The 144,179-nt window shown below is 37.1% G+C and overlaps 6 protein-coding genes and 1 long non-coding RNA gene across 10 annotated transcripts; 3 read left to right on the top strand and 4 right to left on the bottom strand.

Moving 5' to 3' along the window:
- The first annotated feature begins 22,675 nt into the window (after nucleotides 1–22,675).
- Nucleotides 22,676–24,304, top strand: LOC132862264 (uncharacterized). The gene is made up of 2 exons (XR_009650004.1): nucleotides 22,676–22,793; nucleotides 23,316–24,304. It is a non-coding gene; the product is annotated as an uncharacterized LOC132862264 (long non-coding RNA).
- A 2,607-nt stretch (nucleotides 24,305–26,911) lies between these two features.
- LOC132862420 (transmembrane and death domain protein 1-like) lies at nucleotides 26,912–35,298 on the top strand. The gene is made up of 5 exons (XM_060894425.1): nucleotides 26,912–26,990; nucleotides 28,176–28,355; nucleotides 28,624–28,743; nucleotides 30,900–31,037; nucleotides 34,968–35,298. Exons 1-5 carry the CDS (start codon nucleotides 26,912–26,914, stop codon nucleotides 35,168–35,170), a joined length of 720 nt encoding a protein of 239 aa, XP_060750408.1. The 3' UTR covers nucleotides 35,171–35,298.
- Nucleotides 35,299–40,448: 5,150 nt separating this feature from the next.
- On the bottom strand, nucleotides 40,449–44,554 carry hrct1 (histidine rich carboxyl terminus 1). Its single transcript, XM_060894587.1, has 10 exons — nucleotides 44,454–44,554; nucleotides 44,024–44,050; nucleotides 43,406–43,601; nucleotides 43,186–43,233; nucleotides 42,938–43,100; nucleotides 42,719–42,825; nucleotides 42,486–42,543; nucleotides 42,181–42,354; nucleotides 42,006–42,086; nucleotides 40,449–41,715 (listed from the first exon to the last, which is right to left on the bottom strand). Exons 1-10 carry the CDS (start codon nucleotides 44,467–44,469, stop codon nucleotides 41,332–41,334), a joined length of 1,254 nt encoding a protein of 417 aa, XP_060750570.1. The 5' UTR covers nucleotides 44,470–44,554; the 3' UTR covers nucleotides 40,449–41,331.
- Nucleotides 44,555–51,353: 6,799 nt separating this feature from the next.
- LOC132862522 (solute carrier family 26 member 9-like) lies at nucleotides 51,354–60,124 on the bottom strand. 4 transcript variants are annotated; one of them, XM_060894568.1, is made up of 21 exons: nucleotides 60,069–60,124; nucleotides 59,421–59,558; nucleotides 59,193–59,332; nucleotides 58,882–58,992; nucleotides 58,429–58,604; nucleotides 57,118–57,282; nucleotides 56,781–56,933; nucleotides 56,571–56,653; nucleotides 56,337–56,484; nucleotides 56,033–56,146; nucleotides 54,990–55,067; nucleotides 54,809–54,904; nucleotides 54,500–54,606; nucleotides 54,329–54,398; nucleotides 54,112–54,204; nucleotides 53,817–53,972; nucleotides 53,359–53,604; nucleotides 52,782–52,836; nucleotides 52,365–52,501; nucleotides 52,189–52,251; nucleotides 51,354–52,028 (listed from the first exon to the last, which is right to left on the bottom strand). In XM_060894568.1, the coding sequence occupies exons 2-21, from the start codon at nucleotides 59,543–59,545 to the stop codon at nucleotides 52,017–52,019; spliced, it is 2,328 nt and encodes a 775-aa protein (XP_060750551.1). In that variant the 5' UTR covers nucleotides 59,546–59,558; nucleotides 60,069–60,124; the 3' UTR covers nucleotides 51,354–52,016. The 4 variants fall into 4 exon arrangements, with proteins under 4 accessions (XP_060750551.1, XP_060750554.1, XP_060750553.1 ...); XM_060894571.1 differs by having other exon boundaries at nucleotides 53,359–53,580; XM_060894570.1 differs by having other exon boundaries at nucleotides 53,823–53,972.
- A 1,540-nt stretch (nucleotides 60,125–61,664) lies between these two features.
- On the bottom strand, nucleotides 61,665–63,303 carry slc48a1a (solute carrier family 48 member 1a). The gene is given in 4 exon segments (XM_060894588.1): nucleotides 61,665–61,762; nucleotides 62,498–62,598; nucleotides 62,600–62,630; nucleotides 63,300–63,303. Coding segments are annotated over 4 exon segments (234 nt in total).
- A 5,981-nt stretch (nucleotides 63,304–69,284) lies between these two features.
- rapgef3 (Rap guanine nucleotide exchange factor (GEF) 3) lies at nucleotides 69,285–96,647 on the top strand. Its single transcript, XM_060894038.1, has 27 exons — nucleotides 69,285–69,576; nucleotides 72,121–72,165; nucleotides 79,510–79,616; nucleotides 83,237–83,358; nucleotides 83,487–83,667; nucleotides 84,790–84,874; nucleotides 84,964–85,024; nucleotides 85,533–85,609; nucleotides 85,770–85,916; nucleotides 86,006–86,109; nucleotides 86,580–86,668; nucleotides 86,876–86,954; nucleotides 87,183–87,333; nucleotides 87,621–87,703; nucleotides 88,015–88,045; nucleotides 88,490–88,562; nucleotides 88,704–88,841; nucleotides 89,104–89,201; nucleotides 90,128–90,253; nucleotides 92,425–92,606; nucleotides 92,998–93,088; nucleotides 93,821–93,871; nucleotides 93,962–94,049; nucleotides 95,653–95,717; nucleotides 95,849–95,903; nucleotides 96,017–96,088; nucleotides 96,184–96,647. Exons 1-27 carry the CDS (start codon nucleotides 69,493–69,495, stop codon nucleotides 96,300–96,302), a joined length of 2,604 nt encoding a protein of 867 aa, XP_060750021.1. The 5' UTR covers nucleotides 69,285–69,492; the 3' UTR covers nucleotides 96,303–96,647.
- Nucleotides 96,648–96,734: 87 nt separating this feature from the next.
- itga5 (integrin, alpha 5 (fibronectin receptor, alpha polypeptide)) lies at nucleotides 96,735–130,332 on the bottom strand. Its single transcript, XM_060894037.1, has 30 exons — nucleotides 129,819–130,332; nucleotides 122,780–122,913; nucleotides 119,797–119,876; nucleotides 119,231–119,354; nucleotides 118,583–118,644; nucleotides 118,455–118,500; nucleotides 118,224–118,352; nucleotides 118,022–118,066; nucleotides 115,502–115,545; nucleotides 115,259–115,312; nucleotides 114,610–114,662; nucleotides 114,298–114,506; nucleotides 113,966–114,166; nucleotides 113,818–113,863; nucleotides 113,620–113,733; nucleotides 110,877–110,932; nucleotides 108,905–109,056; nucleotides 108,517–108,654; nucleotides 106,452–106,519; nucleotides 104,851–104,998; nucleotides 104,522–104,614; nucleotides 104,061–104,140; nucleotides 103,840–103,920; nucleotides 103,632–103,737; nucleotides 102,837–102,995; nucleotides 101,925–102,017; nucleotides 100,905–101,018; nucleotides 100,236–100,337; nucleotides 99,982–100,104; nucleotides 96,735–98,949 (listed from the first exon to the last, which is right to left on the bottom strand). Exons 1-30 carry the CDS (start codon nucleotides 130,007–130,009, stop codon nucleotides 98,869–98,871), a joined length of 3,126 nt encoding a protein of 1,041 aa, XP_060750020.1. The 5' UTR covers nucleotides 130,010–130,332; the 3' UTR covers nucleotides 96,735–98,868.
- Nucleotides 130,333–144,179: the final 13,847 nt, after the last annotated feature.

The raw sequence follows: 144,179 nt of genomic DNA, 5'->3' as shown, positions 1-144,179 counted from the left end.
ACGTGAGGAGAACTGGACTCTGTAGCCTTTTTTCCCATAGTACCCAGAACCCATTGCAACACACCGGGCAGAAGCTTGGTCTGAGAGAAGTGTTAGCCTCAGTCTCTTCTCACCTTGCCTGGTGATCGCAAGCTACAAGACTAACTTCACCTGCCTGAGTAGTGTGCCTCCCTCCAAGATGCATTGAACAACTTCTACATTCGGTTTAAGGTACAGAATAACATAGTGACAAGGAAGAACATCCCTCCTTCCAAAGACCAGGTACTATGTCTAACCACAGCTGATGTGAGGAGAACTCTATGCAGAGTTAGCCCATGAAGGCTGCCGGACCAGACAACATTCTAGTGAATGTCTTCACTTACATCTTCAACATTTTCCTAAACAGCGCCATTGTTTCTATATGCCTCAAGACAACCACCATTGCCCCCGTGCCAAAGAAGTTTACAGTGAACTGCCTCAATGACATATCCTGTAGACACTCACACTGGTGCCCCTCAGGGCTGTGTGCTCAGTCCACTGCTGTTCACAACTGTGTAGCAATGCATAGATAGAACCACATCATCCAGTTCACCGATGACACAACTGTGGTGGGTCTCATCAGCAAGAACGATGAGTCAGCATACATAGAGGAGGTGCAATAGCTAACATCCTGGTTTAGAGCCAAAAACCTGTCTCTGAATTTTAATAAAACTAAAGAGATGGTTGTTGAGTTCAGAAGAGCACAGAGTGACCGCACTGAACTGCACTGAACATTGACGTTCCTCTATGGAGATTTTCAAGAGCATTAAATTCCTTGGTGTTCATCTGGTGGAGAACTGTCCCGGACAGCCGAAGCCCAGTCCAGAGCCTTCCTAGTAAGTAAGGACATGATCAAGGTGCACTTAGTGGATTCCTCCCTATTGTGCAAAGTAAATATCGCACTGGCGGAGGAATGCCTTGAAGCGGTCCGCAGTGCCATTGAACTTATCGGGTAGTGCCATTTTAGCTGGTATTTTGTGTGGGGGCTTAAGACCATGCATGGCTTGTATGAGATGTGCATTGGTATTGTGTAGGGAGGTAAGCTGTCAGGAGTTCACCTTGTTGTGCTACAAGGGTGTCTAGGTGGGCCAAATCCATCTGATTCACATGGGCCTGTAACTGTGCTAACTGTACTGGATTTGCATTAGGCAAAGTATTCTGTAATGAACTGCCAGAAGCATGAGGTAAGCTAACAATACTTTGCACTGAACATGAGTGAGAACATGCTATTTATTTAAAACAAACAGCAAGTGTACTTAAACCTTGAGTGGAGTTAATATTTGGGAATGGGTTCCATCTGGCGATTGGGAGCAGGTATTGTAGGGGAGATTGTTACAGTAACAATTTGCACATTATTTTGTATTGCTTCTTCTTATGTCTTATTATTTCTATTTATTTTATTTTAATGTCACTTATGTTTTTGATTACTCAAAAAAAAAAAAAAACATCTTGTGATAGAGATAGAGAGATAGAGATAGAGATGAGATGGGAGATGGGAAGGATGTGCATCTTGAGATAGAGATGGGAAGGATGTGCAACAGATAAGGGTAATTACAGATAGAGATTAAAAGGTGAGAAGAGTGTGCAAAGAAGATGGAAGGAGTATTTTAAGGAGCTAATGAATGAGGAAAAGGTTGAGGTCTGCTTTGGAAAGAAGAGGAATGAAAGTCAGTCGTAGTAAGACAGAATACATATGTATGAATAAGAGTGAGGGGACAGTGAGGTTACAGGGGGCTGAGGTCAAGAAGGTGATGTATTTGGGGTCAACCATCCAGTGTTTCAGAGAGTGTGAAAAAGAGATGAAGAGGCACGTACTGTACAGGCAGATTGGAGTGTGTCAGGTGTCAGGAGTGTTTTGGAGTGTCACCAAGAATTAAAGAAAAGGTGTAAAAGTAGTGAGACCAGCTATGTTGTATGGGTTAGAGACTGTAACAGTGAGGAACAGACATGAGGCAAAGATGGAGGTACCAGAGATGAGGATGTTGAAGTTCTCTTTAAGATTGACGGGCATATACAGGATTAGGAACCAGCACATCAGAGGGACAGCTCAGGCTGGCTGTTTTGGGGACAAGGACAGAGAGGCTAGATTGAGATGCTTTGGACATGTACAGGGGAGGGAGAGTAGTTGTACTGGTAGAAGGATGTTGGATATAGAGATGCCAGGTAAGAGGAAGGCCAAAGATTCCCCTTTAATTTTAAGTGGAAACAACCACATTTCTAAGAAATTTCTTAGAATTATGTCACTTGGAATAACATCTTGTGATCAACATGCCAAGATGGCACCGGTGTGTATGGCTAGGCATGGTCTCTATTTTTGCTATTATTGTTATACTATTTCTAAAAAGATCGAAAGATCACATGGTTTCTGGTGTTCGATCGGTAAACACTCTTAGATCTATGACCAGCTGCTTTTGGTTTGACTGCGTTCAGTTGTGGCGGACAGTACTCGAACCCTCCGGTTCTTTCAGGGGTTTCTGCCTAGGCGGTGCCGGAGGAGGACTGTTTGTGTGTTTGAGAGCTCACCTGCTGGATGTCTCTGCTGCCTCCCGGACTAACCATAAATTCTCCCCACAGCACTCCATGTGCTAGCGCTTCCTGGATCCGATTGACGGCAGCCTGGTTCCAGTTGTCAGCTGATCAAATGCTTCTTGACAACCATAGATCTAAGAGGAAGTTCAGAGGGGACCATGCCTTTTCTGATGCTGCCCTTAGGCTATGGAACAACTTGCCTCTGCACATCAGACAGGTTTCCCGACTGTTTCCATATTTAAAAACAGATTGAAAACGTATTTTTATTCCATGGCTTTTGTATAATCATGAATTATTACTGCTATTATTTTATTTAGAATTATTTATTTATTTATTTTATATGTATTTTATGGTGTATGGCACTTTGTGTCAGCTGTGGCTGTTTTTTAAAGTACTTTATAAAAAAAGTATTATTATTATTATTATTATTATTATTATTATTATTATTATTATTATTATTATTATTATTATCATAGGAGCAACTCTTTGCATATGGGACGAGTTTTTCCCCTAATCTATTATAAAACTCCTTTAAAAAGCATAGAGATTTATAGAGATGAAACTGTGTCGTTCATTCATTCATTCATTCATTTTCTACCGCTTATCCGAACTACCTCGGGTCACGGGGAGCCTGTGCTTATCTCAGGCGTCATCAGGCATCAAGGCAGGATACACCCTGGACGGAGTGCCAACCCATCGCAGGTCACACACACTCTTATTCACTCATGCAATCACACACTACGGACAATTTTCCAGAGATGCCAATCAACCTACCATGCATGTCTTTGGACCGGGGGAGGAAACCGGAGTACCCGGAGGAAACCCCCGAGGCACGGGGAGAACATGCAAACTCCATACACACAAGGTGGAGGCGGGAATCGAACCCCCAACCCTGAAGGTGTGAGGCGAACGTGCTAACCACTAAGCCCTGTGTCGTTCAAATGATGATAAAATTATGAAATTGCTAGTATGGTTTAATCAATAATAGGAATATCAGTATTTTGTCTGTCTGTGCAAATATAAAATTAGTTACTTGCAAATGTCTGAATGTAAAATTATCATTTCATTTTAAAAATAAGCATTTTTACTAAATGGACAGTTATAATACATGATAGTTTTACTGATAATGCCACATATGCCTCCTTTCCACCAGAAAGAACTGAGTGCTAGTTCAGAGTGCTGGTTCAATACTGGTTCGAAGCTGGTTCCACTGGCGAGCCATTCCATGGGCTAGAGAGCCATCACAGTAGACACAGTATATGCAGTTATTTTTTGGATAAAAATAACAGAATCATTAATTTAATGGTGTAATGTTGACTACACAATCCACTTCATTACTACATTGCATCATTTACATCATTACTAGTAATAATATGTAATACCCTGTGCCACTACACTCTGTCCCACTAACCAGAGAGAATTCGCCTCAAATACTGATCCACTTCCGGTCAGGACACTTCCGGGTTTACACAGACATTTAAGTGTTATGCACACTGTCATAGTCACAAAGTATCATTCCGCGTGTAACATACCAAGCCAACTTCTACCATCTACAGTTTAGTTGCCTCCCCATTTTAAACCCCAGTAGACTGGATTGGACTAAAAATTCCAAGGTGGCTCCATCAGAGGAGTCAACATTGGCAATCATTAATCGTGGGAGGCTCTCGAGGAGTGGCGACATTTGCTTGAGGTGGCAGAATGCATGTTCCAAGTTATACAGTAACTGACCACCAAAACCTAGAATACGTTCAAAGACATAATCCCCACCAAGCCAGATGGGCATTATTCCTCAAACTGTTATCCAGCCATCCTCCTGGTTTTCTTTCACTGGGGTGGCCCCTGAGCCTGGGGAGTGGTTAATGTGGAATTCCCTGGTCAGGGCAGGGTTAATGGGGTACCTGGAGCCCACCCAGGATCTTTCTTCCAGGCCATAACACTCACAATCCACCAGATATTGGAGCCTCCTGCATCTGAACTTCCACCCACATACTGTATCAAATATTACTGTTATTCCAAGTATCTCTCCTTTGCTCCATGGCCACTCCCTGAGAGCTAATGACATATCCCAGAAAATACATTGTGGTGCAATGGAATTCACAATTTTTTATATTGATAAATAGGTGATGCTGCAACATGTGTAGCAGGACAGTCCAAACATAAATCACGGGTTGTTTTCCTGTCTTGGAGTATATCAGGATATCATCAATGTCGACAATAACAGTTATTGAGCAAGTCCTGAAACACCTCAATGATAAATGATTGAAAGACTGCTGGCATGTTGGATAGCCCATACGGCATAACCAGATATTTGTAGTGTCACTAATGTTAATAAAAATAAATCTTAGCTTCACCAGTGCTGAGTGATAAGTACCGATAGGGGTATTTTACCAACACCTTGATTCAATCCTTGATAATCTATATAGGTACATAATATAGGTACATAATGCACTGCCTTTCTGAGGCAAATAGAAACTAAGTCAAACACGGAAAGCAAACACCGAAACAATAGAATGAAACAGCTTGGTATGCAGAATTACTGACAATTCTTCTGAACATGTAAGTTGATAAGTATATAAATAACTGTAGACAGGTATCCTGTAAGCACTAGTATTCGGGTGAGGGTGCTCTCTGCTGGTGAAGGGGGAAAGGTGCAGCTGATGGTGTTATATCTGCATATGGATCCTAGAGCTCCCACTTTCCGGCATTCATTCTTTATTACCACTGAAAAAAAATCTGATTCCTGATTGTAATCAATACACTCATACAAAATCAGTGTAGTACTGAGTTGATCAAAAAATAAAAAAGGCTTTGAACTCTTACATTATAAGCAGCACATTTATTTCAGGTTTTTCACTACAGAATCTGTTCTCATTCCTTCAGTGTCTTTCACTAATGGAGATAACAAAACTGTGTTTCTTCCTTTGGCATCCAAGACCAAGGCACTTCTCCCACCCCACCCATTCCCCAAAACACAGACAAATTTAAAAAAAATAAATGGCTCTTTTGCTTTTTTTTTTTGACATTTATAAATATAAAAGGCATTATAAATTGTTATTACAAGAGAAATATAAAAGGAAACAGTTCAGATTAAAACAACTTTATAGCCATACAGAGCAAAATATGGTAAAAGAAATGGGTAATTCATACAAAAACAGGTTAGTATTTACCAGTTCTTCATTGTATGGTGGTGTTTGAACCTGGCTAGGTACTTTTGAAGTGTGTTGTGGTTGAAATTTTGATGGTGGTATAACTGACATTGGTAGGTTAATGTGGTTTGATTTTTTTAAGAATATAGGAGACACAGGATTTGTTTGCTCTCTTTCTATTTCCTGAAACTCACATAAGTTGTTCTTGAACAATTTAAATAACAAATTTAACAAGGAACCTGGTTAAAAACTCTTTTAACAACTGTTCTGGGTTTTGTGCCTTTAAAATTGTGTAAAATCCTACTACAGCCTCAATAATAAAAAAACATCTATCTGCTGCATTGTTGTACACCTTCACACTCTAGCTCTCCTCCTTAATTTATTCCCCATGGAGCAATGAGAGATTTTGTCTGTTCTTTCTTTTATATTAAACATCGTATGCTATTAGGTCTCAATAATCATTTTCTGTTGCTGCAGACACAGTGATTTCCCTGGACACATAAAAGTGCAATAATGTCAACTCTGTTGCTCAGCTAATATTGCCATCATTCATTTTTATGTCTCTGCTCATGTCTAGGGAAAACACCTTGAAAAGTGTTATATGGTTTTATAAAAAAAAAGTTATTCAAAAAAAATGAGAGGTGCATCTGTACATTTAAAAAGTTGCAAAGAATTTAATTTTCTCCACTGCAAGTGAAAAGTTCCCTTATTTAAGAGAAAAAACCTAGAGTGCAGTAAATAGACTTTATATGCCCTTTTCACATAGGTAAAGCAGAGCTGTCCTGTTTGTTTTTCAATGGTCATCTATTTAAAAAAGTAATGTGTTTGCTATGCTTTTAAAATCTATGATGTGTCTTGCATTGGGTTTCTACTGGGAATTGTCCCAATTGTCCTGTCATCAGTAGAACTGCTGCACAAACCTGTCTCATCAGCAAGTCCCTGAACCCCTGAGACCCAATAGATTTCTTATAAGATTCAGTGCAATATTAGGTTTGCTACAAGAAAACTACTGCTTATGCCACAGGACCACCTCTTGAGAAATGGAAAATCATACAATAAATTACTATCATAAAAAAGTGTTTAAGAAAATACCAAAAAAAAGTACCAAAATGACCAAAAACCAGATTTTGATGAAAATGCGTTCAATAATATCTCTATCCCTAAATTGCCTCAACAATTTATTAGCTATCGTGTTTGAAACAAAAATGGTGAAAATTAATTTATTCCATTATTCCTTAAATGATATATTGTGTCATTATTAAGTATTAGTGACATTCAATAGGCTATTGTTCATACACAGACATATGCAAGAAGCAGCTGCCCAGGCAATATACTGTATTTGCAAGCCATCTTACTAGGGTGCAGTTTAATGTAGTCATCATTTCAAGACTTTCCATAACATAATTAAGGACAGTAAGGTACCATATTTTCTTCAATTTCACTGCAAATGGCATGCTTTGAACAATTACTCCAAAGTAACATATTTCAAGATTTTTAAGATTTCAAGATTTTTATTGTCATAGTCTTATTTTGTTTTAACCTCACTAGAACAAACTCTATAGTTTCTTGAAATATGTTACTTCGGAGTAATTGTTCAAAGCATGCCATTTGCAGGGCAGCAAACATTAAAATTACAATAAAAAATAAATACAAATTAAAAAAATTTAAGAAATTGCAATAAAAAGTAAGAATCAGAAATGAAGTTCAAAATAAAAAAGGTAAAAATACAAATAGTACAAAACAGTTTACAATGTAAGAGAACCCGTATTTAATAGAAACAATTTGAGACAACTGTGTTCCATACTGTTGTGCAAGTATGCAATTAAAGTGACAAGTATACAATTAAGGTGACAATATTGGTTGGAGAAATTTGAAATCTCATTGGCTGAACAATTATATAACTGATGTTATAACACTGATGACGTATACTAATGTTCTCACAAAGAATAGATATATGCTGAATCCCAAAAGGCTTTATACTTCATGAATACCTGCACTGTATTCACATTTGGTTCAAAGTACACATGAAACACACTGGCATTGCAGCTAAATAGACTAACCAAGAAGAGTTCATTTTTATGAGTATATCAACATTATTTAAGTAGAGACATGTTATTTGAATAAACAATTATTGAACCTCTTCAATAATGTCTGGTCACTGTGTGTGTGTGTGTGTGTGGGGGGGGGGGGTTGTAAATACAAATACATATGTGGTCTAACTAGTCTATCTATTGTATCTCTTGCTGTAAATCACTATAAGAAGTGGTCTTGTAATGAAGCACTCAGCAGTCAAGTAAAATTATTATTATTATTTTTTTACTAATTACAGATAATGAATTAAGGATTAAGGAGTGTCCCTAATAAGATATACACATTTAATTCACTCATTTATATTTGTGACATTTGGCAGGTAGCCTTATACAGAGTATCTTACATTTATCTTATTTACTCTACATAACTGAGATATTGAGGTTTGAGCCTTGCTTAAGAGCCACGCAGTGGCACTCACAACCTTTTGATCAGTAGTCCAATGCCTTAAACTCTAAAAGCAAGTAAGCTACTATGTTTAAGAGACTTTTTCCTTTTCTTAACTAATATTCAAAGTGTTATGGAAAAAGTATCTACTAAGCATGTATAATCCTATGGTTGTGTGTACATTCAGAGTTTTGACCACTAGATTACTTATCCCTTGTTGACATTGTGAGCAATAATGTTGCCAAAGTGTACAGAATCTCCACTGATTTCAGTCTACTAGTTAATGATATGGTGAATCAAGCCTAGTCTCTACCAATCTTAACCAAACATCAAAGCACACATTTAAAGAAAGAAAATCATGATTCTCTTAAAAATCCAATTTACAGCATAGAAATTTGAGTAAACCTATTTTTTCCACTATTTGACAAGAATATAAATATGTAAATTGGTTCCCTGAGAAGGACACAAAAAGACCAAAACAAGGCTCAGATAACACTTTCAGGACTGCAGAAAGATTTCAAGAAGGAACTCTGTGACTGCAGATATGCCTCAGCCAGCAAGTGCAATGCAAATAGTGAAAAACAAGGGGATGCCTACCACTAAAGCGGGGAACAATGGGAACGTCACTAGCGGAAATAGCAGCCACATATGAAGGAACTCTAGCACTGTACAAACTGACCAGTGGATCGATCAGGTTCAAGTAGCATTGTTTGCACCCCAATGCAAAGAAATACCATTTTAGGGCATACAGTTTACTTGTAGAGGGAATTCTGGAACGCTAGTGCCCCTCTGGGGCCAGACCTAATGTTTTCAAATCTTTGGCTAGGGATCAACCACTGCACTTGAAACAAAAGGTCTCTCTGAATGAGAATCTCGAAAGGAGTGCTTCGAAAAAAGTCCAGAGACACCAATAATTTGGGAAACTTGGTCCTGGCAAAGCCTAGCTAGAGCATTCCTGGGAGCAGAGCTATCAGAAAGGCATACAGACAAAGCCTTTGCTATGTCTGCACTATGGCAACCACCTCTAATGGAGCAGAAGTTATGGAAGTTATGAGGGCAAACCAGAGGGGACAGTGTGTTAACTCCTCTGAGGCAAAGGAGTCCACTCCCTTTTGCATGTACGATTTCCATATGGAGTTCACCACATCCAGGTGGAGTTGATATTCTCTGGGCCTCAGCTGTTGCCTCAACAGGGTGTCTGCTCCAAGTTTGCATGCCCCAGGCAATATAAATCTGCTGCAACGGCCTGCATAGGGGTGCAAACACAGCCCATCCTAATTGTTGATTTAAGGGACCATAGGCAGTTAGGTGACATGAAAGATGAGGGTCTCCTCAAAGACCATCAACTGGGTAGCATCCGAGAACCATGAGAGAAGCCTTGGGACCCAAGGTATTTTCCACAAATATAAGGTATGAAACCCTTGGAAAATATTCTTTATAACCCTGGATGGATGGTTCATAGGACCTTGCTTTTGAATCTCTCTCTTCAGACAGAACTGGAAAGGTCTTATGTTCAATAGACCCAATGTAATAACATTGCCTGCTGCTGCTATTTACTTTTACATCATTTGCACTTAGTTTCTGTTTTAAAAAATTCATCTTCATATACAGTATTCAGCTTAAATTTAAAACCTTGAAGAACAAAGCTTAAGCTTTTACTTAATGTAAGATTTCTAAAAATGTCTGCTTAAGTAATGATATTGCACACAATAGGCTTTATTTGTTAAGCTATTAGTTAAGTTCTTTGTAAATGAAAGCCAAATAAAATAAAAGTTTTCTGCCTCATTTAGTAATTTTAGTAATTTCAGCATTGTTTATTTTTTACTCATGTATGTACATTAATGTGTGTATGATTAAACATAACAGGCAAACTCATTCCTAATACAACGCATTTGCATGCTGTACTGTAATTTCCAAAAAATTGGCTTGCTGCAGAGACCAGGCCTCCATTCCTTGAGGTAGTGGAAGTGTGGTAAGTAGGTGGCTGTTCGTTCTCGGCCAAAAACAAACCCCAATGGGCTATCCCATCCATTCTACTCTCAAACATTTGCTTCCTGGGCAATAGACTGGAGTACATCCGACTCGAGAGTATAGAAACTTCTGCGTCTTTGTTTTCACAGAGACATGGCTCAGCGACACAGTTCTGTATGCCGCCATTCAGCTAGACAGGCTCACCTTGTTTTGTGTTGACAGAAATGCAACTCTGTGTGATAAGGGTCATATGTGGTGTGTGTTTACATCAATGTGGAATGATGTAAGACCTCTGTGCTTGTTTCTTGTTACTGCTCATCTTTAGTGGAGTTTGTGACAGATTCAGGCCATTTTATTTATCATGGGAATTCACCAAGGTTTTCAATTGTCCAAGCGTACATTCCCCAGCACAAATGCTAAAGGAGCTCTATGTGAACTCTATGGGGCTATTAGCAATCTGAAGATGGGCTGTTCACAGACTTAATTTAAGCATTTATCACAATCATCCCTCAGCACCTGATTGAGAAGCTGAGCCTGCTGGGACTGAACACCTCCCTATGCAAATGGATCCTGGACTTCCTGACAGGGAGACCTCAGTTAGTCTGGATCAGGAAAAGCATATCCAGGATGCCAGACTGAGCACTGGAGCCCCTCAGGGCTATGGTCCACTAGTTCTGTGAGATCTTGGTGCTGGCTTGTTAAGAGATCAGCTCCCCTCTGCACCAGGGCATGCTCTTAAGGATCTGTGAGAGAGGCAAGGACAGACACAGCCAGAAAGGGGGTACCCATTTCTTCAGCAGGTTTATGTGATATAACTGCGTGTCTGTATGCTTACCGGGTTGTTGCAGTCGGTAGTTCACATGACTGACCCTCTGGAGGACTGTGTAGGGGTTCTGCCATTTCCTCAGAAACTTACAGGCCACATTGGGGACAAGAAGCAGGATTTGGTCCCTGGGTGGAACTCCCAGCCATGCGGGGCCATGCGGGGCGATTATAGGCGCGCTGCTGGTCCCGTTGGGCTGTCTCCATTAGCTCCCTGAACGATAGGGCTGACGTGGGCCTGGATCTCCTGCACAAGGTCGATGATGGAGCAGAAGGGCAAGGGCTGTTCTATCCATGTCTCCTGGGCCATGTCCAGCAGTCCCCGAGGTAGCTATTTGAACAGCAGCTCAAAGAGTGTGAAGCCAGAAGATACTTGGGATAGTTCTTGGATGGCAAACAGGACGTAATGGAGGAGGAGGTGAAAAGGTTGAGGAGCTCCCTGGTGATGTTCTGGGACATGGCCTTCTGATCTGGGTCCATCTGGGGGTATCTGCTGGCATAGTCCACGAGGACAAGGATGAATTTGTGACCCCAGGCTCACTTTGACAGTGGCCTGATGACATCCCTGACTATTTGCTCAAAGGAGACACTGATAATGGTGGGAGGAATCAGGGGTGAGAGCCGGCTTCCCCAGGGCTGGCAGAAGGCCTTGACCTTGGTGTCCATACCCAGCCATAGAAAGCAGTCCTTTAACTTTGGCAGGGATGGCCCCCCAACAGGAGAGTTACTGGGAGGTCAGTGATTACGCGGACCAGCAAAGGGGGTGCCGGGTGGTGTGGGGCTGCATGGTACTCCTGTCAAGCATGGCCAACACACATTCCAAGGCATGTAACATCTCACTGGGGTTAGTGGCACTCTTGAGGCCTACCGCCTTATGCACTCATCAGCCAGGAGAGCCCAGATGAGTCGATCCATAGACACTCGCTCAAGGACTTCTTTCAGGCTTAGGTGGTCCTGCTGGAGCCAGCAGCAAAAGATGCGGGACAGCTCCTCAAACTGGGGCTCATGGAGACCTTCCTGAGTTCCACGAGCTCCTGCATCACCATTTGGAGACTCTTGGCCCGCTCCTGTGTGACTCTGAAGGAGGTACTGTAGCAGCTGCTCAATGGTGTAACCAGTGCTGTCTGGTATGGTCCCCTGCCACATTTTCCACCAGTGTAGCGCACACGCTGCAGGGGCTTGGACACAAAATCAGGGATGCAGGTGGAAAAATTGGTGCTTATTTATTTCGTGCTACAACACAGTAAACGTAGTGAGTAGTGCATCATGGCAGCAGTGTTGAGTCATGTTGTAGGTGCCAGAGGGCGGTGAAGAGGCAGGGAGAGCAGGTGCTGTCGACCGACCCAGGAGAAGCTCTTGGCTGGTGGCTAGAGAGGCTTCGGCTGCAGTCAGTCCGGTAAATACCTTTCACCTCTTCTGGTGCGCACCCAGGCTTCCATGGCTGGCCTTCACCTGGACGGCACTGCAGTCCTCCAACCCAACATTAGTGCCTGATCTTACTAAAGCTCTTGTGGCTGAATAAGCAAATCCCAATAGCAACGCCAGTGGAAAGTCTCTTTAGAAGAGTGGAGGTTATTAGCAAAACAGCAAAAGGGGTGGGACATTGGACTAAATTGGACATATCAGTAAATTGGTATGGTTTCCATATACCTTTAGCCATACTGTGTATATACAGATAAATTTAGTGAATTGACTATTATTAATTTACATTTACATTTATGCCCTTATCAACAGTGCTTCTGTAATTCTGTCCACAAAGGCTTTAAATCTCAATTTAAAAGTTAATGTTCATCACCTTTATCAAGTTTATTTTAAATCTATTGCAGATCAATCTATTGCCGATCAATCTATCGGGACATGGTTGTTACGGTGCAGGACAAAGGCGAGTGAGGATCCAAATGCAGTTTAGAGTTTAATAGTCCAAAACACAAGAAACAGATGAACAGACAGGCAGACAGAACAAGGCAGCAAACAGGGCTAACAGGACACAGGAACAGGCACACCAACATCCAACATCAGACAACGACCAACACCAGGGAAGTGAACAAACAGAGTATAAATAAGAGACAAGAACCAATCACACAGCAGAACTAATTAGAGACAAGACAACACACCTGAGGGGATGAAGGAGTACAATTAATGTCCATGGGAACAAAAGAGTGGGCGGAGCAAACAATTAACAACCGGGAAAGACAGCAGACAGAAACAGGACAGAAACACAGACAGACTCATTACAGAGCCCCCCCCCTAGGAGTGGATTCCAGACACTCCAACGCAGAACCGGAGGGCGGCGGAGCGGAGGCGGAACAGGGGGCGGGAAGGCGGGCCAGGTCCATGTGGCGGTAGAGGGCAGGGCAGAGCCGGCGAAGCTGGAGGCCAGGGCGGAGCCGGCGAAGCAGGAGGCCAGGGCGGAGCCGGCGAAGCAGGAGGCCAGGGCGGAGCCGGCAGAGCAGGAGGCCAGGGCGGAGCCGGCAGAGCAGGAGACCAGGGCGGAGCCGGCAGAGCAGGAGGCCAGGGCGGAGCCGGCAGAGCAGGAGGCCAGGGCGGAGCCGGCAGAGCAGGAGGCCAGGGCGGAGCCGGCAGAGCAGGAGGCCAGGGCGGAGCCGGCAGAGCAGGAGGCCAGGGCGGAGCCGGAAACCAGGGTGGAGCCGCAGGCAGGGTCAGCGACCAGAGCAGGACCGGAGACCAGGGTGGCGCCGCAGGCAGAGCCAGCGACCAGAGCAGGACCGGAGACCAGAGTGGCGCTGCAGGCAGAGTCAGCGACCAGAGCAGGACCGGAGACCAGGGTGGCGCCGCAGGCAGAGTCAGCGACCAGAGCAGGACCGGAGGCCAGGGTGGCGCCGGAGGCGCTTTGAACCTGTAAAGATGGACAGGAAAGGGAGAGACTGACAGAGACAGGGAGACAAAGCTGGGGACCACTGGTTCCGTCGACCCGGTCGGTTCGGCTGGTTCTGTCGACCTGGTAGACCCGGCTGGTTCTGTTGACCCGGTCGGTTCCATTGACCCGGTCGGTCCGGCTGGTTCTGTCAACCTGGTTGGTTCCGTCGACCCGGTCGGCCCGGTCGGATCCCGTATTTCAGCGGGTTCAGCAGGTTCGGGCGTTTCAGCAGGTTCGGGCGCTTCGGCGGGTTCGGGCGCTTCGGCGGGTTCGGGCGCTTCCGCGGGTTCGGGCGCTTCGGCGGGTTCAAGTGCTTCAGCAGGTTCGGGCGTTTCAGCAGGTTCGGGAACCTCAACAGGTTCATGTGCTTCAGCAAGCTCGGGCGTTTCAGCAGGTTCGGGCGTTTCGGCGGGTTCGGGCGCTTTGGCGGGTTCATGTGCTTCAGCGGGTTCAAGTGCTTCAGCAGGTTCGGGCGTTTCAGCAGGTTCAGGCGTTTCAGCAGGTTCGGGAACCTCAACAGGTTCATGTGCTTCAGCAAGCTCGGGCGTTTCAGCAGGTTCGGGCGTTTCGGCGGGTTCGGGCGCTTCGGCGGGTTCGGGCGCTTCGGCGGGTTCGGGCGCTTCAGCAGGTTCGGGCGCTTCAGGTGCCTTCGGTGCTCCAGCCGGTGCCGTAGGGATGCCGGCCGCCCGGACCGACGCCATCGTCCGCCAGCTTGGCGATCAGCCGGTTCCCCCGGGCCTCGCCCGAGCTTTCCGGTCTGGCACCCATGTGGACGGGTTCGGTCACTGGTGTGCACAGGTCTGGGTCGGACCGAGGTACTGTAGGGGCCTCGGGCGTCCGTGGCTGGCCTGGCTCCGCAGCCCACGGACCCCGACGCCTACTGCCCCCCCCCAAAAAATATTTAGGGCCGGTGTCCGACTCTGTCCTGTGCACGGTTAGGGAGGACCCGCCCAGGAGCAACGCTATGTTGGCCAGGTCCGTGAAAGGCCCCACCTCTCGGCCCAATGGCACTAGGTAGCGCAGCCCGTCCTCTAAACCATGCCGGAACAGGTCCTTGAGGGCCCTCTCCCCAAAATCCACCTGATTGGACAAGTCCAAGAACACCTCTACATATTCCTCTAGTGGGGAATCCCCCTGACATAAACGAAACAAAATCTCTGCTGGATCCATTTGGTTGGTCGTTCTGTTACGGTGCAGGACAAAGGCGAGTGAGGATCCAAATGCAGTTTAGAGTTTAATAGTCCAAAACACAAGAAACAGATGAACAGACAGGCAGACAGAACAAGGCAGCAAACAGGGCTAACAGGACACAGGAACAGGCACACCAACATCCAACATCAGACAACGACCAACACCAGGGAAGTGAACAAACAGAGTATAAATAAGAGACAAGAACCAATCACACAGCAGAACTAATTAGAGACAAGACAACACACCTGAGGGGATGAAGGAGTACAATTAATGTCCATGGGAACAAAAGAGTGGGCGGAGCAAACAATTAACAACCGGGAAAGACAGCAGACAGAAACAGGACAGAAACACAGACAGACTCATTACAATGGTAGCCTAGTGGTTAAGGTGTTCTACTACTGATTGGAAGGTTGTGAGTTCAAGTCTCAGTTCCACCAAGTTGCCACTCCTGGGCCCCTGAGCAAGGCCCTTAACCCTCAGTTGTATCAGTTGAAATAAAAATGTAAGTCACTCTGGACAAGGGTGTCTGCTAAATGCTGTATATATATAAACATTGTCATATGATCAATGGATTTAGAAATAGCTTTATCCTAATTATCCAGCTATTGTTTGGACCCTCCATCCACAAGTGAAGTATGTACTTCTGAATGATTTGTGTGCAGTAATGCTAATGGTAGACATTCAGGATGCTCACCTAGCTAATGAGGAATGCATCCAGTGTATTCTGATTATTAAAGTCCTCTTGGCAATTACAATCATGATAATACAGGGTTGTAAGTTACAAACAAAGAAATCAAATCCCTGATTCATTGCGCAATTATTGCGCTGCAGTTTTAGCACTGTAATTTTTAGACCATACTTTGCCAGAGTTTTAAATGCATTTAAAGTTTTTTAGTTCATTGAATATATCAGATTTAGACAGAGAAAGACAAGATCTTCCCTGTTGTGAAATGGAAGTGATGGTATTAAAAGGCAGAACTTTCAGAAGAACATTCAGCATACAGAATGCAGACAAGCCTCATCCTGCCTGCATTCCTATCTGTCCTGCCAGCCAAGTAATGGAACATTCCTTTGGGAGAGAAATCTATGAGGAAAAGGTTTCACTATTAAACATATGAGTACACCTTAAGTTGTTTTAATGCTAAACGTAAGAGCTGTGTTATGTTGAGGTAGAATTGTACTGATGGTAAGACCTGAAATATGTTCTTCGATTTTCATGGAATTACCATAGGTTTGAAACACCAGGCAAGTGGCAAAAAAAAAGAAAAGTCCTTGAAGGTCTTGTGAGATTTCTTATGCAACTTCAAACACTGAGAATCATAACTTTTGTTCCACTAAAAGATATGATAAACAAAGAAAAAAATAATATCTAATAAATCCATATCCAGTAATGTTTCTAACTTTAAACTTTGTAAGTTGAATGTGCAAAGGGATACATTTTGAACAACAAAAAAATAATGGGTACAACTAAGAAATAAAATTTATGTTTATGAAAATTTAAGTTATGATTAACATTCACTAAGGTTAGGGGAAGGAGGGGGTCACAGATGTAATTGCCCTTTATGTTTCTCTATGTAATAAAAGCCCACATTGTATATATGCACTATTTATAGATTATGTATTATATACAGTAGATTTACTCAATCATTATCCCTAACCCACTGGGGCACAGACATAGTGAATAAAACTATATATTCCAAACCTGTCTGTCTCTGCTAATAACTGTGTACTAATGTACATTCTGTTTACACATCACAATTAGACAAGATGTTATGTTCTCTTTTCAGAATAATAGACTCGTGGACTAGCTTATATGGCACAAAGCTCTCTTATGGCCCCACACAGTATAGTTTTTATTATGCCTTTATATGATTTCTAACTTCTGCTTTTTAAGTAATAGGGTTGTAATAGTTAGAAAAGGAATCTACTTTTATATTCTTAAAAGTAACAGTATTTGGGTTTGGATTGATAAAAAGGTTGGGAATTGATTTTCTTTGAATGTTTTAAAAAGGGAAACTAGATTTTCAAAAAAAAAAAAATTAAGAAAAATATTATTCAGTCAAATCCATATATTACCATGTACTAGGATGATAACTCTCCCACTTCGAGTTTTAAGAATTGCTTTCTTAAACAGGTGAATTTACTGAAAGTCTACCGGGAAAGCTAGTGTCATGTGGAGAAGACAGACGCAATTGCAGTTTACAATATTTATAAAACCTAGCAAACAGATCCATAATGTGAAATCAGAAATACATTTTAAATACAGTATAAAATAGATCATATGAAAATATAAAATGTAATTTCTTCTTTATTATCCACAGTGACATGAAAAGATTTCACAGTCAATTTCCCAGATTTTTGTCAGTGGTGTGGTACAGACTGAATCACCCTTAGTATTTTTGGAACCTAATATCTGAAACCAGGATTGTCACTCCTACAGTGCAAATTTTAATGTATTAACTTCTGATTTCTGATGTCATCTTTGCTATGGAGCTCTTGGTTGCACTATTATAAACTGCTGTAGAAATTACATTATTTACATTTACACTCATTACATTTACCTCATTACAGTCACTCAAATGAGGATGGGTTCAGTTCTGAACCTTCTTCCTCTCAAGGTTTTTTCTTCTTATCATCTCAGGGAGTTTTCCTCATTAGGGATAGGGATAGATATATGGTATTTTAAATTTTAAGTTAAGTCTTTTTATATTCATTTTAAACTTTAATTGTATCTATTCACTTACAATTTGTTCTTCTTATTTTGTCTTCTTATTATTATTATTATTATATATTGATTTCTTCTTCTCTCTCTTCTGTTTCCATACTTGTGTAAAGCTGCTTTGAGACAATGGAACAATTGTTAAAAGCGCTATACAAATAAATTGAATTAAACTGAATTCTTGAGGGCATGCTGTAAAGGTTGTTTGGATGACTTGAGCTTCAGAATGCTGTTGTAATCCATCCTCCCGGCCGCTTCAGGAACAAAATTATATTTTGATAGAATTCATTATATTTGTGCATGACAAACGCATTTGTTAAAGATCCATTTTGAGGCTTGCAATAATGTTTTCAATTGTCAGTAAACCTCATGTGGATAGCATGCTCTCTGTTGCTGGTTCTGAGTGTAGCTGCTTTGTTACAGTATATCATCGGCATTTTGAGTCATACACTTGCCCAAACAGTCTTTGTAAAGACATGGCAACATTGTTAGAAGAACTGAAGGAACACATTTCAAAGCCATTTAACTTAGCCTGAGCTGTTCATCTGATATGCTCGTTCCTAATCCTGTTCATCCTCGTCACTCCTAAAGAGAACTTCAACATCCTCATCTCTGCTACCTCCATCTCTGCCTCATGACCTTTCCTCACTGCTACAGTCTTTAGACCATATAGCAAAGCTGGTCTCACTAATTGTATGCAAACTAATTCATTTTATTTGACACTGGCCACAACAACACTATGATCTTCAAATTGATGCATATGAAATATGTGGCAAAACTCAAGATCAGAGTGTAAACTGAAAATTGTGTCCAGTCAGGTTTAATTGTTATAGACATTGTCTGTGTTGGGTAGTCATTTTACTGCTGATTTACAATTGATGATTCTTTCTATGTGATGATGCTTCTCCATCAAATTCAGCTCACAGTTCAGGTGGATTCCCTTCTCTGGACTCCACAAGACTGCTCAAAGTGTGCTGTGGTATCTGGCACAAAGCAGATAATTTTAGTATGTTGTGAGGTTGGGCTTTCAAGTCTTATTTGTTCAGCAAATCCCACAGATTGTTTTTATGGTCAGCAAATCACCGTAAACTCTTTGTTATGTACCTCAAACATTTGTAAACAACTTTTGTGGTTTGACAGAGCACATTATCCTTTTGAAAGAGGCCTCTTCCATTAGGTGATACAGTTACAAGGAAAGGCTTACTTGGTCAGCCACAATGTTTATGTAGATGGTACATGTTGTTATGAATGCCAGGACCAAAGGTTTCCCAGCAGATGCCCATTCTAGATGATATCATGCCCATTATAGATGATATCATAGATAGCATGATTTTGTTTTTTTTAACATTTGTTGTACAGTAACATCTAAGTGGTCAGTCCTCCCATGTGCATAAATGAGCCTTGTGGACCCACGGCCCTGTTGCCATTTTACCGGCTGTCCTTCACTGACCACTACATACCAGGAACACCTTAGTTTTTCAATGTATAGTGGATTACTGTCTATTCTGTATAAAATATATGTTTACCTACCTTTTAATCTTTTAATGTTATCTATAGTATATTGAAATGTGTGAAATTATAGATCTGCTTAAAGGATTTAGTGATAAGGAGAGTATATGCCACTTTATTTCCCATTCAAATGTTCACTCATTGACTTTTGAATTTTTCCCTGTAGCTGCTATAGGGAGTGGCACTGACTGCCATGGGAGAGTTACAGTTTCTCACACAGCCATCACCTTCCCCCAGCTTGTTTTGTCTGAGGATCAGGTTGCCAAACTGCAGCCAGATGAGCCCAAATTAGTTTTCAGTGACCTTTCTTTCTATTTGACTCTAACATATATTGTTTAAATATAGACACTCTTCAAGCTTCAATCGTTGAAGTCCTGTCATTCCAGTGGGAGTCTAAAACATAAAGAGAATCTTTCTCTTAATAGAATATTAAACAGAGCTAGATAGGTCATTAGTACCTTCATAAATGTTTAAAGCACTGATAAAAATAAATGCCCTATTCTCCATGAAAGATGACCTTTAAGAAAATATGATAATGGTTTTATCGTTTTCTTAGAAATGCATTATTCACACAAACATGGCTTATTGTTATCCTGGAGAGAATATTATGAAATATTTTTATGTCTAAAGGTTATTTTATGAAGTTTTCTTGCAAATACCACAAACTGATATTCACATAATTTCAGTTGGGTGTCTTTACAATGAATTATCACCTTCATAGACTGTCAGATGTGTTTGTGATTCAATTATATTGTACTTGTTATGTAAAGTATTTGGTTAAAGCAATCCAGATCATTAATTATTTGATACTTTATGTGATCTTTGTACACAAGGGTTCATGAATGCAAAATATCAGCATAAATAACCAAGTTTCACATCCAACCATCCAATCTATCCCCAACAACCCCACCACTAAATTCATGTAATCTTTAATTCCCAGTCTAAATGAATGATACATCAGTTACTCGAATTGAGCACACAGTCAGGCTAATTATTGTCTGAGGCTAAAGTATTTTTGTTATTAGAATTTGCTGATTGAGGTGCCATGTAGCATGTATCAGTATCAGTAGCATGATACTAATGCACAGGATGTAACGGAAGCAAACTTTGTTTCTCTGTATTTTCGCAAAAGTACTGAAATGCAAACAGGACCCTGAGAAGGTGCACATGATTCTCACAAGATACAACAATAATGAATCATTTGATATTGTGTTTTAATGTTCTCACATTAAATGCATACATTATATATACATTATTTTTTTGTTTGCTTGTTAAAACTCTAGATTTTTATTTATGTTAATAATCTGTTTGTGATATAGTAACATATTTGATGTTTAATTAATCATCTACATAAATGTAACAAATCAGTAGCTCTCTGTTCATTGTCAGTTTACCTGGAAATAAAGTGCATTAGATACTGCATTCCAGCATAGGCAAGTCTGGACAGAGGCAATCAGGTTTTGTATCCCCATTAGCTACAATAGAGAGAAAAGGAGAAGAAAAGTGAGGAGTATTAATCAAGCTTTTTGGCACCCAGTGTGAGTGCACACAAAAAATCTTGCATTATTCCTTAACTTATTTAATGGCTCACAGCTATCAAAGGTATTACATATCAGGAACCTCTGGAGATGGACTGAGGCATAAAGTTTAATGTCTCTCCTTCTAACATCTCTTGTATGGACCTGTGTCCTATCCGTCTGGATTAGGTATTATCCAGCTTTGCTTGCTCTGTCCAGATAAAGGAGCATGATTACTCCCAGTCCTCTAAAAGTGAACAGAACATATGACAAAAAATTGGAAGAAATGTTATATGTAACACTGACATGAAATTCGTTTTGTCTTTGCATTTTCTTTTATGCATGCGGGTATGCAGAGAATAAACACATTCCTGGGCATGTGGAGGCAAATTTTCTGCCTGTAGGCTGGTGTGGCTGTAACCTAGTACCTCCTCACCTTCAACATGTGGGGGTTGGGATGAAAAACATACCATGCACCACCACCATTCCAGAATCCCTCCAAGCACTCCATTTTTACATACAATATGAAACCCAGCACAACGTTAATAACCTTCATTTATTGGCACACAGGCCAGGTAAACCTGTGAACCGTGTTTTTCTTTATGACAAAAAAGAAAGAAAGACAAAGACCAAAGAAGGAATCTACAAGGTCAAAGCACTGCTGGCACTGCACTCATTTAACATTAAAAAAGCACATTTCTTTCGAAAAGACAAAACCAATTGCTATTAAGGCAGTCTGCTCTTTTCCACATACTTTTAGGAATTTATCTGTTAAATCTGTTAAAAAGCATGTCTCATAATTTAACTGTAAAGAAACAAATAAGCAATAGATTACGCAATAAAAACATATCTGTTGTTATGATATATTTGTGGCAATCTTGAGTTCTTTAAGATTAGTATGTTGTGATTGTGAGTACCGTGTGCATGTTTCTGCTATGTGTATGTATGCAGACACAACTGTAGCCTACAAAATCTGCCAGCCTTGATTAATTTTCTCAGAGAACTACACAGAAATTTAGCAAAGCTCCCCAGTTAGTTAGTCCCATATATACACTAGCTAAACAGCTAAGAACAGCCAACATACAGTATATCTTTTTAACAAACTTCAAAGACAACACCAAAACATGACTGGCTAAGAAAATATTTGTAGAATTGTTAGAGTTATTAGTAGAATAACAGTAAAATATTGTATTCAAATTTTTAGAAGAAGTTAGTTAACATATTTGGGCAACAGTCATTTTTAGTCAGTTGTTGTGTGGTTGTTTTACATGTCAATGTTTTGATACTTCTGTGTGTACACACACAAACACACACACACACACACACACACACACATACAGTACACAAACTCCTCACTTCCTGGTTTTCCTTTATCCCATTCTCTTGACTTAGATTGTTCTACTAAAATCCAGAGCAGGACAGGGCTACATGACACTGGTTCACATTCAAGTGAAGTAAAAGGTTTAATCTGTGGACTTCCTGCACTGTAAACTAAAAACCACAATGTGCAGGCAATATTACCAAAATATATGGACGACTGTTTGAAATAAACAAACAAATAATAATAAAAGAATGTCTCTCCCTGTATTGTGCATTCACACTACATTGTTTCTACTAAAAAAAGCCATATACCATAGATACACCAAATAACTGCACGCAAATGCATACAGTAGGTGTTTAAATCCACATGTCTGGTGTACAATTTTCACTTGTTTTCAATTGTTCACCTGTGTTTTAAGTCACTTAACAGGCTTTAGGCTGAATCCAAGTATAGAGCACCAGGTGTGCTTGCACTTTATGGAGGTGAGAGGAGTGGCTTCTTAAAATCATATGTTCCTATTGGTCTGAGCAAAGAAGTAAAGCAGCATTACCTGAGGCAGGTAGGCAAATAAAGAGAGTGGCTCAAACTGTTGCACATCCACCCTTCTTTATTTCCTATGGAGAGACATACAATCTTTACCTTTATTGATTTTTTTGGGAAGAGGCTTTGGGAATAGGTCTGGATCTTAACAAAACAGGTGAGTGTAAATTATTTGTCAAGGTGTATGATCTGTCAGAGTAGATTGATTGGGCTTTTTGTTTGTTTCTTTGTTTGCTAGGCTGGTTTTTATTTTACAACAGTTTTTAAAACATTATAACCACGTTCTTAATGGTAGCTTTTAAAAAAAGACGAAGAGAAAGTTGATTGCAAAAGTGAAGAAAGTTAACCAACTTCTATTCATAGGTAATTAATGTGCACTAACTGCATGGTTTTAACTTTTTAAAATCTCAACCTATTGTTCATATCAAATAATATATCTAGTAAGCACAATTCAGAAAATACACTGAAACTAATGTAGTCAGAGGTATGACCAGAGAGTACTGAGAGTTAAAACATTATCTGAACATGACCTCATAGGTGTGGGAGAAACACTTTTGGAATATTACTTCCAAGAGCACTGCAAAATACACCCAGTTAAGCCCATGCAGTGTGTGTGTGTGTGTGTGTGTGTGTGTGTGTGTGTGTGTGTGTGTGTTTCATGCTGGATTTCACTTTACAGGACTGCATAGTGCCTTCATGGCCCGGGGCATAAAGAGAAAGACAGGCCTGGGCTCGCTGTAAGGAGAGGCCAGGTTGCAGAGTGTATATCTTACACCCAAACACTTACCCACACACTGAGCAAATTTGCCTATTAATATTATACAAGACACCAGCCTCACTGCTTTTTTAAAAGACTTAGATCTTCTATTAAATATTTTCATAAGAACAAATGTTTATGCCTTTGAATGCTCTTTACACCTGTTTTGTTTTTTTGTTTTTTTATTTGAAGCAAGATTTGCCTTTTACTTTAACAGGGTCTAAGTTGCCGTCTGAAAAACTGCGTTTAAAAAATGGCTGATGTTGCAATTCTACAGTTTTCTATAGATTCTATCCTTCATTCCACCGGAGTCTGTGTCTTTAAGGAATCAGATTTCAGTGGTGTGAAGCGTAGAAGACATGGAGTCATCACACATACCTTTCTGAAAAATAAAATAAAATCACAGGAGAAACTGGACAACTGTGCAAAACGAAGGTGTTGAGAATCAACAAGGATGCATGTCTTTATGTTACAGTTATTGTTTTTGACTCAGTATTCACAGCCATTTCTTTGTAGTTTGTGTGTGGGTGTGTGTATTTAGTTTCAACTACTGCTCTGAGCACTTGGAGTAGGCTAAATGTATCCTTCCCTGACCTTGTGCCCTCCATCTTTGTGCAGAGCTTTTAACTCCATAACTTCCCTATTTTCATCCTCCCCATAAAGCAATTTGCCTTACATGTGTTCTATAACGCACAGCATCAAACTGTTTCTGGGAAAAAACTGCAGACAAGTGGCAAATAAAAGACAAACACATGCACACACTTACACAGACTCAGTTACACACTCTGTTTACAGGAGCTTTCATGTGTACCTTTAATAGTTTTATATGTTGAGTTTAGTTCAATCAATAATCCATGTGGATTGCATGTTTGGATTGCATCATTTTCATCAATAAAATGCAAATAAACAGATTTTTGGTGGTGTTTATAAACAGCAAATGCAGCCTGTTGCTTATCCTTAAATGTCTAATAGATTGCTGAATTCAATCTAAAATATATTCTGTTAACCAAAATTAGTTGACTTTATGTGGAAACCGTTGCACTAATCAAGTTTAGATTTTACATTGGGGAACTAAACATGTTAAGTTGTGTTAACATAGAACCTTTAGTGGGTGCAGCAGACAAGTTTAGTTGTATTAGTCTTAACTAGAAATAATTAATTCACTTCATTAACATTTTTGAGTATACATTTAATAAAATAATTAATAAGTTAAACAAAATAAATAAAGCATATTAATTATATCTAAGCATGTCTTATAATTCAAAAATTATATTACTTAGATAATACAATAATAAGGATTTTTTTTAATAATTTATAACAAATAAAAACAAAACTTAAACATTTTTTATTGTTAACAAAAAACAGCTACCACTTCAGTGTACTTAACTTGTCAACCAAAAGACAAGTAAAAGTTTTTTTGCACAAGCAAACCTTTTTGCATTTTATTTTTTTTAAGAGATGAATATGAAGTATTCAACAAAATGCTATATCTTTGAGAATGACTAGACATGCATTAAAACTGGATTTGAAATGGAACTTGAGACAAGCCTATAAAATTAAGCTCGAGTTGACCACTGTTAACTTGTATTATATTTAGGTTTCAGGTCACATTTTAAAATATAAAGAAAACTTGGAATTGGAATGTGTTCTTCATTGATTTGGGGTAGCAGTGCATATGCAAAACCGAAAGAAATGGAAAAAATACAAGGCTTTTGGCAGGTCTTTAATGCCTTCCATCACCAACTTCTCCCTCAATGATGATCTTATCTAAGGCCGGACTAAGATTACGTGAAGATGGGAACACAACACCTTCCTGCTCAACAAGGAGGATTCTGAAGTCAAGGTAGTGAAACAAGTGATCATAACCATAGGACTCCTAAAAACAGAGCACATTCAAGACATTTCTTTTTAAATAACTATCAATAATGTTAAACAAATAGACTTGTAATGACATAAATTCATAAAACTTACATGTGAAAACAGAGCAGAAGAAAATCAGTAGCAGAGAAAATTCCACTGTAAAAGTTAATTAACGAATGCTAATGACCTCGTCCTTAAAACAGATTGTTAATAATATAAATAAAGTCACTCATGTGAAGTCACTCACGTTATAGCCACAAGTACGTATACATGGACGTGCTGATACAAACCGACTAAAAACGTATGGCAAATAAATACACATGCTGTATCTAAACTGAACAATGGCGTAAGTTTGATTTTGACATTGGTGGGGATATAATTTATTTGACATTGTTGGGGACAACATTTCCCGTATTTTGTGCATAAAACTGTTGTTATAATAATACTTTCTTACTCACATACCGGTAGCCTGCATCACGTTGCATATTGCTTCATACAACGGAATATTGCTGCAGCCTCCTACCTCAACACATTAGCGAGAAAGACAAAGCCAATCAAACAGCGACGTGGGTTAGAGAGGCGGGACTCAAAAAAGGCAAAGGCCAATCCTTTTAGAGAGGTGAGTTACAGAGGCGGGATTCATTGCAGGGGGTAAGATCTGTTAACCGTTTGTGTTCCACAAGTTGCGCTATTTTTTACAGAACGCTGTTGTAAAATATTTTTCACCTTATGTAATGATTCCTGGATAAATGTTAAATGAAATAAGTAAAAAAGCACAAGACACAGACGGATATCAGTGGTTATGTATATATATATATATATATATATATATATATATATATATATATATATATATATATATATATATATATATATATATATAGGCTTGGTCGAATTATTGCTAGGGACAATTGAGTGTTCCCTGGATATTGGAAGGGACATGTCCCTACCGTCCCTACCCAAATCGACGCCCTTGAAACTGAACAACATTCAGAAACACACTGGATTATAAAATGTGCCCTGACAAAAAGTAGCTCTTTTATTCGTTAGCGTTACAGGTAAACTGTAAAAACTGTGACCAGATAGCTTCACATTAACACCCCGTTAATGTTTAACAGTTTAACATCAGTCCTAATTTTTGGTTATCACTTTTTTCAGTAAGATGTATACAGAAAAAAACCCTTTGTATGCGTTGTTTAGCGCTCGTCATCAGCCAGGACGAAACTTCAGGCACCGCTCCGTTCACCGTCGACACCTGTTTCATTAGGCTCCGCCCCTCCCTTATAAAAACCTGACATATCGACTTCTCTTATTAACATGATCATTACAACTCAATTTCTCTCACGAATAGTACAGGCAAATAATTTGATTTAGTAGTGACAACGTTTTAAAAAAAAGAATAAGTAATGACCACTTAAAATGTTTATTTTATCATATTTACTTGTTTACTGTATAACAAACAGTTATGAGATTTGAGGTAAATCCATGGTAAATCATATAGTAATAGATCGCAGGATTTAAATACTGACGATTTTCAGGATGACAAACTTTCATAAATTTTCTTCCTTCAACAGAGTCTGGTCCAACTAATTCATTCATGCTCAACGGAATAGAATGCCTCACATCGTGATTGCGCAACACAGAGGCTGATTAAAAAAATGTTTTTTACTCAGATCATAACCACTGCGTTTTTCTCCATTTTCCTCCTCCTGAGCCCAAGCCTCAGTGAAGACACAGGTGAGAAATTCAACCTGATGCAAATTATAAACAAGAGAGTGTATTTATTTATATATTTAAAAAAAAAAAAAAAAAAAAAAAAAAAAAAAAAAAAAACGAAAAGGAGCTGTTTTGTAGATAAACAACCAAAAATATTGGGTTTAGCGTTTAGAGAAAAGTAATCAGTAACAGTTTAAGTTTTGTACCTCTTATACAAAGCAATTTGCCAACAATATTTTTTGTGTTTAATGTAATTTTATTGTTAATTTTAATACATGACAATTTTGAACGTTTGGAGTGTTGAACGTACATGAAATAACATTCTTGTTATCTTTTATAACATAACATATATATAATATATACAACATAATATATAAAACAGCTAGAAACAGTCAGTCCTTCATTGTTTTTTCCTATCTTAGAAAAATTCTCTCTTTCACCATATCAACAATTATTTAAGTTTATAGACTGTTTATGTGGCAGGTCCTCCACACTATTCCCATGGTTATTTGTTACCATAGAAACAAAAACAACACTGGTTGTATTAAAGCTGGGATTTGTATTGCAGTTGGTATTATTGTCAAAGCTGCCAAAGAAAATTAACCAATGCCTCAAGAAAAATTAGTTTCAAGAATTCATTAGTGCTGTAGTAAAACTGATACTAAAGAATTAGTAAAATAATGAAACAGAGAGATTAACTAATCAGGAGAAAAGTACACTCTTCTCATAGCTGCAACTTGGGAACCAGGGAAGCTGTCTTGGGGGTTGGGGGTTTTATAGTCTGTTCACATGCAAAATAAGCTTGTCTGAAATATGTCAAACCGATAGAAATATTATGATCTAGGACTATGTGTCATTTGTATCATATATCATCTTCTGAGAGAAATGAATATTTCTTATATTTTTATAAAGGTTGGGTCTGCTGTACAGTATTTTCACAGTATGAGCTTCCACACTGACTACAATTTTCATTTTTTAAATATTATTATTATTATTATTATTATTATTATTATTATTATTATTATTATTATTATTTCACCAATGCAATTTATGTACCAGACATAAATTAATCATTAAATCTGAGGTTCCAATTCAGGTTCAGTAAGCATAGCTCTACATTATAATATGGTTCTTGCTATAATCAATGACTACAAATTCAGTAAGGAAATTACTATGGCAATTAAAATGACCCTTCAATGGTCTCAGTGATGGTGGACTTAGGATTACATCAGCTGCAGCGACTAGTGGATCTTCTGACAGTTCATGAGTGTGAAGAGCTTCTAATGACCCTCTCAAACCCAGTTGAAAACATCTCCAATCAGCTCCATTCCCTCTCTGAAGAAACAAACCAATTCAGAATGATAGGCCGCTCACCCAGAGATACAGGTACAAAGATTGTGTTACTTATTTTTAACAAACATTTGAGATGCTTGAAATACAGGCTTGAAATACACCAGAGCACAGTGCGTTATGTTCCTACTAAAAAAATGCTTCATAAAATCCTACAGAAGGGTGATTATTTTAAAAGGGTGTAAAAGGGAAAAAATTGTAAAAGGGAGTTATTAGAAGAATTGACTTTTAATGAATTTTCATTGCTCTTAATGTGCAGAGTAATGTTTGATCATTTCTGTGCATGTGTGTGTATGTGTATTAGACAAAAAGTCCCACTGTCATTCAGTACTGATTGACTGGCTCCAGACCAATGGTGAACAGATGTACTACGACAGACTATCTCGCACTCTTCAACAGATTGGAAGGACTGACATTGCAATAGGTTAGTTTCACACACGCGCGCACGCGCACACACGTACACACATTGTGTAATTGTGATTGCTCTCTCTAAACATCTGTGAATTTTAGATTTAAGTTAAATGTTATAATGTAAATAAATAAATAGTGATTCCATGAAGAAATATGAAAAATTGCAATGGGGTTGCTGGCAGATTCACTACCTGACATTTGCCATATGCTGCACAGCACCTGTGACCATTGTCTGGAATGGTAGACCTATAGAAGTGGGTCAGGAGATGGTTTAGTGTTTTACCCTGACCTAAATGCCCGGCCATCAGATTACGATGAGCTTCTTGGAATAATATTTATTCCAAGTATTTTTTGGAACCAATAACTGTGCTATTTCATTGTTTGTTGTTGTTATTTTTTTGTTTGTTTGTTTGTTTTTTGTTTTTGTTTGTCCCATATCACTTAGTATAAACTATCATTAATTATCAAACAATAAATGAAAATATTGGAAGTAGAGCTCAGTGTTGGGCTGAACCAACAGACCATAAATTATTTTCATCCGCACACATCACCCTTTAACAGCAATGAAAATAGTGACCAAATTGTTTGTAAATTCAGCTGATGGATGAGGTGGATGATGAGACCAATGCCCCCACCTACATCATGTGGAATTGGCCATGGAAATGGTTTCAGGGAAAATGCCCCCCATGGCCCCATGGGGCAGGGACAGGGAAAATGAGGGGAGGAATTATTTAAGGGAAGTTTATCCATTTTGAGAGTTTTTAGTTTAGAATTCTGGAATTCTACAAGGTTATTTTCATTAATAAAAATATGAGCGGGGATAATATGTGCTTGACTGGAGATCATGTGATGATGCTGTGAACTGAGAGTCATGGGAGTTGCAATTTTGTAAGTTTAATGTGAATACATACTTAAATACTTATTGATATGCTCATCAAATGGAACACTGCATTGCTTTTTTAAATGCCTGTATGGTTATACATATATAGTACCTGTACATCCAAATGAGAATATAATATATTGCACAAATATCTCACAATATGGTATAATGATGTAATGAATAAATTCAATATATTTTGTATGGGCCAGAGTATCATTTTAAAATTCATTCAGAAGTTCATTACAGATTAATGTTTTAAACTGAAAACTCCAAATTTCTAATTGTTATCTGTAATGATTATTGGCTTATACTGCTAAACTCTGAAATGGTTTTGCTAGGTGCAGACCATCATGCACTGACAGATTGGCTATGGGAATGTGTAAATGATTTGACCATTTTCTATCTGTTCCTTTCATCAGCCCTTCAAATGGACAGACAGAGAGAGAATGACAAAATGGCAAGAATGACAATTCTTAAGTGAAAGCTATACTATTTCCAGTATGAAAATGTCAAAGTTTTGTGAAGTGCACCATGCTACATAAGCCGTAATTGTCAAATTGTAATTATTCTGCAAGTAAGCTATACTGAAGATGCAAATTACATCCTTACATACATGCTTTAGAGTTTGAATCTGAGTGTGCTTCATTATACTGTACTTGCAAGATTTAAAAGCCTGCTGCAGACTGTTAATCTCATTTTAAACTATTCAGTGTGCTGCAAGAACTGCACAAGCCAACATATAAAAATTAAATAAATCTCAAAACAAGGCTGAAGGCATTCCTTGGCTATGAGAATTATATAATCTGTATGTATATTTAATAAAATTTTCAATTCACATTGTCTCCAATCAGCTTAGAAGTATATACAGAAGTAAAGAAACAGAATAAACAAATTAAGTTTTAAATTAAGTTACTATATATCTCTATCATCTATCCCTAATGAGCAAGCCAGAGGCAATGGAGGCACAGAAAAACTCCCTGAGATAATTTAGAAGTTTTTAGAGGAACCAGACTCCAAAAGGGAACCTATTATCATTTAGGTGACACTGGATGGTAAATAATGTAAATGTAAATAATGTCCTTTATACAACAGTTTGTGTTTGAGTGAACTAATGGGTCAGCGCAAATTCCAAGTCCACCACAGACCCAACACTAATTTCTTCCTTCTCCAAGTAATATCATGAATATTAAATTATTCATAATTAAACTTAATGGTAATTCTGTAAGACAATGGCATTACTGTGAAGTAGTAATTAATGTTGTTGTGCCTCTATATGCTTTGTCTTGTAGAGTTAGGTAAGAACATTAATCAGGACAAGACTCTGGCCATGCAGCGCTATGTTGACGAATACCATGAGCACATCAACCAAATACCATCCTATTTAATGCACTCTCAAGCTGAGGAAACACATCATTCTGTAAAAAAAGGTAAGGAATGATGCAGTAAATTGCATCAGTAATGTTTTTGAAAACTGCTTTAAAAAAAACTTTAAAAATTTAGAGGGAATTTCTTAATACTTTTATAAAGTATTTTTATACTTTATTTATAGTATTTTTATTTTAATACCTCATTTTTCAAACTGGATACAACCAGATTAATTCAGAAAACATTCACAGGAGCATTAGAAAACGTTTTTTATGAAAAGCCAGTGCATTAGGAATAATGACTTCTTATAACCTACAGTGTATCCTACAGTAGCTCCAGAATTTGTGCAAAATTACATATGAAGATTTATGAATTGTGTAAATGGGATGGTAAACAAGAAGGGCAAGGCTCATAAAAACTTTGAATAAAATAATTCAACTTATTTATTCAAAATAAATAAACAAACAAACAAACAAACAAACAAACAATGTTTTAAAAACCTTTAGTGGTTAAAAATGGCCACAAAATAGGATCAACCTTGGTAGTGAAAAAAAGAGAATTCTTTATTTCTGGGAACTGTTGCAAGTTAAAGCTCATAGCCCAAACCTTCACACGGAATGTACAGTGAATCAGATCATAATTTCACTGAATGTGTTCATGGAGAAAAGGTCTTCATTGTTCAGTTTTATTTATCACTGTGTCATCTTTAACAACTTTTCTAAACAATCAAATTTACCAACAAAATTACTCAACAGATTTCAGGATATACGGTTATTTGTTTGCTTGTTTTGTTTTATTTTTTCACAAAAAGTAAACCAACATTCAGAAAACAGATGGGAAACCCCTACCTATATCATCAGCACCATCACAGCACCATCTTTGGAGAAAAACAAATACACTGTATCACACAAGCATCTCTTATCTGCTGTCAGTGGCTTGGCTGAACAAAATTCTTGTAAGGCAGACGGGATGAGTGAAAAGGGTATTAATATATTACTGTGATCCTGTATGGAACATGGCCAGTCTGTGGGTGTTTTAGATGCAGCGTGTGGTATAAATGTCCGTGATAGAGGGAAGAGAGACTCCAATGGTGTTTTCAGCTGTTCTCACTATCTGCTTGGGTCTTGCAATCCGAGATGGTGCAATCCCAAACCAGATAGTGCAGCTGCTCAGGATGCTCTCAATGGTCCCTCTGTAAAACGTAATCAGGATGGGAGGCCACTCACTGCTGCCCCACATGTACATCCTTGAGAAATATAGCACTGTTAGATAGTATCACTTAGAGACCATGGACATGGCTTTGGACTGTAATTGTCATAATCACTTAAGTCTTCATCACTAAACAGTTGACAACTTCAAGACAGACTTGATGTTATAACTAGAATGAATTGTCTTATGCATTGGTGCTTCTTGACTATAAAATACAGTTGTAGATGTCTCTCAAGGTTTCTTTCTTCCTTTCTTCTTCTTTTCTTCTTTCTTCCTCTTTATTGCTTTTTTTTTTTTTAGTAATTGCAATTACTACAATGAAAAGCCCCAAAAGCCAAGCACTTACAAAAGTTACTATAAAATATCAAGATATAGAAGATGGCTTCAGCAAGGATAAAGATAGTGGCCTACCACTACATAGACCCACTAACTGTGACACAGAGCTCCTGCCAGGCACCATCCCACCAAACAAGTTAATCTCAATTCAGTTCAATTCAGATTTAATTTGAATAAACTTTTAACAATGGACATAGCTTCATTAAATCTTTAATGAATATATCCTATCTTCTTAGCCTCTCAACAAGCAATGGAGGATTTCACCTAAGAGCCATTAAAACAAGGGTCCATTTGTTATTCCTCTTCTACTGTATCTGCCGGATTCTTGATTGTGGATACTCTTTCACTCAGCCCGTCTGCCATGGAAGAATTTTGTTCAGCCAAGATATTCAACAAATTTGCAGCAAGTAGTACCTCTTTGATATTAAAGTAGGCAAGGAGTGGAAAACAGCCTTTAGTAATGGTGTAACTGGTTGGAAGGAGCAGCTATTCAGCTATTCAGTTCATTTTCATAGACCATAAAAACTTCAAGTAACCAAAATCAGTCAAAAGCTTGAAGTCTTGCCAAGCCTGGAGGGAATTTTACTGCAGACTCCCTGTCTTTCCTGTACCCTGCAGAAAATAAGGAACAGATGCCAGAGCACACATTGCCTCCATTTTGTTTTATGTTGGCTTTAATGCAGACTCTGAATAAAGTGATAGAGTTAGCACACTAGTACAAGTCCCTTCTTCATGCCCTCCAGAAATAAAGCTGTGTACCCTCTGAGGGGCAAGCTCATCACATGTCCCCTATAGGACATCCAGGAACTCACAGGATGTAACACTCATTAAAGGTCAGGTATTGGTGGCCAAACATGGTAACAGACATCCATAGATACAACAGGCCAAGGTAGAACTCACCCTAAGCACATGCCTTAACCCACACCCCAAAACTCTGATTTCACCTTACCATTGACTTTATCTAAATGAATGACAACGCAGATGAGGAATAACTAAATAAATAAGCCATTTATATAACCAAATAAACCATTTAATAACTAAATAAACAAGCGATCATGGCCATTATGGATTGAAATTTGACACCCTTCTTATGTGTACTTTTATCAACTTTATTGTTATCAGCCACCTCATTCCCCTAGAACATAAACCCCACAGCTAAACATACAGTGGATAAATGGTTGAGGTGGAGTGAGCAGTATGCACACTTACAAATAGAATAGGTGGCTCACGTTCAAGCACAGTTCCAACCTGTTGAACAAATCATTGACTGTAGAAACACATAAGTTTGTAAAAATCTGAATAATAATTGTCACCCATATGAGGATGGGTTCCCCTTTGAGTCTGGTTCTTCTCAAGGTTTCTTCCTTTACCATTCAAGGGAGTTTTTCCTTGCCACTGCTGCCTGAGTCACATCAGACATTGGGGATAAATACAAACACATTTAAATATATCTAATATTGGTCTTAAATTTTGTATTCTATTAATCTTTATATTTTTCTTTATAATAACCTTTTTTTCTATGTTTATGTTCTGTAAAGCTGCTTTGAGACAATGTCAGTTGTAAAAAGCGCTATACAAATAAACTCGAATTGAATTGAATTGAATTGAAAAATAAAATAGACAAGTTGAACCAACCACACCCCTGCAGACTAACATCTTAATTTCACATATAAATTTTTAAATAAATAATAAAATACATTTTTTTCAATCCATGAGATAACATAAGGAAAAAACCTTGAGGGGAACCAGGCTAAGAAGGGAGCCCATCCTCATTTGGGTGACAATGGACAGGAAATAATGTAAATGTAAATAACGTCCTTTCTACAACAGTACATTTACTTATCTACAACAGTACACATACTTATCATGCCTTAAGTCCATCAGACTAGTTCCACTGGTCTCCAAGGTACCTCCTACCACTTCAAAGACAGGCTGTGCATAGAAGGACAACCCACTTACCTGGTCAAGAACATCCAAAAATTTTCATTTACATTAATGGCATTTGGCTGATGCTTTTATCCAGTGCGAGGTACTAAAGTGTTTTGAAGTCTCCATCGATGAATACATCAATTCCGGTTTACCATTATACACACTAAGGATACTATCAGCCTAAAAACTCTGTTGGGAGGAATATAGCTTTTTTTTTTTTTAAATAAACAAACTGGGGAAAAAATAAGTAACATTAGTTTTTTAGAAAGAGGTAGGTCTTCACTCATTGTGCGAAGGCAGTTAGTGACTCATTTGGGCATCTAGGTGAAGTTCATTCCACCACTAAGATGCCAAAACATGTTTCAGTGTGATTTATTCTTTTTTCCACAGCAATTTCGGAATGATTACAATTTCATTAATTAAAGGAACACATTTTTAGTTAAGTCTATAGCTGCATTTAATGTTATGGATCATCTGTGAACCAAGTACACTTGTTTTGTGTTTTTATTGTTATTTAGCGAGGAGCTTGTCCTGGAAGCATTTGGACCTGGTCGTGGAGTGGCAACCAACGCCACCATACCAGCACCACATGATGGATGGTGTATGGCCTCTGATCATTGGCCTCATCCTTGGAATTGTTGGTGCACTGCTCTTAGGCATACCTACGTTATTGCTCTTTATCTTAGGTCTATCACAATGTGATCTCCCTGGTCAATCCTAATCTATAATCCCAACACCAAATGTATCATCATTCCTTTTCCTGTTGTGAACATTCTATTGAATCTGTGTTTTTAAATTGAGCTATGATTGTACATAAACATTTTAAATAAATTCAAAATCCTCTTGAAATTTTTTTTTAAAAAACTTAACAGAAAAGTTATTCACAATAACTTCAGAGTCTTCCACTGCCATGCTGGCCAAAATCCTTCATCAGTATTATATACAGAAAATAATCATTGTTCTGGTGATTTTTTGCCAATATCTATAAGAATGTAAGAATTAAGCATTTCTGGATAGAGGCTCCATGTTGGCTCTAACCATTTCTGCCTATCTGGTGTGGAGTAAAAACTAATTACCCAGCCTTGCTTGTTGTCCCTTGAGTCTTCCCATAATGCCTGAAGCAACCTACTGGTTTAATAATAATGACAACAGACAAAGCAACCTGCAAAATAGCACTCAGAACACTGGTCAGGTAGAGAAGAGCATACTGAGAAAAGGCTATTATGGGGACAGCTCTTGATTATCAATTTAACATGTAATAATGTATCAACAATGTAATCTACAAATAATGTATTTCTACACATAATGTAATATACATTTTGTGTATGTCTCTTTCTACTATCTATTTCATTATACAAACAGCAATTAGAGGCAATTAGCTAAACAGATTTCAATGTGGTGGGGGGTGGAAATTAATTAAGTAATTAATCAATCAAATCAATCAATCAATCAATCAATCAATTAATTAATTAATTTTTATTTTCAACATTTTTAAATGTCAACATGTCAATTTCTGGTCTTGTTTTAATTAATTAATTCATTTATTTGTAAACGTAGATGAATGTGATGTAATTGCTTGTAAACAAACAAAAATCATTCATTCATTCATTCATTTTCTACCGCTTATCCGAACTACCTCGGGTCACGGGGAGCCTGTGCCTATCTCAGGCGTCATCGGGCATCAAGGCAGGATACACCCTGGATGGAGTGCCAACCCATCGCAGGGCACACACACACACACTCACAAACAAAAATCACTTTTCACTTATTAAACAAATCAAATGAAATGAGGAACAATTTAGGACACCCTTAATAGCTAGTATTTCCCCCTTTGGTTTAAATAACCTCAATGAGATGTTTCTCATGCACAGACCGTTTCAAAGCACCCTACATGATCTCAGTAGGATTTTGTTTTTGACATATTATTTCTTTGACATATTATTATATTAACCATTCCAGAATTATCAGTTTTTTACATTTCAGCGAGTCCTTGGTAGATTTACTGGTATGTTTTTGTCATGTTGCAAGGTCCAGGTCCACTTCAGCCTCAATTTTTGGCAGATGGTCTCACATGTTCCTCAAGCATCTTCTGATACAATGTAGAATTCATAGTGTATTCTATGATAAACTGGCCAGGTCCTGCTGTAGCAAAGCATCCCCTAACCATCTCCTTCCACCTCCATGTTTCAAAGTTGGTATGAGGTTCTTTTGCTGAAATGCTGTATTTGTTTTACACCGAACATGCCATGATAAACTGTTATGGGGTCCAGATAATTCAATTTTAAACTCATTTTCCAAAGCACATAATTCTAGAAGTCTGACCTTTGTCTGTATTCTTTCACAAACTTCAGTCTTTCCCTCATGTTCTTCTTAGACAGCAAAGGTTTCCTCCTTGCACATCACCCATGATAATTAAAGTTGTGCACTCTCTTTTTGATTGTAGATTCATGCACTTTGATTTTAACTGTAGCATGAGCTTGCTGTAGGTCTAGTGCTGATATTTTGCTGATATCTCAGGCGTCATTGGGCATCAAGGCAGGATACACCCTGGACGGAGTGCCAACCCATCGTAGGGCACACACACACACACTCATTCACTCACGCAATCACACACTAGGGACAATTTTCCAGAGATGCCAATCAACCAACCATGCATGTCTTTGGACCGGGGGAGGAAACCGGAGTACCTGGAGGAAACCCCCGAGGCACTGGGAGAACCATGCAAACTCCACACACACACAAGGTGGAGGCGGGAATCGAACCCCGACCCTGGAGGTGTGAGGCAAACGTGCTAACCACTAAGCCACCGTGCCCCCAACCCAAACTAAATATCTGTGGTTTAAATAAGGCATTCATCAAAATGCTCTGTAACAATGTTCTCATAATTTGCATCTGATGTGATACACCTGTAGGTATTTTTAGAGACATTTTGTTGGTTTTATATATACATACATATACACACCTGTGTGTATACATACATATATGTATATATACATACATATACATACATGTGTGTATACACACAGGTGTGTATGTGTATCCTCATCCAGGTTGAGTTTTACATTGAGATAATTGAAACAAATACTGGACATTAAAAACAGTTGTTTTTAAAACATTAAGCAGTGTATGGATAAGTAGATTTTGTAGATCACAAAAGGAACAGATGGGTTCTGTCATTCTCCAAAAAGAAACAGGTGGATGTCTGTTTCATAGATATTCGCCTGTCTGCATATTACCAGGAGACTATCCATGCCTTCAGACTAATTAGTGAAACTGAATATTTATTTTTCTTTCATCAGACATTTCAGACACCTGCTTTAGACTTTCTTGTCTAAAATATTCTATAAACCAAACTGGCAAACATGTTGATTTTCTTTATACACACATGCACATTTTGATGAATGCTTATCAACTGTAAATTACTAAGGACCTTTATATCAAATATTTTCATTTAGTGATGCAAAATGGTTAAACAGGACCTTATCTGACAAACCACATCTGATGTCTTTAACCCTCTGTTTTGTTTTTAAAAACCAAGTCACTGATAAAGCAACAGTGCCATCCTGTGGTGGCAGTTTAATAGAACTAGTTGAGAAGCATATGATGAAAAATAAAAAGGCTCTGGTGGAGCAGAATTAAAAACATACATGTAATGAGTTGCTATAAAAGACATAAAATTTATATAGTTTAATATTAAATATAAATAAGATAATTGATACTGTGTTTATGGCTGTTAACCAGATGTATCCTGATATAGCATATGTACGCACTGGAGAAAATGCACACATAGGGTTAGGGTTAGGGTTAGAGTTCTAAATACAAAAACATTAACATAATATAGCCTAAGCTATTCTGATATATTCAAATATCCTGATATATTCACACTCTCAAATTGTGTTGAATGCATGAGACATAAGAGATGCTCCATGTGTTGCTTAATGTAGCAGACAACAAGCACCATGCAGTATGGATCTTTGTGGTTGAAATGTGTCAGAATGAGATAGGTTAGATATAAGTATGTTTTTTTCTTGTCTATTGATATATGAAAGTAATTAGATTGACATGACTCAATTAGATAAATCCTGCCAATCATTTTAATTATATAATAAGACTAGTAGGCCTAATGCTAAATGTTAAATATTAAATATTTCTGGTTCACTGAGTGACTGTGCCAGCTGTTTTTATCATTTTATTGCTTGGTGGTAATTTTGTAGATATCTTTACAAGGAAATACAAAAATAATATTTCAATTAGGCCAAACTAGAACTAGAGGAGATGGCCTGCACAATTGTGTTAAATTTCACAATATTTGATCAACATTTTGCTCATGTCATACGTAATGGATAAAATGAATATAACCACATGAATATAACCACATTTCATGACTGGCATGATTAGCCAGATTACTTCATAACGCAGTCATATATCTTTTATTATTATTATTATTATTATTATTATTATTATTATTATTTTATATTAATATGTCAGTATTATTATGTCATATCATTACAATTATAAATAATGATATCAAATTAAGAATGAACAAGAAAAAAGAATGCTTCAGACTGTGGCTTTGCACATCATCATAAAAGACTTTGAATTTTTTCACTACTCATTTGAAAAGGAAAGTTTGCAATTTTGAAATCATATTGATGCTATTGATCCTCAAATTAACCATTTGACTTAATTTCTGGTGGTTATTGCAAAAAAAGACAAATCAGATTTGTAAAACTATAACGTAACAGCATCAGAACTCGTGGGAAAGTGCAAAGTAAAAAAAACTAAGAGAAAACTATAATTTTTTATAATAAAATTTATTGACATATGACCATAACATTCATATATTCTTGTTGAACAGCCCATTCCAGATTTCATTCTTTGCTGCTATAGCCTCACTGTTCTTGTAAGGATTTGAACTATATTTTGGAGCATGGTTGTGTCATTCTCATAGGGGGAAACATCACAGCCAGGCCCAAATGCAGGATACAATTTTACACATTTATTCACAAATGATGCACGCCAATTTAAATTTACATAGCAAAATAAACACACACGACAAGAATGTGACAAAATCAGTAATGAACAAAGACAGACACACAGGGAGGGGAGGCAACACATTTAGGGAATAACGAGCAACAGGTGAGAAAGAACACGTGACCAAAACCAGAAACTCTGCCACCACCCCCAGGTGGCCTAATAGAGAATTCTCCCAGAAGTTCCTGACAATGGTTGTGGGGATTTGTGTGCATTAAACCACAAAAGCATTCTTGAGGTCAGGCACTGATGTGGGAACAAGGAGACATGTAGTGCAGTAGGTGTTCCAATTCATCCCAAAGGTGTTCAGTGGGGTTAGGTCAAGTTTTGAAGCAGACCATACAAGGTCTTCTACTACAACCTTGGCAAACCACATATAAAATCTATCATTTATACTGAGGAGGAGCCACATAGATGATCATTTCCAGAAAAACTAAATTTTGCAAAGAACCTTGTCTGCAAAATGAATATAGGAATAAAGAATATAAAACAAAACTTTGCCAAATACGTAACTTATTTTCCTATTTCACAGAAAATAGAAATCAGTTTTAAGTGTAAACTACATGGAACATGGCCAAAAACTTTACCTAATTAACCATCTGCTCAAGAAAGCTTTATCTGCAATTTTATGCTTAAATTAATTGCGATCATTGAACAATTAATTGCCATTGCACCAGCAGACTGAGACAATGGACAATATTAATTAATATTGCCCAGGAGTGACTGGCTATGCCCACTGTCTGTGAACAATGTAATACATCCTGCTTAGGTGGCAAGATTGAGATTCGTAGCTGCTCGACAAAGATGTTTGTTAAGTGAAACACATGCAAATTTTATTGTATGTTTTTTTTTCAGGTTGGATGCTTAATTGCTAAAAGTTTAAATTTAAATGTAATTAAAATAAAATACATGAAATATCTCCCAAAACAACGGACAATAACTCAAAGCCACATATAAGCCATGTGGCTTGCTTTATCATATTTTAATGGCACATGCACATCAAGATTTTTCAAATACATTCAAGCAGCTGATACAGATCATGAGATGACAAATAGTGTGGAAATAATTAACTCTAATACACTCTGGTGGTGTGGTGGGGAAGTGTCAGAGTTAGTCATATCACACGTGCACGAACAATGTCCATTCATTCATTCATTCATTTTCTACCGCTTATCCGAACTACCTCGGGTCACGGGGAGCCTGTGCCTATCTCAGGCGTCATCGGGCATCAAGGCAGGATACACCCTGGACGGAGTGCCAACCCATCGCAGGGCACACACACACTCTCATTCACTCACGCAATCACACACTAGGGACAATTTTCCAGAGATGCCAATCAACCTACCATGCATGTCTTTGGACCGGGGGAGGAAACCGGAGTACCCGGAGGAAACCCCCAAGGCACGGGGAGAACATGCAAACTCCACACACACAAGGTGGAGGCGGGAATCGAACCCCGACCCTGGAGGTGTGAGGCGAACGTGCTAACCACTAAGCCACCGTGCCCCGAACAATGTCCACAGAGTCATTATTTTAAACTAATTACAATAATCAATATTTAGAAAAGAATACATATAAGCAAACTAAAAGCAATGAGTTATTGTTTATTATCAATGAGTTTATTGTGAAAAAGCATGAATAGATATCAAGCAAGCTATGCATCTTTAAGCAAGCTATGCATCACTGATTCAATGCCTTAATGCTAATTTAAGCAATATTCTACACTCTTATGTGATAATTGATCAAATATGTAGTGCCATATTACAATATTTGAATAGAAGTGATTATTAAGTGCTCTTGCCTTTAAACTCTCAATCTTTAATAATGACCCTGATGCAAATGCCCTTTCTAAGCATGATGACTGTTAAAATGTTGACTTTTACTATAGTGGCCATGCCCATGGTGTCCAAGTCTGTGTTGATAGTGTCTGTAATGGTGCCTGTGATGCAAATTCCCATGGTGACCATACCCATCATGATGATGATGATGATGATGATGATGATGATGATGATGACCACGGTGACCAATCCCGGGATGATAATGTCCATGGTGACCATGCCTGTGATGACTATGCTTATGATGACCATGCCAGTGATGATGCCCAGTAATCACATTTAATTCAAGAATCATTTTTTCACTTTGGGTACAGTTGAAACAAATAGAGTTGAAAAAGTTGTCAATGTCTAACATGGCAATCCCAACACCACCAAGCCCTTTATGTAGCCATGGCACCTGTGAATGTGTAGTTGTGGCATTAGTCAGCTGAACATTTATTGCATTGGAATTTGTAACAAAAAGTTCATAAAAAGATCACATTTTATGTATTATGTATTTGTATTCAGGGTTTTATTCTTATTAGTTGTCCAAGCAGAATTCTCCTGTCTGAATACAATGAAATACTGTTTTTCCTAAACCAATATATCTGAAACAAACTTTTGTTTCTTAACTATGCTGATGCTTTATTCATAGCTATTGTTAATAAAACCAGAATTAATCATATTGAAAATTCAAGGTGTTCTCACATCTTCTCCATAGCTTTGAACACTCTCAAGTTTTGTTAAAGTCTTTAATTCCTTTTGTCCACCCTTAATAGCCTGGCAAACCTAATGGGAAGTATTAAAAATTCTCAATAATTAATTAGACCAAAAGTTATTAAGCATGTGGTTTAAATCATTACTAAGAAAACAATCAATTTACCTGTTTTGCTATAATCACTGCAGGGCCATTAATTTGCTCCACTTTCCTCTCTGGATTTATGTCCAGAAACCTACAACTGCTCTTTCTTTTCTGAGGCTGTTTTGTAAATGCAGGCAAGGCCTGGATAAGCTTTTTAGGGTCAACTTTTTCTTGCCAGTAACTCACTGTGCTGTCCTATGCACAAAGGGAGTGGGGAATAAATAACCAAGCAAATTAATATCAAATATATTATGTTCGAAATATGTTAAATTAATGTAAATTATATTTTTACTAAAAGAGATTTCAAATAAAATAAAAGAACTTACATTATGTGCCCCTTCATTATTAGGGCTCAATAGAAGTAGGCTGATGAAGTCTACATACCTTTACAATAAAACATTTATGAAAGAATGAAAGAATGAAAGAAAGAAAGAAAGAAAGAAAGAAAGAAAGAAAGAAAGAAAGAAAGAAAGAAAGAAAGAAAGAAGAACACTTATTACTAGCTGTATAATAAATAAAATATGTACTGTGGCATCTTTTCAGAAGAATTTGCTCTTACTGTGATAAATCTTTTGTGTGACTACTGATGTGGTCACTATGGTCCAGAAGAGACACAGAAACAAGTAATAAATTGTTAGCAGCTTGGTCAATCCATCCTCTTAGCTCCTGCATAAAACAATTAAATACACTATATAGCCCAAAGGTTGTACAAGATGGCCCATAAAGATATGGTTTGAGAACATTACAAGCTTCACACCTCAATTATCACCTTTATTACCTTTATGAAATGTGTGAGAGTTTTTGTGTTCATGAGAGATGCATCAGTGTCATTCTCCAACCATGTCAAATCCACTCCGTCATAATTGTTCTTCTTCACATATTTTAGTGTTGAATTAATAAAGTTATCAAGAGTTATCTGCTGCTGGCACAACACCTCCAACCTATACACAAGCAATTGCCCCCATGTAAATACTTGTTCAGAAAGTAAAAAGATAAATATTTTGTTAACTGCACAACTTTGAGTACCTTGACTGCTTTACCCCAACACCAAGCAATATCTTTACAGCTGGATTCCTGAGATGCATAGTATTAAAAAAAAACAAATAATAATAATAATAATAATAATAATAATAATAATAATAATAATAATAATAATAATAATAATAATAATAATAATAATAATAATAATAATAATAATAATAATAATAATAATAATAATAATAATAATAATAATAGCTTGCCTGACCTGTCTTTTAGCATTTTCAGCATGGAGTTAAAAGGGTCCACATTTAAGGACAAGGTTTTTAAACCATAGTCATCACCAATATAAGCAATGGAGTAAATAACATGAGTGCACCAGAAAGGATCAACAGACAAAAGCATGTGCTGCGTGGATGCATCCATATAACAGGCCACTGTTGAGTCACTCTGAGCAGCAGAGACTTGGGAAAAACAGAAACATAAATTTACTGCATGTACATTGTGACCTATATGTCTCTGATCTTATGTGTAGTATATTATGTCAGTACCTCTTAGATAACCTCTTTTGGCTTTTGTTATTTAAGTAAATGGTCTATAGAGCATTTATCTACAAATAGATAATAGATAATAGATCTATTATGTCAATAGATAAATTCATTCATTTATACATCTTCAGAAACTGCTTTATTCTGGCCAGGAAGACTGGAAGTCAGGAATGCACCATGGATGTGACAGAATTTTACCACTGGGCATATACACATTAACATAATCACACCTGGAACAAATTATCATCACCAGTCCTCCTACTCGTATGTTTTTTGGAAGAACACACCTGATCACAAGGAGACTGTGTGAAACTCAGACAAATGGTGCTTAGACTTACCTGCTGATATCACCAGACAGGCAAACACTAAAGTAAGAAAATGAAAGGAAAGAATTTTGTTAATGGCACAATGTCTGGTTGTTTATTTAAAAATTAAAACTTGTTTAAAATAAACTGTTGTTGTAGAGATGCACGCATAATTAGTACAATTTGCCATGTTATATTATGTTTTGTTTGTTGAGGGAAACTGTGTACTCTGCAGAGAGTTGCTCTGCAAAAATCAAAAGAAACCCCACTTCCTCATAAATTAAAGCAAGAGCACTAGAGGCCTCAATTGCTGTTATACAAAACAGCCAGATGCAGCAAAGTCAAAATATATCACTCTAATATATCAGCATCGTCATAAAGCAGTCAATAAATCAATCAAAAATTCAATCAAATTAAAGACAGAAATAAACAAATAGAGACAGAAAGAATATGCTATACTTACCTACGTTGATCTGCATTTTTCGTATGTGGTTTGGTTTACTCAGTGCTACTGTTCAAAAATGCAGTGCAAGCTTGCTCATAAAGCAACATGACACACACCACATCCTGTACAAGCACATACACATGCACCATATCTGCAACATACTTCCTGTTTTGAGTATATATTTTTGACACAAAACACTGATATATAATTTAATTTGTCAAATAATTAGTATTAAACACATATTTATAAATTTATTTCTGAATTAAAGCCTAGTCAACATAATACTGAAATCCGGTAAGGCATTAATGAGGTATTAGCCTGGTGAACATATTTAATGTAAATAATTTTGCCTGTCTAGCTTAAGTAAAAAATCATAAACATTGTATTGTGCTTTAAAAGGTGGCCTAGCTTGTTTCACATGTGGTATAGTACTGGAGAACTTTTTCAGGACATCCATGTTGTTTGAAACTTACAAATTACAAAAGTCATGTATTTTATTTTATTTCTCATTTTGAGCAAAATTATATTCGTTACTAGGAATTGTTATATATATTATTATACTACCGTAATATCTTGTTTTCTTGCATTTGCATGTTTATATGCTTTTTGTTTATGTCAGTGATGCATAAACACCACAGAAAATCCCTGAAAGCACAAAACCATACTATCCATGCACTGTGCACCTGTAGCTACATGCAACCGTGCAATATGATGTTCATTTTACAACAACTTGAGGAAAAAATAAACATAATTACATACTACTTCACGTTATATCTAAGTGAACTTAGTGTTGTAAGCTGCATAGGGCATAGGGCTCACCTAGGGCTTACTTGTCAAGATCTACTATTATTGTTATTAATGGCCCGGCGATATGAAGCGCTGAAAACACACAAACTACAGATCCCACAATGCAGCGCAACAGTTGCCTTGCCGAACGATAGGTTACCCGGGAACATTCCCGTGTCAATCAAGTCAAGCGTCTGTTGCTGTATACAACCCTATTGTAAAGTCTAAGCTAGCCCCTGACACTGGCGAAAAGAAAAGTTGATTCTGACAACAGAGCCTTTTAAACCCGAAGGGAGGCTAAGTACATGTTTATTGACATAGCCGGTAAACCCGTGTGTCTTATTTGTGTAGCTAATGTGGCTGTAATTAAGGAATTTAATATAAGACGGCACTTGTGCATGTTTGGTAGCATCTATGTGAGAAGATTAACAAAACAGCACATAGGAGTCGTCTCACTGATGAACACCTGCAGTCCATCATGAGAATCTCCACAACACAGAACCTTACACCAAACCAGACATCCCAAGTTTCCGGGAGTCTCCCGCATATTGATAGCGGCTCCCTGATGCCCGCAAATTAGTTAAAATCTCCCGGAATCTAGAGCGAGCCATAGATATCTATGGGCGACATCTAGGTGTAGATGTCTATGGGGCATGCGCGACAGAGACTGCGCACCAAACCTTGTAGCGCGCGCACGGCAGAGAGGGAGTAGGGGGCGAGAGACCTTGCGTGTGTGTGCTAGTGTGCGTCATTAAGCGTATGTAAGACAGAGAGCATCCTGATTGGCCTGTTTCGGTAAGTCAACCAATCAATTGTCAGTCTGGGCGAGCTTTTATCTCTTCTCCCGAACAGAATTAACTAGATTTACTGACTTTTTTATTTTCTGGTGCAGGCCTCGAGGTGTGATTCCCCCCCGTTGAGATTTTCACAGTTCTTCAGCTCGATTCTCCTCCTGCTTTTGTTGTGCAAACACACCCATTACCTCTTAGGCCTGGCACATTTGCATTTGTTCACTCAGAGTAGCTCAGATCCAAGGCAGGCCAAACCTCTGTGTGTGACATAGAAACCTTCAGAAATGCCTGCCGTATCTATACAAAATAGTCTGTTTTATTCATAAAACATTGTGTGAAAACAGAATGAAAAGTTGCTAATACAATGACATGAATAAAATGAAAACTTGCTAACACTTCAGTCTCCAATGTATGTTTGTACACATGTCATAAGCTGAGTGAAGTTATGGTCCATGGTTTTTGACATGTTTGTACACATACAGGGGGGCATGGTGGCTTAGTGTGTGTGGAGTTTGCATGTTCTCCCCGTGCCTCGGGGGTTTCCTCCGGGTACTCCGGTTTCCTCCCCCGGTCCAAAGACATGCATGGTAGGTTGATTGGTATCTCTGGAAAATTGTCCGTTGTGTGTGATTGCGTGAGTGAATGAGAGTGTGTGTGTGTGCCCTGCGATGGGTTGGCACTCCATCCAGGGTGTATCCTGCCTTGATGCCCGATGACGCCTGAGATAGGCACAGGCTCCCCGTGACCCGAGGTAGTTCGGATAAGCGGTAGAAAATGAATGAATGAATGAATGTACACATACAGAATAAAATGATGTCATTTCATTTTCATTGGCCATCACTGAATTATAACACCAAAAGTGAATTTTGTTTTTGTGTGATCCCTCCAGCTTTGCAAGGTGTGATTCTGTCCATGAATCAGATTCTGATTCATACACAGTCACAATGGACAGCTTTGCAAGGTGTGATTCTGTCCATTGTGACTGTGTATGAATCAGAATCAGATTCTGATTCATACACAGTCACAATGGACAGCTTTGCAAGGTGTGATTCTGTCCATTGTGACTGTGTATGTAAGGGAGTGGCATTGCATGACTACAGCACAGTGCTGTGCATAAAAGCAGACCGACCCAGGCGGAAGAATCATTTCTTCTTCGCATTTTTGAGAACGCACATCAGGATGGCCTCCGTATCACTGCCACGTAGGAAGAACCTCTCAGCGCATCAGGCTTTGGCCTGGATTCAGGAAAAGGACAAAGCAGACTCTGATGGAGGAGAGATTTCATTTGTCCAGCAGGCCACTGATACCTCCTCAGAAGAATCCGAAAAGGAGACGGAACAAGAAGAATGCTGCAGACCATCAGGGAGTGCACGGTCCATCAAGCCCGCAGAACAGAGCCGGACTGGAATTTGGAAATTCATGAACTGGCATTCATTTCAATTCTGTTTGTAAGAGCAATCATGTGTCCCGTTGGTGCCATTGTGGATTGCTGGTCAGAAAGCTTTCTGGTGCCAGTAATCAAAGAGACAATGCCCTGAGATTAATTTCAATTATGCAACACCTTCGATTTGATGACAAGGACACGCGGGCAGAACGGGTGAAAACAGACTGGTGATGATTTGCTGCGATCTCCGACATCTGGACACGCTTCAACAAGAACTGTGCTGAGAGTTTCACTCCAGGAGAACACATGACCATAGATGAACAGCTGTTCCCTAACAAATTTGGGATCAAGTCCTGGATGGAAGTTCTTCTATAACCACATGAAGGTATGTGAATGTGTGTATAATTTTACACCAGTGCTACAATGTTTTCTGATGTGTACTATACAGGCCTATAGAAAAAGCACATATACTCATGACTCTCTCTCTCTCTCTCTCTGCTTTTACAGTGTGGTGTAAACGTGTTGGACCAAATGGCGTGGATGTATTCCGTAAGAGCAGCAACACGCAGATGGCTAGTAGTGGTTTTTTACAATATGCTGGACCTGGCGGCTGTAAATGCCTACATTTTGTACAAGGCATGTACAGGGTGGACAGGCAAAAGAAGATTGTTTCTGAGACTTCTAGCTAAAGAACTTCGTTGCTGATTCATGCAGCACAAGGAAATATTGGCACAGAGGCAGGCTGCTGAAGCTGCTGCAGCTGCTGTGCCAGGGACTGTACAGACAACGCAGTGCCAGGTGCAAGAGAGCTGCAACAGGAATTGCTGCAGGTTTACCTGTGCAACATGTCAGAAATTCACCTGTGCCAAATGCAGGGACGATGGACACTGGGTCTGCAAACTCTGTAAAGTTTGAAACACTTTAAAATAAAACAGACTTGTGTATCCATATATTGTGAATGTGTGTCTTTTGTATAAATATGGCAGGCATTTCTGAAGGTTTCCATGTCACACCCAAATACTCTGTGGGTCCAGGTTGCGGAGTGAAGCACGAGCGATTTGCTACTGCACTGGGCATTCCAATGTCCTCCTCTACCCACACAGTGCCGTCTTTTGCCGTCTGGCTCAGACAGGGCTTCCCAGTACCACGGTGCATCTTCCGTGGAGGCATGTTGGGTTCTTGTTCCGTCTCAAAATTCACTTTTGGTGTTATAATTCAGTGATGGCCAATGAAAATGAAATGACATCATTTTATTCTGTATGTGTACGAACAGGGGGACACGGTGGCTTAGTGGTTAGCACGTTCGCCTCACACCTCCAGGGTCGGGGTTCGATTCCCGCCTCCGCCTTGTGTGTGTGGAGTTTGCATGTTTGCAAGTTTGCAGGTTTCCTCCGGGTACTCCGGTTTCCTCCCCCGGTCCAAAGACATGCATGGTAGGTTGATTGGCATCTCTGGAAAATTGTCCCTAGTGTGTGATTGCGTGAGTGAATGAGAGTGTGTGTGTGTGCCCTGCGATGGGTTGGCACTCCGTCCAGGGTGTATCCTGCCTTGATGCCCGATGACGCCTGAGATAGGCACAGGCTCCCCGTGACCCGAGGTAGTTCGGATAAGCAGAAGAAGATGAATGAATGAATGAATGTGTACGAACATGTCAAAAACCATGGACCATAACTTCACTCAGCTTATGACATTTGTGTACAAACATACATTGGAGACTGAAGTGTTAGCAAGTTTTCATGTCATTGTATTAGCAACTTTTCATTCTGTTTTCACACAATTTTTTATAAATAAAACAGACTATTTTGTATAGATACAGCAGGCATTTCTGAAGGTTTCTATGTCACACACAGAGGTTTGGCCTCTTGGATCTGAGCTACTCTGAGTGAACAAATGCAAATGTGCCAGGCCTCACAGGTAATGGGTGTGTTTGCACAACAAAAGCAGGAGAACAATGGAGCTGTAGGGGTGCTAGTAGGTGTGAGGTCCAGGGAATTTACGCAAATTTGCACAGGGTTAGTAAATCTAGTTAATCAGTGTATCTAAAAACAGGAGCGCCATCATAGCCCATGGCAGAGGGAGAGTGCCCCAAAAAAAACACAGTATAAGACACATTGTACACCACCATGGCCCATGGCAGAGGGAGAGTGCCCCAAAAAACCACAGTATAAGACACATTTTACACCATCATGGCACATGGCAGAGGAAGAGAGCCCCAAAAAACCAAAGTATAAGACTAGACTACACGAAAGTGTACCATGTCTTATAAGCGTTAAACATAATGACAATCTTGCACTCTGTAAAGTCTGTAAAGTTTGTCAGCATTGCCCATGGCGGGGTAAATGATTGTAAAACACGTGTTGACGTGACTTCAACAAGTTTTATTACATCTTCAGCTTATATAAATAGTAAAAGTGATCTACATATTTTAATATAATTAACAAATATTTGGGTAACACTTTACAATAAGGTTCATTAGTTAGGTTGGGATGTCTGCCAAACCTAAACCAACTTGTTGCCTAGAAAAGATGCCAAGCATCCAGATCTGACAAAATGGCATAAGAGCAAAGAAAACTGAATGTTTTGATTTGTTATTTTTTGTTGAAAAGCACACATTTTATCTATATTTCCTGGGTTTTTTGGACCATGCTCATATTTTGACAGGAGATATTTTTATGGAGAGTTAAATATTTAAAGTTTAAGTTTATTTTTTATAAAATGGCAAATTTAATGTTTTAATTTGTTATTTGTACTTTTGTGGGAAAGCATAATTTTTTTGTTCATAGTTGTAACTTTGATAATTTTGTAATTATCATTTTGACAAGTATTCTAAGTTATATAAAGTTTAAGTTTAATTATTCTGGAATAATATTCCTGTCTGTTTCTATTCATATTTATGTTAAAAAAAAACATTTAGTTTTAGCGTGTTCAATAAATATTTATCCTGTTCGGCTCGCGACCTAAAGTGTGCTTTGAGTTTTGGCCCCGTGTGCAATTGAGTTTGACACCTCTGACCTAGGCTGAATGGCATTTACAGTAGGTTTGTGTCTGTCAATAGCTTAACAATTATTAGAGCTCAATAATTATTAGAGTTGACTAATGCATCATCTCAAGAACAACAATAATAACTATTGTTATTATAATTGTTTTTTTTTTTTTTCCTTCGGCAGAATTATGAAGTATCTGCTACTAAAGTCGTGAATTTAACCGTAAGAAGTCTCATAAGAAATTGTGATGCATGTCATTTAAGGCAGAACCTTTCATGCTTTACAGATGACATGTAATATTATGTAGCTTAGCAGAGTGAAAAGAGAATCACCACACAGATGGGTTTTATTAATGGTTGTCACATTTTATAATGTGTTATTTCATTGAAATAAAAACCAATCATCCATGCTAATAATCTTTTAAGATTATTTATTAAAATTTCCCCTACCATGTTATAGTCACAGACAAACTACAAGAAGAAAATATAGAGATTGGTTACACATTTAAATAAAAAGCAATATAAAGTGAATTGGTAAGGTTTTGAGTAATCACAAACCACCAGAACAGGTTCAATGTGAATTGGTATTAATTCTAGGATCTCTGACAATGTACTAGAGAGCCAATTTTCATGCAAAATATTCTAAATCTTTTGATGATGATGATTGGGTGTCAGTGTTGTCTGTGGTGTCTGACTAAATGCCTCCCATACTCTAGGTTTTAAGCTACATTGAAATCTGTGGATATCATTTCCTGCCAGATAATAAGCTAATTAACTGAACTTGTGTTAAAGTTTGTGTACTAGAAGCAAAGAGTCATTATAATGCAAATGTGCTTGAGATGAGGTCCAAGATTGAACCTGTTCTCTAAGGTGACATATAGGTATAATTCATGAAAGCAAAATGCTTTCCACAGCATAAAAAATACATTATTATTTTTGAAAGAAATGTAATTGGAATGATACACAGCAGGATATAGTAAACAAAAATGTGTTTAATAAGTTTATAATTTCTTACTTCTTAATAATCTAAATGTTGCAGAATAGCAGTTTACAGTTTCATTACATCCAAATTACATCCACAACACACAGACAGATTTGGTAAACTAGTATACACACAGTAAACTAATCAGCTTAGATACTTTCCCTATTTTCTCTTTTACTTCTTGATGGATTATTCCAAAGTGTTAACGAATATCATGTGTATACTACCATCTCCTGAAAGGGTATGTAGCCCTTCATTAATGGTCAAAAGAAAAACTAGGACCTATTTCAGTTTCAGATCTTAATATGAACACCACTTTATCTAAAAATAACAACTTTGGCTCTTATATGTTGGTCTTAAAACATTAAATGATTAGTTTTTAAAGTATAAATAATTAGGCTGTATGTATATGTTAAATTCATATTATACAAAATAATTTTTCTATAATTTTAATCAAATTACTACTTTGCAGAAAGCACAGTCATACACAGTTTACTGTAGGTATTGTCTAAAGATTATTGATTTTGTCCCTGAACTGGTGAACGGATAAATAACAATATGTACTTCATATTAAGCAAAATCCTCTATAAAAGATCTTACAAGACAAATCATGTGTTAATACTGTCAAACCAGCTACTTTCATATTCTTCTGAGCTCAGAAGAGTTCCTGTGGAAAAAATATAAGAATGGCACCTTTTCAATCATCAGCGTCAAACATTCACTAGAATTAAACTTGTTCACTTGTTTACAGATCATGAGATACAAGCTTTTAATTTTAATGTCAGGGAATATCATTCCAACATTTTAGTATTAGGGTTTTCTTTTACCTGCTCCAGATCCTGTTCATCTTCTTCTATATCAAATGCCAATTTTACCCTTTTCTTGTCTTCCTGCATATTAAGCACATATGTATAGTATACACAGTATAGGCAGGTAATACAAAATACTATACAAATTACTACCTAAATTTCCTAAAACTTTCTAGTCCTTGCATTTGATTTACCTGTTCCGTAGTTACGGGAGTCAGTGACTTGTACTGGGCAAAAAGTATTGCATCATGGACTGAGAGGAATATGTGATTAGGAGTAATACCGCTCTCCTCAAACACTCCTCCAGCCTCAAGCTCTTCAAATACCTGAGCTAAAACAACACACATCCAAGCTAGTAGTTTATACAGTACCCGTTATCTTTTACCTATTTAAGCACTATATAAATATATCGAATTTGAATTAAAATATGTTGCATTTGGTTTATTTGCATATGGTGCAAAACTGCAGATCCAAAGCAAACCCAAGAAGAAAAGTCTAGGACAAAGAACATAACCTGAACATAACCCAAGCAAGTCTTTACACAATACTGTATAGACTTCCTGCCTCAACACAGTGCAGATATTATGAGTGATGAAAAAAAAAGCATTTACCTTGCACATTTGCTAAGTATAGTCTAATCCCCAGCATACTATATGTGTTGCTCATCTGCAAGAAAATAATTATAAATGACATTAAAGTCATATATTTCTGATTAAATAGCTATCACAGATATGTAGTCATATGAAAAAAATATATATATGTATAGTGTTTTATGTAATGTTAAATACACATCACTGTGGAGTTCTTTATTGTGGTGGGTCAGGATTTTATATTAGTTGGTGTTTTCTCTGTAAAATGTCTTATTACATTTTAAGAGAGAAAAATAGAGATGCTCCTTAGGGAATCACAGTTTATAGTTTTTATAATGTATGTGATTAAAAAGAACTTGTTGGCTATCCACATAGCAGAACATACCTATAAAATATTGTGTAAATGTGCTGTTCTTCAATAACTACAAAATGCTAGCACTGGCAAATTGTTGTGTTAGAAACATGTGCTTTGTGTTAATGGAAAATAATTAATGTTAATGTGCTCTTACATGAAAATAATTAATGTTAGGTCAGCACCACCATTAATTATTTTCCTGTAACATAACACATTTTCATGTTTAAATTCTTGTTTATTGACCTTAGTAAGAACTTTAATGCCCATCAGATCGATGAAACAGACTCCCCCCAGGTCCAAGATAAGAGTATGAAAAGGAACAGGCTGCATCTCCATCATAACAGGAGGGGCGCTGGCAGACACTGTCTCTGGAAGCTGGTCAGCGGGGTTAATGATATCGCAGTATGGATTGATGTAACTCATGGGCATATTATCGCTGCCTACACCAATCGTGTAAAAGTCACTCTGCAGATCAATTTGTGAAATAGTCTGAAAGTGGAATGGGGAGCAAATAATGGTACTTTACATGAAATTTCAAGTGAGATATTCCAAGAGATTCAACAATTTGATTATATGCATTCAAAACTACTCTAGATGTCTGTATATATCACTTTGACCATCAATGTTCAAAAATAAATGAAATAAAAAATAACAGCCACTTTTATCCATCTGTGATAGTAAATGTGGAAACGTTACTGCACCTGCACCTTCATGGTAACTAGTGAGCTCACTTTCCTCTTTCTGGCAGCTGCCTTCTCCTGACTATGCTTTGCTTTTATTTCTTGGTTTTCTTTCTCCTGTTGTTTTTTCAGAAACTTCTTCCTGGCCAGAAGCATTTTGAATGGATCAAGCCCAGTCTGCAAACCGTCAAAAAATATCTTAATCATAGTATATGGTACCTTATACAGATGTTCAGTAATAGGAATGCACATAATTTAACTGATCAAATAAGAAATACAATCAACACATTTACTGATTAATTCAATGTGATCATACTTTTTTGATAACCTTTCGTCGAAATATCTCTGCATTGGCAAAGTAAAGAGGTGAGCAGTAACTCACTATTTTCACACCTTCAATGGCTTTTATCTAAATAAAATGAATAATAATCATTAAAATACAAAATACTAATCATACCTCACTAATATTGAAATGAATGTAAAAAAAAAAAAAAAAAACAGCAAATACTGAATAGCAAATTCTGAGATATTACCTTTTGGTACACTTTAGGGTTCTTGTACAGGTCTGTATCCAAGACTTGAGCCATTTCTGAGCCATTACGACTAGATGTATCAAAGTCACCAAAAACAACATCATATATAAAAGCATATGAAAAGCATGCCATGTGAGTTCAGTAAAGTCAGTCTATTCAGGGTTCACTTACAATTGAGTCTGGAAAATGACTACCAGAATGGAGAAGCTCACCCCAATAGCAACACCATAAGGCAGACTCAGGAAGAAGGTTGCCAGGAAGGAGACAACCCAAACACACTGTTTTAAAAATTAAAATAAGTGTGTAACTGCCCACAGTTTGATACAGCTCAAAAGGAATATTATACTTTTATTGCTTAAATCCTAAAACATACTACCCTAAATTAATCACTAAAATGGTATACTGCATGTTTCAGTGTTACACAGAATCGCATATTGGTCTCTCTTGAATTTTAGCTATATTAAATAAAGCATAACCCACACAGTCTAGCTTGTTCTTCTTCCAGAGATAGTATGGATCCGAGATCTGCAGTAGAGTGTTCTTCAAATTAACAGCTATGAGAGCTCCTAATACTGACTACAGACAAAAAGATTAATATAGACAAAACTACAGACAAAAGCACAATTTTTTTATTGACATATTGAGATCTGAACTTGCTTACCTTAGGGAGCGGTTTTAGAAAAGCCCCAAGAGCCAGCATAGTGACCATGACAACTACCATAACACACAGACTGGCAAACTGAGAATCAACCACATGACAGTGGTTATAATAATACATAATAACAATAATAATAATTAGTTATTTTAGTTAGTTACACTTTAGATTTTATTCACTTAATGGAATACAGTTTGGGCTGCACATTGCATTCCCAGAAGTCTGCACAAGGAACCCCTTGGTAAATGAGTCTGGATGCTAGTTTATTGCAATTGCACTTACACTCACACACCCATTCACACTACAAACAATTTAGAGATGCCAATCAGCCTACAATGCATTGCTGAGGGAGGAAACCGGAGTACTCCCGAGGCACAGGGAGAACATGCACACACATATGTCATAGGTGGGAATCAACCCCACACCCTGGAAGTGTACAGCAAACATGCTATTAACCAAGACACCATGCCATAATTATTATTATTGTTATTATTTTTATTCTCTCTCTCACTCATTTTCTACCACTTATCCGAACTACCTCGGGTCACGGGGAGCCTGTGCCTATCTCAGGCGTCATCGGACATCAAGGCAGGATACACCCTGGACGGAGTGCCAACCCATCGCAGGGCACACACACACTCTCATTCACTCACGCAATCACACACTACGGACAATTTTCCTGAAATGCCAATCAAGCTACCATGCATGTCTTTGGACCGGGGGAGGAAACCGGAGTACCGGAGGAAACCCCCGAGGCACGGGGAGAACATGCAAACTCCACACACACAAGGCGGAGGCGGCAATCGAACCCCCAACCCTGGAGGTGTGAGGCGAACATGCTAACCACTAAGCCACCGTGCCCCCCTATTATTTTTATTATTTTTATTAAATAATCAAGTTCAGTGAAGGGGCAGATGCATTTTTAAAATAGTATTTAAAAACAGATTAATGGCCATTACAGAGCCTATGTTTCATATGTTGGACTACTTACATATCAGTCTGGTTTTAAAAATTATCAACTATAGAAGAAACACCAGAATGTTGCTTACCTGTGAGGAACCTCCTGCACTGTCCACAGCAAGTGTGACAGACAGAGCGCAGCAGATCACATGAATCTTAAAGAAACCACCCAGGAGATTACTGAATCCCAAAGCTAGCATTTCCTACCAAGCAGGAAAGATAACAACCCGCTATCAATTAAGCAAAGTTGAATTGTGTGTCATATTTGTGTAGTAGAAACATTTGGGTACAGATTTAAGATAAGGTTATATACTATACACTGAAAGCAATCATTTATGAAAGCTTTAACAGTTTGCTATCATATTTTAGGCAAAATCTTTTCCACAAGTATACCTGATTGGGATCCACATCATAACCATGTTTGGTGGCCAGCGTCCGGCCCATTGCCAAATTGATGACATATCCCACAATGGCCAGTGAGAAAGCTGTACTTAACATTTCCCCCCACTCCAACACTCTAGGCAGGATTGGGGAAGGAAATCTAAAAGAAGACACTGTGACTTAGCCCACAAGCAAGGTTTTACAATAGGAAATGTAAAGCTCCAATCCAGTTGATATATCGCTCACCCCAAAGGGATTTCTCCTACAACATCAATGTGGTACTTCTCAGGCAGATCCAATGGCCCAGAGAGGGCAGTGGCGACCACCACCTGCGAAATAAACATTGTCAGTATTGCTAATAGAAGAAAAACACTTCAACATTACTTGGTTTATTGTTTTTTTTTTCCTATAAAATATAATAATGACAACATGATCCTTTTTTCTTTATTAACTTACAACAATTATCTCTATGGGAATAGGGTAAGGGATTTTATGACGGTAGCGAGTGCTGAGTTCTTTTACTATTATTAGCACCACGCTGCTGGCAATTGCAAACACAAGAGAAGCTATGTTGGTGCTGGGCAGGCCTTTACATATGTCTATGAGGGTCTGAAATACAAAAAAAATGACACTATTAAAAAATAGCACACCAAAAGAAAAACATTCAGGAAAATCATAAAAGTACAAAGGTTCATGCCTATGATCTTGAAAAAAGAGATGCATGACTGCATTAGAATTGATGGGGTGATTAAGGGTTAATATTTTTTGTATTATATTCTTAGATAATACTTACATAAATTATAGCCAGAGGACCACTGTATGGTGGTACTGTGATCCCAAATATGTACTTAAGCACAGATATGAGGATCTGCAGCCCAGCAGCTGTCATAAATCCCCTAACAAATGACTCAGATAGGTATATGGCCACAAATCCAAACTGCACCATACCGAGACCAATCTGTTAATGTACCAAAAACAAACACAAACCATTATTCCTACTGACTATTTTTCAAATTAATACTGCATTACTTTTGAATTCTCTGTTGACTGGTTAGAAGGCATTGACAATAAATAGGCTGCATGGTAGATCACAGATTTATATTAATTCACTAATATTTATATATTATTTTCTTTTGTTTACTCTTTAGTCAGCAGGTTTTCAGCCATTGTGGAGCTTTCACAGGAAAGAGACTTAGGACTTTCCAGTTTTTATCTTATTAACTTCAAGAAATAGGTAAGGGAATGACTGTGTCACATAACCTCATGTCACAGACTCTGTTTCACTGCAGCCTACAAACATGGCCAGCAACCATAGCCATAGCCATTGCCAGTAACTACCTACACTCCCATGTTCCTAGTCACCATCCTTCTGAATATGTTCACCTGAGTTCAGGTAGTATGTGCTGTTAGGACTAAAAGTCACATTTTTTCAGTTTATTTTAGGTAAATAAGTAAATATTCAGTTCTCTCACATCTGTAACATTTATAGAGTCTGAACTTGTGCTTCTATATATTTGTTTTTTGGACTAAATATATTCTCTGTTCTTAATTTTAATCATTATATTATGTGTGTAATTTTGTTGATTTTATTTTGCTTTTGTAAAGTGCTTTGAGATGTTCTTTTAAAGGCGCTATAGAAAATAAAGGTTATTATTATTATTATTAACCTCTATTCTGCCTAGCCAGTTGGAACCAGTTTATATCATATGCCCTGCTCTTTGCCCAATGAATATTAGATTGTTTGCACAATGTGCATTTGCATCCTAATTCTAAGTGTTTGTGTTCATGACTGTTTATAGCTGCTACAGCATAACAGATAAGACAGAAGCTAACTAATTAGTAGAAACTAGTAGAAAATGATTTTTAAATAAAATTGTCACATTCTTTAATAAATAAATTTGCTGTAGTAAATTTGCTGTGATATAAATAATATTAATAGATCATGTTACATTAACCCTAACCTTTGGAACACTGTTAATGAATTAGAAAAACAGAGAAACAGCACACCACATCAGGATTTATTCCTCATGTAATTCAAATAAATAAAAAGTAATCAGGGTGTCCAATATAGTGATGAACACTACCTGCATTTTTGGTCAATCACCTGTATGATGGCAGTCAAACAAGCCAAGGTGCCTGATATGGCCAATCGAGCCTCATTCATCTTCTGCTCATCTACTACAGTGGCATTGAGAGTTGTGTTAAAATAGCTATAATCTGATTCAGGTGCCAGCTGAAGACATACTATACCCACCATGATACTCAGCACAGCAAAAGTACCTGTGTGAAAAAAAGTATAACAACATATTCACTGGCAACTCCACCCAATAAACCAATATACCAAGTACACCAGAAGTAGTAGTACTAAGGGTGATGGCATTTGTTTGACATTTGTGGTTGACATGCATTGTAATCAACACACATTCTCTTTTGAAGTAAAAATAATCACATGTATGTTGCTTAAAATTTAAGTAGCTCTAATATAAAATATCTTCTAATGTCCGAATAATTTTGACCAAAATACAAAATCAAATATATTTAAACAATCAAAATTTACCTGGTACCATCTGGTGGGCTGTACCCATGAAGAAGTATGGAATAAGAGGAAAGAAAGATGAATAAAGTCCATTGACTGGAGGTAAATTGGCCAAAAGAGCAAAGGCCATGCCTAAATAAAGAAGATAGGACAGAATAAACCAAATTAATTATACTCTATATGGCCAAAAGCTTGTAGAAACCTGATCATACCCATGTGTTGGCCTTCCCCCAAACTGTTGCCATAAAGTTGCAATTTTCTTTAAAGGAGTAAATATTTTAAAATGGCAGCTCCATATTGCAAATAGTCCATAAGACATAAATAACACAAACCCTGTGGAACTTGAATTGTGCCTGCACTGACTCCACTGATGACATCACATACAAGGTTCTGCCTGAAATTGTACTTGGGAAGCCAGCTAAGCACGGGCAGATGTCTGAAGAAAAGACTTTTCAGTCGTCCACTGGAGCATCTGCATCATTTGCATGCACATTAAAATGTATACAATTGCATATAATTAAGAGAATTTAAACTTCCACAAATAAGCTTTGGTAACATACCTGAAAAACTTTCTGACTTTCTCCCCTAAAGGATAGTTCCTCCTTTTCCTATTAAACTCCTCATCAAAATCTTGTTGAGAGTAGGATGGTCGGTCTACTGAATAGCGAGGACAATCTCGGTGCATGATACTAGCTAGTCTTTAAAAAAAGAATCATTAGACGCACACACACACACGCGTGTTGAAGGTTTTAGATGACCAGGCGTCAAAACTCAATATCTAAATGCACATAAAGTGTGTGTGAACATGCTGATAAACCTTCTTTTGTATAGCATTTTGAAGTTCTTATCTGACCTTGAGAGCATTTGTTTGACCAGTACTGTGTGTTTGGAAACACACAGTTTCATTTTAACAGCTGTAATTGCTTAAAAATGATTGAAGAACATATTATTTCATTAGAAAAAAATGTGGTTTAAAGTTATTCAGTATCATTCATTTGGATTTGGTAGAAAAGCAGGTACAAATATATATGACAATATATTAATGTAATGTAAATGTTTATGTTTAAAGAATAAGGCGATTGTGTATGAAACTTCTGAAACAAATTAACTTGTAAGCACTTTATTGGTTAACAGGTAATCAATGCATGTAGTAAAGCAAGCCAAAGACCAAGTAACAGAAAAATATATCAGAAAGCCAAGGTCATTACCTGTTTCACGGATGTTCTGTTCCTGAAAATGCTTTAGATGTTGTAAGCTCAAAATGGTTCCAAGATAATTAGTGCCCTGATTCTTACTGGTAATGTTATTTGAAGGGTGGAGCTTGCATATTATCTTTGTTGGCAAAGTCACCTAACACAGACTTGTCTTTTATATTTTTTGAACAACTCAATAATAAAAACTATTTATTTCATGAATAAAAAAATAAATAAAAAGAATAATTTCATTAAAATTTCAAATAAATTTCTTTAAATGGTCTGGTTGATTTTGCCTTTGCAAACCCAGACTTTTTTCACAGGATGGACATTTCACATATATTCAAAGCCTTCTTGATTTCCCAAAAGTAAAAAACTCACATGACAAATTAATATGTAGATATATTCACCAGGAATATACACTAATTAACCAACCATTCATATTTAAATCTCTGTCTCTACACAATAAAATAACATTTAGTGACATTTGGGGAAATAAATACTGTACAGCCATTTTCCCACTCATACACACATATAATATTAAAGTAACAATGACAGAATACGACTTAGGCACTAAGACAACTCATTTAGAAAGAAAAAAACGTTCTATGAGAAGAATGTAAATAATAAATACACACTGTTATTACTGTTTTACTGCAATAATAAACAATAACAAAGCATTCTAAACATGTGCAATAACAGAAATAACATCAATTGAAAAATGTATATTTTTCATATATGTAAAATACTCTTTTTATACATTTTCGTTTTTGTATATACTGTATATTATATTGTGGGACGAATAAAGGAATATCTTTTTTTATCTTATCTTGTCTGGACATGTATGAATATCTGGAGAACCTTAATAAATACAGTCCCAGCATGGAACAATGAGGCAAATTCATTTGCTTTTGCTATACACTAAAGATATTTGAGTTTGACATCAAAGATCAATAAGAAACTATAGAGCAGAATTACAGTGAAACACTACAACCCCGCGATTCCTCCTCCGAACCACCAGAGGGAAACCTCACCGGAATACTTAAACTTTCATTTTACTTCTGGGTATACGGTATATTAAACCACGTGCATTGTTGTTAATATATGTAATTGTACCATGTTACACAAATGAAAATGCAATACACAGATAAAGATTATTTTATCTAGATGACTTTTCACTAATGTCTAAGTGTAACATTGTGTAGTTGCTAATATAAAACACAGTTTGCCTAAAGGCTTATATGGCTAAATAAAACAAACACCAGAACATCTGAGAATGAGTCAGAATTAGGTGATCACTGGATTTTGTTGCATTGTGCCAAAAATAAACAATTACACCAGAAAATGAATTTTGCTGTGCACACAAAGTAATCACGTTTTTTATAAATAAAACATTAAATATTCAACAGAATATTATTAACCAGGCAACACCTGTATACACTTAAATGTAAAAAGAATGTAATGCATAGATGCAGGAAACCATCTGCTGATGGTTTCTGGAAGCTTCTGTTATCTGAGTGACAGTCTAACTGTTCAATTTATATGTATTAATGGTTGCATTAACGTGAAAGAAAAACTATTCCATGTATTCCTGTTTGGTGAGCCTTGCTTTTAAATGCTGATGTCAGCAAACTTCTGATGGTAGCGATAAGAACACAAGCCAAGAAGGAATGCCCATGTCAGTGTCAAGAAGCTCCACACACAGGACCAGGGTTGTAATGTAACGGAGTACAAATACTTCGTTACCGTACTTAAGTAGAAATTTCACGTATCTGTACTTTACTTCGCTATTTAAATTTATGTCAACTTTCACTTTTACTCCACTACATTTCCTAGATAAAATGTATACTTTTACTCCGCTATATTTCCACTAAGCATCTTCGTTACTCGTTACTACAAACTAAAATCAGTAGAAATGTGTGACTGCAATAAGGGAGGTTTGGCGAATCACTGCTCCTAGATTGCATTACGCACATCCGCGCGCTCTACGGAGAAGCACAGGCACGCGCACTGTGCACGCACAGTCAGAGCTTTAGGCATTTATCTATAACGTTAATCGGCGGAAAGCCGCAAATACGGCAACCAAAAGCAGTGAAATTTCACTATTCTTATTACCAGAGTTGTAGCACAAACAAAATATTAATGCAAACAATCCATTCAATACTAAACAAAAATAACATTTATTGATTTGGTCTTTGTCTTGTGCATATTTTTATTAATGACTGCATTACTGGCATCATTACATCATGCATAAAATTTTGGTGTCCACTTTTGCCATTTTAAATAATACCACAACTATTGGCGTACTATGTGGTCATATAATATATAATATAAAACTCTTCTTGTTTTAAATTCTCACTGAGGGCTAAACCCCCTAAAGAGGAAATCCTAGAACCGCCCCTGCTCTTATGCCTACCGAAAATCACTGAAATTTTACTTTTTACTTTTATAAGCAGCAACAGTTAACATAGAGAAAAGTGAACTAATAATCATGAAAAGTTTAAGTCCCTTCAGCCATGTGTCCAAGTAATCCTGAAGCTACATTATGTGTGACCAGCACCGAAAGGGCTAGCACTCCTGAAAACACACAACACTCACTTTACTCTATCCATTTACTGTAGATTTACAGGTAATTTCCAACAGCATTTTACTGTATTTCCATTACAATAACATGTACAGTAACATGCTTAACCTTTACAGAATGGCTATAAATATATAGCAGTTTTCTTTTTTCAACATGCTTCATCTATTATACAGTATCGTAATATGGAGACATTGCATTCTGGGGTTGATATTCTTCACAGCCATTTCAGGTTCTAGACGTTTATATGTCGAGCAAATGCATTTTTTCTCTCCAAGGTTTAATGTGATTTTGGGAACAGACATTTGTGCCTGAACTGTAACCAGATTTGCCAGTGGAACATTAATGAACAAACTCCAAAAATAATTATTAGTGCTGAAAGGTGATATGGCAAAAGTTACCATTTATCCTTCATACAGCATTCACTGGAAAGGTAATTTTTTGGTTCTTGCAATTTTTGGTTGAATGATATGCTGAAGACCCAGTGCTAAAAGAAAAACCATTGTGCTCAATTTGATTACTAACATAAACATACACTTAAACATATATTTTAATAAATACTTTTAGTTTCACATTTTAAATTACACTTCCAGCCTTGCACAAGTATTCATCCTTTTTACATTTTGTAGTGCTACAACTTTGGACTTGGAAGTTTGCTGTTAAACCCATTGTTATTGTGCAACCAGATGCGTTCAGAAGTCTCATCATTACTTTACTTATTGTTATGCACAGGATACTAATAAATATTGCAAATACATATAAAGCACCTTCTATAGAAATGAGGTTGGATGAAGTATATTGACATGTCTTACTTTAATGACTGATAGTATTGTTCAATAACATTATCATGAATGCAGTCTATCTATGCATAGTTCTCCATATTATACTCAATAATCATTTATTGATTACTAATCAATTATTGGCCTATGTACTAAGCATACAGTATAAAGCTTATGCTGTGGCCCTACTTCCTTTGATTTGTAAAGGATGCTCAAGATGTGTAAAACAAGTAACAGGAAGCTTAAATGACAGTAATTTGTGACATGCATTTACACAGATGTGCATACATTCACAGAGCCCCAGGAGGCTCACATGGCCAATCAGTGCGTGACAGGAAGTTGGTAAGTATTTTACTTTCACTCGCATGAAATCAAAAGGCAGATGCATTCTCTGATGATCTACCAAACCACAAGTAGAGAGCAAATAGAAAACAAAAGAAAAAAGACAAACAGCAGAAAGTTTAAAGGTGAAAAAGAAAGAGTGAAAAAAGAAAAAGACTACCTAACAGAGTTGTAAGTATACATTTAAAGTTCATCAAGTCATATTCTTTGTGTCTGAGTGCAGGTTTTATTGGTGTGTGTGTGTGTGTGTGTGTGTGTGTGTGTGTGTGTGTGTGTCTGTGTCTGTGTGTGTGTCTGTGTGTGTGTTTATTGGAATTCCTTCAGGAGTTTTTCTCCAGGACATTAAATCTGACATAGCTCGGTACGCAATATGGTATTTGTACAATTGATTAGAAAATAAAGATTAGTTTTGTAATGTTCTAATGCATTCTACATAACAGAAATTGATTTATACCCATAGAACTGATATACAGGAAACAGTGTTTGATAGCCAAGATGAGAGCAATAAAGAACAGTAAAGTATCGCTTCAACCTCCTTGTCTGTCTGTATAATTTCTACAGCTTAACTGATATAAACAGTTTACTTTAGCTGGCAATGGGTTTTAAATAGGAAGAAAATAGAAAAAGGAATTTTTCACTAGAGAAACAACAGATTTAATATTATTTGTATTACATGTTCTAAAGTGAAGAGAGACTTTATGAGTCTGTTATGTGCATAATTTGAATGTATCTATGCATGCATCTGAGCATTTGTTCATGTGCATGCCTTCTAAATGCCTCAAACAACAGTACAGAGACAGTACTGTTGAGAAATTACTGTTGAGAAAGTACTGTTGAGAAGTCAATGAGAAAAGAAAGTACATTCCAAACAGCTGGTGAAGTGGTACAGGAAATCCCACTCCCATAGGAACTGTGTGCATGTATGCATTTACACAAATTCAATTCAGTTTTATATTTAACTTTTTTTATATATTAACACTGGACATTATCCCAAAGCAGCTCAAAGAAATCTTGATATAAAATTTTAAATTAAAGTTCTAAATTTATCCTAGATGTGATGGTGGCAAGGAAAAATTCCCTGATGACAAGAGAAAGAAATCAGAGAAAGATAAGACTCAGAAGGCAGCCTATTCTCTTGTGGATGACACTCTAGGATTAAAATATAGAACTACAGTATATTAACTTCTATAACCAAGCACAGAAAGAGAGATAGCTGAAGGTTAATGCATGTTTTAACTAACTCCAATATATGTTATTAATTATCTGACTTCAAAATATAATAATTAATATCCTACTAGTCAATGGTAGAAGTGTAATATGTCAGTATTCCAGTGATTCTTACTCTAAAACAACTTCAATCAAGGTTTCATCATATGATTGTGTATATGTCAAAGGCCTTTTTAGCCTATTTATAAAGTTTTCAATTTTCCAATTTATAGGATTTTCCAATATATAGCCGTGGCCAAATGTTTTGAGAATGAAACAAATATTCAATTACAATCATTTAATAAGTGTTAAAAGCATTTATTGTCAATTACATAAAGTTTATGCAAAGAGTCAATATTTTAACATTATCAAAGTCTTTATCAAGACCTCTGCAATTTGCCATACATGCTGTCAATCAACTTCTGGGCCATCAATACTGGTTAACAATATCCCATTCTTGTATAATCAATGCTTGGAGTTTGTCAGAATTTGTTGGCTTTTGTTTGTCCACCCGCCTCTTGGGGATTGACTACAATTACTCAATTAAGGTCTGTGTTGTTTCCTGGCCATGGACCCAGAATTCTGATGTTTTATTTCACAAGCCACTTAGTTATCACTATTACTTTATGGCAATGTGCTCCATCATGCTGGCAAAGACATTGTTCATCACCAAACTGTTCATGGATGGTTAGAAATTGATCTCAGAGAATGGTTTTGTACCATTCTTTATTCATGACTGTGTTCTTAGGTAAAATTGTGAGTGAGCCCACTCCCTTGGCTGAGAAGAAATCCCACACATGAATGATCTCAGGATGCTTTACTGTTAGCATGACACAGGACTGATGGTAGAGCTCACCTCTTCTTCTCCAGACAAGCGGAACGGGGATTCCTCAGTGAAAATTACTTCACCCCAGTTCTCAGCAGTCCAATCCTGTACTTTTTGCAGAATATCTGTCCTTGATGTTTTTCCTGGGGAGAATTGGCTTCTTTGCTGCCCTTCTTAACACCAGGCCATCCTTCAAAAATCTTCACCTCACTGTGTGTGCAGATGCTCTCACACCTGCATGCTGCCATTCCTGAGCAAGCTCTGCATGGGTGGTGCCCCAATCTCACAGCTTTATCAACTTTAGGAGAAGGTGCTGGCGCTTGCTGGACTTTCTTGGGTGCCCTGAAGCCTTCTTAACAACAATTGAACATCTCTCCTTGAAGTTCTTGATGATCTGATAAATGGCTGATTTAGGTGCGGTCTTACTAACATGCGCGAAGTGGAAGCAGGGACTTTAAGGGAAAGGCTGTTACACAAATTGGCCACTTGATTGTATACACTTGATTGAATACATTTTACATCATCCAAACTTTCCAGTTTCTCCACACGTCAAGGCACTGCAATAATCTAACCTGGAGGTGACAAAAGCCTGAGGAAGTTTCTTATTTTAACAATATTTCTCAGAATATTGTATACTATATACAATATATCTGCACCTTTGCAATAGACACCTTTGTCTATTGCTTAAATGGGGCAATAGCAAGCCATTATTTTTAGTGTTGCCAACTTAACAAAAGATTTTGTGTATTTTTTTATTCATTTACAACATTGTGCTGTATGTATCGCAATGGTTGTAATAAATCTCTACCCAGTGCCCTATAATTTATCCATAACATGATGACATTTATTTTCATCAGTGATTCAATTTAGCTGTCAACAAAAACATAGATGTTTCACTAGTTTTTATGCCTTTACCTGTTCATATAATGCGGCCCATTGATAGCAATTTACCCTTAAGACAAGAGCATGCTATCTGATCTAAGGCAACCTTGTGATGCTCCTTATCACAAATGAACCACAGTGATGACACTCCCCCTGTGGAGGTCACAAGGAATTCCTTCACCCAAAACTGATTTTTATATGGCAATGACCTTCACACATACACAGTTAAGGAAAAACTCTAAGCTGTGTGTAGCCCAACATCATCTGCACTAACAAGTAAGAGAAGTGTGCTAGGTACAGAAAAAGAATTGCTGTGTCTTTCACCCTCTGGACTTGACTGATTCCTTTGTCATACATTTAATACAGTTTGACCTAACAGCACTGTAACCCCTGGCTTGCTAATTAGGGACTTATAGCTACATCAAGATATTTGTAAAGCTTTCTGATTGTTTCTTTAAAAATTACCATGATAAAATTTAAAAAGCGCTATATAAATAAAAGTGAATCAAAGTGAATATATTTTTGGTAATCTTGTCCTCAGCATTCTTTGCATGAGCAGCAGATAAAAAAAAGATTATCTGGCTTCAACTGCCTCAAAGGAAGCACGTAATAGCCTTCACCCTCCCAAGGATACTAGTGGTCATATGATAGAGCCAAGATGCCTGATGGATAGGAATTTGCCATGACTAAATTACTGACAAAATCAGGGGGACAAAATTCAGTCAGGTTGACAAAATTAGCTGATAACTAGCTGGCATAATTTAGCTAGAGAAGAAAGTAGCTAGATAGGTGACAGGTAGCTAGACCTACACAGCTGATAGGTAGCTAGACCTACAAATTACTGTTTCATTGTTTTGACAGGAAGGAATTAGTGTTGTATATTTTTATGGATTCAGTTACCAAGCCTTCTGTTTGTATGACTAGTGCTGATATGTTGAAGTTTGACATATCACTCATGTTCCTTACCATTCCTCTGACTGGCAGATAATTACAAATTTCCACCCCTTGTAGTCCAGTATAGTTAAGCCTGTACCCATGACAGGCTCAGATTCTTGTGACAGGAGTGGAATTCTGTGGTCTTCTGCTGTTGTAGCTCATCCACTTCAAGTTACATATTCCTTACATCCTAGTTTGAAATAATATGGCTATTTTCTCTGACCCTTCTTTTCAACAGGGCACTTCCACCCACGCTTATTTTGTTCTTAGCACCATTCTGTGTAAACTCTGTCTAAACTCAAGACACTATGTGTGAAATTCCTATCGAGGTAAAACAGGGCCATCTTTTTGCTAGTTGGGGTACAATTTTAACCTAGTGTATACTGTCCCTTAGTTTGGAGTTCTGTGCAGTTATTTTCATAATGTTCCTCATTTTTATGTATAAGCTATAACTTGTTGTACAAGTCTGAATGCTAGTATTTTTTATTCCTCAAAATAGGTTGCATTGCATAAATGTTGATTGGTGTTTATCAGTATATTTTCGATTTTTGTACATTACATTAAAAAAGTATATATTATATAAATTATAAATTATTATAAATTATAATAATATTGCTTATAATTATTTTCTTCCATAAAATGCTTATTGTACAGTTACATTTTATTGAGCTAAATATTTTGTATTACTGTTGCACTCAGTGATTACTGAAAAGCATACATTAAAATGCCCTCTGTGGTGAAGCTAACATTGATATACATCAGTCATTAATTAACTTATTATTCTATATTTGAACATTATTCTTTCCAAATTTATTTATTAATTATTACTTTTTACTGCTCCTTCCAGCATCCATTGCAGGCATGTCTTCTGAGGAAACACTCATAATGTCTGCACTGCACCAATTCAGGAGGACAACACCTGAGAAGGTATGCTAGTTATGCATGACCTACCATAGGTCATTCATACTACTACTTATACTACTTACCATGCTACTTATACACACATTTTTTGCTGACATTTTTGCACATTTCTCACTGGTTACTCTTCTTATTGGTACTTTGGCAAATTCTGCACATGGACACAAAGTGAGAAGTAGGCTGTGGTCTTTATTGTGGAAAGGACTCAATTGGAAAAGATGTTTATTCCATGAATTACCTTCATATTTAAACATGTTCATGAGGCAACAAAGACCAAGGCAACCCTTATAAATGCCCACGCCCCATTCCCCCAACCACTGCAAGGTACAGATAAGAGATATGCAAAAAGTGGGGGAAAGGCTCAAAGAGGCAAAACAAACAGGGTGTGTTAAAGGATATGATCCGTTGCATAACTATCAATATTTGCATTAAGATATACACTCACCATCCACTTTAATAAGAATTTCTGTACCTCTTGTCATTGACACAATTATCCAGACATTCAGTCAAACAAGTGGCAGGAACATAATGCATAAAATCGATTGATGATTGATGAGTTTTGATGACTGCTACTGGAAATTGTCAATCAGAGTAGAAAATCACATGCCTTACAGTAATATGTTTTTTATTATCATTATTTGTCCCTATCAAATCGAGGATTGGTTGTTGTTGGCAGTTTTTTAACGTTTCAAGTGGACCTGTGGGAGGGTCTGTTCCTGTAGAGGAATGAGTGGGCTGTTCCAAGTGCTATTTGCTTGAGATTGTAGTCTTTCACACGCACGCAGGCACATACACCCACGAGAGGAGCGTCAGGTGGCAGCGGCATGCAGGGTCAGTGCTGTAGGAAACGAGATGAATTTCTCCAGGCTGCGTAACGAGTGTACCGGGCTGTTTCACAATAACTCGCTTTACTGTGTGTCCGACTGCACATTTTCTCATACACATTTTTGATCTCGAATCCATGTAAAAATGCATCTCTTTCGGACTTACAATTACCAAGTGTTTCCTGATCGCTATTCTGTGGAGAAAGCGGCTATCAGGGGCATTAGCTGGGTAGGTATATGTGTAATGTGTAATGTCATGTCATGTAACGTCACCTAACGTAGTTCACTCTATATTAAACGTGTTTTATGTAAATAATTACTTATTACTTAAATGGAAAAGGAATTTAACTATATTTAATTTTCTTCCTTTTAATGTGTTTGTTTGTTTATTGGTTGTTGTTATAAAACTTGGTGTGAGACTTACCATTGTCTTACAACACATCCGCCAGGTACTGCATATAGCTCAAAAACAGCCAGGCCCTGGTTAGAAAAACAGTGTTTTCCATTGTCTTTGCAAGTGTGTGTGTGTGTGTGTGTGTGTGTGTGAGAGAGAGAGAGAGAGAGAGAGAGAGTGTGCGCGTGCGCGTGCGCGTGCGTGCGTGTGTGTTGCCTGGCCAAAAGTATTAAGAAGCTCCTATTTATACCTCATTGTTTATTGTCACAGTCGCATTTTCAAACGCGACTGTGACAGTAAACAATGAGGAATAAATAGGAACTGTCTGGCTCTTTGACAGATTTGACATTTAGCATATTATGTATTAAATTCAGCAACATTTGGTGGTTTTACTCTTTTACTACCTCACTTACGTTTAATCTACTCCAATATTAGCTCTGAGGAATTTATTTACAAACTATGAATACGACTTCAATCTTCAACCCTTTCAGAGCTTCCAGAGCATTGCTCATGTGCTAAAGACATTACTGTATGTTGTGACTAAATAAAAACACATTGCAAATGTAGGACAATATTGTCATTATTTAAGTAGGTGTTAGGGGCTGAAAATACAGTGTATACAGTGAATTACAGTTGATCAAACAACTAAAGATTTTCAGCATTAATTTTAAATGGCCTTTTCACATTAACTGATGACAAATCTTTACCTTATTTGATTGCTGACAATATAAAAAAAGGGCTCAAAATAAGTCACACAAGTGACTATAAGTATCACACAAATATCAGTTTTGGGGCAGATTTTTAAAGAAATGGAGACAGAACATTTTCACAAGACCCAGATAATACAATGGAAATTTTGATACAGAAACAGTGCTGTATGGTAAACTTCTGGGCCTCCTTTGTCACTTTAACATTGCAACAGGCCAGATATTGTGATATCATGCAACACCTGAGCTGCGGGCTGTAAAAAAAAGGGGGATATAAACAGGTTTTTTAACAGTTGTACATAGCTTAGATGTACCTAGAACCTGTGACAGTACAGTCAGTTGCAAAAGTATTCACCTCTCTTGGTGTTTGTCCGGTTTCTCTACATTACAACCTGGAATTAAAATGGATTTTTTGGGGGGTTGTACATTGGATTTACCCAGTATGCTTATGACTTTAAAGGTGCAAAATATGTTTTATTGTAAAAAAAAAAAAAAAAAAACAATAATTAAGACAAACAAACAGAAATCTGGAGGGTGCATAAGTCTTGGGCAGATTGAAACAGGTTATCTGTAAGAATTGTCCTTTATCTACTTCCAACTAATTTACCTTTAATACTGACCAGTTTTCCACAGCATGATACTGCCACCACCATGCTTGGTGGTGAAAGTGTTGGGTTTGCGCCTCACATGCTGTTTTCCTTGATGGTCAAAAAGTCTCAAAGCAATGTCTACTCTTCTACTGGTTCTATGGACAGATACTCCCATCTCTGCTGTGGAGCTTTGCAGCTTCATTATTTTATTTTTTTTGAGCAGTTTTGTTGTAGTGGTATGTAGTGGAGCAATATCGTTTATATTGTATATATGTTTGGGTAGCTCTTTGGGCTTCATGTTGATTAGAAGTGTTAAAGTATTCATTGTACAGTGGCCATTGTATATTCCAACCTAATAGATTTATGACTGTAGTGAATCACATACCAAATAACTTCCTAATTACAGTGATGATCACATCAGTGTGTTTAGTTTTTTACACTCAAGTATATGACACACTACAGCCATTGAAAATGCCATTTTTGAAATGGGCATTAAACAAGGACATTTATGCAAGTGCATTTATGCGTGTTTGGAATTTTATACATTGAACATTGAAGTAAGTATTTCATGTGCTGTAATGTTATAACCTTGAAAACAATATTTTTTCATCCAAAGTTTATCATATTTATGTTGCTGACTAATGTTTTTCCTACCGCAATCATTTTGGCAACTTGTTAAACCTGTTCTAATGGTATTTGCTAAGAAAACATCTCCAAGTTTTCATACCGGTCTACCCGTGCATACCTGTTTCTCTGTGAAAAAGCTGACAATAATTGTATTTTTTTGAACTGCACATTCTTCAGATGCATCACAGAGCCTTTTTTCCCCTGCTAATACTTGATGAACCACATAACTTTAGTTTCATAAAAAAATTTAGATGGCATTCCTGTAGCCAACATACAAAACATACTCCAGTCTCCTAGAATGTCCTAGAAAGACCATGGTAAATATCGTGTTATCCTTATCGTACAGTACTTAAGTATGATTAAGATTAAGTTTAAGAATACACATTTATGACTTATGGCTTGTCTGTTCAGTTTTTCTATATATTCATCATATTCTTTACTGTATTTTCTCACAGACACCACTGTCTGAGGCCTTGGACACACAGGACCCTATGAAGCAGGTATGAATGTCTTGAAAACCAGTGTGCCCAAATTGTGTATACAGAAAATAATAACAGATTCTGTATATACAGTGGTGTGAAAAAGTGTTGGCCCCTTCCTGATTTTTTATTTTTTTGCACAAGTCACACTTTAATGATTGAAATATTAGTCAAAGATAACACAAGTAAACACAATATGCAGTTTTTAAATCAAGGGTTTTGTTATTAAGGGAACACAAAATCCAAACCTACATGGCCCTGTGTGCTTACTCCCTAAACCTAATAACTGGTTGGACCACCCTTAGCAGCAAGAACTGCAATCAAGAGTTTGCAATAACTTGCAATGAGTCTGTTACAGTGCTGTGGAGGAATTTTGGATTAGGATTCAGGTCAAGACTTTGACTAGGCCACTTAATTTTGTTTTTCTTCAGCCATTCAGAGGTGGACTTGCTGGTGTGTTTTGGATTATTGTCCTGCTGCAGAATCCAAGTTTGCTTCAGCTTGAGGTCACAAATAGATGGCCACACATTGTCCTTCAGGATTTTTTGGTAGACAGTAGAATTCATGGTTCCATTTATCAGAGAAAGTTAGCCCCAGACCATCACACTACCACCACCATATGTTACTGTTGGAATGATGTCCTTTTTCTGAAACGCAGTGTTACTTTTATGCCAGATGTAATGGGACACACACCTTCTAAAAAGTTCAACTTTTGTCTCTGAGGCAAGTGAGGCCTGCAGTTCTTTGGATGTTGTTCTTGATTGCGATCAGGTGAAAGTGAAAGTGACGTGACATACGGCTAAGTATGGTGACCCATACTCAGAATTTGTTCTCTGCGTTTAAAAGTGCACATACACACACCCGGAGCAGTGGGCAGCCATTTTTATGGATTTTGGTGCCTTGCTCAAGGGCACCTCAGTCGTGGCCGGCCTGAGACTCGAACCCACAACCTTAGGGTTAGGAATCAGACTCCCTAACCATTGGGTGGGTGTGGGAGAAATTGAACTCAGTTAAAAACTGTATGCTTTGTTTATTTGTGTTATTTTTGACTGAAATTTTAATTTGTTTGATGATCTGAAACAGTAAAGTGTGGCAAACATGCAAAAAAAAAAAAAAATCAGGACGGGCCCAACACTTTTTCACACCACTGTATATAAATTAAAATAAAATTTTCTTGTATAGTGCTTTTAACAATTCCCATTGTCTCATAGCAGCTTTACAGGAGTATAGAAACAGAAGAGAGTGAGAAAAAACATATCTATCTACAGTATATGAATATAAATAAGAATAAATATAAATGAATACATACAATTAAAGTTTAAAATTAATTTTAAAATATTAATAAAAAATGTTTAAATACTATATATCTATCCCTACCCCTAATGAGGTACAAGGAAAACCTTGAGAAGAACCAGGCTCAGAAGGAAACCCATCCTCATTTTGGTGACACTGGACAATAAATAATGTAAATGTAAATATTGTCCTTTCTACAACAGTTTATAATAGTGCAAAAGAGAGCTCCTGGGGAACTAATGGGTCAGCACAAACTCTGAGTTCAGCACAGACCTAACACTTATTTTTTTCCTGTAAAAGTTTTCAAATGATTGCTGATAAAGACCAGACCATACAGCTGACTGACACAACATTGGTTCAAAGAAGGCATGACAGTCTCTGGTCGGCTCCATCCAAACAATCCCATGACTCACAGGCTGACAATACAGATCAATCCCTGGCAGGGTGGCCACCGGGCGACAAGACTCCAAACAGGGATAGAACATCAGGATTAATGAAGTAGCTCCTTAACGAGAGACGATCAGGCTAGGAGCTATGTAATGTAAATTATGTGCAAAGTGCAGACAGGGACTCCATCAAGGCCAGCTGTGACAGCATAACTAAAAGGCTAGAGCCTGAAGGTGACACCGACATGAGGGCTTCCTGGGATGTAAACACTGAGACTGGGTCTGAGTCCCGAACACTAATTGGAAGTCTGTTCCATAACTGTGGGGCTTTGTAAGAAAAAGCTCTGCCCCCTGCTGTAACCTTTTGTACTTGAGGTACTACCAAATAGCCTGCACCTTTTGATCGAAGTAGGCATGAAAAAGGAAATGATATAAATATAAATATATAAATATAAATTATCCTGTCCTGAATAGATAAGATTTTTACTATTTTTGACTTTTAATATATACATTTTTTTTTATTCTATTTCTATACTGCTGTAAAGCTGCTTTGAGGCAATGCGAATTGTTAAAAGCGCTATACAAATAAATTGAATTAAATTGGGCTAATATTGTCATGTCATTCCTGGCATTGACAAATATGCAAGATAGACAACAGTCTACCCCCAACACAAATAAGTAAAAAAAAAAAGAATACAAAAAAATGTCGTATTAACTGACAGATAGTAAAGCGTTACCCTAGCTTATTACATTACAAGAAGCTGCAAATTGTCCTCATACATAAATTATCCATACAATACACTGTGCAATACCTTGTGCAGTACAATTTTAGCTACCCACATATATGGCATAGGTTGCAAGTTCAAGAGTATTTTGTAAAAATCAGGTAGATCATTCAAAACACAATCCCAAAAGTACAATCAAAGAGACAGGTAATCAGCAATCAGTTCAGTCAAGGCTAGGGCAAACATGAAAACAAGGTCATAACTAGAAATACACACACTGGAACAAAGGATTTCTAATATCACTAGAACTGGCTAGGAGTGAGAATTTCCAAAGGGTGTTGAATGTCTGGGTTAAATAAAGAGGAGCAGATATTTGGGAACAGGTATGAAATCCAGGAAATTGAGCATGTGACTGAATCATGGGGCATGATTTGTAGTTAAATGTAGTCTACATAAAATGTAGTGTGTAGAAATTGTGCAATAAAAATGTATTGTATCATCATTATTACTAATGCATCAGTATCACAAAATCATGATCTTTAAACGTCAGTAATTGTACACTAATAAAGAGAGCACAACCCTTATTGGACAAATTTGCTGATTACTACCTGATTTTCTAGAAAACCTGCGCTTTACTGTTATATACCGTATGTATTTTGGCAGCAGGTTTGGGGACTTGTCTGCTAGGCTATGTGGAGTTAATACATCCCAAATCACAACACAAATAGAACAGCTTAGGCATTAGGTGTGGTGTTTTACAGTAGTTGTTATAGCAGTTTTCCTATGAAATTCAACAGACTGAATGTTTTGCTAGGAGTTGGTCTTCCTGCAGTGTTTCCAGTGTTTCCTTTAAACTACGTGTGGAGCAGAGTGTGCTTTAAGTGAGCAGTAAGGAGGTTTTTCCTTCACTATGAAAATATCCCACTCATGTGTTAATTTTATTTTTGTAGTTGCCTTGGCACATTCTTTAGATATATGTTAGAGACCTGTTGGTAGTATAATATTTCTCTGGTGCTTAGTTTTATATGCCTCTTCAAGTCTGGGGAAAAAAGCATGTCTTAGGAATCACTATTGGCTACCCATCATCATTGCTTTGTGCTTTATAATAATGGAATCTTCCAAGCCAAGCAAAGTCACCCTACTAGCACTAGATTTGCCCACAACCGAAAAAAAACACTTTGTAACAAAGTAAAGTATGAATATTTTACTGTACCTACTGCATATGAGACTTCTCCAGAAATTAATAAATACTAATTTATTTTATTAATCTGGTGTGTAAGAGCTTTAGCTACAGCACTACAACATTTTTGAGGTGAATTTGTCCACCTCAAGTTGGGATGGACACTTCAAACCTGCAGTAGTTAGAGTAAAATATTCAAACTTTACCTTGTCTTGCTCTAGAATATTACAATAATATATAAAAAATGAGTATACAATGTCTGAAGCATGCATCTTAAAAAAGTGATCAGCAATGTGGTTAGTTTTATTGAAACTTGCCTTTATTACCATAAGTGCTCAACTCTCAGTTTGTAGGCCTGAAAGAAAGGAGCCAAGAAGGGGCAAAGTGTACATACAGTAGCAAAATACAAAAAAACAATTGCAATGTTATAATAAAGAAAAATAATTTAACATAATTCAGTTCAGTAATGATAGCATGTATGATTATATATCCACAAAAGTCTGCAATTTAATTAAAGGAACATTGTGCTTGTATGAGTGTGATAACATATTTTATAATGTTATCATGTGTGACATTTTTTAATGTTTAACATCCTTTAGTGTTTAATCTATTTATTATCTCATTATGATGACCAGTGTGTCTCTGTTTAGGAAGAAAATGGATGCTAACAAGCAGGCTAACGCTGAACTGATGGCTAAAAAAGATGCTACGTCTGTCATTTGGTGATATTTAGTATTTAAGCACAGCGACATTAAACAAAAATGGGTACTCTCAAAAACCCATTAAATAAAAATTGATGCATAACGCAACAACACAACAAAAGTTATACCAACAAATGAAACACAGACAAATGCCAGACTGTAAGCCAAACAAAAAAAATTCAGTTACAGATGTATTTGCAAGTGGCATGCCATACGGAAGATACAAGGAAATCACAGACTCACTGCACTTCAGTAGACATGATACCCACGTACATTGTTAGAAAATAGGGATTTCTGAAAATGGCTACAAATACACACTTTTTGATTTGGTACCATTTGCAAATCTCAAATTGCTATCCCAGAGCTTTTTGAAGTGGAAAGTTTCATTAGTGGAGAGTTTTATTAATACAACAGACTTGGGCTCAAGCTGCACTACATTTTTAAACATAGTGTTTTTAAAATGTAAAAATATAGTGTCTTTCAAAAAATATTTTGTTGTTGTTATTTATTTCAAGATATGTTTTTGAAATTAGTACTACATATTTTGAAGTTTATTATTTTAACAATTTGTATGTTGAGTTAAGAAATACTAAGAATTTTTCTTGATAACTAAGCACTCATATTTGTTATACCCTTTGTTTGTAAAATCATAATTGCAGTATGACTTTTTTCACCAAATTGTGGCATAACTGATCAGCTGTGACATTGAAGGCAGTGTGCTCAGTTGAGGTAATCAAGAGTCCTGGGAAAATGGTAAGAGGCTAACCATGACCTTATGTGTAACTTTATCATTCCATATTTGCCCTCAAGGGGCCTGGGGTATGGAGCCCAGGGGACAGATGATTTACAAGGGTCTGTAGATATGTCTAATAAACTTCCCTTTAGACTGATTAAAGTTGGGTCAGCCAAACTCTCTTGGGTCAGAACCCAGTTAAATCATCTGTGACTTATCAAGATGTCTGTGAACTTTATGATTTAAGACGATTACCAAACAACATGAGAGAGGAGGAGAGGATAAGGAAGAAAATTTTGCTGCATGTTGTACTTCAGTATTAGGACCACACACTTTGGCAAATTGTGCCGCAACTTGAGAAAAAAGCAAGCAAAAAAAAGTCAAATAGGAAAGGTTAATGGACTATTTGCAAAATATATACAAAATTTTCTATTGTATGAAGATTACACATAAAGTTCTGTGTGTGTTCAGAGGGAGATTCCGGGACTCTAAGTAAACAGTAGCTCAATGCGACCATATGGGTCCTATAAATGCATTTATGCATATTATAACAGTCTTTTTACTACTAGAATACATGTGGCATTTGAACAAAACTGTTGGAAAAGGTTTACTGGTTTTCAATCACTGTAAATATATACTTAAATATTATTTAATTAATTTTATATTTCCACTATAGCTTCTCTATTATTTTTAAATAGTAAAAAAAAGACCAATTTCAAGTCTTCATTTTCATGTTCACTACCAAGTTAGTATTTTAGTTACATACATACATAGAGAGAAAATAATGAATGCACTGAAGAAATCTTGCTGAACAAAAGCACGACTTCACAAACAACCCAAGTATAAAAGGAATTAGAAAAGACATACAAGTGCATCTTAATAAATTAGAATGTCAGGGAAAAGTTCATTTATTTCAGTTATTCAAATAGTGAAATAGTGTATTATATAAATTCAGTACACACAGACTGAAGTAGTTTAAGTCTTTGGTACTTTTAATTGTGATGATTTTGGCTCACATTTAACAAAAAACCACCAATTCACCAATTCTAATCTCAACAAATTAGAATACTTTATAAAACCAATAAAAAAACCTTTTTAGTGAATTGGGGCTCCTTTTTCTTTAATTACTGCCTCAACTCGGCATGGCATGGAGGTGTTCAGTCTGTGGCACTGCTGAGATAGTATGGTAGCCCAGGTTTCTTTGACAGTGGCCTTCAGCTCATCTGTATTTTTTGGTCTCTTGATTCTCATTTTCCTCTTGACAATACCCATAGAGAAGGTCTGGTGAGTTTGCTGGCACGTCAAGCACACCAACACCATGGTCATTTAACAAGAGCAATACGTCAACTGTAGCCAAATTCCTTGACATGTCTGTGTGTGGTGGCTCTTGATGCCTTGACCCCAGCCTTAGTCTATTCCCTGTAAAATTTACCCACATTCTTGAATCATATTTGTTTGACAAGCCTCTCAAGGCTGCGGTTTTCTCGGTTGGTTGTACACTTTTTCCTTCCACTCAACTTTTTGTTAACATGCTTGGATACAGCACTCTGTGAACATCCAGCTTCTTTGGCAATCAATGTTTGTGGCTTACCCTCCTTGTGAAGGGTGTCAATGATTGTCTTCTGGACAACTATCAGATAAGCATTCTTCCCCATGATTGTGTAGCCTAGTGAACCAAATTGAGAGACCATTTTGATAACTCAGGAAACCTTTGCAGTTGTTTTGAGTTGATTAGCTGATTGGCATGTCACTATATTCAGTTTTTTTGAGATGGTGATTTTTTTTGTTAAATATGAGCCAAAATCATCACAATTAAAAGTACCAAAATACTTAAACTACTTCAGTCTGTGTGTACTGAATTTATATAATACACAGGTTTCACTATTTGAGCTGAATTACAGAAATAAATGAACTTTTCCACAAAATTCTAATTTATTGAGATGCACCTGTATGTAGTGTAACAGAAAATATGAGAACTGCATCAGAGCACAATAAAGGTGTGGGAGACAGGAAAAACATGACACATTCTTACACCCACACAGTACATGCAAGCACACACACACAGTATGATTCATTCTCATATCATGAGTATTGTCTACCTTATTCTCTGATTCTTCAGATCATAGTTTAAAATAAAAGGAAAAGCAAAACAATGTCACTATTATCTACATATCACCTAGACAGAACACTTTCAGAACAAAAAGTACAACTGCTGCATGTAAAGGACTGCACTCTTCTCTCTGAGATATGCAATTTTAAAACTTTGTTTCAAAACACAAGCTCTCTGCATTATAAACGTATACAATGAAAGTCAAAATTCTTTTTCTCTCTTTTATGTTCTGTTTAGTTTTTGTCTGACCGGATCTTAAAGGCAGCTCGGGTGGTATATAGTGCACTGATGGAAAGAAATCCGGGTCTAATCAGAGACAGGAAACATCACCTAAAGACCTACAGGTACAAATAATCTATTTGAATGAACTACTTAAATGCAGTAGTTTTCAGTTATAAACAAGCAGATATGGGCAGATAAACACAGGAATACATTTGATAAACACAGGAATACATTTACTGTTACATGGAGGCAATAAAGATGGATGCAAATGCAGAATGGGTTTATTTACTGTACAGTGTAAAAGAAACCACTTCATAAACTTAAACTACAGCAAAAATTTATGAAAACAAACACCAGAGTGTGGAATACACAAAACACACTGCCCACATTAAACAAAAGCTAGACAAAGATATGGGGCTTAAATCAGGGTGCTAATCACACAACACAAAACAGGAGAGCATAACTAAAAAATAGAGCAAATCAAACTCGACCGAAGAGTGGACAGCCAAAATGTGCAATGTTACCATCTAGTGGTCTAGTGGTCTGGTGGTCTAGGTCTAGAAAACTACATTGTGTGTGAAATTTTGTTTGTTAATATAATTTTATATATAGTGGCAAGAAAGAGTATGTGAACCCTTTGGAATTTCATGGTTTTCTGAATAAATTTGTCTGTGAAAATGTGATCCGATCTCCATATCTTCATCAATGGTATTGACTCATTCAACATTCAAAATGGCAGTGGAAAAAGTAAGTGAACCCTTAGAATTAATAACTGGTTGACCCCCCCTTGGCAGCAATAACCTCAACCAGGCTTTTCCTGTCGCTGTGGATCAGACCTGCACATCGTTGAGGAGGTATTTTAGACCATTCTTCTTGGCAGAACTGCTTTAGATCTGTCATGTTCTTTGGATGTCACATGTGTATGGCCCTCTTCAAGTCAATCCATAGCATCTCTATTGGGTTGAGGTCTGGGCTTTGACTTGGCCACTCCAAAAGGCAGATTTTGTTTTTATGAAGCCATTCTGTTGTGAACTTGCTCCAGTGTTTTGGGTCGTTGTCCTGTTGCATCACCCACCTTGTACACAGTTTTAGTTGACATACAGAGATTCTCACATTATCCTGAAGAATTGTCTGATATATTTGGGAAATCATCTTCCCCTCAATGATTGCAAGTATATATTATATACAGTCATATGCAAAAGTTTAGGAACCCCTGACAATTTCCATGATTTTCATTCACTCATTCATTCATCTTCTACCGCTTATCCGAACTACCTCGGGTCACGGGGAGCCTGTGCCTATCTCAGGCGTCACCGGGCATCAAGGCAGGATACACCCTGGACGGAGTGCCAACCCATCGCAGGGCACACACACACTCTCATTCACTCACGCAATCACACACTACGGACAATTTTCCAGAGATGCCACCCCCGAGACACGGGGAGAACATGCAAACTCCACACGCACAAGGTGGAGGTGGGAATCGACACTGTACCGGCACTGGCCACACAGCCCCACAGCATGATGGAACCTCCACCAAATTTTACTGTGGGTAGCAAGTGTTTTTCTTGGAATGCTGTGTTCTTTTGCCGCCATGCATAATGCCCCTTGTTATGACCAAATAACTCAATCTTTATTTCATCACTCCATAGCACCTTATTCCAAAATGAAGCTGGCTTGTGTGTTTGCATACCTGAAGCGACTCCGTTTGTGGCGTGTGTGTGCAGAAAAGGCTTCTTTCGCATCACTGTCCCGTACACCTTCACCTTGTGCAAAGTGCGCTGAATTGTTGAACGATGCAGTGACACCATCTGCAGCAAGTTGATGTTGTAGGTCTTTCGAGGTGGTCTGTGGGTTATTTTTGACCGTTCTCACCATCCTTCGCCTCTCTAATATTTTACATGGTCTGCCACTTCTGGCCTTAACAAGAACTGTGCCTGTGGTCTTCCATTTCCTCACTATGTTCCTCACAGTGGACACTGATAGCTTATATCTCTGCGATAACTTTTTGTAGCCTTCCCCTGAACCATAATGTTGAACAATCTTTGTTTTCAGGTTATCTGAGAGTTGTTTTGAGGCCTCCATGTTGCCACTCTTCAGAGGAGAGTCAAAGAGAACAACAACTTGCAATTGGCCACCTTAAATACCTTTTCTCATGATTGGATGCACCAGTCTATGAAATTCAAGGCTTAATGAGCTCACCAAACCAATTGTGTGTTCCAATTCATCAGTGCTAATTAGTTACAGGTATTCAAGTCAACAAAATGGCAAGGGTGCCCAAATTTATGCACCTGTCTAATTTTGTTTTGATGTATATTGTACATTTCTGTTAATCCAATAAACCTCATTTTACTACTGAAATATTACTGTGTCCTTCAGTTATTTGATAAATCAAATATCAAAGATATCAAAGATCAAAATGAAATTGCTGATCCAAACACCCAAATATTTATAAATGAAAATCATGGAAATTGTCAGGGGTTCCTAAACTATTGCATACAACTGTATATGTATTCAAGCCAGATTCATCTACATGAAACATTGCCCCCTTTATCATCAGTGCAGTCTTTTGTAATAATTGTGCTTGAGGTCCTTAATTCTCTCAGGTGGGATAGCGGGCCATTTTCTTGGCAAAATGCCTCCAGTTCCTGTAAATCTTTTGGTTGTCTTGCACAAACTGCATTGTTGAGATCTCCCTAAAGTGGCTTAATGATACTGAGGTGAGGGAGACTATGATGGCCACTCCAGAACCTTCACCTTTTTCTACTGTAGCCTCTGGAGGGTTAACCTTGCCTCGTGCTTTGGATCATTGTCATGTTGGAACATCCAAAGTCATCCCATGCGCACCTTTTGTGCTGTAGAATGCAAATTGTCTGCCAGTATTTTCTGATAAAAACCCCAAAATATAAGAGATCTACCACTATATTTTACAGTGGGGATGGTGTACTTAATGTAGGCCTTGTTGAATCCTCTCCAAACATTGTGTTTACGGTTGTTTAAAGTTAAATTTTGGTCTTATCACTCCAGAAGCTGTGAGGCTTGCCCAGGTGCTGTCTGGCGTACTGAAGGTGGGCCTTTTTGTGTCATGGGGCAGTAACAGCTTTCTCCTGGTAATTGCACCATGCATTTGGTCATTTGTGTTTAAGTACCTCCTTATTATGCTCCTTGAAACAACAAGGAGCTCTCTTTTTCCAGAGCAGCCTGTATTTCTCTCAAAGTTGTTTGTGGGTTTTTCTTTGTGTCCTGAACAATTCTTCTGGCAATAGTGGGTGGAATCATTCTTGGTCTACCTGACTGATGCAAGGTATCAACAGAACCTTTATATTCTACCTCTTTATCAGAGTTTTTTACGTTCAACTACCTTATTACACAGATTCATTGGCAGTTCTTTTGTTTTCCCCATGGTGTAGTATTTAGCCAAGTCAGCGCATCACCTCATGAGCTGAGAAAATTACTGACAATTCATGCACAGACACTAATTACAATGAGTCAGCCATTTAAACCTCTTTGTGTCAACCTGTCCATTTAAAATGTGGCCATACATTCAAGGATATACTGTATAAACTTTTGATCAGGGGTGTTTAGGTGATTTCACTTATCATTAGGTTTAAAAAGGAGTCAAACATCTATGTAATAATTAATGACTTCATGTGACCACTATCCTTAAATAAGAATTATCAGTCATATTTTCCAAATAAATTGCAATGTTTAACAATGTTTACATTTATTTTCTGTGATGCAGACAATGTTGCAGTGGAAAGGAGCTTGTTGACTGGCTGATGAAGCTGAATGACTGTGCCCAGTCCCGGAGTCAGGCAATTGGCATGTGGCAGGTGTTAGTGGATGAGGGCATTGTTGTAAATGGTAACTAAGCTACAGTGCCTATTCATTTACATGTTGGTTAAAAACAAAGCAAAACTTAAACGTATAACTCCTAACCTGAAAAGAAGCCAGTATGTCTCAAAAATAAAATTCCCTATATCTCCATTTAGTGAAGCAAGAGTTCAACTTTTATGACAAAGAAACACAGTTTTACCAATTTATGGAGACAGAGTTTGATCTGAATATCACAAGCAGTGAAACGGTCTCCAAAGATGATGAGCTTCAAGAAGGTCTGTCGTTCTTGGTCCAGATGGGTCCTGATGCTCTTCTGAATATGAAACTCCGCAAAAGGTGAGAATCAAAATAATCATGTGATGAATGAACGAATGATGAATAAAAGATATAAGAAGTGAATAACACTGATAATATTCTTACAAAGGAGTTGTATTAAGATATGTTGGAAGCAGGAAAAATGGCCAAACATGAGGAGGTGACTGATGGCCAAATTTTTTCTGAAGTATTTTTTCAAACAGTTTTTTCAGTATTTAGTGGTTAATGCCTAACAAAGGTGGTAGCCTGACCCTTGTCCACCACTGAAAGTACCTACAATGAACTGAGGAATAGAAAGAGGTGACCTGGAATTTTACACCTTGTGGATGGGCGGGTACATTGCTGGGAAGGATATGGCACCAGAATGCAATATGGAAAGAAGGCATGTTTAGATAGGCTGTAAGTACCAATCCACATGAATACTAGCACCCAGGTTTCCCAATAGAAGTTAGTTTCTGCTGTCTTGCCTTCTTCCGATGTTGCATCCTAGTACTGTCTCTTCTCCAGGTAAGAAATGCACATGCACCTGGCCATCCACATCATGTAAAAAAAACAAAAAAAACAAACAAACAATCAGAATGACAATGACCCAACTTCTACATAAAAATACCTTAACTGGTTGACCTGACCTGAGCTGAATCCAACAAGTGGGCTGTGTACAAGAGATGCCCTTAGGTTTTTATGGATCTAGAATTTTATTTGACAGTAGACATACAACAAATTGTAGCAAAACTATTTTAAAATTAATGTGCTGTATACAATATAGTTAATATAATTCTGTACTAATGTATGAAATTATGTCATCTACAACACTTATAGTTGCTAACTACACAAATGTGTTACATGATTTTTCTTCTGTAAATTTTGAGTGAGCAATTTGATTACATTGAATTCCGATTACATGCAGTTTAATTATAAAAGATCATCCTGCAACATTGTCTCTGTTTAGCAGACAGACATTAATAAGACTGTATAAAATGTATAGAATTGTATTGTACATATAATTTACATTATCAGTATGCTCAAATAAAGATCTTTTAAATGAGCTTTTAAACGATCAATGATTATCTAACCACATGTATGTCATTCAGCATACTATCATGTACCACAATTTGATTATGTAATAACCATTTTTAATGTTAGTCCAAGCCAAAGGACAGCTGAGGATGTGGAAGTCATCTATGAAGAGTTGCTGCATGTTAAAGCTGTTGCCCATCTGTCTACTTCTGTGAGTGAGCACTTTCTGTCCAGCTTCTTGCCTTTGTAACACATCCATGGATCTACTTTTTACTTATCCCCCTCTCTTGATGCTTCTAGGTGCGCAAAGAGCTGGCCGCAGTCCTTGTGTTTGAGTCATATGCCAAGGCAGGCACAGTATGTGAGTGTAAACACAAGCTGACATTTCAGCACTAGTGGGCAAGAGAAGTGGATAGTGCTAATTACTTGCCTGTGTTGATGTGATGCAGGCTATGCTTAAATAAAAGAAAACATCAAATCATCAGTGACAAATAATGTGTAGATGTTAAAAGGTAGTTTAATGTTATTTTATTATTCAATTATGCATTCGATAGACCTGTGCTTTGCATGTTGAATTAGAAGTGTATGCTATCTTGCTGCTGATGATTATGCAACAGAATCTTATTACCTAAAAAAACATAAATATTATTTGACTTAGACTAATGCAGTCTTTCACTAGGAAACTAACTGGTATTAAATTGATTAGCCATGCATATTGATAAATGATTGAATCTGTGTATTTATAACTGTTTTTGTTTCCACAGATATCGTGATGTCATACTTTCTTAACTAACTAACAGCATGGGTGTGTGTATATGTGAAAGTACCCCACTAATGCTCCTATGTTACTCTATGTGCTGTTATTTCAGTATTCAGCCAGGGAGACAAAGGCACATCCTGGTACATCATCTGGAAGGGGTCTGTTAATGTTATCACACATGGCAAGGTAAATTCATCAGGATGGATCTTTGTCACAGTAAAACTTTTTCCAAAACTCTTTGTATGGTGGCCAATAATTAAAGGCCTGCACATTTTTCTAAAACACTGTGTGTTTGTTTGTGTATGGGTGTGTGTATTTGTGTGTGTGTCCTGTCTGTCTTACTCAGGGCTTGGTGAACACCCTTCATGAAGGAGACGACTTTGGCCAGCTTGCTTTGGTGAATGATGCTCCTCGTGCTGCCACCATCATAGTGAGGGAAGACAACTGTCACTTTCTCAGAGTAAACAAGCAAGATTTTATTCGAATTCTCAAGGTAAACAACGAGTACTAATTGCAGTGCTAAATGTTTACAATGGTTTTCTTGCGGTCTTTTTTAAAATAAAGATAATAATCTCATTGTAGGATGTGGAGGCAAACACGGTGCGTTTGGAGGAGCACGGGAAAGTTGTCCTTGTCCTTGAAAAAAGCTCAAGCCAAGTGACACACCAGGGAGGATGCAGCAACAAGTAAGTAAAACATTACTCCTTACTTATTGTTCTGCATGTCAAAAATGTTTATTAACAACAACAAAAAAAATAAACAAATTCAGGCAAGTTCTTATGTATTGTTATAAAAGTCCTATTTTTTATTACAATTAATGGACTTTTAGCTATGTAGGGAGAGGTACAACACTGCTATATAAATATAATATTAGAACGCCTGCTTGTCTTCATTTTCTGTCAGGCAAGAACCTGAGGCTATCATGAGCACAGGCTCACCGAAATTGGACCGATGAGAATTAGAAAAAAAAATCTATTCAGCTTTTGTCAGTCTGTGCCTTGCAAGTCTTGTTCTTGTGGTCTTCAAACAGTCTGGTTATTTATGATCTGATCTCTTTCGCTTTTTCAACACTATAGCGTTCATCATCAGTGAAATGGCAAATTTTATCTTTTGCCTTGTTTTCCTCTCATCCCACCCACACTGACCTCCCTCTTAGGTATACAGTGATGTCAGGAACACCAGAGAAGATTCTTGAACATGTTCTGGAGACAATTAAATTGGATACCAATGGCTGTGATCCCATAGGTGTGACACCTTCTTGTGTTCAAATAACTTTTATAATATAGGAAATAATAAACTATATAGAAACTATATAAAAAAAGGATTTACTCTGGAACCTTATGAATTATAATCAGTATTAATATTTAAAGGGCAAAGAAGTATAAATACAGAACATCGTATGTCAGTGTGTATGTATGTGTTTTCATATTAGTGTTTTCTCTAATTATGCAGATCCGTGTGTACGTGACTTTCTTCTCACACATCAGGTATTCATGCCCTCTTCACAGCTCTGCCATGTCCTTCAGCATCAATATCCTCTGACTAGTACCATATCAAACAAAATCTAATGCTTTTATTTGTGTGCTATATATGCCTACTTATTCTCTACTTTTGGGAATAGGTAGTAGGCTGCCTTTTTTTTATATCTAGCTATCCTTGCATTGACCTTCAGACTGTTCATTTCAGTGATTGTAGATACACAGGATGTACAACTTTTGTGTGAATGAATAAGATTTATTTTCTTTAACCTTCAATGCACCTACCACACTGAGCCATCTGAAGGTTCTGAGCTGGAAAAGGCGGCTTATGCTCTCAACACCAAGCAAAAAATTGTAAAACTAGTGAGCCTGTGGGTGGCAATCTATGGCTCACAGCTGAAGGAAGACCTTTTTGCCTTCCACTTCCTGGAGGTTTGTTTTGTCAATTACTATATTTCAGTTTAAATGCCTTAAGGACAGAGAGATATTATTTGTTTTTAAATAGTGTTCCATCTGAATAAATCTTAGACTTTGCTATCTCAGTTGCAATCATCTGTTTTAATGATTTAGTTTTATTTTTTTAGTTTTTCTTTCAAAAATTTATTTTTAAATCCTGCTACCAGTATATTCCTAATCATCCACAGTATAAACAAAGAGGATGATCAAATAATGTGTGTGTGTTTATCAAGATAAGATTTTTATGTTGGGGTGGGGGGTAGAAACTCAAAGAAGCTGTGATGGATGACACAAGACTCTCAAGTATGCTCAGAGACCAGCTGAGAGATAGGAGAACAACCCGAGTGTAAGTAAGGAAGGCACACACACTAACAAGGGGCTTTGATTAAGTATTTAGTGCTAGCACGACTTTATGAAACAGTCTTTTTTGCCTTTCTTTAGTAAAAACTACCTGGGAGTACAAATTTATACATTGCATTTTAGTTTACAGCAAGAGCTTTAAAACATTTTTTCCCTTCTTTTGACCAAAATATTTTTTCACCCAACACACCCATATACTTATGCATCCACTGTATTATGGGTTAGCTACTAATAGTACAACAAATTCAATAACTTTGTTCATTTACAGTTTTACAGTCATGCCCATTCTCCTTTCAGGCCAGAAAATGGATGCCAAACACTTTTGAAGGTGAATTCCATTACATCTCTTACAAAACAAAACAGAGATAAGAATCCAGTCATATCGTATTAAGAACTTTGTAGCAGGATAAACACATTAACTAATGGAAATATCAACAGCATAACATAAATATAGATATGGTGTACATTTATATAGATAAGGCCTGGAGCAAATCCTGTTGAATATTATGGACATGCTTCTTGTGAGTGGCATGACAACCTGTCCCTAACTCTAAATTCTAGTTCTTACTGCTCATATTCCAGGCATGAGAAGAGCAGCAGCTAGGGAAAACATTATTCACTTATTCTGAACCTTTTGCAATCTATCCTACTTAAGGTTATACAGCAATCACTTTCAAATATCTAGGAATAAAAATCTAAATAAGCTCATTAGAGAATTAAATTGTTACTAGTGGTTCATTCTTTTTTTGTTGTTTGATTTTCCTTTTTTCAGTTTAAATTTGATTGGTTTGCCATGTATGAGGATCATTTTGGGAAATTCCACTCAATCAGAGCCCAAGACAAAGGTCAAACATCTATGTACTATTTCTAATGATGTTTCAGGATTTGTCATCCTTTGTTTAATCATCTCTGTAGTATATTTTTGCATATGTAGTTTGATAATAATTGAGACATCTCTCTAATTGATCTGTTAACAAATTTTGCAGTTTTGTATGAGATTTTCAAACCCAACCACAGTTGTCTGGCAATGATGTTGCCTGTGAACTGCTCAGTGCAGGACATTATGGATGTTTTGGTGGACCCTTGTGAAGACCATGTGCTGGTCAAAATGAACTCTTCAGGAGGTATGATATGGGATTCTGGAATGCAAGATTTCTGGACCAATTTTTGATGTACAGTCTGACATTGCACCAGAGAGATCTGTGAATCTAGAACGAAGTTATATAGGATTACAGAAATATTTAATTAAAATTTAAACTTGTTTTACACCATGCTACACCACTCACACAAGGACAGAAAATTGTTAGTAAGTGTAATATAAGATGTAATTTGGGGATGAAAGGGTTTTTCCTATTATGTGTATAAACTTCCTTGGCTGTTTGTTAGAGAGGGTTCTGCTCAAGCTGGATGCTACAGCCATTTTCACATCTATGGGGCTTAACGAGAGGCTCTTCTTGTGCACTGCATCTCAGGTGGAGCAGCTGGTTAGTGTCTTTCATTTAAGAATCACTTTTGAAAATTCACTTAAATTACACAATGCATTAGTTAACATGAACAGAACATGCAATTCAGTATTAATGCAGCTTCAGTAATAGTTATTAACTGATGGTTTATTATTATTATTATTTTTAAAAACAACATAAACACCTAAGTTAACCAAATAGCAAATTTAACAAAAAATCAAATGTCTAATTAAGCCCAGAATGGTCTATATGAATCAACATGTTAATTATGAATCAACATTGATTAGTTTGTCTATTAGTGGTGCTGTAATTGGGAATTAAACTTTTAATAGCTCTTGTAAAAAAAATTAAACAATGAGGCCGAAGATGAAGAAGAATATATTTATACCAGTGTAGCAGTGACAAAATACATGAAGTACTTCGGGTTCATCAGAGTCAAGAAGTAAGCAGGACAAATCCTGCTCAAACATTTTATACTGTTTTTCACTTTTTTTACTGTAAAACATTTTTTACTGTTTATACTGTTTTTTGTAGATTTAATAGGGTTAATAAGTGTAAGAACTGAGTGTTTCCCATATGGCTGGGTCATACATGTCATACATGTCCTCTAGCCAAATGTCTTTAAATGTTAATCATGGTTATGTACACTTTGGCTTGATACTGTTACATGTATCACCCAAATGGTTGCTTTAAATTGTAATCACAGTTATGTATACCCATTGTTTAATGACGATCCTAGATGTCCTGCTGGCACTCCCATATTACCAATTGTCATGGTTATTTATTTAGAGTTCTAAACGTATTACCTTATGATATTTAAGCCTTTTTGGAAACGTGTTCTTTCTGACGTGTATCTTTGGGTGGAATCTGGGTGCAAACAATCTTTAATTTATTACACTCTTGTACTGAAGTGACATGGTAAGAAATGTCATATTTCCGTTTGGCAGACCCCTCTAAAAGAGCAGCTTGGTCTAGAGCAGAGCACTGTTGACTACCTGGAGCAGATGTGCTCTAAGGACATTGCCAACCACCTCAGCAACCACAACTGGGAACTGTTCATGGCCATGCATGAGGTAAATTCTTCTCAGCATTTACTGTATATTGCCATGTTACGTGAATCACGAGCACACACAAACACTTTTGTATCAAAGCTTGATTTTATTAAATTGAAGAAAGAAGAAGCCCTTGCAAATACAGTAGATATTGTATCTGTCTAAAGACACAAGGTTTTTAAATCAGACTGAACAATACTATTTCTGTCTGGCTGTCTAACTTATTCATGTTGTTTACATGCTGTTACTGCAGTATGATTTAGGCAATGACAATGCAAACGAAGACTGTTCTATAAAAGCTGCCGCTTTTCAGCATCGTGCATGACAACGACAGTTGTTGATTGCCCAGCAATGTAACAATGTTGAAAAAATTCTTACTTCATTAAATATTGAGCAACAGAAACTAGTATCTGTTGTAAAAAAAAGTCTAGTGGTTTGCAACTGTCGAAAACAGAAAATGTAAAATTTGTAACAAATAGAAAATGTAATAATGGACAGGAAGTAGTGCCACAGCAGTACTGTGACCCTGGGAGTATAGTGGCATAAAGAGCTTCCTCAAACTTTTTTATGGAAGCAAAAGCAACCAGTGGCATCTTGGCTGACAGGCATGGGTCTTAGTAAGCTAATTTATTCTCATCGTCTTGTCAGCTGTACTCTACATTCAGTGTTATTTTTGTTACAGTGTTTTATTTAGTTTGGGCTAAAATACAGCAGATGCCCAGATAACAAAAACACCCATGCCATTATATTTCTATTTGTGGATACTGTACCCGTATATTCAATATTTAGATAAAAAGATAAAAATCTTATCTATAACTTTACCAGTTGTAGCTTTTCTTTTTTTATCAGTGCGCTAATTTTGAACTTACTGTATGTGTCATGGATGGCTTTGACAATTCCCTGTCAGAATTCCAGGGGGCGTTGCAGCAGGGTTTGATTATATCCTGTGCCATGTGATTTTGTTTTTGTGTTCTCACGTATGTTTCCCCACCCGATCCTTAAACCCCTACCCACCGCTGCACACTGCTTCCCCTTGTTTTGCTAATTATCTTCCCTGTTTATAGCTGTACTTGTTTTTTTTTTTGTTTGTTTTTAAGTTTTCTTTTATCTTGGTTTGTATTTTAGTTGCTCAGTTTTTCCCCCAGTGTTTTTCTATGTCTGTTTTTTTTTTTTTTTTTTTTTTTTTTTTTTGTGATTTTATTGTCTTCTATCCCTGCATTTTGGGTCTGGATTCTGTTTTCTCTACAGTAAGCCATCCGCACCTGACACTGAGATACTTTTTTGGTATTATTGTGTCATGTTGTTACAGTATGTTCACTGAGTTCTGCCATACTTGCCATGCTGCCTGCAAGTCTGAATTGTTTGCTGGATACAGACAGTAGGGCACTTGTGCTGTTGCCGCAGAAAGATGGCAACAACAGCAATGAGCACACAATGCTTATCCTTAACTATATATACAATGCATATACATTTATAAATTTTATATACAAATGCTCTCCCAGTTGAATTTTATAAAGCATATTCTGACTTATTAGTTCCTGATTATGGCATCCATGTCTTTGCTTTTGTAGAGGGACAGAGACCCCACATCCTGTTGTAACTATTGACCATTCTCTCTGTTAAAGGTATTTTGTAAGATTCTAGCCAAAGTCCTCTCTCTCTTCGACTCCAAAATATAATGCCATCCATAATTACTCTTTCTTTAACACTAGATTACTCAAAATTATTTTCTCCCCTAACTTACTACCCTCAAAGTTGTAGTTTCATTGGATGTTAAGAGCATTTGATAGAATGGAGTGGAAACACCTTTTCTTAGTTTTAGGTAAATTCAGGTTTGATCAAAATTAATTTCTTAGATTCGACTCTGCATATGTTTCCTCACATGCTCTTCCTTCGGAATGTTTAATTAAGGGGCAATAAAACTGACTTGTAGTCAGATGAGGAATGCTAGTTGCACCACATACTTCGCACCACACATGTTACTGTAGCTATCAGTAGTAGAAATGGCTACTGATGACTTTATATTACAATGACTGGCAAATTGTGTGTAAAAGTACAGTTAAGTATGAAATTTTATACCTATTCTTTTAAGTGTCTGACATTCATAAGAAATATGAATTTTCTGGCACATCATTTATGTCTGTATCAATTTTAATTATATAACCTACTTTCTTGTCACTATTGCACTACAGGTAGAGGTTCTCTACTATGTTTTTGGGCGGCACAAATTCCCAGGAGCCACCACAGCTAATCTGGAGCGATTTGTGCGACATTTCAATGAAGTACAATACTGGGTGGTGACTGAACTCTGCTTGTGTGAGGACCTAATGAAAAGATCCATGCTCCTCAAAAAGTTTATAAAAATAGCAATTGTGTGAGTGTTACTGAACTTTTGAAAGAGCCACTTTTTGGTGATAAAGGTTATAATGCAAATCACAAGTTTATATTACGTATTGGAATCATTACATTGTTTTTTTCCTATAACAGAATGCTTCAGTATGGTTTACTCCTCACTAATTAATTACATTATTATAAGTTATGCTTGTTGTATTTTGCATATAGAGCTAATAATTTTCTTAGATTTGATGTCAGATTTGATGTCTGACATGAATGGAAATACAATGGAATGATAGTTACTAAATAGTATTTTTGAATATAAAGAAAAGACATTAATGACTTAATAGCCATTAATGTGCCAAAGCTGGAGGCATGTTATTTGTGCATGTGACAATTGTGCAATTGTTAATTGTACATTTTTTCTCTAGGTTGAAGGAGCAGAAAAACCTGAACTTATTCTTTGCAGTGATGTTTGGCTTGAGTAACAGTGCAGTGCAGAGGCTCTATAAGACATGGGAGGTGAGTGTGTATAACTGATTTATTCCTCCTGGTATCCACCTTACAAAACTTAACTTGAATGGCAAAAAAGAGCTTTAGACAAAATATGTCATTATATTTGCTTTTAAAAAACTTGTTGTGCGTATTGTTTCACAGCTATTATACCACAGCAATGTTGATTTTTTTTATCTTATTGTCAGTAGGTGTTTAAGTAATTTTTAATAACAGCAGCTTTGACAGAAGTGCAGACTATATTTCAAATCGCATGTTCCAATTAGTTAATTCTATATTAATTCTTTCACTGAGACTTTCCTCAATAAAATAAGGCTAATAATAAATGGATGTTAAATATGCCTTATTATTTAACAAATCATTAAATAGCTTACTACTATCAGTATTTAACATTAACATTACAGAAACATTAGCTACAGCTTTGCTATGGGTTTATACTGTATATGTAAATATTATCTTTTTGTCTTGTGGATCTTTCCACAACGTTACATATCACTACAAAAGGTTAAAGTGTAATAAATAAATAATTCTCATTGTTGCTGTGGTATAAGTGGGACATTTTGGGCTATGCAATTAATATCTTGGTATAGTATGTTAACAGTAACTTTGCTTGGCATATTGACTATTTTAAAATAATAGCATAAAAATTGTTCCATAATGGTCCATAAATTTGTACTGCAATCATTAAAAGGTTTATGTTGAATTTTGATAAACCAGGTACTGTATAATTCTTGATTTTAGAGATTGGCAAGCAAAACCAAAAGGATCTACTATGCTTATGAGAGATTACTGGTAAGTGTAGCACTGGAATGATATATAAAGAAATCATACTTAGATGAAAGCTGCCTGGTTGTTTCTGACTCTTACTGTGCTTTTGTGCAGGATCCATCACACAATCACAGAGCATACAGATTAGCTGTGGCCAAACTCAACCCACCATACATTCCCTTCATGCCTCTGCTACTCAAAGGTACTGGCCACCTGTAGAAGAAAATAATTTCATAATTACTAATGAAAGAGTAATTTCACAGACAAGGAAAAACCAGTCAAAGATTCTACTCTTGCTTACTAAGTGATTTAGAATCCATATTCTACTCTGTGTTTTAGCGAGCCTGACCTCACTAATGCTGTTGGGAACAAATCCCCAAAGCCATGCTTCAAAATCTAGTGGAAGTGTGTGCAAATAATTTAAGAGCAAAGGGGGATTAAATCTGGAATGGGATGTTCAAAAAGCACACGTGTTATGGTCAGGGTGTTATGGAAAACATTATACTATATTGTTTATATATTGTATAGAACATATTTTTTGGCATACTTGACATACAGTATCTCACAGAAGTGAGTACACCCCTCACATTTTTTAAAATATTTTATTATACCTTTTCACGTGACAACACGGAAGAAATGACACTTTCCTACAATATAAAGTAGTGAGCTTGTATAACAGTGTAAATTTGCTGTCCCCTCAAAATAACTCAACACTCAGCCATTAATGTCTAAACTGCTGGCCACAAAAGTGAGTACACCCCTAAGTGAAACCCCGGTGTCATGTGATTCATTAGTGGTCAGGTATGAATGATGCAGATGTGTTAAATTTGATTATGATAAATTTGTTGTCTTTCTCACTTTCTCATACTGGTCACTGGAAGTTCAACATGGCACCTCATAGCAAAGAACTCTCTGAGGATCTGAAAAAATGAAGTGTTGCTCTACATAAAGATGGCATAGATTATAAGAAGATTGCCAAGACCCTGAAACTGAGCTGCAGCATGGTGTCCAAGACCATACCGCAGTTTAACAGGACAGGTTCCACTCAGAACAGGCCTCGCCATGGTCGACCAAAGAAGTTGAATGCACGTGGTCAGCCTCATATCCAGAGGTTGTGTTTGGGAAATAGACATATGAATGCTGCTTACACACATGATAACGATTTTTAACACCTCCATGAAGACCACTGCCTTGCTAAAGAAGCTGAGGGTTAAGGTGATGGACTGGCCAAGCATGTCTCCAGAGCTAAGCCTTATTGAGCATCTGTGGGGCATCCTGAAACAGAAGGTGGAGGAGCGCAAGGTCTCTAACCTCCACCAGCTCTGTGATGTCATAATGCAGGAGTGGAAGAGGACTCCAGTGGCAGCCTGTGACACTTGTGAACTCCATGCCCAAGAGGGTTAAGGCAGTGCTGGAAAATAATGGTGGCCACACAAAATATTGACACTTTTGGCCCAATTTGAACATTTTCCCTTAGGGGTGTACTCACTTTTGTGGCCAGTGGTTTAGACATTAATGGCTGAGTGTTGAGTTATTTTGAGGGGACAGGAAATTTACACTGTTATACAAGCTGCACACTCACTACTTTACATTGTAGCAAAGTGTCATTTCTTCAGTGTTGTCACATGAAAAGTAATAAAAGAAAATAATAAAATATTTACAAATATTTACAAAAATGTGAGGGGTGTACTCACTTCTCTGAGATACTGTAAGTATTATTGTAATGTGGTCCATTAGCTAAAATAAATTTGACACCTCTGAATTACAAAATTGATCTGAATTAAACTGTATTGTTCTCTATCCAGATATGACATTTATCCATGAGGGCAACAAGAATTACACTGATAATCTGGTTAACTTTGAGAAAATGGTAAGACCCCAGACCTTTTTGGGGATTTTTAGGATTTTCAAGTAATTTATACAGTAATTGTATTTATTGTTTTTAAAGAATTTATTCTTTAAACACTTTCTGCCTCAACAATCTCTGCTTCAAATATACAGCGGATGATTGCCAAGACAATGAAGATAGTTCAGGACTGTAGAAGCCAACCTTATGGTAAGGTTAATCCTGTGACATAATACACAGTACAAAAATCATGTAGATGCTTACATACAGTATATAAAATATTCTTAACATTAAGAAACACTACTTTTTTTACATTTGTGTAGTGCCTTCATCCCCCCAGAAGGGCTTCACAGAAAGAATGTTCTTGGAGTCTCCTGCTATGCGATTATCTACATGTAAGCTAATCTACACTAAGGTCCTGTGGTGAATTTACAATCAATGCTTAATATTTATTTTAATCTTTTTATCTTTTGTCTTTGTCCTCATTCAGATTCAGAGCAGTCACTGACTTTACCTGGTGTGTCCCGCATAAGTCACTACATCCAGAACCTTAACGTGATTGATAATCAGAAGAAACTGACACAGCTTTCCAGAGACTTAGAGCATTAAACAGCACTCACTCATATTAGCTGTTCCTTTCAAGAGTCCAACCCCATATTGGAGGATGAAATAGAGGAAACCATGATAACCTGAATTGGGATTGGAGATTACATTTTCATGAAGGCTTTCTCATATCAGTACATCAGTTCAGTATTGTCCTCTAATGCCTTACAAGTAGTGACCTTTTTGGACAACTTGTGTTTGGTTTATATATCTGCACTCAACCGTTTGTACCATCTACAGTATATGTGATAAGGATGACATACTATACTGAAACTTCATAGAGGTTAACCTTAGTAACAGGCTTAAATTGTACAGTCATTACTAGTCTATCTCAGGTATATTTCAAGTAAATGTGTCAAATTTATTTTTGCTAAATAAATTACTGAAATATTGTTTCAAGTGTCACCTGATGTTAATAACACAAATGTACACACCAAGTCATAAAAATGGAAAGATTTATTTGGAAATGCAAATTGTACATGACCATACAAATAATTAATTACTTTAACAGCCCTCCAATTATCCCCAATATGGGGTGATGTAATTTTATGTCAGATAAGAGTTTTAGTTTAAAAAAGTTTCCTTGCCAAATCATATTTACAACTTAAAAATAAATGTGGGTAGGACAAAAAGTTGGGATAGGACAAAATATAATCAGTGCTTCCTGCTGCAGAAATATTTTTAAAAAAAATAATTTAAAAAAAATAAAAGGAAAAACACGATCTAAAGTTAGGAGGTAAAAATAAATGTCAAAAACTGAGCAAAACATTAAGAACAAGCAAATTGTGTAATGTTTTAATCTAAATTTGTAGCAAGGCTTTTTATATTCCTAAACAATTTGTAATTAAAACATACATTTTGCAGTCAAGATATAACCCTGGAGTAACAAAAACCACAAAAAAGATCACAGCATTTGAACTCTGAGTTTTTAATTATCTCTTGGTTATCACTAACTGTTAAAGGATGATTGTGTGGTGTTCATAGTCAATGGCTGATTTTCCTATCAAACTTGGCCTCAAAGCCATTTTGAATTATAAACAAAATTATATGTAATTATAATACATGGGGCATTTTAAAATTTTTGATTATTAAAATAATCATCATAAACTCTCCAACTCGACAGGTTGTTGTCTGTATGAAAACATTGTTGGAATAACAAAACGAAAAAAGAATGAGAAACAAAAAACAAACAAACAAACAAAAAAAAAAAAAAAAAAAAAAAAAAAAAAACACAGTATTGCACTTAACATACAGATCCTAAAAATCTCCATGCCCATTCTCTTTTCTTCTTGCAGTTAATAAGTGTCTAATGCAGTTGAATGCAGACTCTCTGTCCAAGAGTAGCCATCTCTGGCCACCAGGCACTGCATTAGCATTAATATGCTTTAAATATCAGGATGGCCAGAAACGAAATACAAATGACAAACTGGGCAACTATGAAAACACCTCGTTCTCTCACATCAATAAAGCCAGACACACATGCATGCACACATTCACCAGACAAACAAACTAAAAAGTTGTCTTACACATTCTGTCCCTGGCTAAAACTGCTGCCTTGGACTGGGATTGTCTTTTGCTTAGTCATCATATTTTTTAACATCTATAGTACAGTACTCATTTGTCCGTTGACCATTTTGTATTTTGTGACAATCCCACTCTTACCATATACAGTGGGTTATCTGTACTTTGCACAGATAGGAAGGACTTTGTGTACACAGTGAGCCTCCACTGACTTTCTGCTGCATCCACTATGTGTGCCAGAGGGCACAAGTCTGTCCTATATATCGGCAAAGCACAGCTCTGCTTCAAGGCAGATCATGAGGTTTCATAGGCTTGCTGTGCATCCAGTCATGTCCCAGATGACTTTATAAGGCAACACTCTTGTTAATTAGGTCAGTAGGAGGAAACATTTGCACTTGGAATACAATCCTCAATGGATTTCCAAGCCGATTTGAGTGTGGCACACCTGATCTGAGCACTGCTGTTCAACTTTATCACCTGAGACAGACACCAACAGGAGTCTGCAGAGTTACAGAGACGGACAAAAGAGAACCAAAAAAACCTTGCATCTGAAACCCCTTAGTATTTTCATGCCTACCCTTTAAGATAGCAGAGACAATTATTTTTAAAGTGAACATTAAAAAAAGACAGCAGAAAGTAAAGATTGTAGTGTTGAAGACTGTGCTGGTTTGTAAGTAATGCTGACATTTTAAAAAGCAGTAAGCAAAATGTGAACACATCATTTCTAGCACCAAAACATTAAAAAATCAAAATAAATAAAATCAAAACAGTGATCAATGCATATAAGATTTGTACTGCAGAATGAGTGAGATTTTTGGTCCATAGAACCAGGCTCTAAAAATTGCAACTGATTGTGAAGCTAATACTGGTGTATACAATCCAAACCCACAGCAAAATAAGGCAACATAAAGAACATTTATATATATTTAAAAAAAAAAAAAAAAAAGGGAAAACATTCATTTGGCTTTGAGTTCTTGGGGTGTTTCTGTCCAGTGCAGTGCAATGGATATCCAGTGGTCTTTCATCCTTACTGAACAGTCCCAGGCCTGCTTTAAGCTTCAGATGCAGCCTGAGGTTTCAGCTGTGCTTTTTCCATGGCAGTGCCGTAGGGTGTTCTCTTAAAGAAACCAAGCTAAAGGAAAAACACAGTAGAGTTATATGTTTTAATAATAGTATATACCCTCCTGAATGTATGAGAACTACAAGGTGAATTCTTTTGTTAGTGCTACACTGAAAACATTTGGGTTTATGGCCAAAAGATGAATATAAATAAAAATTCTTTTACTTGCTAATATTTACATCTAGATGTGTGAAACAACTTAGAATATGATACCTTTTGTGGCAGATCTCCCATGTTTTGATGAGCAAAATTATTGGTCATAAAGATTTTTTTTTTAAGAAGAAAATAAAAAAATAAAAAAAACTTGGTTGCATATCCCTTGCTTCCAGTAACTGCATCAAGCTGGTGACCCTCAACATCACTATGGCAGAGATTAATCTTGGTTCCAAAACCTTTGCAACTCATCTCTGCATTTTCTTTGCAAATTCCAATCTGATCTTCCAATTCTTTACTACTGAGGAGTGCATCTTGTGGTATGGCTCTTCTGTTTCTGTTCTTGAAGTCTTCCTCAAAGAGTGGAAAATGATACCCTCATCCCACCCTATGGAGGGTGCTAATGAGGTCACTCACTGTTGTTTTGGGGTTTTTCTTCACAGCTCTCTCACTAGTTATTTCTGCTGCTAATTTGCTTGGGCCAACCTGTTTTATGTCTGGTTGCCAGTATACCAGTGGTTTCTTTACCTTCTATGATATTCCAAAAGGTTGTATTGGATAAGTCCAATTGTTGTGTCATGGCTTATATTCTGCCTATTTTATCACAGACATCTCTCTGGGTTTCATGTTGTTTTACCCTTTTAACAACAAAAAGTATCTTCAAAGGCAAACCCTAAGGCTCAAGCTGCCAGGAAAATTAAATGTACAAAACATTGAACCTTATAGATTTTTGCATTGTGCTGCTGATACAGGATAGGCTGATTAGACAATTGCATGAATGTGCAGGTGTAAAGGTGCTCCTAATAAAGTGGACAGTGAATGTATATTTTATCCAACGTTCATCAATAATCACTCAATTATAAAAACTCTTTCACCATTTGTCATACTCACTTTATACAGAACATAGATGAGCAGAGCCAGCAACAAAAGACCAGCCAGTATTGCCAAAATGATGATCCACAAAGGAACATCATAAGGACTGTCTGGTTTATTCCACACCACAGGTGTTGTCATCTGAAAAAAACATATCTTTATGTAAAAATGAAGTAAAATACCCATAAACCTTAAAATAATTATTTCAATTTATTATTGAAACAATATATATAGCAGATGCATAAGGGTATATTAATTACATATTTAATTACCATTTTAGAGCCACTTGGAATCTCTTTGGGCAATATAGCATAGGGCATCTTTTCCACCTTGTAACTAGCTACACACTCCAGAATAAAATTCTTATATTTTTTCTGCAAGCAAATAAAAAAACCCTATTAGAAATATGCAGACATCATTCAGACTTCTTCCATATATTGCATAAAATATAATACCACAAAATAAACCTCACAATTTGTTTATTAGACAGCAGGTGGCAGTATTCATTCAATGTAGCTGTTCTCAATGAATCCCTGCAACATTCCAATCAGATGAGAACTTGGGGTTTGCAGATAATGAATTTTCAATGTGTGTGTTAACTTAAGCTATGCAGAGCATGTAAGGACTCTCTGTGTTCCTATTTAGAGGTAACAGCTGACTTCCTCAAGAGAACATCCACACACTAACAAGTTAATGTTAATGTTACTGTTACTGGTTAGTGATGTGATTTTCCCCCCACATTTGCCAAATAAAAACATGCCAACAATGCAAAACTGCAGATCATGATTAACATTAACATTTAATTTATGGAATGATGAGGCTGATGTTATGTTGAAAACATTTATAAAAACTGAATTATAGGACTGGTAGATAAATGGATTTAAAACAACATGTTCAGTAATGTAAACACACTTTTTTTGCATGTCCTTACTGAAACTTACCGTGTTGAACGTCTCCCCCCAGATGCGTGAACGCACCTGGAGTATGGCACTGGTACCTTTCTCCAATACACCCACATTACACTTCAGGGTCCAGCACTCAACATTGGAACATGACTGAAAAACAGTCAAGGCAGACAACACAGGGGGATAGAACGTTGACCAAGTTGATCATAAATAAATATTTTCTGGGATAGTCTGTTTTACAAAAGATATTTTTCAGCAAATAATCATGCAATTTGAATAAGAACATAAAATTGGTACTCATTAAAACCAAGTTTTAGTGAGAAGACTCAGTAAAACAAATTAATTAAAAAAGATGGAAAGTTAGATGGTCATGACAGATTTACATGCCAAGGGGTTTGACAAGAGCTAATGTTATTGTCACAAGGCAATATAATGCTGACTTTAGTTGCAGACTGAAATCAATTTTTCTGGTTTTACAATCACTTTGATATAAAAATGAATATTATGGGGATCTAACACAGTTGGCTTGAGAAGAGAAATATTAGTACAGTTGTATTTGAAAGAAGAGATTGCAGAAGGGCAGGAGGAAAATGCTAGACTATTATATTACACCATCTTTCTTTGTGCATCTCTAACTAGGCACAGTGTTAAATGTAGCTATAAAAAGGAACAGTTTAAATTGCTCTATTGGGTGTTCAACATTTAACCAGTTAGATAGGAACAGAATAACAAAAGTCAAATGGCAAGTGATGTTTACCATATTTCCTACCCAAAGTGGCTACTTTAACCCAAAGCGGCATACACACAGACACCATTTAAGCTGGCTGGTCAGCCAGAGACAATCTTTAACCACACCTAACATGACTCACTTCATTCTTCTGTGCATGACTTAATGGTCCAGTGGTTATTAGTTCTAAAATAGGCAAGCCCTCATGAGGATGAATATGTATTTGTAAAGTTCACTCAATTAGTTTTAACACTATTAAGTATCTATTGAGACTGTATTTTCTCCCTCTGCCTCATCTTGTTTAATGGGAAAGATTTCTGTACTCTCACCAGGTTTGTCATATCAGCCAGCTCTCCCTTGTGTGTTTCGCGCTTCTCAATGTGGTGATTCAATAAAGGAGGTTGCACTGTAGACTGCTGAAGCTGGAGAGAGAAAGAAACATTGAGCGGAAACTTGACGCCCATTTGCGTAATCCAGATGCTGAGCTCACTGTTTAATCTAACCCACCCACTGACTCACATGGACACCACTCAGAATTTCACATGTGGCATTACCAAAATTATCCAAACCTCTGTCTACTGGGAAACATTATGCATTTCTCACAATCACACTAGCCTACAAATACACTAGATCACCAAGACAAATGTAATGAAACTAATGTTATAGTTTTTAGGAAGGATTGTTTAAAGATTGTTATGGAATAGATTACAGGTTTGCTAGGGACTTGATGACTGTAGAGTCTACAAATGCATCCAATCAAAGAGAACAGAGCCAGAGATAAACACCAAGCTCAAAAGACTTGTGACTGAGACTAATCATCCTACGGAAGAGGATGGGGTAGTACAGGTGTGCCTTGTGGGACAGTGTATCTGGACAAGAGAGCAGTGGTGATAATAGTGTACTCCTTTGCACCATATGCTGGTGTGTGTGTGTGTGCACAACAGAACTTTTATGAAGAACATGACAAGTGGTTTTATATATAATGACTTTCTAAACATGGTGTTTTCGTGTGTTTGTGCTTTAGTGGTACAGCATGGAGGTGTTCACTGTCTGAGAGGGTTGGTTCTGTTGGTGTCAAGTTTTACTTAACTCATTTACTACCAAGCTATACATCTTTACATATAGACTGTATGCTGTGACACATCTGCTCTCCCTTTCTATGTTTCTTTAATGAACATTTTCATCCATGTAAGCAATAAACTCAAACAGCACATTTAATGAATTTTCTCCAAATTCCTTACCTTTATGCTCATGGGGTTCACAATATTGTATGTTGTGCAGTTTACAGGCCCCTCAGTGATAATGTCCAGAGGGTACATAAATCTCTGGGAATGCAGCTTCATGGGACATTTCAGTTGAAGGAGTGTGTGACTAATACGGCTTGGACCATTATTTACCAACTGGAAAGGGAAGATTAAAGGGAGAAAGTAAAAAAGTGAAATAAAATTTGTTGATATTTTGGGATATCCATACATATAAAATCAAAATATCAACTAATTTCACAAGTGTAAAGCTATATACATGCATTCAGTATCTAATGTAATTTATATCAATTTCTATAATTTCTGACAAGTTCATCATGTGTATTAATATGGACTACGTGCATTAATTTAGGAAAATAAGCAAATATTCAAATACTTAGGGGTGGTGTCTTTTGAGGAAACACTGTGTTTGTCTATACCTTTTATAGAGGAAACAAACTAGCCAGAGATTTGACCACCCCTTACCATTCTTAGTTATTACAGATAAAGTAATACATTTAGTTGAATTTACATGCAACTACATTTTCAAGGCAGCTGAGGTTCTTGTGCACATAAAACTTCAGTCGATGTTCCAGGTGACTTAAAAATACATACAGGTGGGTGTTTATATGTCTGACTCTACATAAAACAAAATGATGATGAAATAACGTGTGTAGTTAAGTATAGTCAATTCCTGTCATTTTTTGAATTCTTTCTGCAGCTATGCACACAGTAATGTGATTAGAAAGCACAATGACTGGCGTCCAGGGTATTAGACACAGCAAGAGTCCTTACCTCATAGATATGCTCCACTGGAGGACCAATGTCTTGCTCAACTGCAACATTCTTGGTCACCTTCCAGTATGGAGAAGGGAAGAAGACCTTATCTGGTCGGGACACTCTAACAGCAAGAGAAAGAGCGACTGAGCAGGTAAGTACGAAACAGAAACAACTTTACAATGAGAGTCCAAGTCAAACAGGTCCACATTGTTCCTGAACTCACCCCTGTAAAATGACATCTGCCTTGACCACCACCTCTAGCTTATAGGGGACAACCTCACTCTGAGAGTTATTCTCATTTTTACTATAGAAAGAGAGAGAATAAGCAGGGTTGCAAAAAAGGATTTGTAATAGCTCCACATAGGTTACTCAGCATAGGTGTACATGCTGTAGTATAAGCATTGAATTGTGTGTGCGTGCATGTTCGTTTGCCTGCTACCATACCTGCGAACCTGCAGGTCAAAGTGTACCACCTTCTGTGAATCCTGTACCCGAGGCACTGTGAAACGCAGACCTGCCCACAGCTACATGGAAGATGTTTAACAGTGACACATTTTCCATTTCACTATAGGTACTAAAACATATTAATGCAATAGCTCTTAAATGCGTGTACAAAATATCTCCTTGATATATCCTATAGAATATATACAATATGAGGAGGATGTGGTGGTTCAGGGGTTAAGGCGTTGGACTACAGATTGCAAAATGCAAAACCCGGGTCTACCAAGCTGCCACTGCTGGGCCCCTGTGCAAGGCCCTTAATCCCTTAATTGCTCAGTTGTATAAAATAAGATATGTTGCTCTGGATAAGGGTGTCTGCTAAGTGCCATAAGTATAATATTATATTCAAATAAAGAATTCAGGGCACAATGATCAACCCAGTGTATTATAACATGAAAACTTACATTGGTGCCAGACTTCATGGGATTTCCTAGGTCACAGATGAGGTAGCGTGTCTGGTTCTCTGTCTCATAACTGCAAGTCAGCTGAGTCAGATTCTAGACAAGAACAAATAACAACTAAAGTGATTGCTTCAAGCATTGCAGCAAGAGTTTGGGGAAAGTCGACATACTGGTGTGATGGACAGGTGTCCACAAACCTTTGGCTATATAGTGCATTCACTCTTCTATATCTACAAATACTTCATGTGTCACATATATTCAAAGGCGAAGCCACACACACACACAAAGACACAGACAGAGAAAAAGACACACACACAAACTCCATGAGTTACCTCATTATTGCGGGCAATTCCACTGTAGTCCGCTTCCGAAGGAAGCACCACGCAGAGCTCAGCTTCATAAGCACCACCTCCCTCATTACGTGCATTAAAAGTCAGCGTTAGTGCATTATCATCCCCTATGTACACTTCTTTCCTGTCACTAAAGGAAAAAAAAAAAAAAGTGATACACCTACTACAGTAATAACTATGGGGAAATCTAAAACAAGAACATAAAGTAAAACAAGAACAAAAAACTCTTGACTTGATTGGTATTCAGCTTTTAGCAAAAAAAAAAAAAAACAGCTAAATGTACATTAAAAATTAATATTATCACAAATGTTTGGTTGGGCCAGACAGCATCTAATGATTCCAGAATGCTGAATTCTCAAATTCTCGTCAAACCCAGCTTCAAGGAAGTCCTTATTCCACAGAGAAAACAATATGTTTCCTATGTAGCAATACAGCCATACAAGCATCAGAACACAAGCTGTGGTTGTTAAACACCCCCCCCCCCAAGTACCCTCCTCTATTGTGTCACTGCACCTTCCCCTACTTTTTCTCCACAGCACCAAGCACAACAGCAAAATTCCATACAAAGGCCACACAGATGCTTTCAATTATTACTTGGCCTTGTAAAGCTGTGTTGAAGCAAAATTTGAATACATGTGATGGACTATAAGCTGCAAGAGTCCCAATAGCCTGGTTTAAAATATTACCTATGAGACAATACATTGCACATTTTTAGATTTAACATTCACATAATATACTTACATACATCATAGCATCCTATTCAGCTAATGTGGCCTTTGTAAGATAATGACAGGAAAAAACTTACAAACTGAGGCACATGGAAACAATTTCATATGAAATGAGCAGAAACTTGGTGAATATCCTAAACCTGGTGCTAAGAGCAGAACTGTTGTAGTTTAAAGGCCTTGGTAAAGATTATAGACATGACTAAAAGTTGACTTTGGCCTCAAGAGGAAACCCCCTACACCCATTGTCTCCTCTTACAAAAATGAAATAATTAAAAATAACTTGGAGAATCTCCAGCTCAATTTCCCTGCTTTAGGCCTGTACAAATCAAACTAAACTACATGCAAACAAAGTAAACTAAGTAAATTAAAGGTCTTGTTTACATAAAAGTAAATATCATTGTTTTTGTAGAATCAAGCTACATATTTACAAAATTAAAACAGAAGTACAGAAGCAGAGGAAGACAAAGCCAACTGTGAATTTTCCAGGCCCAACCTTCATCTTATTTTCCACAAACCACCGGCAGCCAATACCAGAATGTGAAGCACAGCACTCCTTCCTGTTTTCACAATGAACAGTGTGTGTGTGTGTGTGTGCACCCTTACTAACATCACATTGGTACAGGAACATTTTTACTTTTAATGATTAATCAATTCTCTGCTATTCATCCAACGTATTTACAAAAAAATAAAATATTTTGGATTTTCTCATTTGCATGCTTATTAGGGTATTGTTTTCCAATGTGTTTTCCAAGGACTCCAGACAATTGTTTACCAACTACATAAACACAAGGCCTGAATCATGTTAAGCGGTCAACATTGCATGTAGAAATATGCTTCCTTTGCTAAATGACTTACCCCTTTACAGAAAGTTTCAGGTCAGGGACACAGATGTTGTCCTCTCCACAGTCCAGTAAAATCTGGGCCTGGAAAATCAAGAACATAACAAAAGATTATGTATATATCTGTCCTGAGCTAAATGTTAAACAACGCAAAATGTGTGATTATTCAAATCAAAGTCATACTGATCAGCTATAATGACAGTCATACTGTACCCTTAATACCTAACCAAATCAAATCATGCTGAGAGAGTTTAAATAATAAGAAGAATAAATATATGCGACAAGTATGTAAGCATCTGGTTTGTGTCCAGAAATAATAATAGGAATCTGAAGGGTTGAACTGGAGAGAAGACATGCGTTGGTGCATATAAGGGACAGATGTATGCTTGCCTAGATCATCAAGAGAATCACTATCACACAAGCATTACAATACATGACAGCAACATGCACCCACAAAATGCACACACCACAGAGGACTAATACTAACTTTGCCTTATTCATAGGCAGAAAAGGGGGTGGGGGAGGATAAAGAAACTTTTGTATTGACTCTACATGTGTAAAAAGAGAGAATCCAACGATAGATAATTAGTTCAGCATGATACTGCAAGTCTTGCGTGTATGGGGATGACGATATGGACAAGAAATAGAAGTGGGAGATTAGAAAGAGTGCAGCACCCTCCCTGTAATCAGACCTCAGTGCGCTCTAATTAAAGCCATGGAGAGAGGTTGCCTCCTGCATGGCTCACTAAAGCTGTGTGCTGGCCTGGGCTCAACTGCCCAAGTAAAGGGAAAAACTAAAATGTTTTCAATGTTTTGTTCCAGCCACTATAAAGACTGAAAAAATATATATTTATAAATGTTTTAATTTTAGTACATCAACAAGTAGATCAGTTTGGTACATCAACAAGTAGATTAGCATCATGGGAACAATTATCCAATTAAGCAAAACAATCAATATTGGGCTTTAGGAGCATCTTTTACTCCAAACAGTAGTAAATAACAGGAAGAAATATCATGCATAAGTTCTATAAAGTAGAAAAAAATAGGAAAAATAAAAAATGTATTTTTTTTTACAAGTAAGAAGGAGAAAACAGATATGCCCATTAAGCAGGAATAAATGCAAAAGGTCACAGTTTACACTGAGAATGAAAACTCTGCTATAATATTTTCAGCATATTCACACAAAGAGATAACTAAGAATATGGGATAGATAGGCTTACTAGAAAAAAAATAATTAGATTTTTAAGGTCATCGTGTCTGTAGTGGAATACTTTATGGGCTCTGGGGATTGCCTGTGTAAAGAGCAAAGTTTCATGAATTCATTACTCCACTATGGTCCATGTGGAGCACATTATCAAGAAAAGAAAATTTACTGAGAAGCACTAGCAACCCTCTTATATAGAACATGGTAGAATGCACCAAAATATATATTAATATATTTTTTGCATGCACACAGATTTCTGTAAAGTCACTCTTGTCCTATTAACATTGCTTTAATTCCCTTTCAATTTCACTTTGTTTGACTTTACATAGGGAACACAACAACTTGAACAATAAGATTTATTACTGTTTTTCCTTCTTAAATCAATATTTAGCATGAGAACAACTATAGATAATGCCTTTAAATCCAGTTTATTCCCAAGTATGGATTGAACACAACACACAAAAGCAAGAAGGTAAATTTGCTTTTGAAACTTTAGGTATGTTTCTTTGACTGTGTCCATGTGGTGTACATGATATATGACAGCTAAGCTTACATATATAGAGTTTTGCCAATATAGGAAAATTGAGACAAATACAAAATCCAACCAGATGCAAAATGGGCTGTAAAAGGCACACCCAAAAACCTATGACTAATGGACCAGTCCACATTAGTCCCGCAAACTACTTCTGTTGGAAATCTCTCCCTGGTGTATATGCATTGCATTTTCTTTCCAGATCTTTTGGAGCACTTCCCAGATGTATGTTTTGTGGATGGGAGGAAAACTGGAGTAAAAGAATGGAGGAGGGAGAACTGGGCATACCCAAAAGCCTGACCTGCCAGCTTTTTGAATGCAGACCATATATTTAAATGTTTATACCTTCTGCTCAATTAGCTCAGTGGTCTGGTAGTTGAGAATTGGCCATAGGCCATGTCTGTCTGCAGGAGCCTGTGCATCCAAACTGAAGTTGAGGGCAATAAAGATGGGGGATAGCTTATCCCGAAAATCCTTTTCATCCTAAGCCAGAACAGAGGACAATAATCAGATTGTTTGGAGATAATCTCAAAAATAAGAACCACCTGAAACAAATTGCAGTGCATTTCTAAAAATTAAAGAAATTTAAATTCAAATTAAAATAAATAAAAAAAAGCCAAGTCATATATGATGATCCAGTGGTTTCACTTCACTTTATCTACAAAATACTGTTAAGTTAATAAAATTGTTAATATATGAAATAATATAAAGTTATGGTTATCTTTTAACTCACCCTCAGATAGATTTTGGTCTCATGGCAGACTTTGGCTTCATTTGGCACCTCAAGCGTCCTCTGCAGGCTGGCCTGCTGAGTGTCTAAAAACAAAGCCCTACGAACAGCTCCCTTCTGCTTCAGCTTATCCAGCTGCACTTCTACATTAAACACTAACACACACACAGAATAGGTTTTACTAGTTTATAGTACATGCAGGTATGTAGAAATACTAATGAAAGTGGACAAAATAAAGACAAGTACAAAGCTGTCCCCTCAACTCTGTAAAACATAAAAACAAAATAGCGGCTATACTCAAATAAGCTTTTAATAGCAATGCCAGGATGCAAGAACATCTCACAGACTAGGCTTTTTAATCAGTCTGCAAATATGTATTAATGCAAAGCACCATGCAATTACCTAGCTAAGTGTGATTATATTACCTTACTTTACACCCTCTCTGATAAGTTTTTGGGCAAACCACTAACTTGACTGGGCAGCACATTGGAGGTTTCACTTGCTTAGTAGACAGCTAATAAATGCGTGAAAAGTAATGTATAAGCAAAGATAAAGTCATGGAAATATGGAAAGAATTACATAACCAATATTAAAAGCTGATAAGCAGGACATGTCCCCACATGTTAGGTTAGGATGCACATGGCAATTAGTTGCAGTCAAATCTAATGTAGAAATATATATGGAAAATGCCTTCAAGATTCTAATTATAAATATTTCATATATAGCTACTCATGATATCCTTCTACAAAGACTTTATCAAGTAGCTGGTTTTCAGGGATACTTTTCCCTGTGAATTTGGGAAATTGTTTTTCATCGAGGGCTCAAATCTCCTATGGCGTTCTTGGGTCCTTTGCTTTTCTCGTTGTACATGCTTCTACTTGGTTATATCCTTCAGAAACATAATTTATCATATCATCTCTACACTGACAACACTCAATTCTATTTTCCTGTTAAAAACAATAATTGCTCTATGTCCACTCTGTTTGCTTGTCATCAGGACATTAAGTGCTGGCTGGATCTGAATTTTTTACAATAAAAAAAATAATGACAAAACCAAAATAATAGTTTTTGGTCCAACGACTGTGTCTTCTGGTCTTATAGAGCAGCTTGGCCCTTTGTCTGCAAATGTACATGATCATATTAGAAACCTTGGTGTTGTTTTTGATCCTATGTTGTCCTTTGATAAACCGATTAGCACTGTTGTGAAAAGCAGCTTTTTTCAGTTAAGATCAATTGCTAAAAGTCAAGATGCTGCTTTCTATTAAGGACCTTCAAACTATAATTCATGCTTTTATAACTTCGAGATTGGATTACTGCAACTCTCTTTATTTTGGCTTGCCTAAATCATCTCTCGACCGGTTACAACTGGCACAAAATGCGGCAGTGAGATTACTGACTGGCACCAGAAAACGTGAGCACATTACCCCAGTACTTGCCTCATTGCACTGGCTCCCGGTTAAGTTCCGTATTGACTTTAAGATTTTACTTTATGTTTTTAACCTTTACATGGTTGTGCTCCCCAGTATATTTGTGACCTCCTCACTCCGTACCTTACCCCTAGATCTCTTCGGTCTTCTAACCAATTCCTTCTCTCGGTTCCTCGTGCACATTTTAAAACTAAGGGCGATCTGGCTTTTGCTACGGCAGCTCCAAAGCTGTGGAACAATCTCCCTCTTCATTTAAGATCTGCTACCACTGTCTCATTGTTTAAATCTGCTTTAAAAACCCACTTTTATTCTGTACGTTTTAACTCTGTTTGAAGGTGTAGAATTTTATGTGTTTTCTTTTGGTTCGTTTTAGATTGTGTTCTTACTTTTGCACTGTTCTTGTGTGTTTTTATTTGATGTACAGCACTTTGGCTGCAACGGCTGTTGTTTTTAAATGTGCTTTATAAATTAATAAACTAAACTAAACTACTATTTGAAAGAACTGTTATATATGTATAATAGAAGGTATTTGAGGTCTGTTGGCTCACCTAGTTTTTCTGGAAGGTGCTTTCCATTGGCTGTAAGGCAAAAGCTCAAGTTGACGCTGCAAGAGGTCAAATAAATTTTAATAAAAGAGACATGAGAGCCATGTATGTGCATGGCAATACATCCTCACATACACATGCTCTGTCACATTTGTACATATACTTTCTCATTGTACAGAGACTGTTTAAGATTTTGATGTTTCATAAAATTTCTTACAAAAAGAACACTTCTGCTTCGTTATTCTCTTATTGAAAAGAAAAAAAAAAAACAACTGTAAATATCTAAAATACCGTCATCTCTTGGCCTCCTGAAACTATTCACTGAAGAAATTTCAGAAGGCCAAGAGATGCCGGTATTTTAGCATAATATGATTATGACACTATAAAAACATACTTCCACAAAAACTATGACAATGAAAACTAAATTAAAAGAAATAATCTGATAAAAAAATACAAAAAGGAAATTATAAAATTTTTCAAGAGCTGAATAAAGTTGGATATATACAGTAACAAATGGCCAGCACAGTTAAACAAAAACTGTACACAAAACTGTACCAGCACAGTCCAGACCTCCCATGACCTGGGCTACAATAAATAGGAATGTATTCCCATGTGTATCCCTAAGCATGTGTTTGCTTTGCATCACGTGTGTATGCATGCATGCTTTACACGCATGTGCAGCTTGGCGTGCCCTGATCTTTTCCAGCTGTGTTCCACCACTAAACAATATCTCATTCAAAGTCACCCTTGGCTCTCCTCACTCTCTCTTCAGTTCCCCACTCCTCCCCCACTACAGCCTCACCATTACCAGGCAACAAACTGTAATCAAGACATGTGTATACACACTTTTTCCTGTATGAATCAGACAAGGGGAAGGTCAGAAATATGAGCACAGGCACAACTTTGTAGCCCCGATCAGTTTCCTCTCCCTCAGTAGATGACGGAAAATCAGGATGCACATTTCTAAATACTGACACCAGAAATGGAAATGGGGGTTTCTTGCATCTCACCACATTCCTGTTCATCATCTACACTGAGAGACAGTGCTTCAAGTTAAATTCATGCTGAATGCTAATGGTCTCAGCTTAAAAACCATGACTCTACAACCGGGCTATGCAATTGGCGACCCGTGGGCCGAATCTGGAGGTAATTTATTCTTAATAATTAAGAATAAATTTATTAATTTATTAGCCTAGTGTGAAAAAGACAACTCTAGAATACATTTAGTTTATTAAAACAACGGAAACTGTGAAACAACCCTACTAAACTCTAAATGAGTGCAAAATGGCTCTCATGTGTCCAACCACACTTTCAAAGGCAAACTGTTCCTTTAAATGGTGCCTAAATTCACCATTGTCATGGTTCTCTACAGTAACATGACTGTTCTTTAGCCTGGTTCAAATACTCATGCTAATGTTTTACGTTTAGTTAGAAGAACAACTCAGAAGATACACTTTTAGAGTCTTCTTAAGTCTTTATACAGAATGAACCTTACTTTATTATTATAGAATCAATTATTTATTACTCATACTATATGGTAAACGTTAAAAATGGTAGAACTCTTAAAAATCCATCTGAATGCTTGCACCATTAATAACTCTGACTTTGGGAGGTTTCATAGCTATAATGGAGATCAGATTTGTCCTGACCATGAAGCTGGGAGAAGCGATGCTTAAACTATAACAAAGTAGCACTGTGAATTCCATTACAACCTGTGCAGACCTAAACAATATCATCAGCTCTTCACAGATCATATCCTTTATGGGAGAGTAGCCAGATGGAATCCACTACCGAGAATAATGTTATGCCTGGAGTTTACAAAAAAAAACCAAGTGGCAAAATCCCAAATCCAGGTTTCTGACATCCAGGAATAACAGCACAATCAAAAGGTGCATAATAACATGATTATGAAAGTAAATACTTAGCTTACTTATATACTTAGTAAAGTATATTATTTTTAAATAAGTCTATTTATATCAAAATACTTACAATTATTTTCTTTCAAGAACTCAAGGAAGTACTAGTACTTGCCTCCAAAAGCACTAGACAACCCAATATTTCACTCTCACTCACTCATTTTCTACCGCTTATCCGAACTATCTCGGGTCACGGGGAGCCTGTACCTATCTCAGGCGTCATCGGGCATCAAGACAGGATACACCCTGGACGGAATGATTATTTGCATAACCCTTGCTTACTTACAACAGTAACTAATATTTAATGTGATGTAATTCATGATTGTAACAGCAGAATGAATTCAGAAATCTACAGAAACATTGTCAGCCAATTTACAGAACAATCCAACCAATCTAACTGAAAGAAACTTCTTTGTGCAGCAAGACAATGACCCAAAACACAGTCACACAACAAAGGACTACAGGTAAAATGTTTTAGACTGAACAAGTCAATCACCAGGTCCATCTGAGCATGCAATTCATCTCCTGAAAAAGAATACTAAAGGAAAATTCCCCCAAAACAAACAACTGAAATGACTGCAGTGCATACCTAGACAAACCTAACCAATGACTATCTGTTTAATTACTTTTGCTCTAAAGTCAGTAGTCTTCCACCAAAGACAAAATCCTCTAAGATGATAATACCATCTATATGTAGATATCAGAAAATGCATGGTGAAATTCCAATATATCATCTCACAGTGTACAGAAAAAAGCGCATTGCCCTTGCCATTCAAATACATTTGCACACACACGGTAACAAAAAGTTACAATAGAAAAGTAAAACATACCAAGAAACATGTGAGGTTTGGTTTCCACTGCTGATGCTGCAGGTCTTCTCCTCAGGATTAATCATTATTGGGTACACAAGTAAGGTGGCACTTGCATTAACAATTGGCCGAGATCTGCAGAATATAATACAACATTCTACTTCTCTATAACGTGCACAGATATTAATATGCCTGCAAAAAGAAAACTAACTGGTTCACCTGTAAAGAACTGCCTTGTCAGCTCCAAAAGCTCCAACAATGAGGTCTATATTGAAAATTAGGTGAAAAAGATTCCAGAATGTATTTGTCTATTTTTGGATTTATTTCATTATAAAACAAAGATGAAACATGGTCATCCCACACTTACCTGGGTAGCCATTGTGGTCCATATCTTTTCCACCTTTCATGGTATATCCAAAACTTGCAGGAAGAATGGGAGTGGCAGCTGATGACCACTGACCAGCAATGACTTGAGAGGGCTTCTCCTGAAGTCCCTTAGCATAACCATTATAAATAAAGACTAATCCTTGTTCATCTTTCCCACCAAATGGACTACTGATAGCAATGTCTAATGGATCATAGATAGATAACACATTAAATATAGGAACAGTAAAAATGTCAATCATAAGAAAAACAAGCAAAAGACAGACATACTGTACAGGATCAAAGAACAATAAGTATCAAAGCTCTGGTACTCACCATTAAAGCCATCTTGGTTGAGATCTCCCAATGGTGTGATTGAGCTGCCAAAACGACTGAAAATTTGTGTGCCAGTGAGGTGAGGTAGATGTGGTGCAAGCTCCAGAGGACCCGTCTGTAGGTACACATAAACCCGCCCTAATTCCTCCAACCTCCCATCTGTGTCACGCACCATGAACATAGGCGCACCAACTAACAAATCTGTAAGTCTGTATGTAAGAGGATAGAGAGCAATCAATATACACAATACGCATACAATAAAACGCAAATACAAGCATTCACTATGACATGTATAGTGCTAAAATGACTAACCCATCATTGTTGATGTCTGCAGCAGCCACGGCATAACCAAAATAGGAACCCATCTGTAGGAGATTTTAGCACATTACTCATCAACATAAATCATTTATGGAACACTTCATTCAAATTTAGAATTTATTTTTGTAATTTATTGTTAATTTTGAAATTTCCAATTTTCTCAAGATGACAGGAAGAAACATTAAAACTGCTGACAGTAGAAGTGAATAACATTAATGACAATGGCAGCTGTCAAGGAGTGCCATATGTCTGAGAGCTGATGTCTGTTCAGTCGCTCTCTAAGTGCCACCGGTTAACTCGACTGTCTGTTAGAACTAGAAACTACATACCAGAAACACCCCATAGGACCTGCCATAATTAACATCAAATCAACATAGTTTTGCACTTCTGTATGTGCAATGTGAAATCAATCAGAGCATTATAGTCAAGTAAACTTTAATGTTAAGTAAAGAGTTACCTTTAAACTCAACAATAAGCGAGGGTTATGGCCAATCACAAAGTGCTATAGCTCAAAAAGCAAACCTTTAAAATAAAAGCAAATCTTTTTTTATTTCATCAAAAGTATGCTGCAGTCTGCCAAACAGAAAGAGCCAGACTATAATTCGAATCGGTCAGTTCTACTGACCAAGTGACCAAGTCCTACCTGTTCACCAATAAAGGTTTTCATGGTTTCCAAAGAGCCATTAAGAATCAACACCTGTGGAGAATTTCAAACAACATTTCAAACACTTAATTTTAGCAAGATACAAGCTATTTATGTGACTGAAAATAACAATATTTATGTAAACAGTTTTATTTTTAGTACGCTTATTTACTCCCAACCAAAATACACATAAATGGTAAGAAATTTCATGCAATCTTAAAAAAGAATTATATGACATGATACCTGACCATGTAGAAGTACACCTCTTGGAACACCGGTCACAAAGTCTGAGACACAAAGAGTAGAAAGAAGAAAACAAGGAGAATGGAATGATAAAGACAAAATGAGAAAGAGACCTAAATATTCAGATTGAGCTTTTCATCAGTGCAAAGTTTTAAAATTTTATAAACATAAATTGATTTATGTTACAAATAAAATGTATTAGCAAACCTAATCAAACAAATGAGCCAAAATTATTATACTCCATTAAATGATTGACAAAAATTATTACATATCTGTGACTGGTAAAAGTATCTGAACCTTTGCTTTCAGCATCTGTTGTGACTATGTATTTAGTTATTGTTGCAGAAGGAAAGTTGTCGGTAACTGTTGATTAGTCCAACACAAAGGCTTGGAAGAATTTTATCCCAAACCTCAGTGCTGGCCTGATCAACAGTTACCGACAACTTTACTTCTGCAACAATAACTAAATAAGTTGTGATTACTAAGGCTTGGAAGAATTTTATCCCAAACTTCAGTGCAGAACAGCTTCAACACTGCGATTTTGGTGGGTGTCCTCACATGAACTGTACATTCCACAACATTTCTTTTGGGTAAAGGTCAGAACTTTGACTTATCCATTCTAGACAGATGAGAGTGCTTGTTGTTGTCTTGGTGTATGACTTACTTCATGGACAGAGGTCTTGCCATTTTCCATTAGAAGTCACTGGTATAACTCTGAATTCATTGTTGCACTTATGATGGGATGTTGTCCTGGCCTAGATGCAGCCATACAAGCCCAAAGCATGATAGTACCACCACCAAGTTTCACATATGGTATACAGCTATTATTCTTAAATGCAGTAATTTCCTCTCTCAAAAACTTGGTGAAATGCTTCTCATTTTAACCAAAATGTTTTATTTTGGTCTTATACGTCCACAATGTTTTTTCCAATTGTCCTCTTGCTTGTCCATATGATCTTTAGCAAACTTCATGAGCAGCAATGTTCTTTTTGAAGAGTAGTGGCTTTCTCCTTGCAACTCTGCCCTGCACACCAATGATGTTCAGCGTTCACTTGATAGCAGACTTGTGAACATTAAAATTAGCCAAAGTAAGAGAGGCCTTTAAATGCTTAGAAGTCACACTTAGAAGAGACCAAACAGACTATTACATGTCTTCCTTCTGGAGTGATCTTTGTTGTTTGACCATTTCTTGGGACGGTAGCAGTGGTAAATTTCCTCCATTTGTGCAGAATCTCTCCCACTATAGATTTGTGGAGTCCAAAATCTTTAGAGATGGTTGTATAACCTTTTATAGCCCAAAGAGCAACTTCCACAAACACGCGTCATGAATATCCGACTGATATATCCCTGTTCTTTAATTAAAATAGGGCACTCACTGACACCTGATTGTCATCCCAGGTCAACCTAGAGGTTCCCAAGCTTTACCAAGAATTACCAAGTATAAGAGATTTGATTTGTTTGACTGGGTTCACTTTGTCTTCTTTTAGGACTTGTGAAAATCTGATGTTTTGGATCATATTTTTAGCAGAAATATAGAAATATCAAAAGGGTTCACAAACTTTCAAGAGACATTGCTTGTTACTGGTATGTAATGTGTTGGGCATTTATAATACTGCAAGTTTTTTTTTTTTTTTTTGGTTTTGTTAAATTTTAGCCTGTGCAGAATATGGCTACTTTTCTTTCCCTTAAAATTCCCTTACTGGGATATACTTGTGCTAAAATTACGCCCAATCATCTTTGTTTATTTTAGTTCGTAGCTCTTCATTTCATTTATCTTCATAATGCACTTATAGCACAAGCATGGCAAAAGATTTTAATCTGACTAAATGCTGAGTTCTCTAAACTCTAAAAGTGCTTCTTTTTTTTTTTAAAGAAAATCACAGATAATTCACTTTTGAATTCAATCCCAAAGATACATAGCTGGGAAGAAAAGGAAAGCAAAATTTACCATTCCCCCATATCAATCACAGAGACAGTACCCAAATAACAGGCATCTGTCCTATGACAGCATAAACAGTATGAAATGATGTTTTTTTGACTGGCCCTGTTATATGTCATATGACCTGACTGGTGGTGATAAAAAGCTGATTTTGGGAAGAGAATCTGCAATAAAACACATCATTTACCATGATAAAATGTAAATGTAATACACACACCGCAAAAAAGTTCAAATATACTAAACTCATTCAAATAGATATGTCAAACACTTAACACCTCACTTGACATTTGACATACAGCCAGAAAAAAGGCCATTGCCCTATTTTAATATAATTTGATAAAGTTTAACTTCAAATCTCTCTGCATTTACAAGTATTGGTTCACTTGACTGTGTTTGTAAGTGAGAAGTGTTGTTAAGTGAAAGTTTGCAAAGTCTATAACTAGTTACAACTTCCAGAGATACCTCCATGATAACTTCCAAAGAGCTGCTTTTACTTTTCTCATTTTCAATACGTTATGAAAAACACGTGCACTTGGCAGTGGAGTCCCATTAGAAAATTTGCTGGTGGTTAAATTCCTTACCTTCATCATCATCTCCGTTAAATTCTCCTACTGCAACTGAGTATCCTAAAAGTCAGATCACATTACAAGAATTATAGTTTAAGCAGACCAGGTAGAAGTAGTTCAAGTTGTCTAATGACCAATCTGTTTTACTACAGTAACAAACATGCATAACATATTTTGTGAATTATACATTTACAGAGAACAAGTATAAAAACTTTACCCATGTAGCTGTCATCAAAGTTGATCTCTTTTTTCTGCTTGGTCTGAATTTGGCCTGCCACTGATGTTAGAAAATAGCCTGGGTAGTAGGCCTTGATTATTTCCTCCTTCACAGCAGAGATAAGTTGTCCTGACAAAAAAACAGACAGTCACATAAATTCTGTTGCTGATTACAGAAACCCAGAGGTTTGGTGACACTGGCACAATGTATCTCTATATCTGATAGTTTTACCTTGCCAAAAATAGCTGCCAGGTCCTCCAAGCACAACCTTCCCATTCTGTATTTCAACATAAATTTACAAATAATTAAACAAAGATCTTTTGAATGTATAAACAGCTAAAATGATTCAAACAACTGACCTTCGTGAAATCAGCACTAAATCCACCTTGACAATAACCTTGCCCCTTCATTCCATGGAATTCTGAAAAACATGAATTACTTGAGTTTTAAACTAAGATTAAACTAAGAGTTGTTTAATTTTCAAATCTGAACAGATTCATTTTATATATCAGCACACGGCAGTTCTGCCTATAGGATGAACAGCAAAAATAATATGAATGCACTCTTTCTAATATGTTATTGTTTCTATTGTATCAGCTCATATGCAGGGATTTGTATGGTGAATGTGCCACATAATTCAAGATGATTAACAAATATATGTTATTCTTTTTTAAAAGCAACACGTCTTTATTATTAAAGCAGTGACTTTTTTTAGTAGTTTATGTATTCACAATAGAAGTCTTAAATGTCTGTTTTGTAACATTTCTTTAACTTTTTAAGCAGAAGAAAATCTTTAGAACATAGGTGTTTATACTTTCTGCACTCTTAGTGCAAAGACTATTTTAATGACTAAAAAGCTGTATTCATTTGTCGTATTAACTTAAAAAAAAATTACCTGTCTTATAGACACTCTACAACTCTTTTTAAAAAAAAAAAAAAAAAAAAAAAAAAAAAAAAACACCTCATACTATAAATGCAGTTCTATTTAGATGTAGTGAGTGATATACCTGTGCGGCAGGGAGCATATTCCACAAATTTGGTGAAGTTTTTAATGGACAGGTAGCAGGAGCCAGTGACATCTGCCTCAGGTGTGTCCTGTTGAGTTTTCCAGGAGTAGAGAGGGGCACAAGCCTAAGGGGTGAGTTACAAAAATGTAGTATGGAGGTTAGTTGCATAAACAAATACACAGTTGAGCAAAAAAGATCTCATAATGTCAGTGCTACATATGGTGTAAAATAAGTGAGTCTTTCAAGGACATAAACAAACTCAAGCATTATTCACAACACTCCAAACCACAAGCTGTAATGTATATGCACAAACAACTTGCTCTGTTCTAACACTATTCTTAAATAAGAGCACATCATAAAACATATGATAGAAGAACAGATGAAGAAAAAGTCTGAAAGTTACAACACACTATGTTCCAGCAATGAAAATGCATTACCTGTTGTACACACCAGAGCATACTGTAAGCAGCATCATTTTATGATTTTATAATTATTAGGTGAACTGTTTTATTAAAACTATGAAATAGAAAAGAAAAAAAAATCAAAATTAAAACAGAATTTCATACCAAGACAGAGTCTTCATGTGTACGAACAGTTGCTCCAAACCATTGGTGGGACTTGAATTCAGCTTGGGTTTCACCATTGTCTACAAAAGGTTGTGAGGGAGAAAAGAGTTCCTTGTAAAACTCAACATATGAACATTTGAAAAACAAATATTTATTTTCATGTTAAAGTACAAAGGAAAGTGACTACATATGCACTAGAAATGCAACAGTAAGACAACCCCAGGTTCACACTATGCACTTGTGAAAGAAGCTCTTTTCCAGAGAAGACACTGGAGATGCCATGGGGAATGTTATGGTGCCTGCAACATCATTCAGCATGACCGTTTTGATGGTGGCTTTCTGATGGTCTTTTGAGGAATATCCATGGAGAGATGCCATGTGCTGGCCAACAGTACAGTTGCTGCTGTTAAATATGTAGATTAAATTCCCAAAGCTACTGTCAGGTAATATGATGGTGCAGTTAGCCCTGGGTTCCACATGGTACATGACAAGGCCTTGCCTCACACAGCCAGAATGCAAAGGCAGTTTCTGTACGACAAAGTTACTGATCCCATTGACTAGCCCTCACATTCCCCAGAACTAAATCCAAATGAGAAACTCTGTAACATTATTTATTGGAATATCCGATGCCGTCCAGTAGCATCACACACTGTCCGGGAGCTCATTAATGCCCTGATCCAGGTCTGGGTGCAGATCCGCAGGACACCAATTGCCACTTCATCAGGACCATGCACAGATGTTTTCAAGAGTGCATACAGGCACATGGGGTCCATAAACACTACTGATGTACATTGAGTTGCTGTGATGATTTTGTTTTCCACTGACCACCGTCACATAATTTTGTTTTCAACAAATTACGCAATTCTGAGCAATGTATATGCTCAGCTGGTTTGATCTGGTAATTAACTTGGCCAGTCTGACATGCAAGTTTGATTTTTTTCTCTGATAAGCTCTGTTATGTTGCCAGTGTGTTTTGGGTCATTGTCTTGCACAAGATGATCCTACCAATTAAAAGGAATTCTCTCTGTGCTAACTAACAGACAGGATGTTTCTGAAGAACTAAATTCATTCTTCTGCATCATTCATCCTAAATTCATCCTGTATTGCATCATTAATAAAGATTAGTGAGCACATTCCAGAAGCAGTCATGCAAACCCAAGCCATGCCCTCCACACTATGCTTGTCCAGAACTTCTGTAACATATATCTGTATTTCTTTAAGAAGCCCTTCAAATTTGTACTGCTGATGAGTGGTTTGCATCTTGTGGTATGGCCTCTATATTTGTGCTTTAAAACTCTTCTTCGAACAGTAGATTGTGATATCTTGGGATTTTTTTTTGTCATCAACTGGGCCTGTTTTCCTTGGCAAACCTGTTGTTTTCCTTGATTTCCTTCTTTTACAGGAAATTCCAAATTGTTTGTGAAATGGCCCTAATCAAGTTTCCCTCCTTTCTGAGACTCACGTCACTTTAAAAATTGTTGCACTCAAACAAAAGCTGGATGTTCTAAGCTATTCAGCACTTACAGAGAGATAACATTATAACAGCCATTAAAATATTGTTTAGTTCCCTCTTATGCCACCAAAAAAGCTCTGACCTTTTAAAGCATGGACACAAGAGCTGTGAAGGTGTCCTTTAAGTCATGTAAGTTGCAAGTTGGGGACTCCATGGATCATACTTGTTTGTCCAGCGGATTCCACAAATTCTCTTATCAGATCATTTGGAGGATACATATCCACTGTGACCTCATTGTCATATTCCTCAATCCATTCCTGACCAATTTTTTGCAGTGTACCGGGGCACACCCAGCTGAAACTGGCTACTGCCATTAAGAAAAATTGTTGCCATGAGGGCATGTATTTTTTCTACAACAGTGTTTACATTGGAGGTCTATGACAAAGTATCTTCCACATGAAAGCCAGGACCCAAGGACCCATTTTAATGCATTTTTAAATAATGCACCATATTCAAGGACTACTTTGTAATATGACACTTGAAAATGAAGCCCTTTTAGTAATATTATTTATATTTTATGATCACACTGCTGACTAATACAAAAGTGTCACAGGAATAGCTTTCCTTATGCATAAATAAGTGTGTGCAAGTTTCTGTAACGGCCATTTTGAAAGGCAGTTTAAATGATTCCCTGGTGTACAGTCTCTTGTGCCTAAGTTACAGACAATAAGTCTAATTCCCAAGGAAACAAGACAGAAGGCCTAACTTGACACAGCACACATTTTACTGTTGTCTCACATGTTAGATGAATGGAAGAGCTTGGCTCTATACAATCCTGGTGCCCCGTCTACACTGATACACTCCATGAAGCACAGGTTCATTGTAATGTCTATCATTCTCATGTTTTAATCCAATTGAATGAATTTTCTGAAAATAATAGAGATATACTTGATATCAGCACCTATAAATACATTGCAAACATGTCCACAACAGTGCTTCTGTGAGAAATGACCTCTAATGTGGAAATGAGTTCATTTTCTTCAGTTCATTATGTTTGCATCACTATCTGCTATAAGTAAACAAGACAACATTCTTAATTACTGTAGTTTCTTAGTTACTAAGATTACTGAATTTCTGTATGTGCATACTCTGGGACTCTGTTTAAGCACTCAATTTTTCTCCAATTTCTTAAAACCTTTTTTGTCTATAGGTCTCTTGAACTGAATGCTTCCAGTAGAGAGATGCAAGGGGACGTGGCAATGATATGCACTAGTTTTAGAAGAAGCGCAATGTTAGACCATTTTAAGTAAAGAGTGCGTATCTGTCAATTCAGGAATTTTAAGGAGAGAATGTGGAACCTGATGCCTTAATAATGAATTCAATCAGTAATCAGGGTGAAGGCAGTGAGCTTCCTGGTGACGCGAGGGCTGTAGCATTTATGGTTAGCATATATTGAGAAATTATAGGATACACATCCTTTTGGAAATTAAAAAAAAAAAAAAAGTGTTATATGAGCCATTTGAGCCTTACCTTGCCGATCAAACTCTATGCTGCTGCAGTCAGACAGGTTACGGCCCCATGGGCAGTAGAACACAGATCCTCCCTCTGTGATGTTCGGCTGGCTGGTATTAGCTTTCGGTGCTCCAACTATGATACTTGCATCTCTGAAAAATATTTAAGAAAGCTAAATGATGTGGTAATAAATTTAAAAAAAGACAAAAAAAAAAAAAAAGAATTATCTAACTTTTAAAATCAAAAATTAGAACATGCAAAACAATATTAATAGAAAATTAATATTCTGGAAGAAAAGGTAGTACTGTACTTTATAGAATGCAAAACAACATATGACTTGCATATACAAATGCGGTTAGATTTGCTGGCACAATAGCCTACAAAATGTACATATCAGTAATAAAAGTATACACATGCACCTTTGTGTAACATGAAATTTTTATCCATCACATATCTAATGTATGTGTAATTAACAGGGACAAGACATTTAACACACTTTCCTGTTTAAAGGAAAACCTAAAAATACTCCTATTCCTCAGTTACATGTGATCAAATGGACTACATGTAGTTAATCGAGCTTAAGATAATTCCACCAACAAATTCATGTACGTATGATCAATGTCATATCTGGATGGAATGCATGTTAATTGGATCGTAATTTAAACAGCCTGAAACATCCATGCCGGTTCAACAATTTAGCAATAAAATAATATAAATGATTACAATAAAACAACATCATTGATAATCATAACTATGTATAGAGAAATTTAACGCAAGTAATACAACTAAAGGTCAATATGGGAAATACATCTTTATGCCCTGATTTAAAAAAATCAAAATAAGGAAGTTATAAATAAAATACTTTTAATAGAAAAAAGCTACAAAATGAGTGAAGCAGCACATCACAAGGAAGGGTGAAACACTAAAATTGCACTGAAACATGGGAAGGTAGAGCAAAGACAAGTCCTCACAGTCTGTAAGCTTTCTCTTGTTTTTCAACACCATTAAATTCAGTCCATTTTGGCATGTTAAAGGGGTCAGGAGCACTACAGGCTTTGGGGGGTGGGGGAGGCATCTACAGGAAGAGCCCACCCTTTCCTGCCCCCTTGGCTGGTCTCAGTGTTGCGTGACTGGGGTGAAATCTCACAAAGCTGATACTGGCCAAATAATCCAGTAAAGAGATCGGAATGGAGGTTTTATCAAAAAGTGTACTTAAGACAGAAAGACAGACTGACAGAAAAAAGAAATCAAGAAAAGAAAGAAAGGTTACAGAAGAAAAAAGCTATGGAAAAGTAGTTGTTCTATTTGTTTTCCAGTTATGCTGATACCCCTTTATAAGCTGAAGGCATAATTAATTATATGCAAAATTGTAAAAACAGAAGTCACTTTTGAAGGAAAACAGGAAACAGAACAATGTAACTGTTTGCAGAGTCACACAGACACACAGAGACACAACAGTTGATGGTAATCTCAAAGAATTGCAAATAAGCACCCATTAGCATGTAATGTCTTTTTATCAGCAAGCCCCAAATTGTATTCGCCCTCTGTTAATTTCTTAAACATTGTCCTAATCTTGGCATAGTAATAACAGCTTGATTGCCTTGGGTCAAAGAATGCCAGTTTTGGAAAAAAAGTAAAGTGATACTGAAGTATCAACTTGCTTCAGTATTTAACTTGATTTCTAAAGATGGGGAAGAAAACCCAGCACCAAATGGTCCTTACCCCAAATTCACCAGCCAGAAACACTCCAACCCATAACCAATCACCATCTGCCCAGATGTGAACCTTATGTCTCTTGACAATTGTTTCTATTACATACAATCTGTTGACAAACAGTATTCACTAGAAGGTATTTAGAATGGTTTACCAGCCTCCAAATACACCATAAGCCAGAAGTGTATATCATATAAATATACCAAATATATGAAAATGAAATACCATCATATGAACTATCCAGGGGGGCACGGTGGCTTAGTGGTTAGCACGTTCGCCTCACACCTCCAGGGTTGGGGGTTCGATTCCCGCCTCCACCTTGTGTGTGTGGAGTTTGCATGTTCTCCCCGTGCCTCGGGGGTTTCCTCCGGGTACTCCGGTTTCCTCCCCCGGTCCAAAGACATGCATGGTAGGTTGATTGGCATCTCTGGAAAATTGTTCATAGTGTGTGAGTGCGTGAGTGAATGAGAGTGTGTGTGTGTGTGTGCCCTGCGATGGGTTGGCGCTCCGTCCGGGGTGTGTCCTGCCTTGATGCCCGATGGCGCCTGGGATGGGCACAGGCTCCCCGTGACCCGAGAATAGTTTGGATAAGCGGTAGAAAATGAGTGAGAGTGAGTGAGTGAACTATCCACAAAATACAATATACTATGGGTTATTTCTAGGAATTTGCATGAAAAACCTAGTATTTGTATGAAATATGCGCTTTTTTTAAAGGTTTTAACTGAACAAGCTCATCTGTCTTTTGGTCATATGCTTTAATAATCACAATAGTGATGAAATCTACATATATGATAAGTATGATAGGTAGGGAAAAAAAGACATCAAATTCTGATTTTCTATATATTATTGATTACCAACAGATATTGTTGAGGTCATGACTGCCAAAGAAACCAGCAAAACTCTTTATGGGCAATTAAAGATTTAGTCTCTGGTGCATAATAGTTGCATCCATACAAAATTAAATTATCCGTCACTACTTATGAGATGGGGGACACAGAGTTGCAGCAGGTAGCATAGCAGTCCACAATCCCCAGTTGGAGTCTGATATTTATCCACTATAGGTGAAAATCTGTTAATCCAATAACCTTTTTTGACAACAGAGCACATTCTGCTTGGCTCAACAGGCCATACTCAGCATGGATACAGGCCTAAACAGTAAACTGACATTCTTATGTCCAATAAAGCTTTTCTCTTTAGTGTTTCTGTTGATTATTTTTTATATTATGTGTGTCAAGCACATATATGAGTGCTGCCACAGACGTTTGATTTTAGTGTAAAATTATATTTAACTACGCCACTATTAATCTTAATTTTCCTCCTGTCATGGATAAATATCCTTTTGCTAACTATTATGGATATTAAAATAAGGCAGACAATGCATCCTGTAAGTACACTCAGATAGCAGTGCATCTTAAGATTACCTAATGCTTTACTGAGACTCTAGCCAGTCAATTCCAATAGATTCAGCGAAGAATCAGATGCTGCTCTTTTTAAGTCATGTCTAAATTATACTGTCTGCACAGTGGACCTGAACCTCATTTTCTCTAAGCTGCTGTCCAGAAATCACTGACCAAAAGATAATGATGCACTTAATAAAGCACTTACTACTGGAAAATCTGGTACTGGAGAACTGCATAGCTCTCTTACACAGCTGGTAACATGTTTCCACCATGACAAAAAAAAATGTACGGTCAAGGCTTATTGAATAACAGAAGAAAATGACATGACATTATAGCTAAAGGGATTCTTGAACACAGACATCTTAAGTATATTCTGGTTTCATCACATGGTATGAGAAAATGCTTTTAAATTAAGTGAAACCATATTAGTCCACTTTAACCTAAAAACAAAATACATATATTACCACATGGATACGTTTCTGTTGATCTGACAATAACTTTACACATCCGAAATCTAACATAACCACAAATGCAGAAGTATAAATCTACCACAACTAGACACCTCCAAATAAAAATTTCAGTGGAATTCTTAAGCTTAATTTGAAAGTTTTTTAATTAGTGAAAATTAGGTTACCTATTAATCATCAGAACAAAGAAATGACTGGATGGCTCATGGAACATGAATTTAGAAATCCCTGGCATATATAGAAAATGTTTGTAACATTGCTTACATGTACTTTATTCAGCAAACACTTTAAATTTAAAACCAATAACTGCATAATTTGCAGAAAACTGCAGTATTTTCAAAATTTTTTGGAAGGAAACAATTAAAATGCCTATTGCATATACTATGTATAATTGTGTGGTTCCTTCTTAATTGATCTTCAAAGTCTAGCCCCTGACATAAATTAACGTAAATACCCTGAAATAAAAACTTTTTTTTTTTTTCGAAAATAAGTGTTTAAAAAAAAAAAAAAAAAAAAAGACCTAGAGGAGTTCCAGCTCAGTTTATGTTTAGTTCTTTCACCTACAAACCATTAGCATCTAGTGTATTCCAATCTGCTTTTCAACCCTTTAATGTCCATAAGTAAACTATTTGCCTAAAAACTGATATTTAGAGCAAAATTCTTTGTAATATTTGGCCAAGAAGTTTTGTTTTACTCCAAATAAGTAAAACAAAACATTTCAAATATAAAGATGCCCTTAAGTGTGCTTCAGAACATCTGAGCAGCAGTCTGAGCTTTTGTGCTTAAGGGTATGTCAGTACTGTACAAAAACAATTTGGCCTGCTGAGACTCAGCACACGTGTCTTTTGCCACAGGAGAATGTACACTCAAGGACAGGGGCCCATTATTCAAACCTGTCATTCCAGACAAGCAGTAAAACAGTCTCTCAATAGTATGGGGGACCCTACTCTCTATTGCTTCAGCCACTGACCAAGCGCTTTCCCATTAACCCTTAAAACAACATACTCTTGTGTTTTCACAGGCCTTCCCTTCAGAGCATCATCAGCCAACTGGACAAAGGATGCTAATGTTGAATCCTGAACTCGGACAAAAAGAAGTGCACAAAATAAAAGGAAAATGGAAAGTTTTTGCTTCCTAAAATAGGTAACACCTTTTAGCCTCTGCACAAAAAGTCTATTGTCCAACATAATATCTGATTAAATTACAATGCACACTTTGTAAGTGGCTCCTGCAAAACCGAAGAGCTTCTTCTAAAACTATTGTAAATAAAAAAGAATTATTTACATTTAAAAATATTCTTTAGCAACCCTAATGTACCCTGCGATGGGTTGGCACTCCGTCCAGGGTGTATCCTGCCTTGATGCCCGATGACGCCTGAGATAGGCACAGGCTCCCCGTGACCCGAGGTAGTTCGGATAAGCGGTAGAAAATGAATGAATGAATGAATGAACCCTAATGTAAATTTAATCCAATGTTTAGACCCTGATCTCTGACCTACTGCTGCTAAAGCGCTCTCCTTCCTTATCTGCATGCTATGTAGCCAGAGTGGAATGTGCTACTCCTACACATAATGAATGACTTTTTCCTAAGTTGGCAGTATTTTCCCATTTTTTCTTGCAAAAACATTCTATAACCATCAAATTGTAAGGACATCTCCTGGTATTAGTAGCTATTAATGATTCCCTCCACCTTGATAAAAAAACCCAACTTCTACTAAACTTCTGCTATAAAAGAAACCCTAAATCATTACGCTGCCACCAATATAATAGTGTAATATAGGTAACATGTGCATTAACAACTTTTGGTATTAGTAACACATTCAGCCACATGGTTTGGGGTGATTTAGCTGAGCCATTTAGCCACCCTACCACATATCCCATACATGTGAAGAATGAGAGATTGTTGTCACATGCAGAGAGTAATCAGGACTTGTCAGATATTCTAGTCAGACTTTTAATATACAATGTAGATTCAAGTTTTATTTCTGTCTAAAATCTAGGCTTCGAACATATGTACAAAAAATTGTTCCACTGAATACTCTTGTAAATCCCAGTAAAACCCCTTGCCCACATTGCCCTGTAGATAAATTTAAGTTTAGATGGTGTAATGGTAGTGAGAGCAGCTGCTGTTTCCGCTGTGACTTCATAGCTCATAAGACTTGGTGTGGGTGGGGGTTCGCATGGCCTGAAATATGGGAGCTGGGTGAGGGGTTTGAAAACCATGTAAAATTACATTAGCAGGTAAGCAAAAGAGTTTTACCTAATATATACTCTCTGAGCTCTCATGCACCAAACACACACAGTTCATTGTTAATAAACTAAACATTTAAATTGACTCATTTAGATCAAATAAACTAAAATTGAAATTCACTCACAAGTCACTTAAAGTCCTTTCCATATCAGGACTATCGTAAGCCGAAGGACACGGTTGAGATCAGTTCATTTTAGAGAACCAAAAGTACCTTTTTTATATAGATATCTTCTCTTCTTAACACTTCTAGAAATCTTCACAGAAACAAAGAAGGCAGACAGCAGCACACTTCCTCTTTTTACTTTAAACAGACTGCTTGCACACTACAATATTCTAAATGGCTAGCCAATGTATCGCTGAGTCTCATTAGAAACAGAAAAGAAGGCATAACGGATGTAAGTTGCTAAAATGTGATCTGTGCTTAGGGTCTTGCTCATTATTATATATGAGTCACACTGGCGCCAAGGCGTCACAGTCTGTCTTGCAAAGGAAAACATTGACCGAGCTGTGAGATAGAATACAGAACACTTCTAAAATCAGATTACACTTATAAATAAGACACATGTTATTAACTTTAATTCTTGTCAATAAACTGGAAAAGTTATATCTCCATTGTCTCCAGTATCCTTTTTGTGAAAATGCTGACTAAATCCTCCTTCTCATGCAGTCATGAGCAATTACAGAAGCACCCCGCATTCCCTTCTCACTTTTTCCCTACCGTTGACGTCAAACCTTCCCCTTATTCATGTACTAAATATGGCTTGAAACCTGTACTAAATATGGCTTGACATATCATGAGGTTATTAGGCAAACAGAATTTTATTAAAAAGGTTTTACATTCAGCCAAGAGTCCTTAGGACGTTATATGCACAAGTCAGCATTTAGTATCACCCTGAACAAACAGTGAAACTTCTCAGTCTTCAGCTATAAAGATTTTATATGGATTTTCATATATTGAGCTTGGGTTCAAAACCACAAGTGGAGACACTTTCTATTGAGGTGAGATTACTGAGACACCGCCGTTAAGTTCTAAACATTCGTAAACTATTTTATTGTTTAAACGTTTCCAGAAGTACGGCTACGAGAACGTATTCTAGGAATCTACATATTTAGATTTACATTTTCCTCTTTGATCTAAACTTTATCAATATGCAGTCTGCCGATTCTTCGCGGCCTAATTAAAAAAAGCACTAAACTAAAAATTGTACCTGAAGATTCTGAACTTACCGTGTAGACTGTGCCATATAAAAGTCCACAGAATAACCAAAATAGCTGCCTGCAGGTCCGGAATATATTAACGGGGTTTCTACATCCAAGTTGAACGCGACGGTCCAAGGAAAAATGCACGTGAATAAAAGAGAGCAGTCCATGTGAAATAAAGTTGCCACCGTTGTTGAGCGGTGCCTTTTAGAACCCATGATACTCGAGGTGTCAGTCCACCTAAAGAAATAAACTCGCCCGTTTCTTCTCAACAAAGGTGACGAGTCAAATGGCGTCCTCCTCGGCTGGTAAAACTGCCAGAATCTAAGTAAATCTCATGGATTTTCGCAAGTTCTTTAAAGCGTCCCTTGATGTTGAAAGTCACTTTCTTGTTCTTTCTCTATTTCGGCTGTAGATCGCTCCAGTTTTACCGTCCTGTATCTGTTCTGTTTCTCTCTTAATTGTTCAAATATTGGGGGAGTCGCGTTAAGATGCGTGTGGGCGGAGCTATAAGAGCGCCTCTGTAACGCACGGTTAAGGCTGAAGATGTCTGTAAGGAGTGGAAAATCACATAATAAAGAATAAGTATATTTCAGTTGTACACAAGTCACATGAAGTATAATTCGTTACGTTAAGTGTGATTAATAAATGTACTTGTTTTGATTTTGAAAGTTTAACCCAAAATAAAATAAAAAAAATAATAACAAAATAGACGTTGTGTTGAATAGGCCAAAGGTCCAGTATCCGGGATCCCCGAAGGATTATGGGAAGAGTGATTAAACAAATAAAAGAAAATTTTAATGTTAATGCCAGGTGGCTAATTGGCTAAATGTGGAGTTAAAAGCTGCTAAGTAGAGCAATACAGCTTTCCCTAATTTGTTGCCATAAATGTAGAAACACATTTGTATACAATTAGACTATATAGCCAAATGTTATGTACTGCACTTGGTGATGTAAGGCTTGGATGCAGCTGCTCGGCCATGGAATCCCATTCTATGAAGCTCTCTATGCACTGATCTTGAGCTAATCTGAAGGCATCAAAAAGTTTGGAGGTCTGTAGCTATTGACCCTGCAGAAAGCTGTAGCCAGGGAAGTGACTGGAACACTTGAATTCAATGACTTGAGGGGAGTCCCAAAACCTTTGGCAATATAGTATATCAGTTCTCAACAGCCTGGAGAGGCTTGGGTATAACATGTTGGGGATAACTCATTACTTGTCTTCAACTGTCACATACTCTCTCCTTGTAAACAAACTATGATCTATGTTCAGAAATCAGCAGCCTATAACAAGACACTGTACACTGACAATAGACCCTGTACTAACTATTGACACATGAATGCTCACTCTGCAAAATGAACATCTTTTGACTATGATGGATGTGTCTTTGTTTGAGTCATGTGTCATCCTTTGATAAATGGAACACAAATCTTACCGGAAATGGTCATTCTACGCAAAGAACCTAAGGTATTTACACACTACTGTCTATACATTTACAATTTTACAGAATTTCTACATATACATTTTTAAAATTCCTGTTAAAGACCACAAAAGACTGACAAATAGGCTTTGCACTTTATTAGTAGCATTATGGGGCTTTCTTAGGGAAGACTATTCATGTTTCCGGTGTGTCATCACTCACTCACTCACTCACACAAACAGTACACACACACATGCACACCCACACACAGACAAACACACTCACCCATAGCAACCAACCACAGGCTCAACATAACAAGCAAATGGCTCACGCTGTTCTTTAAAAATGTATTAAATATAGACTTGTGTCTCATACAATCAGTGCTTATGCTTATGCTCGGTCTTTTGCATGCTACATTCTGGTCAGTCTTTTTGGCTTTAACCAAGTAAAGCATTAAAAGTCAGGTATTTTAATGAAGATACTACCATACCAATCATGATCTTAAATTTTAGTTTGCAATGAACCTACAATCTAATAATAATAATAATAATAATACACATTATTGAATGCATGAATATGTCATGAATGCAAGGCTTAATGATTATATTTTTAGGGTCAAAGTATTTTGTAAGTAATAGTACAAAAGAACAGTCTGCTTTTAAAGTCCAGGTGTCCTAACTTGTTTTAATATTTGATAAGGCTCACTGTTTTTCTTCCTCAAAACAGGGCCATCTATAAATTCATGATGGCTATGTGCCTTAAATCATAATGCTTAGGTGCACACACAATAAAGAGCTGGGTACATAAAAGACATAAAATGCATTACTGATACAAAATTAACCAAGTATATGAGAACTTTAAATAAGAATTAATAATGATGGATACATGCATTTTGCAATTGATTATTTAGTCTATCTTATTGCTCAGTATCTCATTATTGTTCCTATTGTTCCTACTTACTGTAGGTGAGTCACTCTTTTCTTAATAAAACATGGAGTTCCCCAGAGTGTTTTGTGCCTTCCTTATAAGTCAATGTTAACTTTAAAGTCGTGCGGTCACTTAGAGTATAGTGCCTTATATAGATCATACTGGCCAAGAGCAAAAATGATTATAGTATTGACACCATTGTTTCTGATTTACTGTATACAAGAGCAAGAGTGACTCAGGGATCAAGCCAACATTCATTTACCTCTTGAGATGTAGCTTTTTGGGAAATGACACTGTGGAGTGAACATCCTTTGTCAAAAATAATCCCTATATGTGTTATGCACACAGTTGGGTGTTAGGTACAGCTACATTCTATCTACATTATTTAGGGTTTCTTTTTGTTTGTTTTTTTTTCATGTAAACCTACCATTCAGGTTAATTTTGTAAGTATACAATTACTGATTGAAACACAGCATTTCAAAATACAATTTTAAATCCTATTATACATCAGTGTACACCATTTTCTAGTGCTATTAATGGGAGACAGTGTTCAATATTCATGTTGGATCACCATTGGATCATTAGGGATGTGTTAGATCAGTGGTAACGGTGTTGGACTACTGATCAGAAGGTCATGAGTTTAAATCCCAGGTTCACCATGCTGCCACTGCTGGGCAAGGTCCTTAATCCTCAGTTGTATAAATTGAAATAAAATTTAAGTCACTCTGGATAAGGGTGTCTTCTAAACGGCAGAAATGGATCAGCAGAGATGAGATGCAAGCTATTGCATTTCATAGGCTGCGGAGGGTTACCCAAACCAGGTACTTTCATTAGAACATTTATAAAAAAAAAATTGTGCATTTACAGAACATCAAACTAGAGGCTTTATTAAGGATTCATAAATAAAACTCAATTTTACTTTAAAAAATGTAAATACATTTTCAAGACATAGGTAACTGTTTTATCTAAATTAGGAATTTCTATGTCTGGGTAAATCGGGTCTTCATCAAAGCAGCATGCGGATATCAAAATGTTTATTCTACCATACACCAAGTCAGCACCTTTTATAGCCATCTGTGCTCTACCAAGGGAGCTTGGCTGAATATGACTCAAGATGTTTGTAGATGACATTCTTAATTGACACTCACAATGGAATAGTATGTCCTCACCAAAGACAGGTCATATACGGTTACAGCATTAAAATGTTCCCTTCTTTTTGTCCTTTAGGACAAACTATTCAAGATAAAACATCAGCATTGAGACAAAAAAATATTTAAATAGTCACTCTTAGACAAACATCCAGCATCACTCTTCATTTTGGTTTTACATTCATGCCTTCATTAACTAAGGTAAGAAATCTAAATATATATAATGCATTTTTTTGTGAGGGACAGAAAACTCTGCTTGAGCAAAATTGTAGTAAAGGAAAACAAAACATTGTCATAATTTTTTATTTCAAAGCTTAATTCTGCATATACACAGTCACATTATTTTTTAGGTTTCTTAATGAGGGGCATAATAACTGCCAACTTAAAGATTTTAGGGACGTGACCTAAACATAAAGAGGAGTTAATAATACTGAGAATAGGCTCACCAGCTGTATGTAACACCTCTTTGAGTAATTTAGTTGGAATGGGATCTAACATCATGTTGTTGATTTAGCTGTAGTAATAAGTTTATCTAGCTTTTTTTTTTTTTTTTTTTAAAAAAAAGCACTGTAGTTGTGAGTGTAGAGCTTTAGGTGAAACTGGATTATGAGACGCTGTCAGGGGTTGAACTTCATCTCTTTTGTTCCTGATACTTTAAATTTTGTCAATGAAGAATCTCATAATCATCACTACTGAACTGTGAAGGAATAGTGTTTTCAGATATCTGTTTTTTTTTTGTTAATAAAGAACCCTTATTGGGTTAAATAAGAACCTGGGATGGTTTTGGTTCTCAGGTGCTCAGCCCTAGCAGCTTTTAGAGCCTGTCTATAGCTGGTCCTTGTACGCAATTCTAAAAACCTCTAATTTACTTTTTCTCCACTTTCATATGATGTTATGGGTTGCTCTCAAGAGGGCCTGAATATGACTATTATACCTTGGTGCAGGTGTTTTGTCTCTAACCTTCTTTAATCGGGTGGGGGCAACAGTGTCTAGTGTGCTAATGAAGATAGTGCCTATGCTGTTAGTCATTTTATCTAGTTTGTTTGCGTTTAAGGGTATAGAAAGAAGTTGAGACAGATCAGGCAGGTTATTTGTGAAACTACCTTTATTGGTTATAGTTCTTATAATAATAGTTCTACCAAGTTGATAACGTGTAATTTGGTTTAAGCCAAGTTTCATTAAGGCAGAGTGCAGATAAGGCTATTTTTGGAGATAATTTCTTTGGTTGCAAGGATCTAATGTTCAGAAGCCCAAACTTTAGGAACTGTTTTTGCTTGTTTATTTGGATTAATTAATTAATTAATTAATTGGATTAATTTTTCTCGTTTAATTATGGTAAGTTTATTTTGAGAACTTTTCATCAATTTACTCTTGGATCTCACTACTCAGGGAATAGTTTCTATAGGATGAGCTATGTGTGCATTTGTATCAATCTGATGATGAGGTGAAGGATAGCACTGCGTTCCGTCTTGCGAAGGGGAGGCGATTCCGTGTGGAGATCTCTAATACCGCTGGTGGTGGAGGGTGAGAGGTCCTCGCCCAAGGCCAGGCTCACATCTTCCACTGCTTCTGCACCCAAGGTCATTTTTGTGCAAAGTGCAGCTATGACAGCATAACTAAAAGGCTAGAGCCAGAAGGTGACGCAGCCATGAGGACTTCCTGGAATGTAGAGTCCCACCATTCTGCAACAGTCTGCAAACCTGCGCAACCTGCAAGGGTAGTAAGCCGACAGCCTCCGGACATCCCAGTTCACCAAACACTCTATGCCCATAAACCCTCCAGATCTGCTCTTTTACCTAAGAAAAGCTATTCATTAATTTAATTTAATACCAAACAAATTGTTAGATAATGCCATAGAAAATGTTTCTGTTTTTGATTAGTATTTAGACCATTTTAATCCCCTTCAAGAGACTGACTTATTTTCACTGATTTCTTCTTCAAAATTATCAACCTACAGTACATACTGGATCCCTTACACACATGTTTCTTTAAACAGATACTACCAGTAGCTCTCCAACCCATTCTAAAGATAATAAATTATTTCTTTAGCACTGGCTAGGTGCTGAAATCTTTTAAGCTAGTGGTTATCAAACCTTTGATTAAAAAACCTGACCTCAACCCAAGCCAGCTGTCCAACTATTCCAATATCAAACCTCCTCTTTATCTAGAAGATCCTAGAAACAGTTGTAGCTCAGCAGTTATGATCATACATACATATGGAATAATATTTATAAAATATTCAGTTCAGTTCATAGCACAGAGACAATGCTGGTAAAGGTTGTAAATGACCTGCTACTGGCCTCGGATCAGGGTTGTGTCTCTTTGCTGGTATTGCTTGAACTTAGTGCAGCTTTTGATTCCATTGACGATGCTATTCTACTTAATAGGCTAGAACAGGTTGTTGGCGTTAAATGGACAGCCCTCTCCTGGCTCAGGCCTTATTTTGCGGATCACTATCAGTCCGCAGATCTAAATGGTGACTACTCCAAACAAACTAAGGTAATGTTTGGTGTTCCGCAAGGTTCTGTTTTGGGCCCATTGCTTTTCTCCCTGTACTGTATATGCTACCCCTTGGTGCAATTTTTCATAGAAATGGTATTGGCTTCCACTGTTATGCTGATGATGCGCAGCTATATGTTTCAGCTAACTCAGATGTGAGTCACCAGCTTAATAAGATTGAAGAATGTGAAGGACATTACACACTTTTACAAGGACCACAGGCAGCCAGAAGGCACATAAACAAGCTTCAGTTAGTCCAATTTCTCACTTTCCTCTTGACAATACCCATAGATTTTCTATGTGGTTCAGGTCTGGTTAGTTTGCTGGCAAGTCAAGCACACCAAAAGCATGGTCATTTAACCAACTTTTGGTGCTTTTGGCAGTGTGGGCACATGCCAAATCCTGCTGGAGAATGAAATCAGCATTAACATACAGTATGCATCTCATTGAATTACAATGTCGTGGAAAAGTTCATTTATTTCAGTAATTCAACTAAAAAAATTTGAATACTTCGTAAGTAAAAAACATTTTTAGTGAATTGTTGGCCTTCTGGAAGGTTTATTTACTGTATATGTACTCAATACTTGGTAGGGGCTCCTTTTGCATTAATTACTACCTCAATTCAGTGTGGCAAGGAGGTGATCAATCTGTGGCACTGCTGAGGTGGTATGGAAGCCCAGATTTCATTGACAGTGGCCTTCAGCTCATCTGCATTTTCTTGGGCTCTTGTTTCTCATTTTCCTCTTGACAATAACCAACTTTTGGTGGGCACTTGCCAAATCCTGCTGGAGAATGAAATCAGCATATTTAAAAAGCAGAAGGAAACATGAAGTGCTCTAGAATTTCTTGGTAAACGGGTGCAGTGACTTTGGTTTTCAAAAAAACACAGTGAACAAACCCCAGCAGAGGACATTGCACCCCAAATCATCACAGACTGTGGAAACTTAATACTGGTATTCAAGCAACTTGGGCTATGAGCTCCTGCAACCTTCCTCCAGACTCTAGGACCTTGGTTTCCAAATGAAATTTCTAAACAAGACTTGCTCTCTTCTGAAAAGAGGAATTTGGGCCACTGGGCAACAGTCCAGTTCTTCTTCTCCTTGGCCCAGCTAAGACGCCTCTGACGTTGTCTGTGGTTCAGGAGTGGCTTAACAAGAGGAATACGACCTCTGTAGCCAAAGTCCTTGACACATCTGTATGTGGTGGTTCTTGATGCCTTGACCCTATCCTCAGTCCATTCCTTGTGAAGTTCACCCAAATTCTTGAATCATTTTTTCTTGACAAGCCTCTCAAGGCTGTGGTTCTCTCAGTTGGTTGTGCATCTTTTTCTTCCACACTTTTTCCTTTTACTCAACTGTTAACATGCTTAGATACAGCACTCTGTGAACAGCCAGCATTTTGGCAATGAATGTTTGAGGCTTAATCTCCTTGTGAAGGGAGTCAATGATTGTCTTCAAGTCAGATCAGCAGTTTTCCCCATGATTGTGTAGCCTAGTGAACCAAACTGAAAGACCATTTTGATGGCTCAGGAAAACTTTGCAGGTGTTTTCAGTTGATTAGCTGATTGCCATGTCACCATATTCTAATTTTTTATTGGTGGCTTTTTGTTAAATGAGAGCCAAAATCATTACAATTAAAAGTACAAAAGTCTTAAACTTCTTCAGTCTGTGTATACTGAATTTATATAATACATGAGTTTCACTATTGAGTTGAATTACTGAAATAAACGAACTTTTCCACAACATTCTAATTTATTGAGCTGCACCTGTATATGCGTGCGGTGCAATGCAGGTCCTCAGGATGCATGTATTTAGTTCGCACAGGGTTAGTAACCTGCTGAGCTTTCTCAATGAGTTTCTGACTTACTGCATTCATTGCAAAGCAACCTAAATTCAATTCATACACAAAATTTAGAGGTCTGGGGTCATATTTAACACATTGGAATTTTTCGGGGTCTGACAATATTACAGAGAGGCACTCGTGAAAACACTAGAAATCGATATCCCTAGCTTGCACATCAAAACCCTCCCCAAAAGGTTTATCAGGGCGCAGTTAAAAATTACAAATGAGAATTTAGAGTCCCTTGAGTTTGCATTTAAGTGACATGGAGAATTGTTCCGTCACTGAGACACCAGATGCTCCTATTGAATGGGATCTTCCACTCATTTTAGGTATTGTATGAAAGACATCTGCTTTGATAACTGATCTCCCTGCTCCTGAAACTACAAAGGAGTTAATGTAAGTACCATTTACACATATAGACAGGGTAGGCAATTTTGTAAAACTTCAGTAGAATACATAGCATATATACCTTCAGGAAAGTATTTTCATTGCAGAAAATCAACAGCAAAATGAATTGTATCTATATCAGTTTCAGAGACAGGAGATAGCTTAAGCATTTCTTCTTCTAAGCACAGGAAACTTTGACTCACCTAATCTTTCTGGGACGCTTTCACCCTCCAGGATATCTGTTTTAAGGTGCCCATTGCACACATCATGGACCTCAGAGAGCCGTGTCATGTCCTGGGTGACAGATTCTGAGTCTTCTTGTTTGCACGTGACATGTCCATTCTGACTGGAAATGCATTGTCACAGGCTGTGCATAGACATGCAACCAAGTCACCGTATTGGGCATTATCAGCATGAGTCCAGTCTGGAACATTTATCATCACAGGCTTGTGACATACACCCCCAGCTTACGACCCAGGAGGCATCTCAGTTCACTGGAAGTGGGTCGAAAACTCTTGGCAGAACTAATCTAATTCAAATCCCTGTCTACCCACATCCTCTGGATTGAGGAGTTGTTTGTCTACCTCCTCTATGTCTGCAATAGTCCATGGGCTGTGGACAAGAGCTGGGTTGCCATTTGGTCTTGCCACTTCGTCCATGGGAAGCTGCATGACTCGATGCAGTCTCCCCTTGGAGTCCATATACTATGGTAAACCATTACATCATGGTCTTTGAGCGTAGAGGAAAAGGGGTTGTCTGGTGTGTACCCCAGGGACATCTCAGCATGCTTTGAACGTGCATGACTGGACACTGAATGGACACTGCGATGTGGACAATGCAGGAGATGATTTAGTGTCTTGGAGAAGTAGTGCAAGCGTGGGCAATCTGGTGGAGGTGTCATAGTCCTCTCTAATCTCGTTGAGCTGATGCTTGTTGTTCCATCAGAGTGCGCTGGGAACTGTCATGGCAGGCGAAGGCGGGGAGCGCCTATCCAGGTCGGCATCGAAGACAGACTTAGGACACTGCAGATCATGGTTATGTGAAAGTTTATCATTAGACTTAGGTGGGGAATGTTTGTTTCTAACTTGTGTTTCTGTTTTCCATTTCTTAAAAGCCAACCAACCTACAAACTGTCCTTTACTCTCCTTATCTATTAACTTTCCCTGTTATACCTCCATTTGTCTCTCACTAAAATTTCCCTTTTCAGGAAAACTACACTGTTCCACCCACATTACAAATTGAGACAAAGAATCATGACCATAGTTTACTTGCATGAATTTAACATTTGGTTGTGTTAACCATTTCTTGATTGTGGTCCTTCCACAATTTTCCTTTGGATTAAGTTCAGGACTTTGAATTGGCTATTCCAAAACACTATCTTTGCTACTCTTAAATCATTCTTTGGGAGACAGATTTGAGTGCTTGTGATCGTTGTCTTGGTGTATGACCCATTTTCACTTCAGATTCAGTTCATGGATAGATGTCTTGCCATTTTCTTTAGAATTCACTGGAATAATTCTGTATTCATTGTTCTATAAATGATGGCAAGTTGTCCTTGCACAGATGCAGCAATGCAGGCCCAAAACATGATACTACCACCACCATGTTTCACAGAAGGCATAAGGTTCTTATGCTGGAATTTGGCATTTTCCTTTCTCCAAAAACAACGCTTCTCATTTTAAACCAAAAAGTTCACTTTGGTCTCATGCATCCAAAAAACATCATCAGCCCTGTTGTTGAACAGTAAATTATTCCCATGCCTGTTTTTTTTTCTGTAATTGCTTCCATTTCTCATTTGTTGCACAGACTACTCTGACTATGTTAAAAAGAACCCTGGGAATAGTTAAAAAAAATAACTGGTGAGGGTTAGGTCATATCTTTCTCATTGTTACAAGTCCCCTCATCACGCATGTTGTGAATTCATATGAAAAATTACAGTATCTGTATTTTTCCAAGCTTTAAGAGCTATTTTTTTTATTATTCTTTTGCTTATGTGACTACAGAACAAAAGGTGGGTAGAGGTCCAGAAATAAAACCACATACTAACATGTAACTTTCAAAGGGAATAATAATAATAATAATAATAATAATAATAATAATAATAATAATAATAATAATAATAATAATAATAATAAATTAAGGGAATTTGGGAACAACAACTTATGATACAAGTATAGTTCTTTAAATTAATAACAGCAACAGAGCTCATTTTTAATTAAAACATACAGTCCCATTGAAATTATTGAAATGGCAAGGCCAATTATTTTCTTTTTGCTATACACTAAAGACAAGGATTTGGATTAAAAAAACAAATCAGAAATTCAGCTCTCATTTATTCATATTTACCTCTAGTTATGTTGAACATCTTAGAATATTGGCACATTTGGTGGCAGACTACATAATATTTAAGCGGTTAAATCTATTGGTAAAGGTAAAAAAATATACAATAAATTAACAGATATGACACTAAATATCTGGTTGCTTATTAGTTGGATTAGGGTCTGGTGATTGGTTTGCCAATCTAAAACTTCTCACCTTTTGTCCTGATGAAGTCCTTTTTTGTATTGGAAATGTGTTTTGTGTCATTATCTTGCTGTAGGAAGTTACTTTCCATTAGATTGGATGCATTTCTCTGTAATTTAGCAGACAGAATGCTTATGTAGACTTCTGAATTATTTCTGCTACTACTATGAGATACCTTATCAATAAAGATTGGTGAGCCAGGACCAGAAGCAGCCTTGCGAGCACAAACCTTGACACCACCTCCGTGCTTGACTAATGAACTTGTATGTTTTGGATCTGATCTGATTCTCATATTATATCATTCTTTTGTTGACTGTTGTTCTGGGTTTGTCTATACAGTATGTTCAATGTTTCAGACATGAGCTATTGTGGTCTCCGTTGCTGACCTCTTTGATGTCTTACTGTTAGTGTACTATAGTGTTTTCTTTCTTCCATACATCATGCCCTCAGTTACAGCTGTTTTAGAAAATCACGTACCACTTTACTTTGTTTGCAAATCTCAAACTTTTTTGATCACGCTTGAATATTAGACTCAAGAGTTATTTGGCCATAATTTTGGAACGTAAGTTAAAAAACAATTGAAGTGGTTTGCAAAAATCCATTAGCCTAATTTGAGTGGGCATAGCTAAACAGTCCAAAAGGTAGTTTTTTATGTGCTCAGCCAAAGGATTACAAGGAAAAATAAATTTCACTGTGTAGAATTCCTTGTATATGGCTGTATGGATTGCATATCTGTCTGATATGCAATCAATCATTCACAGCTGACAAGACACAGCTAAGAACCGTCATGTTTTACCTGCCAGTTTAACGTGCCTCACAGAGAAGTCCACTGTGAAAAACTCTGTTTTTGTGTGAAAAACTATGAACAGTGCCACCCAGTGGTAGTGAGTTGCTTGGCTAACTACTGTATTTCTTTATACAGCTTTAGTTTTGTGTGGACCGATACAAGCAATTACGAGTTAGAGCTGTATAAGTAAATGTGTGTAGAAACATTAGAGCAGGTTACCAAAAGTGAGAATATAGTTTCTGTAGGGGATGGTCTGGAAGTATTCCAGTTCAATTCAATATTACTTGTATAAAGTTTTTTAAAAATGGACATTGTTGCAAAGCAGATTTACAGGAATATAAAAATTCTGAATAAAAATTACAACATTTAAAATTCAAACTAGTCACATCTAGTCACTGTGTCATTGGGTGCACAGTGAAACAGGAAACAGCTATGTGCTAAAGATCAGCCTTAAAACAAGGCCTGTATGTGTAATGTCAAAATGTAGCATACCTAAATTCTTAGATTCCTGGACATATCTATTTGGTATTTCAGAGGTTTTCTCTACCTATCACTTACACATTAAGGTACTGAGTCTGACATTCAGACTCAGTGTAGTTTTAATTTTGTTAAAAAGAAAATAGAATACAGGGAACAATTGTAGCAGAGCTGCATGAACTGTAGGTGCTATTGCTCAGCTATTCATCCTTCCTACTGTATTTCAGTGTTTACATTTTGCTGCCCTCCCAAAGGCCTGAAAACCCGAAGGAACACTGATAGCATTGGAATCCACAAGTTTAGCTTTACCAGCAAACTCAAGAGAAGTGGCATGGCATTATAATGACAGAGAAGTGAAATACAGAAGCAGTTTAGAGTGTAGATCATTCAGCTTACAATCTATTTCACTACTGTATACTACACATAACTTAAATAATGATAATTGGGATTTAACCTTTTCTGATCCTGCTCGGTCATATTGGAACTATACCTAATCTTAATCTATTGAGACATATTGGAGAATATCCTGATCATTTCACCCCATCTCAATAGCATGTACATGAACTAAAAAGGCACAAGCATAAAAATTCCCTTTTCCACCTTTTTCCTGTTGCTATGACACATTCCTCCAAGGAATGTCAGTGTTCTAAAACAATTACCAGTCACTGGAACAGATGGTTGGTTTTTCCAAGCAGGGCAATTACACTGAAAAACAAAGTAATGAATCATTTCCGGATTATTTATAGTTATTAATTGTTAGTTAATCATTTTCAGCAATTAAATGCAGCTTTTAAATTGTAAGCCCTGCCTTGTAACATTAGATAGCCCCAAGATAAGAATGCTGTTTGCATACTTTACCTCTATGGAAATGATTGTCTGACTGAAGTTTTACTGTGTTGTTCTTCAGGAGTTAATGATTATGTGAAACAGTATTCTCTCTCTCTCACTCATTTTCTGCCGCTTATCCGAACTACCTCGGGTCATGGGGAGCCTGTACCTATCTCAGGCGTCATCGGGCATCAAGGCAGGATACACCCTGGACGGAGTGCCAACCCATCGCAGGGCACACACACACTCTCATTCACTCACGCAATCACACACTATGGACAATTTTCCAGAGATGCCAATCAACCTACCATGCATGTCTTTGGACCGGGGGAGGAAACCAGAGTACCCGGAGGAAACCCCAGAGGCACGGGGAGAACATGCAAACTCCACACACACAAGGTGGAGGCGGGAATCGAACCCCAACCCTGGAGGTGTGAGGCGAACATGCTAACCACTAAGCCACCGTACCCCCCTGTGAAACAGTATTATACATGGTAATTCATTATTAATAACAAATGTTTATGTTAACAATGATTAGCACATTTGAAAATAGGCTAATGGAGAATTTAGCCGCGTTCACACTGCAAGTCTTAATGCTCAATTCTGATATTTTGCTCAGATCTGATTTTTTTTGTTTGGCTGTTCACATTACCTTACCTTAAAATGTGGCCTATATCAGATACCAGTGTGAACTGTTTGCTGTTTCGAACTGACCTGCATGCGCAAGTTGGCGAGGTTATGGAGGAAGTAAGCATTTTCGCTTTTCTTTCTAAATGTTTGTGTAATGGCAACACAGAGACGCAGTGTTTTGAAAATTTTCGGATGTCAAGGGCAACTTTTGATTATTTGATCCATTTTGTAGGCGTAGTCACATTTGTGTGCGTACTCGCCGGCGCATAATTGTGATGTAAATGTTGATGTAGATTGACGTAAAAGTCGCATCAAATCCACCTTGGTTGTTCACACTGCGGCCACATTGGAAAAAATCAGATTTGGGTCTGATTCAGGACCACATATTTAAGTTGTCTGAATCTGATTTGAAAAAATCAGATCTGGGCTAGATTTGAGTGTTCACACTACTCCTGTGGATAATATAATAACATATAGATATGCACATTTTTGATACAGCGGTACTGGAAATATAAATATTATATGTTATATTAGGCATATTATGTAGGAGGAGATCCCCAGGAGGAAGGTAAGGATTAGGTATTGGGAAGATTAGTTAATATTGAACTCTTACTAAAATACTTACGGAGTAATTAATTTAAGACCTTCTTAAACTCTCAGCCTTTCACACATGAGGAGTCTCTCTCTTCACTTGTCCATTTATGAGCCTTGGATTTAGTTTATCAGCATGGCAGACAAATATTTTATGAACTTTGCATGATAAAAAATAATGTCAAAATTAGTGAAAATTAACCCCAAATAGCATGATTAAAGAATAAAAAAAAATCAATTAAAGGCATAATAAACCTGCCCTCTAAACTAGAACAAAAGGTTGTACATAGCTCACCAGCTAAGCACGTACTTGCATAGGAATCATAAACAT

This window comes from Tachysurus vachellii, chromosome 19 (assembly GCF_030014155.1).
Source record: "Tachysurus vachellii isolate PV-2020 chromosome 19, HZAU_Pvac_v1, whole genome shotgun sequence".
In the NCBI taxonomy this organism is placed as follows: Eukaryota; Metazoa; Chordata; class Actinopteri; order Siluriformes; family Bagridae; genus Tachysurus; species Tachysurus vachellii.
Note: the sequence above shows the minus strand (reverse complement) of the source record. Positions and strands in the feature narration are given on the sequence as shown.

Coding starts and splice junctions, on each gene's coding strand:
- itga5 (XM_060894037.1), bottom strand. CDS start 130,009: ATGGGTTCTAAAAGGCACCGCTCAACAACGGTGGCAACTTTATTTCAC. Junction 118,353..118,454: donor TGGCAGCTATTTTTGGCAAG/GTAAAACTATCA, acceptor TTTTTTTGTCAG/GACAACTTATCTCTGCTGTG. Junction 101,019..101,924: donor TGGCTGATATGACAAACCTG/GTGAGAGTACAG, acceptor ACTGTTTTTCAG/TCATGTTCCAATGTTGAGTG.
- hrct1 (XM_060894587.1), bottom strand. Junction 42,355..42,485: donor ATAATGAAGGGGCACATAAT/GTAAGTTCTTTT, acceptor CTTTGTGCATAG/GACAGCACAGTGAGTTACTG. Junction 41,716..42,005: donor TTCAAAGCTATGGAGAAGAT/GTGAGAACACCT, acceptor ACACATTCACAG/GTGCCATGGCTACATAAAGG.
- LOC132862420 (XM_060894425.1), top strand. CDS start 26,912: ATGTTTTTTACTCAGATCATAACCACTGCGTTTTTCTCCATTTTCCTC. Junction 26,991..28,175: donor AAGCCTCAGTGAAGACACAG/GTGAGAAATTCA, acceptor CAATGGTCTCAG/TGATGGTGGACTTAGGATTA. Junction 31,038..34,967: donor ACATCATTCTGTAAAAAAAG/GTAAGGAATGAT, acceptor ATTGTTATTTAG/CGAGGAGCTTGTCCTGGAAG.
- LOC132862522 (XM_060894568.1), bottom strand. CDS start 59,545: ATGCACCGAGATTGTCCTCGCTATTCAGTAGACCGACCATCCTACTCT. Junction 59,333..59,420: donor AAAGTCAGAAAGTTTTTCAG/GTATGTTACCAA, acceptor CAAATGATGCAG/ATGCTCCAGTGGACGACTGA. Junction 55,068..56,032: donor GTGCAGGAGGTTCCTCACAG/GTAAGCAACATT, acceptor GTTGATTCTCAG/TTTGCCAGTCTGTGTGTTAT.
- rapgef3 (XM_060894038.1), top strand. CDS start 69,493: ATGCATCTCTTTCGGACTTACAATTACCAAGTGTTTCCTGATCGCTAT. Junction 85,917..86,005: donor ATTTTATTCGAATTCTCAAG/GTAAACAACGAG, acceptor ATCTCATTGTAG/GATGTGGAGGCAAACACGGT. Junction 92,607..92,997: donor TTTATAAAAATAGCAATTGT/GTGAGTGTTACT, acceptor TTTTTTCTCTAG/GTTGAAGGAGCAGAAAAACC.